The sequence below is a fragment of the Astyanax mexicanus genome, chromosome 13 (genome assembly GCF_023375975.1).
Source record: "Astyanax mexicanus isolate ESR-SI-001 chromosome 13, AstMex3_surface, whole genome shotgun sequence".
Classification (NCBI taxonomy): domain Eukaryota; kingdom Metazoa; phylum Chordata; class Actinopteri; order Characiformes; family Acestrorhamphidae; genus Astyanax; species Astyanax mexicanus.
The window spans coordinates 14,598,514-14,742,692 of NC_064420.1; the positions used below are offsets into that span (position 1 = coordinate 14,598,514).

Here is a 144,179-nt window from a genome sequence, read left to right on the forward strand (position 1 = left end):
ACAATTGTTCTCCATGGTCTAGTTTCATAAAATGAGACCTAATCCTACAGCCATCGAACAAGGCTTCTGCGTAAACATAAAACAAAAGAACAAAGCTATAAATAAGCAGCCATAGAACAAGGCTTTTTGTAAATCATCAGCCATAGAACAAGGCTTTTTGTAAATCATTAGCCATAGAACAAGGCTTTTTGTTAATTTTCAGCCATAGAACAAGGCTTTTTGTAAATCATCAGCCATAGAACAAGGCTTTTTGTAAATCATCAGCCATAGAACAAGGCTTTTTGTTAATTTTCAGCCATAGAACAAGGCTTTTTGTAAATCATCAGCCATAGAACAAGGCTTTTTGTAAATCATCAGCCATAGAACAAGGCTTTTTGTAAATCATCAGCCATAGAACAAGGCTTTTTGTAAATCATCAGCCATAGAACAAGGCTTTTTGTTAATTTTCAGCCATAGAACAAGGCTTTTTGTAAATCATCAGCCATAGAACAAGGGTTTTTGTAAATCATCAGCCATAGAACAAGGCTTTTGTGTAAATCAGCAGCCACAGAACATGGCTCTTGCGTAAAATATTATTGGTAAAAGCCACTGAACAAGGGCAACTTTTTCCTCTCTCTTAACCTAAATATCGTTTTGTACGAGTCATCTCCAAAACCACCAGGGAGTACAGAATCTAGAAAAATGATCTCTCTCTCCACAACCAGTAAAACCTGCAATGGACATATTTCAAAATGATAAGCTAATCAACAAACTTCATTCTAAAAATCTGAATATCTATTTTTTGAAACTGTAACTCAACACATAGCAAATAGTGATCCAGTTGATTCTGTTGCATACTCCATGCAGGGAACAAAATCGCATCCTTGGAACACAGATTGTTCTGGTGTAGAGAAAGAAAATGCAACCATTCAACTACTGTGCATTGTACAGAAATCATTGCATTAATGTGCAACTGTCTGTCTGTGTGTGTGTTTAACTTCACTTTACCGGTAAACTTGAGAGTGGGTCCACATTCATCGTTTTCCATGTGGGAACCACATACATGTCAGCAATGTAAACATCTTTCCCCTATTTACAACACAACAAGATTAGCAAATGTATACAAGTACCCATGAAGAAGTATACAAAATAACAATGTTTGAGCTTCTGTAATTAATTACATGTTTTTGAGCAGCTTATCTGATGATCTTAAAACATGCATTCCCAATCTAGACGTAATAAAACAAAATAAAGGCATAAATTACACACAAAAAAAAACTATTTCTGTGCCTTTGAGCAAGCATGCTGCAACATGAATATACTTACAGTAGACTCCATGCACTGATTTAACCCAAGACTCCACAAGTCCTCACGTGTAAGACAGATATTGTCATCTTTAACAATCAATTCTGCTGCTGGAAGGCTTTTGTCCAGGACATATTTCAACTGCAATTAAAAGAGTTAGCAAGGGAGGGGGGGTGAGAATGGTGTGAGAGTGTAAGTATGTGAGAGATGGTCTGAATATACGATTGCAAAAAATTATTGGTAGTGTCTAACAGTGTGTAAAGGAGAGTGAAATTTGGAATGGGCTAGGTGGAATCATCCCCTACCAGTTTTTCCTGGAGAGGACCCAAGTCTTTTTCCCATTTCTCTCCAGAAAAAGCATAAGGATGGTCTGTTGCTTCATCAGGTGTACCATACTCATGGTCCTGAAGTGACACACATGGAACTGCTCCATGATCTGAAGAGACAATAAAAAAAATTAAGTCTAATATTAATAAAATAAACTTTACAATATACACCTTACATGTCAACCATTACAAAAAAAAACACTACTTAGCTCTTACTTTCCAACCTGTAGAAAGGCCTTACCCGTGAGACATTGATGCAACATCGAGTCCCATTATCTTTCACCACTGATGCCACACCCTTTTTAGAGATACTATCCACAGTGAAAGGACCTTTGTGGCGGTCAGCAAGGGTGTCTTTTCTCTGTTTTATATTGAAATCTTGAGAAATCAAGACCTCATCGCCAGGACTGATTGTGCTCATTAGCTTTCTCTTACGGTTCCTGAAAGACTTTTGTTGTCTTTTCTGCGCATTTTCAATGTTGCTAAGCACCTGAAGAAAAAAAAAATTACACTTTACTACATGCCATTGAATTAAAAAAAACTTCTGTGGTCAGACTACATGAATTTGGACCTAACCTTCTCATTTAAAATTTTCATTTCATTTACTCGGGTGTCAAGATCATCTTCTGGGTCAGCAATTTTAAAGTCTTCTCCCATGGGACAGGCGTTCATAACCAAATGAGGGTGCCGATGGAAGAATAAGAAATACGGGGTGTGCCTGGTTGAAGACTGGTTAAAAACAAATTAAGTTATCAGAAATAAAACATTATATATCGATTACATTATATATCAACCATAATGAATGTATAATGAATACCCACTTGCTTAGCAGTGTTAATACCATACACAACTGCAGGTAAATGGATGTCCCAATCATTATGGCTTTCATTTACATACTTCCGCAATACACGTTTGACATTTTGATTTGTTCGCTCATCCTATATATATATAAAAAACAACAACAATTAAAACATTTCCTAATTTTTTTTAACATTACAGGGAAATGTCAAATAAAATTATGTTGAAAATTACCTGAGGGTGGTAGGCACTTGAGACAGCATGTTTGATTTTCAGAGTTGCAAAGATGTTTTCATTCAGCTGTGTGCAAATCATCAAAAAGGAAATACAGTGTGCATAGCAGAATGTCAGAAAAACATGTGTGCTAATTAAGATAAATATCAATGTTAAGAATTCACATTATACTAGACTTTTACCTCATTAACGAACTCTCTCCCTTGGTCAGTAATAATTTTCTTGACCATGCCGAACAAGTAGAGTGTCTTTATGATGGCTGCTGACACTTCAGTTGCAGTCTTATTTTGCAGTGGCTCAGCAACAACCCACTTTGTATATAAATCAGTCATGGTCAACACATACTTGTTTTTTTGACCAGTTTCTCGCAGTGGGCCAATTAAATCCAGGCCAATCACCTCCCATGCAGCCTTCACCTAAACACATATTTTCCATTACCTTTCAAAACATTTATTTTCTCTATTAAACAAAACAGAATTTGGAATACCTTAATAGAATGTAACACTGGTGTCCCCGTCTTCATGGGGTCATTTAGTTGGCAGCGGTGACAACACTTCACCTAAAAAAAACAAAAAAAAGAAGAATTAAGTTGGGACAGTGTCTAAACATGTACAAAAAGTAAAATAAAATGCATATCATAAATACATATTAGAACAAGGGGTGTGCTATATAATTTCGTGCACAATAATATTTGTCGTTACATTACTTTGTTTTTGTTACACTATTTTTATACAAAATCAGAATCTTGGTAACTATCTATGAAAGATTTCTTTTGTTTCTACTGAATAAATAATATGAGGCTGAAGTTGGTTTGATATTCGCAGCTGCCGCTTCACTGAACCACCGTGAACTAAAGGGAGCGTTCACAAACTGTTCCGCATATTATATTTAACACCTCACATATCAACACTGAAGGAGCTATAATGAAGAAAAGCAGTACAGCTGTTTATTAACGATGTAAATATACATTATGTTATAAAATGCAATTTTATATACACGACCTTCCACTTATTTTCTGTTCTAGTGTAATTCATTCATTTCCTAAGTAGAAAACATCTTAAATAGAGAATTAGCCTCCTACCTTAAGGGAAAACCTGGCATTAGCCTGGCCAGAGCTAACTGTTAACTGTAAAATATTTATTTTAATTACTGAATATTAAATTAATAAATTTTATATATAATTTAAAAAATACAATAATATTTTAAAAGCCGTTGCGCTCAAAAAAAAAATCCAGTGTGATTTTAAGAATTTTTTCATCTTGGGCCAGACCAAATACTGATACTGATAAATGATATGAAATTCTAGTCTCCTATTTTAAGGAAAACCTAGAATTAGCCTGGCCCGAGCTGATTTTATACTGTAAAATGAATTAGCAACATAGCATACACAGCCATAATGCAGCAAAAATTTAATATAAGCTGATGGTCCAGTACGATTTTGAAGGATATTTAATCTTGGGCCATGCCAAATACACATGATATAATGAGTTTTAGTCTTCTACTTTAAGAAGAACCTGAAATACTTTATACTTTAAAACGAACTGGCAACATGGCATACAAGCTATAATGCACAAAAATTAATGAATATAAAGCCAGTGATTCCAGTGCGATTTTGTGAATACTAGAACTCTTCATCTCATGTTTATTTGTTCTGGTCCAAAATGAAAAAGTCCTTCAAAATCATACTGGAACGTCAGCTTAATATTCAATTTTTGGTGCATTATGGCTCGTATGTCATGTTGCTAATTCATTTTACAGTATAAAATCAGCTCGGGCCAGGCTAATTCTAGGTTTTCCTTAACATAGGAGACTTCAATTTCATATCATGTGTATTTGGTCAGGCCCAAGATGAAAAAATTATTTGAAATCACATTGGAACATTAGCTTTTTATTCATTTTTTGTGCAGTATGGCTCACAAAGGTTTTTAAAATATAATTGTATTAAATATTTTTTTCATTATATATTAAATTGTTAATTATATATTCAATAATTAAAATAAATATTATACAGTATACAATTAGCTCTGGCCAGGCTAATGCCAGGTTTTCTCTTAAAGTATGAGGCTAATTCTCTAGTTTAGATATTTTCTACTTAGTAAATGAATGAATTACACTAGAACAGCACGTTAAAGTAAAACTGGAGAAAGTAAGTGATGGAAGGTAGTGTACATACAACCAAACGAATCAGGAGCTGCGAATATCAAACCAACTTCAGCCTTGTATGAATAATACTGTAATATTTATACTAAATAAAACATTTATATGTACTGTGTTGCAGTTTTACGCTCTGGAAATAAATAAGAAATTGTGTTATAACTTCACAACATACCCACTCAGTTACATCTTTCATTAGGGTAGGCCAGAAGTATCCAGCAATCACCCTGTCTCTCGTGCCTCGTACACCGTTGTGGTTGCCGGTGCCGGAGTTATGGCACTCCATCAAAACAGACCTTTTTTCCTCCTCAGTACAAACAACTAGTCTCATATACGTTTTATTTGGTCCAGTGTAAAACAATCGGTTGTCTGCCGAAAAAAAAACACGTTTCATATTTAATTACTTATTGATATAATAAAATACTCCGAGCTAAATTAGCTAGCATAGTTAACCTAGCTATACTAACTAGTTCACATAACGGGACACTTCGCTTCCTCAGCTAACGCAAACCTTTCTAAAATATGATATGATTTTAACTTACCTTTTGCTATGAAGTTTTCAGACACACGCCGCATTTCCTTGCGCATTTTTTTGTTGCATGGTGGGGTAAATGTTCCACTTAAAATGTACTCTTTCAGAGCTCTGTAAAAACGTAAGTCCTTCATTTTGAAACCGCGTTTTACAAGCTGTTTGCGACAGTGTGAGCGGAACCACAACTTGGCATTGCCTACCTGATCTGTGCCCCTGCTCAGTTTGCAATGCGCATGCGTGCGCATGCGCGGAACAAATCGGGCAGGGGGTACAGATCGGGTAGTGACAAGCAGTAGAACCAAAACTTTTGCAGCTCAAAAACCAATCCTGCTTTAGAGCGAGGATAGGACCGCCTACCTAACTATCATACAAATGCAGAAATACAGAAATAAATAAATTAATAAATGTGGCAATAAATCAATAAATAAATGTAGAAATGTTGAAATAAATGAATGAATAAATAAATGAAAAAATAAATAAATGCACATATAAATGAATAAATAAAAATAAATATAAAAAATTAGAAATGTATTTATTAATTAATTTATTTACCTATACAATTATTCATGCGTGTATTTATTTTTTATATATTTATTTATTTATTCATTTCTATGTGTATTTATATATGTATTTATTTATTTCAACATTTATTTATTTATTCATTTATTTATTTCAACATTTATTTATTTCTACATTTATATGTGCATTTATTTATTTATTTATTTATTTATACGTATGTCATTTTTGGTCCTCCATACTGTAATACTTAAATATATAAATACATCTACATTAATTATAAGGAAAATGTGTTGATTATAAAGATTAAAATAATATAAAGACAATTAAAATAAAGATAATTTAATAATTCATTGATGTCTCCTCCTCAGTAAATTTATATCTTACTCCCTGAGAGCATTACACACCCACCAGTATAGTTTTTCTTATTTATATTTTCTGAGTAGGCTCTAAAAGCAAGTTATACCTTCTCTACACATATTTAATTGTACGCTTGTTTCTATAGATACAACTATCAACTAATAGAATCAAAGTACAGTAATAGTTTAATGTTAAATATGTTTATTGCAGTCATATTTACAAATATAATGCTGTTATGTTTTTTCTTTTGTATGACATGACCATTTTAAATTCAGCATCACATTCTTGAAATAAGTACTTGGAAAATTGGGCACCAGCAGAAGCGAAAGTAGGGGCAGCAACATTAAAACATATTAATTTACTGACAATAATAAAATGTATCTATGATTTTCCTATTTCCTTTTTTTGCCAATATAAAACATGAATAATTTAATTGCTCTGAAAAGCTCCACTATTTTACTTAATGTTGTTAAATTCTCCTGTTGTGTCTAACAGGATAACTGTGTGTGTGTAATTTAATTTTAAACTTTTTCAAGTAAAACATTTTTGTCTCTAGTATACTAATATACTGCATACACAAACAACTTCTAGTGTGATTTTACAAATTAGAGAAATGTTGACTAAAGCTTATTTGGTAGTAGTGAGTGTGTTTATATAAAAATGTGCTAGCTAAGTTAATAACATACACTTTTAACGAAGTAGCAGAGTGTGCAGGAACGTATTACTGAACTCTGGAATAAACAATACAAATAAAGATTTTTTTATATTAACTCACAGACACAGCACCATTTTATTTAACTAAAAAGCTAGCTAAAACAAACATTACACAGTGACTTGTAGAGACACACAACCACTAAGTTAACCTAGCTGACTAGCTAGCTAATGTACAACATCTAAACAAAAGTTCTGTGGAAGCATTTAGGTTAGCTAGTAAAGACCAATTCGCTAGCTAACTACCAAATTGGTTAACTAGCAAGCCTAAATGCTTTTACAGTATGTATGTTTGTAAAAGCATTTAAGCTAACGCTAGCAAACTGGCTGGTTTCTATCCTAGCTAGCTAACTGTTTATAGCTTAGCTAACGTAAGTACCGAAACAGTACTTCTGTTCTGGCCTTGTACACTAGTTAACAATTTGAATTTCAAGTAAAAACATACTTTTTGGTTGTCTGTTAGTAACTGTTATAGCTACATTAACATTTACATTAACATGAAATGTGTTTAATGCTACATTCTGAGATAATTTAGCTTCAGATAATATCACCTTGATATGCTGCTAAGTTAGCTAGCTTAGCTAACTGAAGAGGCAACACAGATAGGGTTATAAATCATATTTGACGGCCAAAATATTTATTAAGTCAAAATAAATTATATTTCAAAAAAGGTACGTAATACTTAGTTAGGTTTGCTACCTACCTACAAACTTCAAAGGTTTCAGGATAGCTGACAGTTGAGGAACGTTGTAATGTTTGAGGAATCCGCGCGCCAAGTGCTACGAGAAACCGCACGGGTTGAACTGGGCTGATGCGCAGGGGCACCAAGGTAAATATCATCTAGATTCATTTACACTCTAAACGTGATCACACGTTTGGGGTGTGCGCGACGGTTGGTATTGGGGTCTAGGGATGCTGATCGTGTGTGTGCGTGTGTGTGCGTGTAGCAGTACTATAACAGGCTCTGTGTGTGTGTGTGTGTGTGTGTGTACTATAACAGGCTCTGTGTGTGTGTTTGTGTGTGTGTACTATAACAGGCTCTGTGTGTGGGTGTGTACTATAACAGGCTCTGTGTGTGTGTGTGTGTACTATAACAGGCTGTGTGTGTGTGTGTGTGTGTGTGTGTGTGTGCGTGTAGCAGTACTATAACAGGCTCTGTGTGTGTGTGTGTGTGTGTGTGTGTGTGTGTACTATAACAGGCTCTGTGTGTGGGTGTGTGTGTGTGTACTATAACAGGCTCTGTGTGTGTGTGTGTGTGTGTGTACTATAACAGGCTCTGTGTGTGTGTGTGTTTGTGTGTGTGTACTATAACAGGCTCTGTGTGTGGGTGTGTGTGTGTGTACTATAACAGGCTCTGTGTGTGTGTGTGTGTACTATAACAGGCTGTGTGTGTGTGTGTGTGTGTTTGTGTGCGTGCGTGCGTGTGTGTGTGAGGAGCAGCATAACAGCGGGAGTAAGTATTCTTACTGACAGGAGTCATCTATAACTGTAAATAAAAAGAAAATATACAAGTCAGCTTTGGTAGAAAAGTGCTAACAGTAGGGAACAGTCAGTTTTCCACTTTGTTAGTGCAGTGCTGGTACAGGGTCGTCTGCCGTATTTGAGCCAGTACACACCTGTGTTCAGAGAATCAACAGGTTAGGTGCGACAGTCGTTCACCAGCACCAAAACGACTGCTCAGTGACACTGATGTAGAACACTCAGAAAGTGACACTGGGCCAGCTGTGGGCCAGAAGTATTTTTCTGCTTGCGACTCTAAACCAGCAGTGCCGACTTAGAAACGACTCCGGGCCAAAGTCGCTGGCTATCTGGGAATATCACAAAAAATTTCACAACATCAAAAACATTTCATATCATATTACAATAATTATCAATATTGCCTCCGCTATGATCTGCTTTCTCTCAGTCACTGAAAAAAATCTCGTCCGGGAGGGGGGAAAAACACTGACCGCCCACACTAAAAACTGATTGGCTGTCTCACAGACTCTTTGCAGAGAACAGGCCAATTAGAACCCTCTCTGTTTTCTCTCTCTCCTTCCCACACGCGATTAGAGAAAAAAGTCTGTCACCTGTGTGCGCGTTTGTGCGGCACTTTTTCTGAATTCCGGGAGATCATATGTGACTCGCGGGCATCAGGGAGCCGCTACCGAAATGCGGGAGACTCCCGCAGCTTCAGGGAGACTTGGTTTGTCTGCATCGCAATGGTTATCATAACTTTTAATTAAAAAAAAATACATTTGTAGGTTTCTTTGGTCCCTCGTGCCGCCATTATGCCGGTAATACTACATAATCCTCTACAACAGAGGTCACTTATAGGCGGACAGGCGTTGTCCAATACGAACCCAACCGATAAACTACTGAGAAGGATTTAATTCTGACAGCGTTTATTTAACGCGGGGAACTTTTCTTGTCTGTGCTTTGTGGTGCAGTAAACTCACAGAACAATCACGTGTACAAACGCTCTCCTCTGACAGTCAGATCTGTCAGATGGTGCACAGCAGAAAAAGAAATTAAAATACTACATTTATAAAACGTACTCACAGTAATGTAACCGAGCAGTGTTACTTGGAGGGATTAAAGAGAAACAACCGAGACAGTAGTGCAAAATATACCACTTTGGCAACTCCCCCATCAGTTTTTCCCACATGACAAAAAAGTCTGCTACAGTAATAAAATTCAATAAAATAAAACTATATTTTGGCAAGTTCAGCAAATATTTGTTCATATATTGTATATGGAGATTTGTCATTCATGTAATTATAGTATTTGTAATTTGTTTTGTCTTCCAGTTGTTGATGATATAAAACACTGACAGAACTACTAGGCTTCTTCAGTATACAGGATATAATACTGAATCATAACACAAGTTAAAAATGATGACGGTTTGGACCTTGACCTGACAAAATTTTCTTTAACTGGACCCTACTGAATTCTAATTAAATATCCCTGACCTACAACCTCAATCCTCCAAACTAGAATCAGTCACCCTACCCCTCTATCCCAACAAGAATCAGAACACTATAATCCTCTATCCCAACAAGAATCAGAACACCCTACCCCTCTATCCCAACAAGAATCAGAACACCCTACCCCTCTATCCCAACAAGAATCAGACCACCCTAACCCTCTATCCCAACAAGAATCAGACCACCCTACCCCTCTATTCCAACAAAAATCAGAACACTATACTCCTCTATCCCAACAAGAATCAGAACACTATACTCCTCTATCCCAACTAGAATCAGTACATCCTACCCCTCTATCCCAACATGAATCAGACCACCCTACCCCTCTATCCCAACAAGAATCAACACACCCTCTGTAGAACACCTCTATCCCAACAAGAATCAGACCACCCTACCCCTCTATCCCAACAAGAATCAGAACACCATCTGTAGAACACCTCTATCCCAACAAGAATCAGACCACCCTACCCCTCTATCCCAACAAGAATCAACACACCCTACCCCTCTATCCCAACAAGAATCTGTACACCCTACCCCTCTATCCCAACATGAATCAGACCACCCTACCCCTCTATCCCAGTAAGAATCAGTCACCCTACCCCACCCAACCCCTCTATCCCAACAAGAATCAGAACACCCTACCCCTCTATCCCAACAAGAATTGGGACACTTGATGGTAGGGGCTGGGGGTCAATTGGGATTGGTTCTTATACAGGTGTTCTCCTGAAGTAACACCTCATGACCAATTGACATTCTGCTATTCCATGACCTTTAGATTCAAGCAGGACAGAAAAAGAACGAACACTGTGACTCTTTTTAGCTGTAACTAGCTCAGCATGCTAGCCATTAGCGTATGAGTGGGCCTGTCTGGCTCATCACCTCTGGACAAACATCCAAGTACTGACCAATAAAACCACACCACAGGCATGACCCATAAAACAGCAACACAACTAAAAGGACATGAAAGAACTGAGAACTAGAACAAAAAACTATTTCAGGGAAGAGGTGAGAACGCTCAGTCTGGAAGAACAGGTGTGAAACTCCAGTCCTGCCAGGTCACAGCGCTCCTCTAATGCACCCATTCAGCTCCTGAAGGGTGGTGTAATTAGTCTTGTTCTGAGGCAGGTGTGAAAGTTTAGTGCAAGAAAAAAAAACACTGCAGGTTCATGTGGTCCTTCAGTGCTGCTGCAGAGTTTGTGGAGGTGCTACTACAGTCCACACTCTGTGTATTCAAACTGATAAGTTCTTAAAGGTGTGTTTCTGCTAAAATCCACTTTTTCTTATTCTTTGGGAAATACTGTAGGTCTCTCTGAGTTATATATGATGCTGCATTTGAAACTCTTCCTCAACCTCCATAGTCTGCAGTAGTTAGTAAAAGAAAATATTCAGAAAAACAAGTTGATCAGGAAAAGCACCCGTGTCAACGGCAACCTGCGGCCTCGCCTACCTTGGCTCACGACCGCCCACTTTTCAAATAGTAGCTAACATAGCTTAGAACAGCATGGCAGTGTATTCCTGTGTTTTTTGTGCAAATAACACATCAGTATTATAAGCTTTACCCAGTCATTCAGAGCTAAGGGACAAATAAGAATTTGTCTATGGAGGAACACCACCAGCCAAGTACAATTGAGATAGGTAGGTGTATTTTTTTTTAGAACAGTTCTGTTTACACTAGTTAAAAGTAAAATAAAAAATAAAATAAAATACTTTCTGGACCTGGACTTCCCACCTCTGTGTGTATGTAACCCAAGGTTTACATAGGATCTCCAGTGGATTTCATTTTTTACAGAGACTCTAATACTAGGTCAGTGTGGCTAAACTGCACTACTCATGTAAAGTAACATATTACATTGCAAAAGACTGTTATTAGTGTAAATATCTCTTTATTTTAAAGCATTTCTAACTGTTGTCCGTCTCGCTGCCTCCTGGTGTTGCAGTATTGTTAAGTCAGCCACCGCCTCTTTTCTAACTGCTGCTAATGCAGCATTGCACAGTAGCATCACAGAGCACTTGGAGGAAAGCGCAGCGACTCGGTTCTGATACATCAGCTCACAGACGCCTTGTGCTGATCAACATCACCCTTTGGAGTAATGAGGAGAAAGAGCTCCATCTACCCACCCAGAGAGAGCAAGGCTGCGGCAGCTGATGGCAAGCTGCATGACCGGGATTTGAACCAGCGTTCTCTCGATCATGGTGGCAGTGACTTAGCCCACTGGACCACTTGGTGCCAACATGCATCCAATTTTATAACCCTTCTTTGTCCTATAGCTCTTCCTACCAGCCATTGTATTCTCTACTATTCACAATTTATGTCATTGTTGTCATCAAAATTCAAATATTCAACCTCATTAAGGTCTCTCAAACACTCAATCTTTCTCTCAATTTTTTATATATAATTCATAAGACTGGTGAAAGTCTCTAATGCAGATTTTTAAAGTAGGGTCCTCTGACTGACTGTGAAGCTTGGTGGTGGTGGTGTGATTCGTTGCAAATGCTTTGCTTAAGCATTACCTGGACACCTGTCTACCACTGAGGGACTACTTTTAATTAATAATAAAAAAATTCGACCAAGGAAATTTAGCTAAGCTACTTAAGCCACCCTGTCATTAGAACTCCCTCGATCACGTGCATTTGATGTAAAAAAGCAAAAGCAAACATTTAAGACTAAATTCATTAAGACTGAATTAAATGTAAGACACTGGACGGAAATCTGGCTGTTTTTTTAAGTCTTTTTAAGCTTTAAAAAAAAAAATTAAGGTTTTGGATTGCAGACACTTTAAGACTTTTTAAGACCAAGTGGAATCCCTGTACATATTTTTTAATCAACCAGGACACAGCACAAACAAAATGGGTAAAGCAAATTTAATTACATACATAAATTGTTCTCACAGCTTTTTCATTACAAAGGTCATTTTAAAACTAGCCCGAATGGCCGATACAAAACTTTGTCTTTCAAAATAAAGTCAAGAAAAAAAACAAAATGACACGTGACATTTAGCTGCATGACCCTCATATTGTTGAACAGTGATGGGAAGCTTTTACAAAGACTGATCTTCAGCTGGATGAGCAACTAACGTTCAAACTTACTGAGTCTGCTGATCTCCACAAAACACCTTCTTGAGCGAAACACACTTTATTTACAGGTGCTGCTTGAAGGAAGCCTGTTAGAAAAGGAGAGAGACAGAGTCTTTGCTTGAGGTCAAGCAGGAGATTTAGAAGTTCTCTACAAGTTCCATGATCCTCTTCTGCTCGCTCTGACGGTACTCCTCGTTCTTGCCGTCGCCGATGCTTTCTGCATATTCTGCAAAACAGGAACGGCAAAAAGAATACAAAAGATCAGTCAGCAGGCTGCATTTATTTATTAAAATAAGCCCTGATTAACAGTGGGCGCCAGATGGATGAAAAACACTCTGCTACCAAAAGTTGTGTGGGTATTACTGAATTTTTCAGATTATCTGGCGCATTAAGCAACACTAGTAAGATTGCACAGTTAGGTCTCGCTGCTGGGGGTACGCATAGTTAAAAAAAAAAATATATATATATTATTTTAAAATAAAAGAAATGCTGGATATTATTCTACACAGATTTCTCTCCTGAAAGTTTAAACATTAAAAACAAACAAAAAAATCTAACTGATTAAAGTTACACTGACACTGTTAAAGCTGAAACAAGGGTACTGGTACATACTATACATAATATAAGGGCAATTCCACCAAATGGGTGCCATTTCTGTCCCCAGACAATAACATGTATAAATGTGCACACAAAATAACTTTAAAATACATTTTATTATTAAGCATAGTGTCTTGTACATTGATCTAATTAAAAAGTAAGATATCTAATTTTAAAAAATCAATAAAAACTACTTAGAACACTGAAATAAAATAGCATTTGTTAACTGTCCCCACCCTCTAACTATAAACATTACCATGAAATATATTTATTAAAATCCTTCAGAGATGTATTTTTTTTTTTCATTGTTGTGTGACTTTAAATCCCATATATGCTTTAAAAATATTTTTTCAAATACACATTTTAGTTGCGTCTCTGAGTTCTCACCCATTCCTGTTACTAGTGCTGTGCGTTATGACGATAAATATTGTTTCTACAGTAATTTCATCACTTATTCATGCAAATATAAAAAGTAGGCTATGATGAAATGTATTGGCGTGGTCACTTTGCATAAACTCAGTTTATATAAGTGATGATAAAGTATTCTTCACCAAAAAAGCTTCATAATATGATTTTGCGACATGACGCTAACTTTACGTTATTTGACTGACACTGAAGTTTTAATTTTTGTTTTTATTTGCTACATATATATTGCTGCACTAAAAGGTAGTAATTCTCATTTGTGAAAGTTTGGTTTAATGTCACTTTGAGAGAAGTAAGCAATGATATTATTTTGTCATGTTTTTTGAAGAATAACTGAAAACATACTTAAATGTGTTATATCATGACATATATGGTTATCGTGATATAAAAAAAATCCATATTGTGATATATGATTTTTCCCATTTTGCCCAGCACTACCTGTCACTGTAACACATTACCCTATCTGAAACATCTAGAACATTCTACAACACATCATATCTACAGCAGGAAGTGACATCAGTTGGTTCCTCTGAAGATCATGAGAAGAGCAAAATTCAAAAGTTCCCTTATTTGTTTTTCTGTATGTTTGATTTTATTTTAACTATGACTGAGGAGCTCAATCTAAACATCTAAACATTCTCTCCTGTTACCTAAATTAATTCCTAGATCTTTTTTATTTATTTTTAAAATACACATTTTGGGAAAATCACTAGAATGTGCTCAATATCCTCCTGCTATTAGCATAGCCGCTATTTAGCTATTTTTCATGTGTTTGCTGATTCTATGCTAAAAACTCATTCCTGTTACTCAAAACATAAAAAGTAACAGGAATGAGTACCAGTAACAGGAATGAGTACCAGTAACAGGAATGAGTACCAGTAACAGGAATGAGTGGCATTTTTTTTTTTGTCATGAATATCAATTATGCAGTCAACTTTTCTTCACTTTCTTGAGAGAATATCAAAGGAATTAGTGGACTTGCATTAAAACATGCTTTTTAAATGCCAAAAAAAAAAGAGTAAAAAAACAAAAACATAAAAACGTAAGTTTAATTTGCAAGAATTACAGCAAGCAAATGGCACCCATGCAGTTACTCTTATGTCACTTTAGGATGAGCATGACTGAACACAGGTAAGCAACAATGTCTTAAGATGTTGATGAATAGGGGTGTGTACCCTACTTCATTACATACATCAAATGGGAGAAAATGAAATACAGCTTTATTTTCTGTGTTCAGAGCAGGAGGAGTATGAAGGTTTGAGAAGAAGCTCCAGTCTGCAGTTTCAGTGTTGCAGTCTGAGTGCAGGCTGAGAGCTGTGAGCTCAGCTTTAAAGCTTCAAAAGGCCAAATACGATTAAAAGCAGCAGCAGCAGCACACATACAGACAGACTGAGGCACTTCACTAATTCACTGGTTCTCTTTCAGAACTCTCAATTACACACTAAACCCCAAAGAGCTGAGGTGAATATCACTGATTATCTGGTTCCAGTGGCTTCGGTCAGGAGGTGGATGTGTTAGACAGCAAGTGAACAGTCAGTTATTGAAGCAGGAAAAATGGTCAAGTGTAAAGGTGGCAACAGCAATGGTGGAGGAGTTCATGATAATGTTACTCTAAAAAAAAAATGCTGGAGATACAGTGATGTTAACTGTCTCTGCATCCATATTTAGTGTTGAGCATTGGTTACAGCTACCTAACAATATTTGGGGGCCAAATAACCAAAGAATTTGGTGGGAGGGCTTTAAACTCCCTGATTTTCACTGACTTCACCCTCAGCTAAAATTTGAAAAAGGCTAAAAATAGGTGGGGCAGTGGATGATGTATGGGTTTAGAGCCAGGGCAAGAGGAAGAGCTGATTGGTTGAGCTGCAGCAGCAGCAGTGTTCCTCTGATAGCGGTGAGACCCAGATGGTTGGACGTCAGCAGCAGGGGGGGGCGGGTATTATTGATTGACTGATCTGCATATTGTGATGCGTCTGCAAATTAAAGTACATTACAAAATACCAATAGCACAGTTAAAGCTGTGAGGGTGCTGCAGAGGTGGAAATTACCATAATAAAATATTTTTTTAGGTTAGAAATATGGCTGCACATGGGCAATAGAAACATCGCTGGATGTGTGATGTCACTTGAGGTAATTAAATCTAACACGTCATGTTGCAGTGTTTTGATAATTGACACAAGAAGTAGGAACACAGGGCTGTCTCTGTGTCTGTGTGAGTGACAGGCTGCTGCTGCCTAAACACGAGGTAAGCGCATTGCCTCCATCCACATGGATGGGCATGTGCTTGTAAATGCTGTGCACCTCAGACCAGCACAGTTTTGCAGGGCAGATATTTCCAGTTACAGCCGAATTGATGCTTTTATTTCCAGAAAAAACACTCTTATTTACCTTAAAAAAAAAAAAAAAAACATTTAAATGCCCGATTAAAGGGTCGATTACTGTAGTTTTGCTGTTTTCCTCAGGTTTTAAATGCTCGGCGCTGACTCAGCTCTTGATCGGTCTGGACGCGAGACAGTGTGCGGATGGGGGCGGGGGCTGGTGACGTCTTTGGCCCTGCATCTTTTAATATTGCGATATGTATTGCCAAAAAAAGAACATTTGCAATGTCAATGTTTTCCAATATCGTGCAGCCATAGTTAGAAAATATTTGTAAAAATGTTAAGCAGGACAGGTATGTTTCCACACTTTAAAGGTACTATGCTAACACTGCAGCAGTCGCTCTTTTAGAAAAATTGTTTCTCAAGAAACTAACAATGGTTCTTCTAACAGTAACTTCAAAAACCCTTTTTGATTAAGAGTTTATATCCCTGAAGTCACACACTTCCATTCCTCCGTCCTGTTCTGTCCATTCTTTCTTCCACATTCTCAATCTGAACACATTACATCTTCTTTCTGAAGCTTGAGAGCTACAGACAGTCCTCCTCACAACGCTTTGCTCTTTGAAGGTAGGATATTTGAAGGAGGAATGGTTAAGGAGAAGAGTATGGAGTGTGTGTGTGTGTGTGTGTGTGTGAGTGAGTGTGTGTTACTTTTTAAGCCCAACTCGACCTTAGAGAGCGGCAGGAGAAGGATCAAACCCACTAAAGAAGAAAGTTTAGAGTAGACATGCTAGGCATGCCCAAAGAGGACACACACACACACACACACACACACACACACACGGTGCTATTTGCATACTGTAACTGAGAGAGAGGGATAATCCTTGTTTGAGCTCAAAGGTGTTGGAAGCTTTAACCTCCAGAGCCCAAATTCCATAAAACACAACTCAAGCTTATGCACACACACACACACACACACTGACATAAATCTAAGTGAGCACTGACTTCCAGTATGATGCTTATTTTTGAAAATAAGGGGACACACACCTTCCAAGATTTGTATTCTCCCAAAGTCCTGCAGATCATCAAGATGTTTTTATTTTTTTTAAACTGACCATGACTGAGGTGTGAGAGACCTGCAGTTCTTTAGATGTTGTTCTGGGTTGTCCATGCCCTTTTAGAGTAATTCATTTTTCATGTAAACAAGTTTGGACAGCTTTCTTTCTATGTAAAAACTGCTTTTTATATTTATTTTGTCTGATATAAGGCTGCACGATATTGAAAAAATTGGGCATTCCTTTTTTTTTTTTGACGATACATTTCACAATATTAAACAATGCATGACCTGTGATGTCACCAGCCCTGCCCCAGTCTCGCCTCATAAATCTGGATCAACCGAGAGTCAGTGCTTTAGAGTCAGCCAAACATTTAGGACTCAGGGATAACAGCAAAACAACAACAATGGGCTCTTTAATAGAGCATTTAAATAGCCTTTTAAAAGGTAAATAAGAGTGTTTTTTCTGGAATTGAAAGCCTAAATTCAGCTGTAACTAGAAATATCTGCACAAAACTATGCTGATCTGAGGTGCACAGCTTTCGACAAGCTGTCAGCCTCTGCTTTTACAAGCACATGCCCAGCCATGTAAATGGAGGGCATGCGGTTATCTCGTGTTAACGCTGCACCCCCTCCCCCTCAAGCTTCTCAGGCAGCAGCAGCCCGTCACTCACACAGAGACACAGAGACAGCGCTGCGTATCTACTAGAGGTGTGTTCTTCATTTAAATGATCCGATTTGATTTTGAATTATATAAACCCAAGATCGACCCTTACTTTAAATTTGATTTAAAGTAAGACCAGACTGGGTGAAGCTACCTTATCTTAGCTTTTAGTGGGTTAGCCGATTCATTGGGGAAGCTAAAAGCATTATCGAGATTTCCGAGTACCAAACACGGCTGTCGCGCTAACCTAACCCCTGCTAGCATGCTAAGCTACACCCTGCTGGCTTGCTAGCAGCGTCAGGCGGTTGTACAGTGTAACAGGTTTAAATTTTAGATTGAATAACCATAGATTCATCTGTAACTGAGCGATTTATTGTGTAAATTGTGGAATTATGATCGTGTTCTCTACTAAGTGCAGTTGTAATTTAGATTATTTTGTCCCCAGAGATGAACGTAATTACCGGGAACCTAGAAACTATTTGGGAAAATTCGGGAAACTAGTGGGTATGGAAAAAATTTCACACTTTTTTTTACTTGCAAATAAACAAGACATGTATTTATTTTTATGTAACTAAAATATCAATATATACGTCCACACCCCTAGTATCTACACTGTGTTTGCAACACGTCCTGCGATGTATCTTTTGCGTGTGCACATCGTAATGACGATGCCTTAACGATATATCGTGCAGCACTAGACGGATACTAAAGTTTGTTTAATAATCTAATGTAATATGTAATACGACAAAAAAAAAGCAAAAACAAAAGAAATATGTAAGGTGGCAAACACTTTTTGTTTTTCACGGCACTGTATCACATTTATCATTCCATGCAGGTTCAATTCCAACACATCCCACTTTGATTAGCAGTACTTTTGATCTTCTGAAAGGTCCTTTAAGTTTCTGTCATGTTTTTATCATCAAAGCCAATGATTGTGAAAACATGGACTCAATAGTTTCAGCCAAAATTGTCTGTCATGTTAAATTTGCAATAAGAGGCAGAGTCAGTCTCCCCTATTCGTTTGGTAGACCCAACCTGAGAGCACTGGCTCAGATGAATACAAAAACTAGCTGAGCTTAACACTAACTGCACGAGTCTACCTATACTGATATTGGCTGACTGGCAAACAACTAGTTACATCACACAGTCTATTTAACGATAACATCAGTCGTCATTCAGTGTGTCTTTTAAAGCTACCAACAGCACAATAACCCCACATGACCAATAATAATATAGCTCAACTACAACTTAGCTACTTCATGACAGCCAAGCCTGTCAATCACTTTATTCCTAAGGATCCTATTTTTTCAGACTTTTGTATGAATTCTACTGGTCAGGTTTTAAGAAGTAGTAAAGCCACTTTGCTAAAAAACAGCGATATAAGTGAGTTTCAGTTTCCTTTCTCCAGCACTGAGGCTGGAGCAGTATTAGCATTAGCTGCTAACAGCAGAGCTAGCTCTTTTGCTGTTCAGAGGAGAGTATATTGGAGAGTAGTCTGCACTTTTCCGTGTCAAACCAAGCTGCATGGGACAAACCACTAGCTGATAGTGCACTGGGTTACTAGAACACTCAGGGTTCCTCAGTGTAGCGATATCAGGTGGCATTTACTAGCGCTAACTGTGCCTGGCTAGTGATGCTAACCAGGGCTGGCTAGCACTGCTTAACCGCAGCTGGCTAGAGCTGCTAACCTGGGCTGGTTAGAGCTGCTAACCACAGCTGGAAAATAAATACTGGAATTCTCAGCTTACTAAACGGAAATAAACGGAAGCGTTTTATTCACCCAAATAAATAGTTTCTGGAGAGAAATCTGTGTAGACTAACATCCAGCACTTAATTGAATAAACATGTTGGAATAGGCGGAACAACAGATCATACTGCAACCAGCCAGCAGAGGCACTAGACCTGTGGTGGCTTCCATTTTTACAGGTGATGTGCTGCCTGTATGTGTCTTAAGTAATCGATTGATCCAAACAGGTAAAATTTAGCCTTCAAAACTATAATTTTTTCCATTCTCCTCTATAATAAACCACCTTATACACTAGATTACCCTACGGACATGCCTGTGAACAGCTGGGATGACTTGATTGCCCCTAAATTGAAGATATTTAGCTCTGTGGCCGACCTGCTGAATATTATAATGTGCTCAGTGGTTTGAGAAAGCTCTGGCCTCCTGCAGGGAGAAAGAGGAAAGCCTATTATTTACTATTAGAAGTGTGACAACACCACCCACTTAACAGAAAACCTAACACGGTTAACTGGGGACAACAAGTAAACAAACCCACACAATCTCCAAGAGCATTCTTAGGAACTATAACAAGAAAGAAACGAGACCAATGAAAACCAAGCCATGATTACTGGAAAACCATGGTTATGTTAACATTAATTCTTCCTATAATTGGGTTGTGGGGCAACATGGAACTGGATGTCTGGTTTTCTAGCCTTCATTTTAGTATTATTTCAAACTAAAATGGTTTTTAATGGTTTCAATTTTCATGGTTCCAATTATTAAACAATCCAAACTATTCATGTTATAATTAGAGAGATATACAGTTAGGCCCATAAATGATTTGAGCTCTGCATGCCACCACACTGTATCTTTATCTATCGTAAAGAAAATACTTCATGAGAACAAATCTTCAGAGAGTTCACCACAAGGTTCAAATTAATAGAAATTTCATTAATAGAAAGACGAGTTCAGACTTAATAATAATAAATAAATAATAATAAAAAATAATAATAATCTAAAGAATCCAGCCCAGTTCTGAAAAAGCATTATATGGACATATGGAACTAAGATCAGCATGTACCAGAATGATGGGAACAAGAAAGTATGGAGAAGGTTTGAAATAGCTCCAAAAAAAGCTCATCACATTCTCTGTTAAACATGGTGGTGGTAGTATGGGCGTGCATTTCTTCTAATGGCACTGGGTCACTAGAGTTTATTGATGATGAGACAGAAGACAGAAGCTGAAGGATGAATTCTGAAGTGCACAGAGATATACTTTCTGCTCAGATTCAACCACATGCAGAAATATTTATTGGGTGGTGCTTTATAGTACAGATGGATACTAACACAAAACATACTGCGAAAGCAACCCAGGAGTTTTCGAAGGTAAAGAAGTGGAATATTATGCAGTGACCGGATCAACCACAAGGTCTGAACCTGATCATGCAGCATTAATTCACTTGCAAAAGGCAGGAAGACCCACAAACCAGCAACAAGCTGCAGTAAAGCTGCAGTGAAGACCTGACAAAGCCTCATAAATGTGAAAACCCAGTGTTTGGTCATGTCCATGGGTTACAGACTCCAGGCAATCACTGCCTGTATACGATTCACAAGAAAGTATTAAAAATAAACATTTTATTTAAGGCAAAGTTCGTTTGTCCAATTACTTGTGAGCCCCTAAAATGAGGAGGATTTGTAGAAAGTGGTTGTAATTTCTAAACACTTCATATGATATTTTTTTGGTCAGTTCCTTAAATTAAACCTAAAAGTCTAAACTTCAATCATCTCTTTTGCAGAATTCAAATCATGAAGATTGTGTCACTGTCCAACTGTGATTTATGAGCAATGATCTCTAATACATCGTAATACAGCCAGTAGCGTTCACAAACTAAAACAAGGGACTAAAACAACCATAATATTGTACCATGTTAACCACAATACATACACATAGTCCAGCCACAAGAACACACTACTCTACATACTTTATTCTTCTTTCACTTTTTTCCCTTAGTGGTCAGGACCACCACAGAGCAGCCACTACTGTATTTTTTGCACTTTAAGGCGCACCAGATTATAAGGTGCACTTTCATTAACGTCTATTTTCTGGTCTGTTTTCATACACAAAGCACATCAGCTTAAAGGGCACAATATTAATAAAGACAAACCGGGGTTAGCAGCAGGCTACAGTCAAATATACTCACCTCTGAAGAGCAAAAGAGCTAACTAGCACTTAGCACAGTTAGCAGCTAATGCTACTGCAGCTCCAGCAGGGCTAGTCGGAGTTAGCAGCAGGCTATAGGCTGATAACACTCACCTCTGAACCACAAAAGAGGATTCAAGGATTCAAGGAGATTTTATTGTCATTCGCATCTTATGTGGTACATGAGGTGGAACGAAATTGTGATCTCACGATCCAGTTTACACCCAGGAGCTGTTATTAAATAGATATATAGATAAAAGTACAATAAAGGAATACAATAAAAATAGAATATACAAAATAGTTAAAGATAAATACCCCAAATTAAATAAATAGAAAGAGTAGACAGGTTGCAACAACAAGTCCAGAGTGCAAATGTGCTATAGCAGCATGAAATGAATTAGAGCAGTAGAGAATAAGTGTCTCAGTGCGGGTAAAGTGACCGTGTTTGTGCAGTAATTGTCCTTGTGTGTCAGTGCAGTGTGTTGTTAAGTGGAGTTTAAGAGTCTTACAGCTTCCGGAATGAAGCTGTTTCTCAGTCTGGTTGTTTTGCACTTGATGCTCCGCAGCCTCCGTCCTGAGGGAAGCGGGACAAAAAGTGCATGTGCTGGGTGGGTGGGATCCTTCCTGATGCAGGTGGCCCTCTTCCTGCATCTGGAGGTGTAGATGTCCATGGTGCTGGGGAAGCTGACTCCAACAATCCTCTGTGCAGCCTTCACCACCCTCTGCAGAGCTTTCCTGTCTGCAGCAGAGCAGCTTCCATGCCACACGTTGATGCTGGAGCACACGACGCTCTCCACCACACATCTGTAGAAGGAGGTGAGGACTGCGCTCCCTAGTCCAGCTCGTCTCAGCCTCCTGAGGAAGTAGAGCCGCTGATGTGCCTTCCTGACCAGAGTGGAGGTGTAGTTGCTCTAGGTAAGGTTGCTGCTCAGGTGCACCCCTAAGTACCTGTAGCTGTCGACCACTTCCACCGCAGATCCTCCAATGTGCAGGGGGAGGTGGGCATGCTGGCCTCTTCTGAAGTCCACAATCATCTCCTTCTTCTTCTTTACGTTGATGCAGAGGTTGTTCTCTCTGCACCAACCCTCCAGGTGTTCCACCTCCTGCCTGTAGCTGGACTCATCTCTGTTTGTGATGCATCCAACCACTGCTGTGTCGTCTGCAAACTTCACAATATGACAGCCTGGATGGAGAGGTGAGCAGTCATATGTGAGCAGTGTGAACAGGAGGGGGCTCAGCACACAGCCCTGAGGGGAGCCAGTGCTGAGGATTATAGTGCGGGAGGAGATGTTGTGAATTCTCACAGACTGCGGCCTGTTGGTCAGGAAGTCTAGGACCCAGTTGCACAGCGAAGAGCTCAGTCCTAGTGAGGAGAGTTTATTTATCAGGGTCTGTGGAATCATGGTGTTGAAAGCGGATGTGAAGTCCACAAAGAGCATACGGACGTAGGAATCCTTCTGCTCCAGGTGGGTGAGGGCAGTGTGGACCACGGAGGAGATGGCATCCTCTGTGGATCGGTTCTTCCTGTATGCATACTGGTGTGGATCCACAGTGACGTTGATGGTGGCTTTGATGTGGGTCTGAACCAGTCTTTCAAAGCACTTTGTGACTATCGGAGTGAGGGCCACTGGCCGGTAGTCATTCAGACCTGTCACTGCGGAGCTCTTGGGGACTGGGATGATGGTGGCGGTCTTCAGGCAAGTGGAGACAGTTGCCTGGATGAGGGACGCGTTGAAAATGTCGGCCAGGACGTCCGAGAGCTGGTCTGCGCAGTCTCTTAGCACCCGTCCGGGGATGTTGTCCGGGCCAGCAGCTTTTCGGGGGTTGATCCTTCTCAGCGTTCTCCTTACTTCTGCTGGTGTCACGCTGAGGGGCTCCTCTCCTGGTGAGTGTGGGAGTCTGGTGCTGGGGGGGGTGTCAGGATTCTCAAAGCGGGCGTAGAACTTGTTGAGAGCCTCAGGCAGGGATGGGTCTTTGGAGCTTTGTGCAGCGTTGGATTTGTAGTCCGTGATGCACTTGATGCCCCTCCACATGCTCTGTGGATCCTGGGAGGAAAAGTGTCCCTGGATTTTCTGAGCATATGCAGCTTTTGCCCTCTTAACTCCAACAGTCAGCTCTCTTCTAGCCCTTCTGAGTTCGTCTGGGTCTCCAGACCTGAAGGCAGCATCCCTGGCTTTCAACAGAGAACGCACCTCTGCGTTCAGCCAGGGCTTCTGGTTGGGGTAGCAAGTCACAGTCTTGGTGGTAGTGACATCCTCAGTGCACTTGCTGATGTACCCAAGAACAGCAGATGTGTATTCCTCCAGATCCAGCTCCCCCTCACACTCAGCAGCATCCCTGAAGACCTGCCAGTCTGTGCAGCCGAAGCAGTCCTGCAGCACAGCGTCGCCGTCACTGGGCCACACAGTGATGGTCTTCTGTGTGGGTTTGGAGCGTCGCAGCGGGGGGTGGTATGCGGGGACCAGCATGATGGAGATGTGGTCTGAAAGCCCGAGGTGGGGGCGCGGGAATGCCCTGTAAGCGTCTTTCACGGAGGAATAAACGCGGTCTAACGTATTATTACCTCGCGTTGGGATGTTCACGTGTTGGTAAAACCTCGGCAGCGTGTTCTTCAGTTCTACGTGGTTAAAATCCCCCGCTACCACGTAGAACGCGTCCGGATGCTTGTTCTGAAGCGAGCTGATGTTGTCATGGAGCTCCTTCAGCGCGTTGTTAGCATTAGCATCCGGTGCTATGTAAACAGCAATCACGAACACCGCCGAAAACTCACGAGGCAGATAGTGAGGGCGACACTTCACAGTCAGCTGTTCTGTCGCCTCGGAGCAGTGGCTGTTTACCAACACGCAGTTTGTGCACCAACCTTTGTTTATGTAGACGCACAAGCCGCCCCCCCGGGATTTTCCAGATAAAAGGCTGCGGTCCGCTCGGAAGAGCTGCCGGCCGGCGAGCTGGAAGGCTGAGTCCGGCATGGTCTGGTTCAGCCAGGTTTCCGTGAGACAAATCACAGCGCAGTTCCTCATCTCCTCAGAAACATTCATCCTCAGCCGCAGCAGGTCCAGTTTGTTATCCAAAGCGCGGACATTAGACAGGAAAAGCGACGGAATCGGGGGCCGGTTAGCATTAGCCTTTAGCCTGGCTAGCACACCACCGCGTTTACCTCGCTTCTGACGCCGCTGGCACCGCCTCCTCCTGCCCTTTGTCTGCAGCGATCCGCTCCCCCACGCCGGAGCGCGGAGGACCTGTAGCTCGCCCAGCGTAGCTCGGATATTATTGTCCAAAGTTGCTGTTTTACTGACCAAACTGTCCATAATCCTCAAAAGTTCGGTCCTGCTATAACTCACACGCGTGGGGTGCGTGAAGTTGGGTTCAGAACCGACGGAAAAACAGCTCAAAAAAGGGTGTTCGCTAGGAGCGTGAGTAGCCGCTGCACTACTGCGCGCCGCCATCTTTATTTTAAGCTAGCTAGCGCTTAGCGGGTAATGATAATACTGCTCCAGCAGTGCTAGCCAGGGTTACGAGCAGGCTACAAGCCGATAACACTCACCTCTGAACAGCAAAAGAGCTGGCACTTAGCACGTTTAGCAGCTAATGCTAATACGGCTCCAGTCATGAGTCTCTGTGCTGGAGAACTAAAATATAGAATTTAACCATCTTGCAGTGGAGTGGTTTTACTGCTCCTTGCAATCTGACTGGTAAAATTCATACAACTGACCATTTTGGGGAAAATTTAAAGATTTTAAGTGCGCTTTATAGTGCGAAAAATACGGTATTTGGGTGGTGGGTCATTATTGTGATCAATGATTACAGACTAAAGGATGACGAACACAAACTTCGAGGTGGAGCAGCTAGGTAGGATAGAGTCTAATAGAGTGAACAGTGACTGGATACAGTCTGTAGTTATAGAACTACAACATGCTCCTATATGGCCAGTGAAGGATCACAACTTCTACAGAATGTATTGTGGAAAAGAGCCAACCTTAATGTGGCATTGAGAAGCTGGAACAGACAGGTGGAAAAAATAAAAATATTAATATTGTATTTGATGGGTCAGTGCCTGGGGCTCGAAGCTTGACCCACGCCGTGGCGTCTGATGTTGCGTTGCTTGATGAAATTCAGGCTAAAAAAAAAACCCATTGACAGCGTTTTGACCGGACACACAGAATTCTAGCAATCAGGACCCACAAAATAGGGTGACATGCAGGGCAACAGGACAGCCTTTGAAGGGGGAGACTTTCCGATCGCCTCTTTTCACATGGAGGCGTTGTCAAAGCAACAGCATTTGGACATTTGTGACTCAATACAGGAGCCTCTGGTATCTGAACTAGATAAGGGTGGTCCAAATATAATGTATTGATATGAGAAGTCTCTTCAACAGAGTGGCTCCTTGTGGTGACCCATTTGTGCCATTTTTTTTTTTTTTTTTTTTGCTTTGAATGACATGCTGTATGGGGATGAGCATTGTACTGTTGGAATAGTGCACCAGAGTGAGAGTTCATAAACGGTAAGGCCTGTGGTTGAAAGCCCATATTAACATAATGTTTTCCTATATTTGCATGATATTTGCATAAAACACATCAAGACACCAGGCCTTCTGGATGAGTGACAACAAACCACTGATCTTCGCATTGTCCATGGTGTCTCCACACTGATTTCTTGGCCAAGATAAAAGTGGGCCTCGATACTGATGGTAACTCACTGCTATACTAGAATGGAAAGCACTCTGTTCTGCCTCACTCTTCCTGGCTCTACCGCTTTCAAGCTTGTTTTTCCTCTTCCTGTCTCACTCTATCTCTCCACTTTGCTCTCATTCTGACCCCTTCGACCTCCTTCTACATCGTTCTACCTTGCTCTGCCTCACTGTACATAGTTTTACCTGGTTCGGTATCACTTAGACTCACTACTTTGCTCTCATTATGCCTCGCTCTACCTCATTTGTCTTGCTCTACCTCATTCTGTCTTACTCTGCTATGCTCTATCTCTTTCTACCTCATTCTTCCTTACTCTACCTTGCTTTACCTGGCTCTATCTCGCTATGCCTCACTCATTTACTCTTATACTCCCTTATTCTGCCTTGCTCTTCCCTGTTCTAACCTCATTGTACCTTGTTTTACCTGGTTTTATGTTGCTTTGCTTCACTACTTCACTTTACCTCCTTCTGCCTTGATGTACTTTGCTGTCTTGCTCAGCCTTGTTCTGCATCGTTCTAACTCATTGTACTTTGCTCCACCTTGTTCTGCCTCACACTACCTCATTATGCCTCCCTCTACCTTGTTCAACTACACTTTTTTTCTTCTTTTGCCTTACTCCACCCCATTCCACTACACTGTCTTCTTTTTCCTTACTCCACCTCATTTCACTACACTTTTTCATTCTGCCTCACTCTACCTCATTCCACTACACTGTCTTCTTTTGCCTTACTCCACATCATTCCACTTCACTGTCTTCTTTTGCCTTACTCCACCTCAATCTACTACACTGTCTTCTTTTGCCTTACTCCACCCCATTCCACTACACTGTCTTCTTTTGCCTTACTCCACCCAATTCCACTACACTGTCTTCTTTTTCCTTACTCCACCTCATTTCACTACACTGTCTTCTTTTGCCTTACTCCACCCCATTCCACTACACCTTCTAATTCTGCCTTACTCCACCTCAATCTACTACACTGTCTTCTTTTGCCTTATTCTACCACATTCCACTACACTGTCTTCTTTTGCCTTACTCCACCTCAATCTACTACACTGTCTTCTTTTTCCTTACTCCACCTCATTTCACTACACTGTCTTCTTTTGCCTTATTCTACCACTTCCACTACACTGTCTTCTTTTGCCTTACTCCACCTCAATCTACTACACTGTCTTCTTTTGCCTCACTCCACCTCATTCCACTACACTGTCTTCTTTTGCCTCACTCCACCCCATTCCACTACACTGTCTTCTTTTTCCTTACTCCACCTCATTTCACTACACTTTCATTCTGCCTCACTCTACCTCATTCCACTACACTGTCTTCTTTTGCCTTACTCCACATCATTCCACTACACTGTCTTCTTTTGCCTTACTCCACATCATTCCACTACACTGTCTTCTTTTGCCTTACTCCACATCATTCCACTTCACTGTCTTCTTTTGCCTTACTCCACCCTATTTCATTACACTTTTTCATTCTGTCACACTCTACCTCATTCCACTACACTGTCTTCTTTTGCCTTACTCCACCCTATTCCACTACACTTTTTCATTCTGCCTCACTCTACCTCATTCCACTACACTGTCTTCCTTTGCCTTACTCCACCTCATTCCTCTACACTGTTTTCTTTTGCCTTACTCCACCCTATTCCACTACACTGTCTTCTTTTGCCTTACTGCACCCTATTCCACTACACTTTCTCATTCTGCCTCACTCTACCTCATTCCACTACACTGTCTTCTTCTGCCTTACTAGACCTCATTCAACTACGGTGTCTTGTTCTGCCTCACTCTACCTCAATAAACTATGCTATCTCATTCTGCCTCACTCCACATCATTCAACTAGTCTCATTCTGCCTCACTCCACCTCAATAAACTATGCTGTCTCATTCTGCCTCACTCCACCTCATTCAACTACAGTGTCTTCTTCTGTCTCACTTAACATCCCCACCAGTTTTATTCCTGTCAGTTGATTCCTTCTGGCTGTTTTTTTTTTTTTTTAGATGAGTGTATGACTAGGGACAATTTTAGGATTCTAGCAGAATTTAAAGCAGGTGGTTCTGAGCCACGATGGGCTCCAAATCCCACCAGACTCTACAGCGACAGTCTGAAACCTGCCTTGCGAGACTCACAAAGCTGCTCGCCACAAGCCTTCATTCACTCTGTGCCGTCCGTGCCGCTTTTATCAGCATTTGTTAGCAGCACTTTCAGACAAAGTATCCTATCCCTGTGCCCATAATACACCCCTTGGCTAATGTCAGCTCAAAAGCTGACAGGGTGTGGCAGGTTCCAGCAGCGCTCTGCTCCCACTGCTGTGTTCCGCCTGCCTGCGAGGCTGAGCGCCATCCTGGCAGCGCTCCCTCTACGCAGGCCTGCTCAAGGCCACAGCTGCTACCAGCCGGCAGGAGAAAATTTCAATTTATCACAGTGGTGGCAGCAATTCCACTGCTAAAGCAAGCCTCCCACACACAAGCTGCTCGGCTCTCTGAGAGAAAGAAAATAAAGAGAAAGAGAGAGAGAGTGAGAGAAAGAGTGAGAGAGAGAGAGAGCGAGAGAGAGGAAGAGGTGCCATCCTCTCTCGGAGGCAGTCTCAGCAGCGCCCACACCAGCGTTTAAAAGGTGCAATAAAGAGAACCTTTATTAAAACTTGACAGAGCGTTATGAAAATTGCACCCCTATGTTGAGCCTTAATTTCAGCACAGAACGTTGGGAGGCGTGTGTCAAAAATTGGTTTGGTGTGTGCATTTACTATAGATCTCTACCTCGCTCTGCCTCACTTTACCTCCTTCTACCTTGCTCTGCCTCATTCTACCCGTCTCACTTTTCCACACTCCACCACATTCTGTCTGGTTCTACTGCTTTCTACCTACCTCATTCTGGCTCACTTAAATCAGTCTGACCTAATGTGCCTCTATCGTTCTGCCTCAATGTACCTTGTTTTATCTTGTTCTATTGTGCTCTGCCTCGCGCTACCTCACTCTACCTTGTTTTACCTCTTTATATCTCGCCCTCTCGCACAAATTTGCTGTCTCATTCTGCCTCAATCTACTTTGCTTTTACTTGCTCTATACCTAATTCTGCTCGTTTCGTCCTCACTCTACCTCTTTCAGCTTTGTTCTGCCTCACTTCACCTCATTCTGCCTGGTTCTTTCTCATTCTGTCTCACTTCTTTCCTGTCTCATTCTGTCTTAATCTACTTCGCTTTCGCTTGCTCTACCTCATTCTGCCTGGTTCTTTCTCACTCCACCTCTTCCTGCCTCATTCTTTCTCACTCCACCTGGTTTTGCCTTGTTCTATTTCAATCTGTCTCACTGCTTTAAAGTCTCATTCTGCCTCAATCTACTTTGTTTTTCCTTGCTCTACCTCATTCTGCCTGGTTCTTTCCCACTCTACCTCTTCCTGCCTCATTCTGCCTCACTCTACCTCTTTCTGCCTTGTTCTTCCTCACACTATCTCTTCCTACCTCGTTCTGAATCACTCCACATTGTTTTGCATCATTCTATTTCAATCTGTCTCACTACTTTCCTGTCTCATTCTGCCTCAATCTACTTTGTTTTCCCTTGCTCTACCTCATTCTGCCTGGTTCTTCCTCGCTCTACCCCTTTCTGCCTCGTTTTGCCTCACTCTACCTCTTTCTACATCACTCCACCTTGTTTTGCCTCGTTCTATTTCAATCTGTCTCACTACTTTGCTGTCTCATTCTGCCTCAATCTACTATGCTTTCTCTTGCTCTACCTCATTCTGTCTGCTTCTACCTCACTCTACCTCTTCCTGCCTCGTTCTGTATCACTCCACCTTGTTTTGCCTCATTCTATGTAGCTCTGCCTTACTACTTTCCTGTCTCATTCAACCTCATTCTGCTTATTTCTTCCTTGCTCTACCTCTTCCTGCCCCATTTTTTTGTTCTACTTTGCTCTTACCTGTTCCTCGTTCTACTTCGCTCTAACTTTACCTCATTCGACTTCACTCTCACTTTTGCTCATTCTACCTCATTCTACTTTACTCTCACTTTACCTCATTCGACTTCGCTCTTACTTTTCCTCATTCTACCTCATTCTACTTTACTCTCACTTTACCTCATTCGACTTCGCTCTTACTTTTCCTCATTCTACCTCATTCTACTTTACTCTCACTTTACCTCATTCGACTTCACTCTCACTTTTCCTCATTCTACCTCGTTCTACTTTACTCTCACTTTACCTCATTTTACTTCACTCTCACTTTTCCTCATTCTACTTTACTCTCACTTTACCTCATTCTACTTTACTCTCACTTTACCTCATTCGACTTCACTCTCACTTTTCCTCATTCTACCTCGTTCTACTTTACTCTCACTTTACCTCATTTTACTTCGCTCTCACTTTTCCTCATTCTACTTTACGCTCACTTTACCTCATTCTGCTTCGCTCTCACTTTTTTCTCATTCTACTTTACTCTCACTTTACCTCATTCGACTTCACTCTCACTTTTCCTCATTCTACCTCGTTCTACTTTACTCTCACTTTACCTCATTCTTCTTCTCGCTCACTTTACCTAATTCTACCTCATTCTACTTTACTCTCACTTAACCTCATTCGACTTCACTCTCACTTCACCTCATACTACCTCGTTCTACTTCACTCTCACTTTTCCTCATTCTACTTCGCTCTCATTTTTCCTCTTTCTACTTCGCTCTTACTTTACCTCATTCTACCCTATGCCTTGCTTAACCTCGCTCCGCCTACCTTTAGGTTTTTCTGCCTCACTCTACCTTTTTCTGCAAATTAATCTTTAAGTTAGTTAGCTAATGAGAAAAACCTGGACCCCATGCGTTCCACATTTATGTGGAAAGCCCACCGGAACGTTTACTCAGTGGGTACAAAGTGGGTATATCACCATGGTGTGATTCTAAAGAGCTCTCTCAAGCCTTCAGAAAGAAGGACATAGATGCAGATAAAGGGGAAGGACTTTATAAAAATCTCAGAACAATTAAATATCAGCTGCTCCACTGCTCGTAAAAATAATTTACAAGTGGAAAAACGTCCAGGGTGAACAGGTTCGGTAGATCACTGTGAAAACAAGAAACCGGAGAGAGAAAATAGAGCTTGTGAAGGCCACTTCTGAAAGGACTTTTATTCCTCACATTCAGGTCGCAATTTAGTGTCAAATCACAGCTTGAATGTTGAAAATGGCCGAGATGATTGTGCTCCTGGAAAGGTTTCTGAGTTCAAACAGAAGGAATAGTGAAGAGTTCAGGGTTCTGTTCAGAGTTGCTCTGTGGGGTCAGGGATATATATTCTTTATCACGATTCTTTATTCTTAAGTAGAAACTTAAGCACGAAGCACACGTCCTTGAAATGGGTAGACGAGGAGAATGCTCAAAAGACAGCAGGAGGTCGAGAGAAGGAAGGACACTGAAGTGTAGGAGAGTAAAGGATTAAATAAATTAATGTGTCTTTATAGGAGTACACTTCAAATAAATAGCTTAATCTAGGGCCAGACATTTGTTTAGTTAAATCACTGTCAGCTCTTGTCACCACTGAACCTGCCCTCTGCCATTTTCCCACTCCTATTTCCACACCCCAGATTGCCAGGAATAGAACACAACAGCACGCAAACAGTGGGCTGCAGCCACGGAAACAACTGAGCTTCAGTAAACATATACATTTGCTCATCAGCTCACAGATTATCAGCCCCATTCAGCATCACTATGGTGGCTTAAGCACATTAATAAGTATTAGCACGCTGACTATGGGCACTGTCCAAAAGAACTACCAGGCACATCAAACATCACTATGGTGGCGTGAGCACAATGGGTACCACCCCTGTCCAACATCACTCCCAAAGTACTACTGCAACATTAGCACACTAGCTATGGGCATTACCCCATATCAGTACCATGCCCTACAACATGACTTTAGTGGCGTGAGCAACATCCAACATCACCATGGTGGGATTAGCACATTGGCTACAATGCGTTTCACATCACTACCAAAGTATTAGCACTCTGGTTAAAGGCATCGTCCAACATCACTACAACGGAATTAGAACACCAGCTACCGGCCTTGTCCCAAAACTCTTCTGTGGCACTAGCATGGCCCGACTAGCCAATAAACAGATCTTTACATTATTAAGAATTCCAACTGGACAATTTATCCAGTGCTAACTGCTTACACCCGTGGTAGACAGAAGGAACGCACTGGAAACAGGCAGGCTTACATCATTGACATAAGAAAACATTTTTTTTTTTTTTTTTACAAATTTGAAAATGTTGTATTAAAAAAAAATTATAATATAAAAAAGTAACATACTGAATTTCTTTCAGCTTTAACTATGGAAATTGACAAAAAAATGGCTAGTCATGCATCTCCTGCTGACCACATCTACAGGTTCTCTCAGCTTTTGCCTGACAAGGGAACTGTGTCTGACTCTAAAACAGGCACTGAATTAAGTAACTATTACAGGAAAACTTAGGGGTTTAACAACCTGTTAACAAAACACCAGAATGCAGGAAACAGCGTATAATTCAGGCGGGACCACCCCGCCCTTGACCCTCTGTTTTGGTTGTTTTGGAGTAATAGAAAAAGTAGAAAGATGACTGCCTGACTGAAACACACAGTTAAAAAAAAAAAAAAAAGAATAAAGTGCCATTGTTTATTGTCTTCTAAAAATTAGAGGTTTACATCATTGACATAAGAAAACAACAAAAAAAATACTGAATTTCTTTCAGCTTTAGTTATGAAAATTGGCTAAAAATCGACTAGTCATGCATCCCCTACTGTCCAAAAAATCACTTACTGCAAACATGACAAGGTCAGGGCCAATCTAACAAGTTCAGCCCAAGAGCAAACCACATCTACAGGTTCTCTCAGCCTTCACTCAAGTACAGGACAGTCTTTTACACCATGTCTAAGCTTTTACTCCGGGAGAACAGTGCTGTCGGATGCCCTGACTGAAGGGATGTTATCCTGGCCTTCTCCAGCAGCCATTTCAGACTCAGCCAGCGCTCTTAAACAGGCTTCCTCATTAATCATTTATGACGAAGCTCTCTGAGCACGCTCGCTGCGGAAAGAGCGGCGGCGGCGGAGCAGGCGGGCTGCTTCTGAGGATGTGTGCTGAAATGGGGGACTTAATTATGTTCAAAGGCTCCGGCGCTGTTGTGTTGCGTATGCTTGATTATGCACAGAAGCCGTGCAGACGGCGAGCGGCTATTGGCGCCCATTCGTTCGCAGGCTAACCGCTGGCGACGTGAAAACACCACCTCTCTCTGTCTGATAGCCACGCACACGTTAAACTCTCTCATAGCGAGCAGAGAGGCGCAACAGGTGCCACGAGCAACGCTGACTGGATGAATCAGAGAGAGCATTCATGAAGTTCCTCAAAAACAGCTCCTCCAGGCTCTGCGGTTGTGACCAAATTGCAAAAAGCTCGATGGAGCAGCTGGAGCTTAACAGATTTTTTGATGCTGGTCATGAATACAGAGTGAGCTCAGTGTAGGAGCGTAAGGAGTGTGGAGTACATGAATATCGAGCTTCATGGTTTAAACAGTCGTTGGTTAATTCACTGGTTTGAATCCCAGTCATGCAGCTTGCCATCAGCTGCCGTAGCCCAGAGAGAGCACAATTGGCTTTGCTCTCTCTGGGTGGGTAGATGGTGCTCTTTCCCCTCATCACTCTAAAGTCGATCAGCACAAGGCGTCTGTGAGCTGATGTATCAGAACCGAGTCGCTGCGCTTTCCTCCGAGGGGACTGTGATGCTACTCAGCAATGCTGCATCAAAAAGGAGTAGTTCGATAAGAGCTGATGGTTGAGTTCACATGTGTCGAAGGAGGCATGTGCTAGTCCTCACCCTCCTGCTGTTGGGGCATCACTAGTGATAGGGGGAATTGACATAGCTAAATTAGGGGGAAAAGCGAGAGAGAGAGAGAGAGAGAGAGAGAGAGAGAGAGAGAGAGAGAGAGAAAAATCACAATTCCAAAGTATGGCTCGTCTTTTTATAATGTTGGCAAAAAAAGGTTTAAAAAATGGTTCCTGGGTGTAGGCATTGTGGCAACATTAGAAGAGAAAACTGTTGAAAACGAGGAAATAGGGTTGAAAAATGAAATAGCAAATAGGTTTTTTTCTCTCTTAGACCTAAGGTGGCTTCACCTTTTTTCTGGAGAAAAAAAAAAGAAAAAAAAAGACATGTCCAAACTGAGGCTAACGGACTGTTAAACCACATGTGTGACTCTTAAAAGGTTCTTTGATGAGGTAAATTGTTTGATTCTGTGCACACACATACATACACATAAATACATACACACATACATACAACATAATAAAACTTTAGGATCTCTTGTTAGAAGCTAGCCAAAATGGCATGCTAGCTAACTCAGTTGGGCTAAAATGTGACATATAGGAGCTTTTGTGTTAAACTGTGGCTAAATGTTTGTTAAGCTAAGCTTGAAGTGTTTTGGAGAGCCCAGTGACCTGCACAGAGCTAGAGCTGCTGACAAGGGAGCTGTGTCTGACTCTAAAATAGCCACTGAATTGAGTCACTATTTCAGGAGAAATAGGTGTTTAACAACCTGTTAACAATATATCAGAATGCAGGAAATGGCATCTAATTCGTTAAAAATGTTATGAGGCAGGACCACCCCGCACTTGACCCTTTGTTTTTGTTGTTTTGGAACAATAGAAAATGTCTATATATGACTGAGTGACTGAAAAGTACACACATTTGATTATGCGAGGATCTCCTTCAAAAAAACAAAGAAAAAAAAGTGCATTTCTTCTTGTCTTTAAAAAATAATTTGATTTGTAGGCAAATAAAAGGTACGCCTAACTAAGAACACAGCAGAATTCTGTAACCACTGATAAACACAATGTCTGTTTAATGGCTACCTTTAAAAATTAAACAGACAGACTGTGACAGCAGAACTCACCTCTCATGATGTGGCGCACAGCCTTCACGGACCCGCCCCTCAGGTTCAGGATCTGATGCACTCTCTGCTGCAGCTGTGAGACGAACACAAAATAAAATCAGGTCGTACAACAAAACCACGTGAGAAATAGGGACAGACATCTATTGCTGAGGTTAACAGAGGTCTGTATTACTGTACCTGTGGAATTCCAGCACTGCTGATCTCCACCATGATGTAGCAGATGAGCTGCAGGACGAAGAGTCCAGCGTCTAAACGCCGCAGATAAAACTCATCCTCCATCGCGTCGTCCAGAATTTCTCCTCGACGCACCATTTCCTGAAAAACAAACAAACATTAATCCAAGAATACCTGCTTAAGAAAGATGTGCTGTCAGAAATACGCAAGCATATACTATGATGTGCACAAAGCAACATGTTAGCAGTACCTCAATGTCATTTTTTTTATGTTTCTATTGTTCTAATCACATAAAAAAGTGAGTTTTTTTTCTACTAAGGCCACATGACCGTAAAAAAACGGTTTGTTTGGTCCGAATTAAATGATAACCATCTTTCTACCTGCCATTACAGATAGAATTTGACCCAAGAGAATAAAGATCAGACCAGAGTAACAATCAGCCTGGAAAGTGATGCTGTTGAGCAGGTAAACAGCTACCAATTGTGTCTTGTTTGTAGCGGAATATTTAGCCAATATAGCAGCATGGTTACACTTTCTTCTGACATAAATCAGGCTCTGAGTGTGTGGTATTGAGTTATGGAAATCTGCTGTTTAAACAGCAAAGTAAGAGGTTCTCTGTTATTAAAAAATGTGCTTTATGTTAGGAAACATTTCTGGCTGTACCTAGAATTATATGTATCTGTTCTGCCAGCTTAATATCAAACTTTAAGGCATTAGCTTTCACTGCTAGGCTATCATATTCAAAAATTGTTTTAGAAACTGTTTAGATGTTGTAGATTCATGTTTGTGTCTTCCCTGGATAGAGAGACTTTCAGAAACATGAACGTGAAAAACCATACTCTGCTCTGGAGACTTTGTTTTCTGCCATTTTCATAATGTGTAATAAATGTGTTTCTTCAAAGCTGCTTTAAGGCTACGTTCACATTACAAGTGACTCAAATCAGATTTTTTGCTCAGTGTGGCTCAGATCTAATTTTTAGATAGGGCTTTTTAGGTGATTTTAGATAGGGCTTGTTAGCCCTTTATATAGAGATTTTTCATATGTGCACTTCAAACCAAGGGCTATAAGATTCACTGGTAAGATGGTGGAACAAGTGACCAAAGAAACATGATTAGCACAACATTACCATAGTTTAATTTGTACGTTCAATATTTTATGACAAAATTATTTAAAACAAGCATAAAAAAGATCGCTAGTAGTTTGTCTCGGTAGCTAGCTAGCTAGCTAACGTTTCTGTTTCACCTAAAATGGTGACGGCAGGGGCTGTAGCATTTAAAAAGCTAATCAAAGCTAATTTCAGCTCACCATCACAGAGAAATTAAGGAATGGAGAATAAATCATTCCTGTACCACATCCCCCCTTTCTGAAGACATACAATAAAATACGCCCTAAAATTAACTAGTTAACCAGCAGCAGCTAGGTTTCTGAACTTCTGATGACGTATCGGGTAGGGGTGTGACGAGACACTAATATCACGAGACGAGATGAGACACGATACTGGGTTCACGAGAACGAGACGAGATTTAAAAATACAATTAAAAAAAAAAAAACGTCCAAAATCATATAACGCAAACTTAACAGACTGGTTTCTCTCACACATATTCTATAATAAATAGAAATAAGAATAAGAATAATAATAAAAAAAAAAATAATAAAAAAAAAAAACTTTTCTAGGTCTTATATACTGCAAACAATAAGTAAAAACCACAACCAGTCATATTAAGCCTATGGTTTGTGTTTTTTTCTCCTAAATCTCTTGTAATTTAATTATTCATAACCATAATCAGTCATATTAAGACTGTGCTTGAAGTGCAAACAGAGACAGAACCTTTTTTAAATACAGTACAGAGCTAAGGGATTAGTACAACTGCCTATGAAACTTGAGACTATGAGATTTACTTATAGTATTTACTAGGCTGTGAATCTTTGGGACGGTAAGAGGACTGTCGCGCGGAGCTTTTTTTTTAACTGTACTGCGGAGCTCACCTACTGTCGCGCGTAGCTCTTTTTAACTGTCGCGCAGAGCTCACCTACTGTTTTTTTTTTTTTTTTTTTTGCGAGACAGGTTTAAGCTTGACGAGAAATATCGTTTTAATCTCACGAGATCTCGTCACACCCCTAGTATCGGGTGCTTGAAGGGTTCCAATTCACAGGGGGAGGATTTCACCTCTTAAAAACAAGGGGTAGGGGTAAAGTGGTTGGGCCACTGGGTGACACACACACACACAAACACACAAACACACACACACATCCCCATATGCATCAATCTTAAACACTTAGTCCATACGTCAATATCTTAGCCTTGTCAATACGCTCTAAACAGGAATTCATCACCATTAGAAAGCTCGGGGAGGTTTTCTGAGGCCAAAACAAAGCCGCTAGAGGCGTAAAACCACTCCATCATTTAATTCAGCTGACAGTTACTCGCGTCTCCTGGCTGGTAACGAGCTGTTGCTTTATTAAAGTTCCTCACAGAAACTTCTAACCCCGGTCTTGTGGAGAGCGTGGCACAAAGAAAGAACAGACAGACCCGTAAACAGGTTTACATTCTTTAGCATCTGGAACCAGGGCAATATAGAAAAGAGCCTACAGAGGAAAACAACAAGCTGAAAACTAGACTAATGTAATGTCGTGACTCATTAAAAACGCTCCACCCACACCATCTGTGATGAAGTCAACAAGGACACCGTTCGCCACTAAAGTCATGGAACTGCCAGGCCTGTAGATGCCCAGGCAAAACTTCAATCCCACAGAAATCACACAAGACTGTCTGAAACTAGTCCAAAAATTTGCTGGCAGTGCAGAACAAACTTTAGAGTTAATAAACTGGATACTGCATCATCCTTCATTCCTTCAATATCATGATGGATCTCCATGATAAACGATAAAATAAACAGAAAAAAACAACCCTCTTCTGCAGATGGTAGGGAGAATGTTCTTAAACTAAGCAAACACAGCCATAGAAGACCAGGCTCTGTAACTCAATACTTTAAACTAGCACTGGACAATTATCCACCATCAATATTTTATCGCAAGTGTATAATATTAACACACATTTTCAATATTTTAGTATCACTTTCACTTTCAATATTTCAGTGGCACTTTTCCACCGGCATGGTACCAGAGCTGGTTTCCGAACGGTTCTGTGCTTTTTCACCGCATAATCCCAGGTGCCGTTCTGGCCCCATAATCTTGCTGGTCTGGAACCAGCAAACCTGTGATGTCAGCAGCCAAAAGGTGGCGCGTTCAAGCGTCACCATCTTAAACACAGTCTCTGTCTATAACAGTCCTTTCGTGTCTCACACAAATGCTGAAAAAGGTTCTTCTGTACGGTTAAATATGCCCTCTTTTATAGCAGCAAAAAGTTGCAAAAGGAACGCAGGTTCCACCATGTTGTTTTCAATTTGTCCACCGACTTCTGTTTCCGGCTTATAAAACACGCCCACATTCACATACATAGTGAGTGACTCCTTATAGCAGTGAAAAGGCTCTGGCACCTGCACTTTGTTGGTGAAGACTAGCACATGCCTCCTCTGATACATATGAAGTCAGCCACCGCCTATCTTGAAACTGCTGTTCATGTAGCATTGCCGAGTAGCATTACAGCGCACTCAGAGGAAAGTGTAGCGACTTGGTTTCGATACATCAGCTCACAGACGCCTTGTGCTGATCGGCATCACCCTAGGAGTGATGAGGGGAAATAACGCCATCTAAACTCCTAGAGAGAGGAAGGCCTACTGTGCCCTCTCAGGTCTCCGGCAGCTGATCGCAAGCTACAGGAACGGGATTTGAAGCAGCGATCTCATGATCTTAGTGGCAGCACTCGGAACCCCTTTTACTTCATAGTTTTGAGGTCTTCAGTATGAATTTACAAAAGTAGAAAAAATAAAAAATAAAGAAAAAAACATTCAAAAAGAAAGGGTGTTAAACTATTGACTGGTAATTAAAGTCTCAGTTTTTTGGGTCAGTGGAGGTCTAGTAAAGTAAGAATGTGATACAAGGTTGCTGCCCCTTTACTGAGCACATGACAGTAAAACTCTTAAAATTTGAATCTTACTCACTTTGGAAATGGGTATATTATATTGAATTCACTAAGAGGCTCCTTTTGAGGCTGCACATCTTTTATGCTATAAATGAGGCAAGCCTTAAAAATATTCACAATTATTTGTGCACTATGGTCTCCCCATAATAAGGCATAATGCTTGGACCCCGATGATTGCCACTTTTTGATGGATGATCAGCTCTCACAGTGGGTTACGAGGATCCACAGAAATCAATACACTCTACATCAATGTCAGACCAAAACTACATATTTGCTGATTGATTTTGGTGTTGGCTTTTCAATAACAGTCATTTATACAGATTAACCCTTTTTTTACTGTTAGTAAAGATACTAAAGAAATATAAATATTTAAAAAAATATCATACTTCAGTTACATCCTATTTCCCACAAAAACTGAATACTAGATCTGTAATAAGGGAATGTTCTTACGGCAGCACATTATTCTACCATATTTTTTACACTATAAGGAGAAATTAAAATCTTTTAATTTTGCCAAAAATCATCAGTGCACCTTATAATCTGGTGCTCCTTATGTATGAATTCTTCATTATCTATGAAGTCAGGTTGCAAAGAGCAGTAAAGCAACTCCGCTGAAGTATAGTCTTATACAGGAGTTTCAGTTCAGTTCTCCAGCAGTATTAGCATTAGCCAATAACAGTGCTAATCGCTAGCTCTTTCCCCATTCAGAGGCGAGTATTATCAGCCTGTAGCCTGCTGCTAACCCCGGCAAGCACTGCTGGAGCAGCATTAACATTAGCTGCTAACCATCGCTAACTAGCGCTAGCTCTTTCGCCTGTCAGTAGTGAGTCTATAGGCCTGTAGTCTACACATTAACCGCTTTAAAACAAGCTACATGGGATGAACCACTAGCTAATATCAGCCTGGCTTACCGGAAAATTCAGGGTTTCTCAGTGTAGCGCTGTTGGGTGGCATCAGCTGCTAACTGCAGCTAGCTGCTAGTGGTTAGCTGCTAATGCTAAGGTAGCTTTAGTAGAAATCTGGAAATCTAAGCATACTATAAATAAACGGAATCAATTGAGTTTACTCACCCAAATAAACAGTTTTTCAGGAGAGAAATCTGTGTAGATTAATATGCAGTGCTCGTTTTTTTTATTATTATAGTTTTGTTTACTAAGCTTAGCTGGGTGGTGAGATCTGCTGAATAAGAAGGGAAACATGGCGACACCCCTGTTCCTTACTAGTGTCGCATAATGTGCCTTATAATCCAGTGTGCCTGGTGTATGAAAATACACCAGAAAATAGATGTTTATTGATGGTGCTCCTTATCGTGAAAAAAAAACGGTATTTATTTTCTAGAAGTGTTACAATACTTATTTTATCTATATATATATTTTTTTATGTATCAACTCAAGCTTTTTACTTCAGTAAAAGTGTAAAAGTACTGGTTCATGACTTAAATGGCAAAGTTTAAAAGTAAAAGTAATATAAGGGGAAAAATACCTAGAAGAACAAAAGCTTACGCTGCACCACCGGGTGCTATAGAGCACTACACCTCCTCTCTCGCCAAAACACATTTTTTAAAAAGCCATTATGGCTATAAATGTTATATTAAAATGCTAATGTTGAAAAATGTAGGATGCACAAGGCGGCCTTTTTCAGCTGCACATATGCCCATTGAAAATGAATGTATTAATTGGGACATTTCAGTTCTGCATATTAGGCTAATACATCTGCTATGTATGGAGATGGAGAGATTTATCTGGATAGGGTCTTTCGAACGATAAGAAGCCGGAATAGAAGGCTATTTTTAAAAACTGTAAGGAGTAGAAAGTTTAGATAATTGGGTGAAAATTGGGTGTGCCATATCGTATTGTGCGAAATAATATCGCCAACATTTTGGAATATCGTGAACGATATTATACCCTAAAATATCGTGCCATATCGCCCACCCCTAATTATCACATCAGGGTACTACTTTTTTGTTTTCTTTCTGTTTTTAGCAAAAGAAAATTTAACACTGTTCTTATTTTTATTTTTTTCCATTATTTTTCTACTAGAGACAGATTATATCTGTCCAGTATCATTTATTTTACTTTAATTCTGGATATATGGAGAAATTTGGAGTGCATTATTAATATCATTACATTCTGGATCATTGACTTCTGTTACAAATCTGATAAAATTCTTGTATTTTTAATATCTCAGTTAGGGATGTGACCTATCATAATGTATACAGTCAAAATGTATCGTTATCGCGAAAATACCATGAAATATCGTGATATTAATTTAGGGCCATATCGTCCAACCCTAATAGATAACCAATACTTCTACTTAAGTAAAGTAAGGAAATGTTTGTGTATATATATATATATATATATATGGAGCTGAAGGTCAGGACTCGGTTTAGACTGAGGGTTCAGTGGTAAAACATGCTCTGAAGGAAACGTGACAGTTGGCATTTTTCTGCAGCGTAATTGCAGCGAGCGGCATGGCCCTCCCTCTCAGGAACGCCAACCTTTTCAGGTGGAAATAATGTGTGTGTGAGTGTGTGAAAGTGTGAGCGTGTGTAAGCGAGGGAGGTGTGGTGGAGCATGCCATGGGAAACAAGCTGCACGCAGGCAGGAGAACAAAGGGAAGCGTCTGGGTGCAGCGGAGAGACAGCAGCAGCAGCAGCGTCCGTCACGGGCTGCTGCGGCCCGGCTCAGCCCGACTGCTCCGCTCCTGCTATAATAGAAACACGGCCTCGCAGCAGCAACACGGCCAGACCGCCAGCTGCACACGCCGCTGCTCTGAGAACAGAGACAACCTGCGCAGCACTGTGGACGACCCTGTGGATGACCTGGTCATTGAGAAACATCTGAAGCATGAAGTACAAAAGCAGCCTTCAGGAGTTACGGAATATTCAGCTATTAGTAGGGCTTCATCTAAATGTACTTATTCACAAATATAGCAATTTATTTTGCTATTTTGTAATGAATTTACTGACTAGTTTACCAATTATGTTGTTTGCGAGTATTTGCTTTAAATTTTGTGGGTTTTGAACTTGTGACTTGATGACTTTTGCTCCCTTATTCTTTGATGTTGTGAAATAAGTGTTATGTTTTAAGAAGTCAAGGTGAAGACTCTATTAACTATTAAGCATGGTGGTGGGTGCATCATACCCTGGGGTTGTTTTTTTTTTCTGACAGGGAAACAGGTATGTTGCACAAACAAGTGGCTAGAATAATGAAGGAGGTAGACTTCACCATAACAAACAATTAAAAATCTGTAGAAGCATTTTTTTAACCCCAAGTCAGAGTACGCATTGAAAACGCAGATAATATGAACCTCCTAAAAAAAACCACTGTTTACATCCCATAACGCTAGCTTTCAGCTCCAAGCACCATAGCGAGAGCCATAGACTATGTAGACTCTGCATAGAGTAGTTAAAGGTTGTAAACAGTGGTTTTTAATAAGCTTCTTGTGCACTTTTTAAGGTATTAATGTCTCGTTTTAAATGTCAGGACTCGCAGAATTCTAGCAATGAGGTGTTGAGCTACTTTGAGCTGGATAACGGTGGAAAAAGCTATTTTTTGGGCAAATTATGCCCCGTGTCACCCAGTCTGAAGGGTGTTTGGACAAAATGTTAACATTTCTGGATCTCAGAAAGCTCAAAAAGAACAGAGGTGTGCTATTCATTAAATGGTAAGTACTTTTTATCATGTTTTGATACAACAAAAGTCTGTTTTACACCAGAGATCTCCTTTAACTTGCGGTTTCTGAGGCTGGTAACTCTGAACTTGAACTTACAGCAAAAGAGATAACTCTTGCTCTTTCTTTCCTGGGGCAGTCCTGATGAGATCATACCGTTTTTGATAGTCTTTGTGACTGAACTTGAGGATACTTTCAAAGTTCATATTGACTGACCTTCATTAATTAAAGTATGGTTCATTTCTTGCCATAAAATAGATTAGAACATTACTCAAATAAAGCAATTCACTGTATACCAACTCTACCTCTTCACAACTTTACAACTGATGCTTTCCAACACATTAGGAGGCAAGAAATTCAAGTAATTACCTCTTGATGATTTCAGCACAGCTGTTCACTGGAAGCCTGAATTCCAGGTGACTCTACCTAATAAAACTGAGAAAATCCAACCAAGATGTGCAAAACTGTCTAATCTAAGCAAGCAAACTAAAACACTTTTTGTTTACTAAATAATTCTAGATGTTTTTCTGTATAGTTTGGATGTCTCTTTAAATGTGAATATCTGCGTGCAATCAAATGAATGCCAAAATAAGTCACCGCAAAAAAAAAAAAATAGTATTTGGTTGGACTGCCTTTAGCTTTGATTGCAGCGCGCATTTACTGTGGTATAGTTTCATTAAGATTCTGCAATGTCAAGATTTATTTCAATCCAGCGTTGCATTAATTTTTCACCAAGATCTTGAAGCATTGATAATTGTAGAGTCTGACCACTGCACAAAGTCTTCTCCAGCCCATCCCAAAGATTCTCAATGAGGTTAAGATCTGGACTCTGTGGTGAACTCTCTCAATCCATGTGTGAAAATGATGATCTCATGCTCCCTGAATCACTCTTTCACAATTCCAGCTCCATGAATCCTGACATTGTCATCTTGGAATATACCCGTGTCATCAGGGAAGAAAAAAATCCATTGATGGAGTAACCTGGTCTATATTCAGTATATTCAGGTGGTCAGCTAACCTCATTCTTTCAGCACATACTGTTGCTGAACCTAGACCTGACCAACTGCAGCAACTCCAGATCATTTACCAAATAAATATTTTTTTGGCAAGGCAGTGTAGAGGTAGTGTAGAGGTAGTGTAGAGGTAGGTGGACAGTTGGAAAGATTCCAATTTTCTTTTTTGCACTCACAAAGCAAGAAAGCTGTGCAGATTTCTGACCTCTCTTTCCTTTCCAAGTGGTCAGACACTGTTAGAGCAGGGGGTGATTTCCTGCTTTCAGTGTAAAAAGCTCTTAAATGGCAAGGTGTGTAGTTTTTTTTCTTTTTGTAGAGGCGGCTGCTTGTGCTCTTTTTGTATGGAATAAAAAAAAAGCCCGGCTAAAAGAACCACCGTGTGTAGACCCAGCGATCTCCTTCTGAGGCATATGATGATTATGATTATGGGCCACGGGCTCTTATTATGCCACTACTCCTTCAAATCGGAAAATCTCAGAAGTGTGACAGAGAGTAAAGGATCGTTATTGGCTTCTCGGGAGACCGATGGACGAGGCGCGTCGTGTCGCCGGGTTCCTGCTCTGGTTTCGATCGAGGCCTGCTCTTTGCTTGGGCTTTTTAATGGGCTACTGGGGATCAAAATAGTTGCATAAAGCATATGAGAACCTGAGGGAGTGAACACCTACACACACACACACACACACTCAGTCATTAGAGAAGAAAGAAAAGGAAAGCGGTGGAACCGAGGCCTTGGTGAGTCAATTACGCCCAGGAGGGCCTGAGGGAAAAGCAGGCAGCGATTTTTAGTCACTTTGTGTTGGAGAATCGCAGGTGTTTAATATGACAGTGGGGAAATGTTGTGAAATCTGTGTTTCTCCTCCGTCTCCTGAAGACTAAAATTAACCACCCTCCTGCCCTCAGCTCTTCCTCTACAGACTAATGACATACAAAAACCGGAATACAGAATAACTGCAGAAAATGAACCACAAAAACCACTGCATTTGCTAAAGAAGAGCAGGAGGCTGGAGCAGCTAAAGTGGTTCACACTGGTCGCTATGGTGTGCCAAGCTGGCTGCTATGGTGTTATGATACAGCTCTTGTTTTTTTAAGTTGTTTCTAGGCGAATTCTAATGTTTTTTGTATGGTACAGCTGTTTCTAAGGTGTTTCTACATGACTGCTATGGTATGACAGGGGGTTTCTATGGTGATGCTAAGTGGTTGCAAGTGGCTGGTTGTTAGGGAGTTGCTATGGCCCAGCTTTTGGTTTCTAAGCTATTGATGATTGGTTGCTAGCTGGTTGCTATGATGTTGCTACGTGGTTGCTATGGCATCCAGTCAGTTTGCTATGGTGACGCTAAGTAGGTTGCAAGCTGGCTGCTAAGGTGTTATGGTACATCTGTTAATTTCTAAGGTGTTTCTACATGCCTGCTATGGTATCACAGGTGGTTTCAATGCTAAGTGGTTTCTAGTGGCCGGTTGTTAAGGAGTTGTTATAGCCAAGCTGTTGGTTTCTAAGGTGTTTCTACATGGATGCTGTGGTATCACAGGTGGTTTCTATAGTACTGATGATTGGTTGGTAGCTGATTGCTACGGTGTTGCTAGATGATGGATGAGGTTCATATATGGATGTTAAAGTGCTGCTATGTGGTTGCATGATGCTGTTATGGCACAGCTGTTGGTTTTTAAGGTGTTTATAGGTGGTTGCTATGGTATTACAGTTGGTTCATATGATGTTGCCAAGTGGTTGCTAAGGTGCTTGTATGTGGATGCTATGGTAATGCTATGTGGTTACAAGTTGGTTGCTGAAATGTTGGAAGATGGTTGCTATTGTGTTGTTATGGTACAGCAGTTGGTTTCTAAGATGTTTCTACATAATTGCAATGGTATCACAGGAGACGGCTATGGTGTTGCTTAGTGGTTGCTAGCTGGTTGCTACGGTACTGCTGGGTGGTTGCTAAAGTATCTTTCAAATGTCTGTAGGTCTGCAGCGTTTCCATCACTGCAGAGGGCATGGCGTCAGGAGAGCAGTAAAGGAACGCAGAACAGGGCAGAGGAGGATTTGTAGCTTCTATCAGCTGGTAAAGAAAAAGAGACAGTCTGAAAGAACAAGTGTCAGTGATGGACTCCAGGGCCACTGAAACACTGTTCTCTGTACGGGTGATGGATTTTTATAGCGCTCACAGGAACTTTGCTTAACAGCGTTCAGCTTCAAACGACCTGGAGGAACAGAGGCGGCGAGAAAAAAGAAAAAATAACAGATCCAGAGAATCCAGCACGAACCAGAGTCCAGGTAAAACATGTTTACAAGAGGAACTATTTCATTTTAGTCTCCCAAAACACACAGATCAGTCATTCAGCCATGGATTAATGAATAGATGTACAAATGCACGGATGTATAAATACACAGACAGACGGATGGTAACTGACTGGATTAATAAACAGATGGACAGACAAATAGACAGAGGGGTGGAGGAAGTGCCTCATCAATCTCTACATGGATGAACAGAAGTAGATCGATGGATGAACACAAAAATAGATGGATGGACATGTATGGATGGACGGACGGATAATGGAATGGTTTACAGGATGAGCTGAAATTAATGGACAAATAGGTTTACAGGAGGAATTGCTTCTCTGCTTTGGATGGATGGGTGGATGTATGGATGATTGGATGAATGGACAGAAAAATGAACAAATGGAAGAATACAAAAATGGATGGATGGACATATGGACGACTGAATAGGTGGATGATGGAATGGTTTACAGGAAAAACTGCTTCTCAACAAATCAGTCTTTGGTGGTTGGATGGATGGATGGATGGATGGATTTACAGTTGGATGACTGGATGCTGGAGCTGCCTCATCGAACACACATCAGTCTTGAATGGATGTGGACACATGGATAGACAGACGAATGGACAGATGGAAGGAACTGCTTATCAACAAACATCTGTCTTTGCTGTTTTGATAGATGGATGGATGGATGCACGGACAGTTGAATGGATGGACTATCAACAGAAATCAGTTTTAAATGGATGGATGGACAGATGGAAGGATGGGCAGATGAATGGACAGATAGCTTTACAGGAGGAACTGCTTCGTCATTCTTAACACAGAAATCATGGATAGATGGATGGACGAACAGAGAAAAAAGAAATAGAAAGGGGGAGAGAGAGAGAGAGTGAGAAAGTGTGTGAGAAGGTGAGAGAAAGAGAGAGGGAGAGAAAGATAGAAAGAGAGAGACAGAGAGAGAGATAGAGATACATAAAGAGATATAGAAAAAGAGACAGATATATAGAGAGATAAAGAGAGAGATACACAAAGAGATAGAAAGAGAGACATATAGCGACAGAGATAAAGAGAGAGATACATAAGGAGATAGAAAGAGAGAGAGAGAGATACAGTATGAAGGGTCAGAGTGTAATGTAATCAGTGAGTTGTATGTGCAGACAGGGCTGTAATGGCTCTGCAGAAGAACCTGTCAACAGCAATCAGATGCAACAAGAACACACTCCACACACACTCCACACACACTCCACACACACTCCACACACACTCCACACACACTCCACACACACTCCACACACACTCCACACACACACTCCACACACACACTCCACACACACTCCACCTGATTACCCAACATCCCGTCCTCAACACTCCACACACACTCCACCTGATTACCCAACATCCCGTCCTCAACACTCCACACACACTCCACCTGATTACCCAACATCCCGTCCTCAACACTCCACACACACTCCACCTGATTACCCAACATCCCTCCCTCAACACTCCCCCTGATTACCAAACATCCCTCCCTCAACACTCCACACACACTTCACCTGATTACCCAACATCCCTCACTCAACACTCCACACACACTTCACCTGATTACCCAACATCCCTCCCTCAACACTCCACACACACTCCACCTGATTTCCCAACATCCCTTCCTCAACACTCCACACACAGTCTACCTGGTTACCCAACATCCCTCCCTCAACACTCCACACACACTCCACCTGATTACCCAACATCCCACCCTCAACACTCCACACACACTCTACCTGATTACCAAACATCCCTCCCTCAACACTCCACACACACACACTTCACCTGATTACCCAACATCCCTCCCTCAACACTCCACACACACTCCACTCGATTACCCAACATCCCGTCCTCAACACTCCACACACACTCCACCTGATTACCCAACATCCCGTCCTCAACACTCCACACACACTTCACCTGATTACCCAACATCCCTGCCTCAACACTCCCCACACACTTCACCTGATTACCCAACATCCCTTCCTCAACACTCCACACACAGTCTACCTGGTTACCCAACATCCCTCCCTCAACAGTCCACACACACACTTCACCTGATTACCCAACATCCCTCCCTCAACACTCCACACACACTCCACCTGATTACCCAACATCCCTCCCTCAACACTCCACACACACTCTACCTGATTACCCAACATCCCTCCACACACACTCCACACACACATATAGCTACTATAGTCGAATATAAATAACAGTGTAGAGATGTGAATCCAGTATGAATCTGTAGTCCATGTAGCTATTAGTGGAGCTGTAGTGTGTGCAGCTATTACAGTCGGACTGAAAAACCCGTGGAGAGATGTGAATCCAGTATGAATCTGTAGTGGATGTAGCTATTATAGTTGGACACAAGTAACAGTGGAGAGGTGTGAATCCAGTATGAATCTGTAGTGGATGCAGCTATTATAGTTGGACACAAGTAACAGTGGCGAGATGTAAATCCCCTTTGAATCTGCAGTGGATGTAGCTATTACAGTCAGATATGTAGCTATTAGTGGAGCTGTAGTGTGTGCAGCTATTACAGTCAGACACAAGTAACAGTGGAGAATTGTAAATCCAGTATGAATCTGTAGTGTGTGCAGCTATTACAGCCGGACAGAAACACCAGCGGAGAGATGTGAAACCAGTATGAATCTGTAGTGCTTGTAACAATTATAGTCAGACACAAATAACAGTGGCGAGACGTGAACTCAGTATGAATCTGTAATGGATGTAGCTACTATAGTCAGACATAAATAACAGTGGAGAACCGTGAATCCAGTATGAATCTGTAGTGCGTGTAGCTATTACAGTCGGACAGAAACACCAGTGGAGAGATGTGAATCCAGCATGAATCTGTAGTGCGTGTAGCTATTACAGTCGAACACAAATAACAGAGGAGAATTGTAAATCCAGTATGAATCTGTAGTGCGTGTAGCTATTACAGTTAGACACAAGTAACAGTGGCGAGATGTAAATCCCCTTTGAATCTGCAGTGGATGTAGCTATTACAGCGGAGAGATGTGAATCCAGTATGAATCTGTACTGTGTTTAGGTATTACAGTCAGATACAAATAACAGCGGAGAGATGTGAATCCAGTATGAATCTGTACTGCGTTTAGGTATTACAGTCAGATACAAATAACAGCGGAGAGATGTGAATCCAGTATGAATCTGTAGTATGTATAGCTATTATAGTAGAACACTTATAACAGAGGAGAGATGTGAATCCAGCTATTACATTTAGACAGAAATAACAGTGAGAGCTATAAGTACAGTATGAACCTGTAGTGGATGTAGCTATTATAGTCAGACACAAGTAACAGTGGAGAGTTATGAATCCAGTATGAATCTTTTTTTTTAAAAAGTGCTGTATTATGAGTTTATTGTGAATTTACAGCATGTGTAGTTTTGCAATCAACAGTATGTGAGTGTTTGACTTTTACAGTCCGAGAGCATTAATAGCGGTGGGATTTAAATCCAGTATTAATCTGTAGTATCTAAAGTTAATGGGAATTTAGAGAAAATTGAATACGTTTTCTATCCAATAAGAACAGGTAAATAAAGCATCCTCTGCTGAAGTGAATGTGGGTTCAGCAGTGTTTAAAGCTGAGGGGTTAGTGGTGAGGGAAGGGGGAGCAGAGGGAAGTGGTCGAGTCATGCTCTGGTGCTGAGTGGGGTGACGTGAGCTTCTGTTATCTCTGCATCCGTGTCACTCTCATCAGTCTGATCTGACCTCCAGCCCAGCAAGGTGAGAGGAAGAGCTCGCTACAGGAGCCAAACCGGCATGTGTGTTTGTGTGTGTGTGTGTGTGTATTCATAAGTGTGTGTGTGCGCGTGTTCTTACGTGCTTCTCTCCTTCAATCCTCCTGTCAGCGAGCTGAACGGCTTCCAGGTACTTAAAATGCAGCTCCATCAGTCGGTCCACCTGCAGGGAGAGGGACACACACACACACACACACACGCATTTACAAAACCAGGCATGCACACACACAAATAAAACCACTCAAGCACAGGCCCATGGGAGTATCTGGCCCAATTTTAAACTTCTCTCACACCAGGCTCGGCTGCAGCCACCTTCAGCTCCATTCACCCAGAGCACGCATACAGTCCTGCCATTCTTCTGAAGGTCCTGCACGGTCTGTCTTCACAGCACGGACTGTGTTTACTGTTGCAAGTTATCCATTATAATATATCAAACAAATAAAGGCTTAAATTCTTTTCCTTGCACAATTGTAGCATGTCTTACTTCTCACAGTAGAAAAAAATGAAGCTGAGGAGGACCATGCAACATGACGATGACCCAAAACAAGCATTAAAAAATTACTTAAGTTAAACGTCTGGTGTCATTTTCTATTCAGATGACCAAAAAGAATGTATGGAGGTCCAAATATTATTAAAAATAAATAAATGAGAAAAATGTAAGTAAATCACTCAATAAAATTAATAGGGTGATAAATAAACAGTAAAGAATAATTATTGTTAATGTAAAAATAAATACATATACATGTAAATTTCTTAATTTCTTATTTATGGATTTCTTTATTAACAAATGACTTTTATTGAGTGATTTACATACGTTTTTTTTTTTTTTTTGGCATTTTTGGCGAACATGAATGTGTATTCCTGGAACACATCTGTGGAATGTTAGTGTAATTGTTTATTATACATGGCTTAAGTTTACCAATATGTTCATAAATGGTCATAAAAAAAATGTAAGTGGGTAAAAATGGGAACATAGGCCAATTAAACCCATTGATAAACTAGAAGGATGCTCAGTGTGTGTGGTGTACCTTCTCGCAGTCGTTCTCTGTGAACTTGCTGAGCAGACGGCTTCTCTGCTGCCCCTTCAAGTTCCTCAGCATCGAGGCCATGATGGAGCACACATGCTCTGGAGGAATAGAAGAAGAAGAAAAAAAAAAGAATTAACAGGAAAGTTCTACTGCTAATAAAGTCCCAACACTATTTCCGTGTTGATCAGAGGAAGAAACAGAGTGGCTATGGTAATCCAACAAGGAAACAGAGAGGCTGTGCTAAACAGAGGAGGAAACAGAGTGGCTGTGTTAATCAGAGGAGCGGCTGTGTAAATCAGAAATGAAAACAGAGCAGGCTGTATTTATCAACAGTTGCTGTGTTAATCAGACGGAAAAGAGTGGCTGTGTAAAATCAGAGAAGGAAACAGAGTGGCTGTGTAAAATCAGAGAAGGAAACAGAGTGGCTGTGTAAAATCTGAGAAGGAAACAGAGTGGCTGTGTTAATCAGAGGAGGAAACAGTAGCGTTGTAAAATCAGATGAGGAAACAGAGCGGCAGTGTAAATCAGAGGAGGACACAGAGCTGCTATTTCAATGAGAGGAGGAAAAACAGCATATGTATAAATCAGAGGAGGAAACAGAGCGGTTGCGTAAATCAGAGGAAACTGAGAAGCCATGTTAGAGAAGAAAACAAAGCAGCTGTGTAAATCAGACGAGGAAACAGAGTGGCTGTGTTAATCAGAGGAGGAAACAAAGCGACTTTGTTAATCAGACGAGGAAACAGAGCAGTTGTGTAAATCAGAGGAGGAAACCCGAGGGGCTGTGTAAATCAGAGGAGGAAATAGATTGGCTGTGTTCATGATAATAAAGAGCGGTTGTGTAAAATCAGAGGAGGAAACAGAGCGGCTCTGTTAGTCAGAGGAGGAAACAGAGCAGTTGTGTAAATCAGAGGAGGAAACCGAGGGGCTGTGTAAATCAGAGGAGGAAACAGAGCAGTTGTGCTAATCAGAGAAGGAAACAGAGTGGCTGTGTTAATCGGAAGAGCAGCTGTGTTGTTAATCAGAGGAGTAACAGCAATAATCAGAAGGCAGGAAGAGGAAGAGCTGAGTCAGCTCTGTGAGAGTAGTAGGGTAGAGAGAACCTGAGGACGAGGTGAGAGACAGAGGAGAAAAAACAGTAAGGTGGTGAGAAACTACATGTGTAAGAATGTTTAACTCAGAGGGCGAGTTAGAATGGCTGAGAGAGAGAGAGCGCAAGAGAGAGCGCGAGAGAGAACGCGAGAGAGAAAGAGAAGGTGAATGCTCTGGCAGTGGAGGAGGCAGGTATTAGATAAGTGTGTTATCTCTGAGCTCTGCCCTGGGATATAATGCAGGAAAGAGAGAAAGATGGAGGGAGGCGGAGAGAATGAGGAGGAAGGATGGAGGGAGGGAGGGACGGAGAGAGGAAAAGAGGAGAGATGCCCAAACTGTCGCTACAGCACTGGGTCTCCGTGGCAACAGGAGGAGAGGTCATTAGCTGCAGGGATGTTGAAGCAGCTGGACGTAGTGAGAGAGAGAGAAAAAGAGGGTGAGAGAGAGAGAGAGAGAGAGAGAAAGAGAAAGAGAAAGAAAAATGGTCTTAACTGAGGATTTGAAAGTGCAGCAGTGTAGGTGTGTGCAGAATATAGTCTATAATAACATTTCCCCTTGGATGTTTCCGCCTATTATTGTTTAAATCATTGAAAACATAATTTGTATTTTCTTGCAAAATTACAAAAAAAATAATTAATTCAATTTCTCTGCATGCATAACTATCCTCCTTTCACCCTGTTCTTTAATGGTCAGGACCCCACAGGACCACCAAAGAGCAGCTATTTTTTGGGTGGTGGGTCAATCTCAGCACTGCAGTGACTGTACTTGCATGGTGGTGGTGTATTAGATGTGTGATGAAGGGTAAACCCTGACTACTGAAGAAGTAGGAGCAAGGTTACTCTGCATGGGTAGTGTCGGGCATGCAGTCTGGAGTACCAGATAAAGAGAGCAAAAAGCAGTAATTCTTCTTTTATCCCAGCCAGATTTTATTTACAGCCACAGCGGTGAAGGATATTTACATAGCGCGCAGATATATTTACAAAAAGAAAAGTAACAAATAAACAAAAAGAAAACTAAACCAGAAAGAAACTGTCTCTCATCAGAGAAAAAGATTATGACTACAAAGTCACACGAGCTTAAACGTGAAGCATACAAGCATGCTCTTACTCTGGCACAGGTGTAACTTAACCTGGCCCTTATGGGATGAAGACCTTCTCTCCTTCCCCCCCGAAGTTCTCAATGATCCCCCTTCTCCCGATTCTTGGGAGGTATATATGCGGGTAGCCCCGCCCCTGAATGCACCAAATCTAATTACAGGTTAACATGAGCATTATCACCCATAAAAGTATCTGCACTGGAAACAGTATACGCAATCAATATGTTGAGACACCCTTCAAACAGAACACACATAACTATAATCAGCCTAAACGTGTTGTTAGCACATAAATAACATCGCTCTTTGTCTCCACAGGGCCTCCTCTACCCCTCCCCTTCTACAGAGGATGGTATCACCCAGGTAAGTAAAACTCAGTGGTTAGCCCACCTGTACTCTTTTAGGACTACACAGGTAAGTATGAACAGTAACAGGTTAGAACAGGTAAGTATACACGTGTAATTAGCTGTTGGTAATGTGTAGGGTAACCTGCTTCATTACACACCCACCTCCACAAGGTCCACACCGTCCCAATGACGAGATAAAAAGTCTGCAGTCACATTCTCAGAACCTGCTCTGTAGACAATGTCAAAGCGGAATGGCTGAAGTGAGAGATACCACCTCGTGACCCGCGCGTTGGAGTCTTTCATTCTTTTAATCCATTGGAGAGCTCTATGATCTGTCTCCACGACAAAGTCATGTCCAAGTAGATAGTACCTTAGGGAGTCAAGGGCCCACTTGATGGCAAGAGCCTCCTTCTCTATTGTGGAGTACTTGACCTCCCTCGGAAACAGTTTTCTGCTGATATACAGGACAGGCTTACGATCCTTGCCCTGCAACAACACAGCACCCAACCCAAGTCCTGACGCATCCGTCTGCACAACAAAAGGTTTGGCAAAGTCCGGGCTAGCCAAAACGGGTTTGTTGCACAATGCATTCTTGAGATCTTGAAAAGCACGTTCACAGGTTTCGGTCCACCTGACCCTCTGTGGCATGTCCTTTCTAGTCAGATCAGTCAGAGGGGTTGCCCTCTCAGCAAAGTTGGGGATGTACCTACCAACCTACCAAACCCAAAAAGGATCTGACTCGCCGCTTGGTGGTAGGCTGCGGGGTTGCTCGTACCGCCTCCACCTTGTCCACTTGAGGTCGCACTTGCCCTCCACCCAGGACGTATCCCAGGTATGAGACCTCCGTCTGAGCAAGATGACACTTCTTGGGATTCACAGTGAGACTGGCACTGGCAATCTTGTTGAGGACAAGTCCCAGATGTTCCAGATGCTCCTCCCACGACGAACTGAAGACGACGACATCGTCGATATACGCTGCCGTGAAGTCGTCGGTACCTTTGAGGACTTTGTCCATCATTCGCTGAAAGGTCGCCGCTGCACCGTGCAAACCAAAAGGCATAGTCCGAAAATGATAGAGTCCGGACGGTGTCCGAAATGCTGTCATTTCTCTGCACGACTGGCTGAGTGGCACCTGCCAATACCCCTTACTAAGGTCTAGGGTAGACAACACCCTGGCCTTACCCAACCGCTCTATCAGTTCGTCCATCCGCGGCATTGGGTAGGGGTCAAATGCTGAAACAGCATTCAGTTTTGAAAAGTCCACGCAGAAACGTAGTCCACCATCCTTCTTTGGGACCAAAACGACAGGACTGCACCATTCACTGTCTGACGGTTCTATGACGCCCATCCTCAGCATCTCTTCCACTTCCCGTTTTAATTCAGGAACGAGTCGTGCTGGCACCCTGCAGGTGGTTTGTCGAATCGGCTCTTCCTTGGTGAGTCTGATGTTGTGTTGAGTCGCTGCTGTCTGACCCGGTTCCTCAGAGAAGAGCCCTCCTGGTATGACCTGTAGCAACTCCATCTGCTGATGAACATTGAGGTGAGACATCACAGGAAGAACCGCTCCCTCACTTTCAGTGGGGAAGTACTGCTCCAGCACCTCCTCCTCCTCTCCCACAGCTCGTATCCACAGCTGGTCCGAGTTAGCAACATCTGGTTCATTCCACAGCCTCAGCATGTTAATGTGGAAGCGCATGTACTTCTTCCGCCGATCTGGTGTGTGCAGTTCATATGTGGTCTCACCATTGCGTTTGTGCACCACATATGGACCCTGCCATTTTGCCAAAAGTCCTGTATCGCTGGTAGGCAGGAGGACTAGTGCTTTCTGCCCAGGCTGTAGCCCTCGTTTCCTTGCTGCCTTGTCATACCAGTGCTTCTGCCGTTCTTGTGCTTTCTCCATGTTCGCACGGACAGTCTCTGTAAGCTGGCTCAGCTTTTCTCTCATTTTCAAAACATACGTTAAAATGTTGAGCTTCTGTTCTCTGTGGTCTCCCTCCCAGGCTTCCTTTAAGACGTCCAGAGGGCCCCTCACCTGTCGTCCATAAAGTAGCTCGAATGGAGAGAATCCAGTAGAAGCTTGTGGAACCTCACGATACCCAAACAGAACGTAGGGTAACCAAGTGTCCCAGTCTGTGCCGTTGCTGTTTGTGAGCTTTCTCAGAGTCTGTTTCAGGGTCTTGTTGAAGCGCTCCGTCAAGCCATCAGTTTGTGGGTGCCATGCAGTGGTATGAATAGCTTTAATACCTAACAAGCTATATACTTTTGCAATTTGTTTGGAGGTGAAGTTGGTGCCCTGATCTGTCAATACCTCTTTAGGAACGCCTACCCTGGCGATGAGCTGTATGAGCGCATTAACGATCTGACGAGTTTTCACTTTTTTCAGAGCAAAAGCCTCTGGGTATTTTGTGGCATAGTCTATGATGACTAAGATGTAGCGGTTGCCATTCTTGGTTCTAGGCAATGGACCTACTATGTCCATAGCTATTCGTGAAAACGGGATGTCTATTATAGGCATGCTCACCATTGGTACCCTGTCTGACTTCTTCTGAGCTGCTGTAAGCTGACACTCTGGGCAGTTTTTGCAGAACTTAACCACGTCTACGTACTGGCCTGGCCAGTAGAACCGGTACGCTATTCGGCTAAAAGTTTTTGCTTGGCCAAAATGACCCGCCCAGGGATCCGCGTGGCCCAGTTTAAGAACCTCCTCCCTTAAACTCGAGGGAAGTACCAGCTGTTCTCCCTGATCAGAGATTCTATACAGTTTATCCTCTTTTACTGTCAAGTAACAGCCTTCCTCACTACTGTCGGTGTAGGGGATGGTTTTAGCATAGAGTGGCTTTAGTGTTTCATCCTCCCTCTGCAGCTGTTCAAAGTCAGTGGGTAAGCTAACGTTAATAGCTGGCTGCTCTAGCCCCTCACTCACTTTGGTGCCTTTAACTTTGTCTATGCGTTTTTCCATTTTAGACTTTTTGCGTTGGATATCTACAGCATAGGGTAGTTCAGTTAGCAGTTTAGCTGTCACTTCCGCTGTGTTTTTAGCTTGCTGCCTTGTTACTACCATGATCTCAGCTGTGCTACACTGTTGGTTTAGTAGGTCGACTAGGATAGGAATATCCCTACCCAGTACTACAGCATACGGGGCATTTTGAATTACTCCTACATTTACCAGGTAAGTTTGTCCTTTAATGCAAAGGTTAATGTCGGTTGTTGGGTAGATCTGTTCATCCCCATGTATACATCTAACCTTTAGCTTCCCTGTTAAGTTGTAGTGAAGATTTTCTAGACATGCTTGGGTAACTAGTGTCTGACTCGCCCCCGTGTCTATTAAGGCCATGTATTGTTTGCCTTGTATTTTAACCCGTACCGTTGTTTCAGTAATGTGGTCGCTTGTAACGAGGGGATTTTCTTTCCTAGGGACGTAGCAGAGCCTGTTAGAGCTACTAGGAGGATTTGGACATTCACTACTTTTATGCCCTATTTGGTTGCAGCTAAAGCATTTGATTTTAGGTTTATCAGCTAGAGGTTTATTGGTAGTACGCCACTGCGTATTAGTTTTATGCTGACCCATACCACTGCAATAATCACGCCTTTCAAACTTACCGGCCTGTCTGCTGGAGTCTGGTTTGCCGAGATGGAAGTCGTGCTCCGCCCGTCTCGCTGCAATGAAGGCTTCGGCCATCTCGATCGCTTGTTGGGGTGAAGCAGGGCTGCGTTCAATGATCCAACTCCTCAGTTCTGGGTTGATCATGTTCAAGAACTGCTCGAGGACAATGGTCCGTCCTATCTCCTCCTTTGTTTTCCCCTCCGGACGCATCCACCTAGCATATAGACCCGACAGCCGTGTGAAGAGCTCTTTCGGCGTTTCGCCTCTTAAAATACTGTCCTTGCGAAAACGCTGCCTGTAAGTCTCAGGGTTAATCTCAAACTTTTTGAGAATAGCCTCTTTTACAGCATCAAAGTCATTTATGTCCTCTGCACTCATAGCGACGTATGCCGTTCTGGCTTTTCCTTCGAGCAAAGGAACAAGTTGAAAAGTCCAGTCCGCTCGCGGCCACCTAGCCACTTGCGCTAGCCGCTCGAACATCACGAAGTAATGCTCGATATCGTCTGTGTCTTTCAGTTGTGGGAGCCTCGGCCACGCCATCGGCGCTGTCCTCACTCGCTCTCCCTCCGTCTCGTTCACAGACCCCGTTCCTGCAACGTGTCTGTAGATCCGCATCCGCGCGTCCGTTTCTGCTGCTGCTGCTGCTGGTGGTGGTGTTGTCGTTGTTGACATTCTATGTACTTCCGGGTCCTGCTGTGCGCCCCTTTGACCTTTCCGGACTTCTTCCTGTAGAAGCCCGAACTGGTGTTGTAGCGAGCGCCACCTTTGGTCCTGCCTCGTTGTCTCCTTCCGCAGCTCGTCGTCCTTGCGCTGTTGGACCTCCATAAAGCGTTGGAGCATGTGCCGGAGGTTGACGATCTCCGTCGTGCTCTGGTCGAATCCTTGTCCCGGGGGCAGTCCGCCGTCTTCCTCCCCGCAGGTGTCCGGCTGTGTTTGGGTGGCTGGGGGTTTCTTGGGAGCCATAGCCTCCTTCCTAGTTGCCCCCTGCGTTCTCTGGATCACTGCCTTTCACACTGCCCGTGAGTACAAAAAAAAATAATCCACTGCCACCATTTGTGATGAAGGGTAAACCCTGACTACTGAAGAAGTAGGAGCAAGGTTACTCTGCATGGGTAGTGTCGGGCATGCAGTCTGGAGTACCAGATAAAGAGAGCAAAAAGCAGTAATTCTTCTTTTATCCCAGCCAGATTTTATTTACAGCCACAGCGGTGAAGGATATTTACATAGCGCGCAGATATATTTACAAAAAGAAAAGTAACAAATAAACAAAAAGAAAACTAAACCAGAAAGAAACTGTCTCTCATCAGAGAAAAAGATTATGACTACAAAGTCACACGAGCTTAAACGTGAAGCATACAAGCATGCTCTTACTCTGGCACAGGTGTAACTTAACCTGGCCCTTACGGGATGAAGACCTTCTCTCCTTCCCCCCGAAGTTCTCAATGATCCCCCTTCTCCCGATTCTTGGGAGGTATATATGCGGGTAGCCCCGCCCCTGAATGCACCAAATCTAATTACAGGTTAACATGAGCATTATCACCCATAAAAGTATCTGCACTGGAAACAGTATACGCAATCAATATGTTGAGACACCCTTCAAACAGAACACACATAACTATAATCAGCCTAAACGTGTTGTTAGCACATAAATAACATCGCTCTTTGTCTCCACAGGGCCTCCTCTACCCCTCCCCTTCTATAGAGGATGGTATCACCCAGGTAAGTAAAACTCAGTGGTTAGCCCACCTGTACTCTTTTAGGACTACACAGGTAAGTATGAACAGTAACAGGTTAGAACAGGTAAGTATACACGTGTAATTAGCTGTTGGTAATGTGTAGGGTAACCTGCTTCATTACAAGATGTTAGTGTGTGTTGTGCTGGTATGAGTGGATCAGACACAGCAGTGCTGCTTGAGTTTTTAAACACTGTGTTCACTCACACCTATAGCTGCTTTATCTTGTAGATGTAAAGCAAGAAACATAAGCTCTGAATCTGTTGCTGCACAGTTTTTGTGTTGGTCATGCTCTAGTCATTCATAGGTTCCCAGAGGACACTGCCCCCACACAACGGATACTTCTGATTGGTTGACTCTCAGTCTAGAAAGTGCTCCTATATGCGTAGTGGAGATGAATGAAGGTCCTTTGACCAAACAACGGCTTTTAGACTATATAAATATGTATGGTGGCCACCAAACAAAGTACACCATTACTACTGTAAAGCATGGTGGTGGGAGCATCATGCTGTGGGAATGAGGCTATAATGAACGCAGGATATTACGAAAAAAAATCTTAAAGGTCAATATGATTCAGTTGGAAGATATCCTTGTACTGTGTCAAATACAGAAGCAATCAAAAGTTTGGACATACCTTCTCATTCAATGTTTTTTTTTATTATTATTTTGTACATTGTAGGTTAATATTAATGACATTACACTATCAAGAGACATTATTTTATTATTATACCCTGAAATATCGTGCAATATCACCCACCCCTAATCATCACATCAGCGTACTACTTTTTTAGCTGTTTTTAGCCAAAGAAAAAAAATTCACACTGTTCTCATTTCACATTATATATCCACTAGAGAATGAAGTGCATTATTATTAGTATTATAAACTTCTGCATCATTTAGTACTGTTTCAAATCTGATAAAAACATTTTATTATTTTTAATTCTCAGTTAGGGGTGTGCCGTATCATATCATATGCCATAATAAAATTAAATTTTCATTTTGCTGCAGTGTGTATTCTTGAAGTATTTTTTTTTTATTCAGTGTTTTGTCCATAAATACCATATAATATCGTGATGATATTTTAGGGTCATATTGAACATTCTGGTTGGTTTAATTTTTTTTTTTTTTTTTTTTTACAAAACAATTCCATGTGTCCTTGGATTGCTTTAATGTCAATCCCTTAACAGCCCTTGGTGTGTATACTGGCTACAAGTTTAGGTGATGCAAAACCCATTTTCAAGTTATTTTACTGAACTCCACTTAATAATTTCAAATTAGACACAGAAAAAACAGACATGGAGGGGCTCTGAGAGGTTCAGCAGGCTAAGCGCTGCCACTATGATTGGAAGATTGATGGTTCGAATCCCAGTCATGTAGCTTGCAATCAGCTGCCGGAGCCCTGAGAGCGCACACAATTGGCATGGCTCTCTCTGGGTGGGTAGATGATGCACTCTTCCCTCATCACTCCAAAGGGTGATTTCTATCACCACAAGGCTGCGTCTGTGAGCTGACGTATCAGAACCGAGTCGCTGCACTTTCCTCTGAGTGAGGTGTGATGCTACTCTGTAATGCTGCATCAGCAGCAGTTTGAAAAGAGGCGGTCTTTACGCTCCTGGTGTTTGGGCATCACTAGTGATGGGGGGGGGTCCTAATGTGTTGTTGAGTGTTGTAAATGGGGGGGAGGATGGGATAAAATTTACAAATAAATTCTAGAAAAAAAAAAAAAGACAACATTACCGAAACAACTCTAAATTTAATTTAAACGAAACACTAAAATATTGATTTTAAAATGTATATATATATTTTTAAATATTATTATTTTTATTTTATTATTTTTATTTATACAGTTGCAGATTTACTGTAATATATTCTTAATATTTTCTATTACAATTACAACGAGGATTTTCAGTAACATTTATTTTTTAAACATGAAACATTTTAATGTAATGTTTGAAAACAAATCCTTAAGACTCAGGTGTGTAAAATCAAAAATGCCTCCATGCCTGCCACGTAAACATAAAAAGCAATAAAGAAAAAAAAGCATCCAAGGGGTGAATACTTTATATAGGCACTGTATATATGTGTGATGTGAGCCTGAGCTCGGCTCCTGCCTGCACTCTCATTACACTCCCCTTCTAACGACAGCACTTCATACACCATAATGGAGCTCAAGCAGCTTTTTTTCCCCACACAATAATACAACCTGTACCACTCGCCATCACCAACCAACTGCAGCCAGGCCTGTGCTTTCCAAGAAAGCAAGAAAGAAAGAATGATGGTCAGCTTTTCAAACGTGCAGTTATTCAACCAGTACAGGCTTTTCTTACAAGCTTATTGTATCTTATTGTGACACAGAATGATGTAAAACCTATAACCAATGCGACAATATGAGCACATATTAAGCAGATAAGCAGATATATAAGGTACATTTAAAATCCTTAAATTTTCTAAAAAATCAACACAATTCATTATTTTCGAACTTGCAAATTAATACTAAAGTCAGTTAAACTATGAAGAAAACATATGGAATTATTTGGTAAAGGAAAAAAACATTTTTTTTAGATTCAAAGCAGCACCTCTTGCTTAGATGACAGTTTTGCACATCTTGGCTGGATTTTCTCAGTCAGCTTTATGAGGTAGAGTCACCTGGAATTCAGGCTTTCAGTTAACAGCTGTGCTGAACTCATCAAGAGTTAATTACTTGAATTTCTTGCCTCTTAATGTGTTTGAGAGCATCAGTTGTAACGTTTTGAAGAGGTAGAGTTGGTACATAGTGAAAAGCTCTATTTGAGTAAAGTTCTAAACCATATTATAGCAAGAACTACTTAAGTAAAGTAGTTAAGAAAAAAAAATACTTTTAAGAAGAAAAGAAGGTCAGTTAACTTTGAAAGTATCCTTATGTGTAGTTGCAACAATCATCAAAAAAGTTATGATGAAACTGGCTCTCATCAGGAGTGCCCAGGAAAGGAAGTCCAAGGGTTTTCTCTGTTGTACAGAATGAGTTGTTCATAGTTACCAGCCTCAGAATCCACAAGTTAACAGAACCCCAGATAAGAGCATCTAAATGCTTCACAGAGTATTTTGGTTTGTTTAACCATTTTTTTAAGTTACTACATGATTCCTTATGTATTCCTTCATAGTCTGGTTGACTTTAGTATTAAATTACAATGCAGAGAAAAAAAAAATACAATAAATTAAAACACTGGATGACATGGTGTGCCCAAACTTTTGACTGGTACTGTTCATAAATCATAATCACAGGGGTTGGACAATGAAACTGAAACACCTGTCATTTTAGTGTGGGAGGATGCATGGCTAAATTGGAGCAGCCTGGTGGCCAATCTTCATTAATTGCACATTGCACCAGTAAGAGCAGAGTGTGAAGGTTCAATTAGCAGGGTAAGAGCACAGTTCTGCTCAAAATACTGCAATGCACACAACATTATGGGTGACATACCAGAGTTCAAAAGAGGACAAATTGTTGGTGCACGTCTTGCTGGCGCATCTGTGACCAAGACAGCAAGTCTTTGTGATGTATTAAGAGCCACAGTATCCAGGGTAATGTCAGCATACCACCAAGAAGGATGAACCACATCCAACAGGATTAACTGTGGACGCTGTAAGAGGAAGCTGTCTGAAAGGAATGTTCGGGTGCTAACCCGGATTGTATCCAAAAAACATAAAACCACGGCTGCCCAAATCACGGCAGAATTCAATGTGCACCTCAACTCTCCCGTTTCCACCAGAAATGTCCGCCAGGACAATAAATTATTGTGGTCTATTGTGGTTTCTGTTTTATTGTCCAACCCCTGTACATTCACATATATAAAGCTTCATTCTATTTAAAATCTAATTCAAATTCCTTCCTGGTGCATTATTGCTTTGGTCTTTGTCAATGAATTTATTAAACCTCTACTATTAAGAATCACAATAAAAACTAAAATCAACTTTCCTCCAACTTAAATCTAACTCTCCTCTAATATAACTGTGCTATGAGTCAGAAATAATATGAAATTAGTGCGCGCTATTGTTATTGCCGACAAATAGCCATCATTTTAAAGGGTTAAAGGGGTAATGATGTGAATCGGAGCAGCTTAAACGTCCTTCCAATTTAAAATTTTAAAAACCATCATCATCGGTTCATGCTGCCCTCCTTGGCAAACAAAAAGAGAATGTGTGTTAATAATCGTCAAAAAAAAAAAGAAGAAGAAAAAAAGAATCAATTACTCAAAAGCTTCACAGGGATGCAAAAGACGGTCAATCCATTTTCTGCTCAAATAAGAGAACAAACTGAGGCTTGATTAAATGCGATGGGGGCGATTAGCCAAGCTCTTTCCGTGCCATTTACCAAGATCATTGGTCCAATTACCAGGAATAAAGCCAATCTGTTTCATACAGAGAAGTTTAAATAGAATTATTAGCTCAAAAAAATCCCATCAGTCAGTTTTGATAACCTCTAATGGTAACTTAATGCCATGTGTGGGTGGGTAGAGGGTTTAAATACAATCACACATGCAGTGATTTTCTCCCTCATAAACAGAGTGCGCTGCTTCTTAGCTAATCTCCCGTCATTTATATTCATCAATTGTCTCAAATTCCTGCTACACATTAATGTGGCATTAAGCAAACAGAGAGATTATGGCCAGAATAAAACTTAGATTAATTACCAGTAATGTATGCATTAACGTACTGCTCACCTTCTAACTTTTACTACAAGAATTTGATGATAACAGCAATATATACATCATTAAAGATGCATGGAATAAAATCAGCACTATAGTTCAGATCTACCCTCACTAACAGTTATAGGGGTGGCGCCACAGAGTCATTAAAGCCCCAGCTGATATCTGATTGGCTCCCTGAAGTGCCCAGTCCTGTCACTCATCTGTCCTTTGCCTGAGAACAGTGATGAATGTTCAGTGTGATTTAAGCTTATGTAGAGACGTTTTAAACTGGCAATAAGGGTGGGTACTATGGCCCTAAAATAATAATATGACGACATCTCATGGTATTTTTGTGATACTGAGAATTTAAAATAATACAAGAATTGCATCAGATTTGTAACAGAAGTAAATGATTCAGAATGCCAGGATACTAATAATACTAATAATTCACTCCAAATATATCCATATTTCCAGGATTCAAGTAAAATAAATGATACTGGACAGATATAATCTGTTTCTAGTAGATATATAGTGGGAAATGAGAACAGTGTGAATTTTTCTTTTGCTAAAAACAGCAAAAAAAAAAAAAAAAGTAGTATTCTAATGTGATAATCAAGGGAGGGTGATATGGTACGATATTTCAGGGTATAATTTCATTTATGATGTTCAAAAATGTTGACTATATTAATGCGTATGATACAATACGGCACACCCCTAACTGGCAGTATTTGTGGGTAAAAAGTAAAAAAGGTTTTTAAAAAATGAATAAAATGCTGGATTTTCTCACATGCTGTGACAGTCAAAGTATATACATACAGCTTTTGGAAAAGAAAAAAAATAATAAGAGACCACTTCTGTTTCTGAATCAGTTTATCGGATTTTGATATATATGGGTTTATGTTTGAGTAAAATGAACATTGTTGTTTTATTCTATAAACTACGGACAACATTTCTCCCAAATTCCAAATGAAAATATTGTCATTTAGAGCATTTATTTGCAGTGCAAAGCTTTCAGACCTCAAATAATGTAAAGAAAACAAGTTCATATTCATAAAGTTTTAAGAGTTTAGAAATCAACATTTGGTGGAATAACCCTCGTTTTTAATCACAGTTTTCATGCATCATGGCATGTTCTCCTCCACCAGTCTTACACACTGATTTAGTCACAGTTAAAACACTTTCCTAACACACTATTTTCACCTCACCAAACAAACAAAAAACAACAATAAGTGTGGAGCATATGTGGGTTTGGAATAAATGCCGCAGGGGCTAAACAACGCACCACCTGCCTCAGCACACACCTCAGCTCCACAAGCCACAGCAGCTCCTCACACCTCACCAGCTCAAACCTGCTACATGAGGAGCTCACACACACAAAAAAAACACACAAATATTTAAACCTGCATGAAACTGAACCTCTCTCACACTGCAGAAACACACACAAAGAAAGATCCAAACTGGCTCATTAAGTGCTTCCATGATTTAACAATCAGGACAAGTGATAACATTCTTAAAGGGTTCACATTAGAACCATGTTCTCTGTAGACGTTAGGGCTGTGAATCTTTGGGAATCTCACAATTCAATTCAGAATTGATTCTTGGGGTCACAATTTGATTTTTTTCCCCCGATTCTTTCAAAACGATTGGATTGAATCGCTCAATGTTAGAAACGCGATTCGAGCTCGAATCATTTTTTTTGCACCACTAGTAGACGTAGCCTAAGTTAAATTAATACATTTGTTAAGTTTCCTGACACAATAACCTTCGACCCCAAATTACCTGTTTGGGGTCACTGTCCTGTTAAACGACCCAACTGTGCTGAGGTTTTATCTAACTGAGTCTTTATCCCTCTGTAGGAACAGCATACCAGAGTGTGCAACAAAGAGATAAAAAAAGATGCAGAGCTTTCAGACCTCAAATAATGCAAAGAAAACAAGTTCATATTCATAAAGTTTTAAGAGTTCAGAAATCAATATTTGGTGGAATAACCCTGGTTTTTAATCACAGTTCTCATGCATCTTGGCATGTTCTCCTCCACCAGTCTTACACACTGCTTTTGGATAACTTTATGCCTTTACTCCTGGTGCGAAAACTCAAGCAGTTCATCTATCTTCCTCTTGATTTTATTCCAGAGGTTTTCAATTTGGTCAAAAATGTGACGTCTCTGGTAAAGCAGGCTGCACCTTCACACACACACACCTGCAGGCTACTGTCTAATTCAAATTGCATTTACTGCAATTGAAAAACCGTGTCCATACAAATTGCGATTTCAATAAAAAAAATAAAAAAAATTATCTACGTCTACATACTCCTGCGGTCTCAACTTATCCTTGACTGAAAATGTGTGGGATGCTTATAGATCCACCATCAACACTCCACCCCTACTGCAAAATCCAAATACAACCACATGTCGAGACACCTGGCAGGTTTGTGTTCCAGGTGTGCTACAGGTGAGGATCAATACATATGACTATGAATTAAAGGTGTTCATATAAGTCTAAATGTTTAATCACTGATTGTTCCAGGAAACCTTTATCTTTTTTTCTGAAGAGAAACGCAATCCCACACTTCCGTTTGGGTGCTACTAATATTGATTGGGCGATGAGTGAATATACGCAAAGTGTCATGTAAAATTTGAATGTTTTAAGCTTTTGCGCACATTCCTCATGCAATCATATAATAAATATAATAACACATGTAATAATACATATAATAATAATATATGTCACAAATTGTAGCTTAATAAAATCAAAAACCAAATTACAGAAAGTACAGATTTTTTTTTAGGTATTTCAATAATTTGTAATGGTTTATTTGGATGGGAATGAAAAAAACAAGTATCTCCCTACAAATGGGGGCATGAAACAGCATTGTTTTGAGGACCACTGCAATACAGTTAGCTACAGGTGCAGCAGATCGAAATCATGCTGAAAATACCAGCATATTTCTGTACATTAGTCTCTTTTCCTAAAGTGCTCCAAAGTGTATACAGCATGGGAGAAAGAAGAGTTTACACCTTCCAAAAGGTTCTACTTTTGTCTCGTCAGTCCAAAAGTTATTTACCCAAAGTCCTGGGGATCATCAAAATGTTTTTTTTTTTTTTTTTTTTTTTTTGCCAAACGTGAGATGAACCTTGCCCTGGAACCCTTCCATAGATAACTGACTGATTTAAAACTGACCATAACTGAGGCGAGTGAGATCTGCAGTTCTTTAAATGTTGTTCTGGGTTCATTTGTGACCTCCTGGATGAGTTGTCCATGCCCTTCTGGAGTAAGTTTGGTAGGCCGGCCACTCCAGATTAGGTTCACCACTGTTCAATGTGTTCTCTATTTGTAAATAATGGCTCTCACTGTGGTCTGTTGGAGTCCAAAAGCCTTAGAAATGACTTTGTAACCTTTTCCAGACTAATAGATGATCGCTGACTTTGTTTTCCTATTTATTTTTGAGATCTTTTTTCTGCTTCATGTTTTCAGACAGGTTCTGTTTAAGTGAATTCTTGCTTCTAGAGGTCTGGCAGTAATCAGGCCTGGTTGTGTAGTAAAATGTGGTTAAATCACAGTTAATTAGGGGGGGCAGTTGCTTTTCACAAATGGCCAGGTTGGTTTTAAATGCGTAATTTAAAAAGTGCTTTCTATATTTACTCAAAATGTGAGCTGCAGGTGCAGTAGATTGATATCATGCTGAAAATACCAGCATATTTTTGTACATTAGCGCTGCCTGTCTCTCTTCCTAGAGTGCTCCAAAGTGTATACAGCGTGGGAGAAGAGCTAAGCGGCACAAACGGGTTTTTATTCTGGGTTAATGACAGCGAGGAGGTGTTCGCTCTGTTGCGCGCCACAACAGGAGCATCATTAGGGGGCTAAAAGTGTTCCTGTCAGAGCAAGACTTCCAGAATTGGGGCATCACTCATACAGAGGATACAGAAACACGGTGCGAGCGACGCTGTCTTCACTGCTGTACAACACTCACTCTCTCACCCCGCCTTCCCGGCCTAAAATAATCTGCCTCATTAATATCCAGCTGCTGGAGCAACAGTAACTAAATTTTAACTCTGCGGAGGAAACCGGCGCGGAATACAGATGACAGACACCGCTTGTACACCCAGCACCCGTCCCAATCTCCCTCCCACTGTCCGCTTCAGCTGGATGCAGAAATTACAGCCGGGGAGGACAAATCTCATCTCATGATGCAAGAAATGCACACACTTGTCTGCGCTCGGCTGCTGTCTGGCCGGAGTCAGAAATTAACGAGGGCTCACGGCTATAAAAAAAAAAAAAAGAAGAAGAAAAAAAAAAAAAAAAAAAAAAGTTCTTAAAGTTTAAAAAAAGTGCTACTCATAGTTTAACAAAGTGTCCTGAAAGTTTTGAAAGTGCCCTTGAAACTTGATTTAAAAAAAAAAAAAAAAAAAAAAAAAAAAAAAAAAGCATTCTCGACTTAGTCACACAATATATGGACACACAGAGCTGTAAAAAAAATATTTTCCCCTTATAGTTTTTTTTGTTTGCTTTTTCTTTTTTTATCATACTTACATTTTTCCAATTAGCAAACAAACTTTAATATCAGACGAAAATAACCTAAGTAAATATATAAATATACTTAAATTAAATTTATTAGGGGAAAAAATATATTCAAACAAACCTGGACCTGTGTAAAAAAGTGTTTGACCCCGAAACCTAATAACTTGTTTGTGTCACACTTGTTTGTGTCTTTTACACACTGGAGAGTTTTTGAACAGTTTAAGATCATCCACAGCATCTTAATCAGACTTTAACTAGGCCTACAAAAAAAATATGTGCTCTGGGTCATTGTCCTGCTGCAGAACCCAAGTACAAGGTCACTGTGGTCTGCTTTGTAACCTTTTCCAGATTGATAGATGATCAATGACTTCGTTTTCTCATCTGTTTTTGAATTCCTTCAGTTTGGGGCATAATGTGTTGTTTTTGAGATCTTTTATCTGCTTCATGTTGTCAGACTGGTTCTATTTAAATTATTTTTTGATTCTACAGGTCTGGCAGTAATCAGGTGTGGTTGTGGTTAGTGAAACTGAACTCAGCTTTACAAAAAAATGGGGTTAAATCTTGGAGCCACCTAAATAAAACCCATTGCAATCAATTGCCTTCAGAAGTCTTATTTACTTATTTAGTTATCCAGCTGTGTGTAATTTAGTCTCAGTATAAATACAGCTGTTCTGTGAAGGCCTTAGTGGTTTGTTAGAGAACACTAGTGAACAAACAGCATCATGAAGACCAAGACCCTCAACAGTCAGCACAGCTATAAAGTTATGAAGAAGTTTAAAGCATGTAAAGACATACCCCCCCCCAAAAAAAAAAAAAACTTGCAGCTGTAATTGCAGTGAAGGGTGGCTCTACTATGTACTGACATGTGGGGGTGAATACTTTTGCACATCACATTTTCAGATTTTTATTTGATTAAAATTCTGAAAACCATGTATTTTAAAAAATACATTTAAACAAAAATGTGAAAATGTTTAAGGGGTATGAATACTTTTAAAAAGCCACTGTATCATTGGCATTGTATGGTTTTAAAATGACAATATTTCAGAGACAAAAAACATGCTTCTTAAAAAGAAATCCTGGAAGCAAATCTGTTCTCCTTGAAATATAAATAAATAAAATAAATAATTATTGACACTGCGCTCACCTCCTCCTGGCTGCGACGCCGCTCCCTCACGACACTTCAGGCGACTCGTTTGACGGGAAAATGTCAGATCTATTATTAGTGAGAGCTTTCTTAATGAGCTCGTTACAGATGCAAATTGCGTCTCGTTAATCCCTCCTCCCGCTGAAGTGTGAATTTCAGACAGGATTTTACGGGATCGATCTCAGCGTTTACCATTCAGCACAAGAGCGTCGCTTTTTAATTACTTCAAAAGACTCGTTTGTAATAAGAATCGCTGCTGATTAATTAATGCCATTTGGCAGCATTGTGTTCCCGGAGCACCGGCTCCTCCTTACCGACTTTCAATTAGCCCGGCGCTCATAACACCACCCAAACCGCGTCAGTAAAAAAAGCAGAGGAAATAACTAAAATAATCCAATTAAAAAAAGAACTCAAAGCTAAACGACAACAAGTATCTCTGCCTTCCAGCATAAACACTTATTATTCTAAAGACAACCCGCACAACAGAGAAAGAGAAAAGCAGAATTAAAAGCCTGATTTATTACACACTCATATTACACGCAACTTCTTATACTGGCAACTTTTTTTTTTTTTTTTTTTTTTAAGAAACACTCACTCTTGGGCTTTCAAACATAGGCCACTTTAATAGAAAAACCACCCTTATACCTGCAGATATTGGCCTATTTAATAGAAACACCCACTCCTGGGCTTCCACAGATTGGCCACTTTAATAGAAACACCCACTCTTGGGATAACCACGTTAGCCACTTTAAGAGAAACACTCAAACAAGGCTCAAACTTAGGCTTCCACACATTGGCCACTCTAAATAGAAACACCACCTTTACACATACAGACATCGGACACTTTATTAGAAACACGTTTGAAACGCCTTTGAATTTTAGACACACCCACCCCAGTATATTCTAACTTAAAAACGAAACAGTGTAAAAGGTTTTATAACAATGTAACGGTTCTTAAAAGGGCCCCCTGTAGCATCTTTTTAAGATTAAATCAGTCAGTAAGTGCACACTGTATGTTCTCTGTAATTAAAAGTGTAATTGATGAAAATCTTATTTAAAGATGTGAAGTGAACAGGAACTGAAGCCACCAGGTATTAAGTTTAACACAAAGCTGTTCAGCAGTGCAGACAGAGCTGCAGAAAGCTCTCACGCTTCAGGGAGTGAGGAGTGTGAGCAGTGTGAGAGAGAGAGAGAACGCTGGGCCCGGCCGGTGTTCCTGTAAGCACCGCTGTTTGTTTCCAGGGCAGAGCAGGGCTGTGTGTCTCCTGCAGGTTAATGAAGTCAGGCCAACAGACAAGAACCAGCAGCACGGCCGTTCCCGAAACAGAGGAGTAAAAACACAATAAGAAGTGCAGCAGCACGAATACAGCGCCTCACACACACACACACACACACACACAGATTCTCTTCTCCTTCAGACTCAGCTCTTCCTCACATGTTCTGTTCATCTGAAACTTCAGTCTTTTCTATTCTCCTCTCTGACCACGAGAACTTTACTGCATTTACTGCATTTATCACCCTGCAGAAATCCTTATTCAGTATCTTTAGTGAATTATCGAATAACTACTGTAATAATTATCAATTTCTCAGTAACCATCTTGAATTACTCAGGTAACACACTATAAATTTCTCAGTAACAGACCATGAATTTCTTAGTAACCATCAAGAATTACTCAAGTAAGCACACTACAAATGTATCAGTAATTATTAAAAAGAATAGTTGAGGCAACTTTACTGTCAGTGCTGGACTATGGCGACATTATTTATAAACATGCTCCCTCCAGCTCCCTCAAATTACTGTTTCCTTATTTTATTTTCATTTTATTTATTTTTTTATTATTATTCTTATAGTTATCATATTATTATTTGTATTATTTTAAATAGTTTTGTATTATTGCTTTTTATCTTATTTTGATTTTCTTTTATTGTTATTACTATTTATTATTATTATTATTATTATTGCTTTTATTTTTGTTAGTTCATTTATTTATTTTATTTTTTATTGTATTATGTACAAGTTAGTTTTAGCTCATTTTAATTCATTTTTGTTGTATTAGTCTTACTTTCTTTTGATCTTAATTTGTTGTCAATTAAACCATACTTAATTATAATCATTTATTTTATTTTATTTTATTTTTTTCTATTTTATTCTAATTCTACTTTTTTTTTAATCTATATTTATATTTTATTTATTGCTATTTTACAATAATTAAATTTAGCTTTTATTTTCTCTGTCATGTCAATCCCTGTTTCTTTAAATGCTCGGCTACATTGAAAACGAGGGTTGCCCTCAATGTACATCCAAGTCAAAATAAAGATTGATTGATTGATTATGTATTACTCAAGTTGCACACACCATGAATTTCTCAGTAACCATCATGAATTACTCCTGTAACAAAACAGATTGCGCATTAACCGATATGAATTGTTAAGTTACCAAAATGAACTACTAACATCACAGTAGTTCACTGAAATACAACACATTACACAGCACTACTACGAATTACTCTGTAACCACTATGAATTACTCAGTAACCGCCATGAATAAATCAATCACACTATATTCAGTAACTAGTACAAATTACTAGTAACCAACAGCTCAGTTACTATTATAAACTACTCCGTAAGTAGTACACTTAGTACACTAGTAGAATCGCCTGCTAACTACTATATGTAAGTACTATGAATTACTTAAGGGCTACTATGAAATACTCAATAATAATAGTACTAGTGCATTTCCAAACATTTTAAATGTTGAAAAGTTACTTACTTTCGTAATTCAGTTCAAAATGTGAAACTAATTATACAGATGTCCAGGGTTTATGAAAACCCAAAAATCAGTATCTCAGAAAATTAGATTATTATATAAGAGCAATTGGTACTTTTTGGTGTGGGCAGTGTGCCAAGTCCTGCTGGAAAATGAAATCTGCACCTTCATAAAAGTGCTGGAAAAGAGTTTTCTTCATATGAGCTGTAAAATCTCTTGCTAGAAGCTGCACTGACTTTGAACTTGACAAAACACAGTGGATCAACACCAGCAGATGACATGACTCTCCAAACCATCACTGATCATCAGTAAATTTAACATTTCATTTGTAAATCAAGGAGGCAGAGTCTGGAGGAAGAGTGGAGAGACACACAGTTCAAGCTGCTTGAGGTCTAGTGTGGAGTTTCTACAATCAGTGATGGTTTGGAGAGACATGTCATCTGCTGGTGTTGATCCACTGTGTTTTATTATCCAGTCTAAAGACAAAATCTTACAGCACTTCATGCTTCCCTCTGCTGACAACTTTTGGACAAAGAGATGCGGTTTTCATTTTCCAGCAGGAATTGGCACACTGCCCAATTGCTCTTACATAATAATGGATATAATGCTAAGAACTACTTATTCAATTAACCATTATGGTCTTCATTTCCTTCAGGAAACAAATAACAGTCTTCCAAAAGAGTCACACATTCAGAGGAAGCAGATCCAGTATCCTCTAAAGATCGGAGTTGAACTGTCTCAGTTTGTTCACTATATTTCATTCCGTACTGCTTAATGAATGCAGGAGAGAACAGACCTCAACACTCCAGCCTCACAGTCCTGACTCTGCACATCAGGGGCGCCACAGAAAGGCCAGAAATGAGCTTTTATTCATTGCAGCCGTGACAAACCAATCAGCGTGAAATTTGCCAGGGAGCTGCTGGGAAAAGAGCGCCAACCTGGGAAATCCAGCCCATTACCAACCGCGGGTAAATAAACTCACTTTCTAGACCCGAATGCAATAGCAGTGGAGAACACACGCGCACAAGCACACGGCACAGTGTTTCTCAAGCCTTAAGAATACAAGCCAAGAGGATTAGCATGGAATTAACCAATCAAACCGCAGCATTATCATGTAGTTATTCAGGAACTACTCAGAAACAACTGTTAATGACTGTGTGAATTAGATCCTGCAATCAGTGTATAATAGCAATGTTGGGCTGTCAAAATGAATTACACCCCACGCCATGACACCAGGCCTGGACATGTGACCATATTGATTTCTTTTGGAGCTAGATTACCTTTCGTCTGCATTACAGTGAGTTTTGAGAGCCCAGAGTAACAGTAACGTATAAAAATATACAATATATTTTACACAATAAGGTGCACTTAAAATCCTCGAATTTTCCCAAAAATTGTCAGTGCGTCTTATAATCTGTGTATAATGTGCCTTATGTATAATTGTTTACCTATAAGGTTGTAAGGAGCAGTTAATCCAAGCATCAGGGCTGGAGCAGTATTAGTTTTAGCTGCTAACTGGTATTTCACCGTTCAGAGTTGAGTATTATCAACCTGTAGACTGCTTCTAACCACGGCTAGCACTGCTGGAGCAGCCTTAGCGTTAGCCGATAACCGCACTAGCTCTTATGACGTTCAGAGGCAAGTTTATGGGACTGTAGTCTGCGTGTTTACCGTATTTAAACAAGCTATGTCGGACAAACCACATACTAAAATAGCCCTGGCTTACCGGAGCACTCAGGGTTTCTCAGTGTAGAGCTGTCGGGCGGCATTAGCCGCTAACAGCTAGCAGTTAGCCGCTAATGCTAATGCTCCTGCATTAGTGCCAGATATATTTGGGAATCTAAGCTTACTGTAAATAATCGGAAGAGCTTCACTCACCCAAACAAAATTTTTTAGAAGAGAAAAAAAAATCTATTTACTCAAGTTTTGTTTTGTTTACTTCACTTAGTTAGCTACCATGGCATGTTGCGTTACATGTGTTACAAATGCTACAAATGTTACACACTACTTCTTCATGTGTAGCTCAAATATGACCATATCAGTGTATTTTTATTATTTATTGTTCCTGGTAACATTTCAATCAACAATTTTTGATGAAGAGTGTATACATTTAGTAACTAAGTAAAGCAAGGTACAGAATTTAAATAATGGAAATTTACTACTAATAATTCAGTACCTATTGTGAATTTCTAAGCAGCTCCAACAAACCGATTAACTAATCAGTTAATACAGTGATTTACACAGTTATTACTAGAAATTATTCAGTATGTACAAACAAATTATACTATTATTCAGTATTTATTATAGTACAAATTATTCAGTACTTCAGGATCTATAATTGAACTAATCTTTCTGTAGTTGTGTGAGTGAAATGTTAGTGTTTACAGAAAGAACAAAGGATTAAATCTAAACTGAAAAAGTAAAAGGAAATAATGAAAGTGGAAAGACAGAGAAAGAGAGAGAGAGAGAGAGAGAGAGAAAAAGAGGTGTGAGGTACCTTCATGCTCTTTATCAGATATGCCGGTTTTCCTCATCTTCTTGGGCGTCTTCATAAACAGAGGGAAAATGGTGCGCAGGCCGAGGATATCCACAAATTTGTGGCAGTTATCTGATCCCTCGGGCCCGATCATACCGTGATCCAGAACCTTCAGAGAGCTGGTCCGAGACAGCTTCTTCTCCCTGCACACAGAAGCACAGTGTTTAAACAGAGAACAGTCAGAGTCTATGTGATATCCAAACATAGCTTTAAAATAAACCTTTTACACAATGAACCAAAATAAAATAATGCAAAAAAATATATAGTGATAGCAATATGCTAGTGACATAAAACCTCAATTCCAATGAAGTTGGAAATTGTGTAAAACATACCTGAAAACAGAATAAGATGATTAGCAAATCATCAAATTCTGTTTTTATTTATGTTTTTTACATTTGTTGGAATTAGGGTTGTAGGGTTATAGGGGTATCAAATTCATGCACTTAATATTCTACATTTTTTTGATTGTGGTATATTTTATGGCGACATTATATTACAAAAATGTGTTTATAATGTGTTAAATATGTTGTTTTTCAATTATAGTTTGAAACAGTAATATATAATTAATATAAAACTAACTTTTCTTTTGTGGCAATAGAAATTAATTGTAATTTTTCCGTTTTTTTTCTCATTGCCAAGAATATCATTACATAAATACCCTGAAAAAATATGATATTATTTTAGGGGCCATATAACCTACTCTTAATATGTGGAAAATAAATTTTAAGAACTTTTTAATACCATTCAGAACAGACTAAGACCACATTTACAGTTACAAAATGCCAAAAGGTTGAACATCATTATTTATTTAAAAAAAAATTATATGAACTAGTCATCGCTGTAATTATGAGTGAACCCATCCATATTTTAGTAACAGTTTTATACAAAGTGAAACAAAATAAAACTGCATATACTTGGGGTGTGACGAGATCTCGTGGAACGAGATTAAAACGGTCGATATTTCTCATCAGGCTTAAACCTGTCTCGCGGGGCAAAAAAAAACAGTTAATGGTGGACTTTTCAAGAGGGATCTGGCAACCCAGTACCAATAGCGATAGAGCGTGGTGGCTGAGCAGTGAGAGCAGCTTTCAGCAGAAGAGGAAAATTCGGGCATTTGTAAAGAAGATGCTTCTGCTACTTTTAAGTTGTGTGTCTGGCTGCATTTTGGCTCCAGTGGAAACAATAAACAGTAACAGAGTGACCAACAAGACACAAACCATATATAAATACTGTAAGTAAATCCTACATGTGACTGTTTCATAGGCAGATGTACTAATCCCTTAGCTCTGTACTGAATTTAAAAAATGTTCTGTCTCTGTTTGCACTTCAAGCATAGGCTTAATATGACTGGTTATGGTTCTGCATAGTTAAATTACAAGATATTTAGGAGAAAAAAAACACAAACCATAGGCTTCATATGACTGGTTGTGGTTTGCACTTATTGTTTGCACTATATAAGTTTTATTTTTATTTCTTATTCTTATTTCTATTTCTTATAGAATCAATGTGTGAGAGAAACCAGTCTGTTAAGTTTTCATTTTTGACATTTTCTTTAAAAAATTTTCTCTTCTCGTGAAACCAGTATCGTGTCTCTTCTCGTCTCGTGATATTAGTGCCTCGTCACACCCCTAGCATATACGCGGACAATAGGGTCCAGTGCAAAATGTGTGTTCCACACAGTTTCCCATTAATTTTGCCAACTTGCACAGAAAATTTGTGAAATATTTTTTTTATATAAATTTATCAGATGGATACAAGATATTTAAAAGTCAAATAAATGCCTTTATTTAGCTAAATGAATTTAAAACTTCTAAGACTTTTACCTGCTGATACAAATGAAATGAATCTATGCAAATCTCAGTCTTGGTTTAATGCAAACAAAGATAAAATTGATAAGTAAGAGAAAAGCTAATGCAAAGCTTTCCTGGAATCCAGGTACATCCAGTTTGTAAATAATTTATTTTGAAGTAAATCATATAGAATTAATGAATCTGCAGCACATAATAAGATCATGAGAGGGACTGCGGGCAAATTCATAAAACATAACTCATGAAAAAAGAAAAAGAAAAACAGAGCTGTATCAGAGCTCTCCACAGAGCAGCTCGGCACTCTGGGAAATGTAGCTGTCTGTCACTCCGCCACTCTCTCCATCCGCAGATGACAAACGACACTGTTTATCTAGCCCACTGAAAATATTTCAGATGTCAAGGTGGAGAGATGAGCGTGTGAGTAAGAGCGTGAGTGAGGGAGAGGGAGGGGGAGGGAGGGAGAGAGACAGAGAAAGACTGAAAGAGAGAGAAAGTAAGAGAGAGAGAGAGAGAGAGAGAGAGAGAGAGAGAGAGAGAGAAAAAGACAGAGAAAGAGTAAGAGAGAGACAGAGAGAGAAACAACTGTTAATATTATTATACTTGATCATTATAATCACTATAATTTTTATAATTACTATTGTTATTATTATTGTTGTTTTTATTATTGTCATCATTATTATTATTATAGTAATTTTTTTACATTTTTTTATTTTAAATAATCGATGTTTATGTTAACATTTTCATCGTTGTTTCACTATAGGTTCGGTTTTGACATTTGTGTGCTTTGGCAACATTGTTTTTTTAAAACAGTCATGCTAATAAAGCCAATTTGAATTGAATTGAATTTAATTTAATTGAATTGAGAGAGCTCACACGAGAGAGAGTGAATGAGAGGACAAGAGAATGAAAAACAGAGAACAAGAGAGAGAGAGAGAGAGAGAGAGAGAGACAGAGAATGAGAGTGCAACCGCATGAGAGAGTGAGAGAGAAGAAAGAGACACAGGGAATAAGAGCGAGAGAGAGGGAGAGAGACGGAATGAGAGAGCATGAGAGCGAAAGAGAGAGAGCGCGTGAGAGAAAGAGCGTGAGAGAGTGCGAGAAAGAGACAGGGAATGAGAGAGCATGAAAGAAAGAGAGAGCGCGAGAGAGAGAGACGGAGAATGAAAGAGCATGAGAGCATGAGGGAGAGCGAGAGAGAGTAAGCGTGAGAGAGAGAGAGAACGAGAGAAAGAGAGAGCCAGAGAGGCGGGGAATGAGCTTGAGAGCATGAGAGAGAAAGAGAGCGACAGAGAGTGAGCGTGTGAGAGAGAGAGAAAACGAGAGAGTATGAGAGTGAAAGAGAGAGAGCGTGTGAGAGAAAGAGCGTGAGAGAGTGCGAGAAAGAGACAGGGAATGAGAGAGCATGAAAGAAAGAGAGAGCGCGAGAGTGAGAGACGGAGAATGAAAGAGCATGAGAGCATGAGGGAGAGCGAGAGAGAGTAAGCGTGAGAGAGAGAGAGAACGAGAGAAAGAGAGAGCCGGAGAGGTGGGGAATGAGAGGGAGAGCATGAGAGAGAAAGAGAGCGACAGAGAGTGAGCGTGTGAGAGAGAGAGAGAACGAGAGAGTGAGTGCGAGAGAGAAAGAAAGAGAGCGAGAGAGAGTGAGCGTGAGAGAGAGAGAGCGAGAGAGAGTGAGCGTGAGAAAAAGATCATGAGAGAAAGAGAGAGAGAGAGTGAGAGAGAGAGAAAGAGGGATGAGGTTTGTGAAGCAGAACTGCTGGCTCAGTCATACAGACTGAATCTCTGCTCAGCTGCAATCAGCTTCTAAATCCACACAAGACGGACGATAAACCGTGGTGGACACATGCCAGACAGAGAGCTGAGACACTTCCAGATCCACTTCTCCTCAAATCTCACTTCGGTTGAGCCTTTTTTGTAGATTTGCTTGTTTTTTTTGTTCATATACTTTGTTCTTTGTATACATTTTACATTTTTTATTATTTAATTCTACCCAGTTTTCTCCACAGACTGGAATGCCAATTTATCAAACACCATTCATATGAACTCCCCCTATTACGAGTAATCCTCCCAACAACACTCAGAGGAAAGCATCGAACCCTCAGCTCTGATACATCAGCTAACAGACACCCGCGCTGACCAACATTACACTGGGAATGATGTGGAGAGAGAGAGTGCTATCTACACACAGCATGACCAATAGTACCCTAATGTATTGGAGCTGCATAATGACTGATTTGAACCAGCGATCCTGCTGGACCTCTCTCCCATAATGCCATAGTCCCGTTATCATACATGACTTACATAAACTAGGGGTGTGACGAGACGTTACAAGACACCATACTGTGTTTACAAGATTAAGACAAAATTTTAACAACATATATATTTCATTTAAATGTTGAAATACATAATTGAAAATATTTTATTTGACTTAAACGCTCAAACTGCAGTTGAATTCTGAAATGTTTAAGAAAGTAATTATCTTGTAACGGATGTCAATCAGACTTTACTCTGATTATTAATTATATATAATTAATCGTATGCAGTAAAATACAAAACAGTATGTGATTACTGCAGCTGGTTACCATTAACCCAACAACTTCTCTCCTGTATGATCTCACATCAGTCTCTACAGACCTTAGAACTATTGTCAGAATCCCCCACTGAGGGTTCGGTATTCAACTGGCAACCCCCTCAAGGGTTCTGTACAGACCTGGCAACCTATGACCGAATCTCTATGGTACATTTCGGCGTAGTGTCAGTATTGTGGCAGCCTGTTGTGTCCTATTCACTACAGAGTGCACCATCATATCACTTTCATTTCAGAGTCCACCACCATGTCCTATCCATTAGAGTGCACAATTATGTCCCATTTACTTAAATGCACTAATGTGCCCTATTCTTTTTAGAGCACACTATCATTTCCTATTCACTACAGAGCGCACCATCATGTCCTAAGCACTACAGAGTGCACCATCATGTCCTAAGCACTACAGAGTGCACAATCTCATCCTGTTCACTTGAGTGCACTATCGTGTCCTATTCACTTAAGTGCACTGTGTCCTATTAACTTCAGAGCACACTATCATTTCCTATTCACTACAGAGTACACCATCATGTCCTATTCACTAAAGAGTGCACTACTGTGTCCTATTCCCTAAAGAGTGCACTATCATGTCCTATTCACTACAGAGTGCACAATCATGTCCTATTCACTAAAGAGTGCACTACTGTGTCCTATTCCCTAAAGAGTGCACTATCATGTCCTATTCACTACAGAGTGCACAATCATGTCCTATTCACTAAAGAGTGCACAATCATGTCCTATTCACTAAAGAGTGCACTACTGTGTCCTATTCAATAAAGAGTGCACTATCATGTCTTATTCACTACAGAGTGCACTACTGTGTCTTATTCACTTGAGTGCACTATCGTGTCCAATTAACTTCAGAGCACACTATCATTTTCTATTCACTACAGAGCGCACCATCATGTCCTAAGCACTACAGAGTGCACAATCTCATCCATTGAAAATGAAAGGAGTGTAAATGCACTGTTAGAAGCATTTCTGCTTACTTAAGCACAGCAGAGCTGCTTTTTGCTTCCGTAATGATCAAACATTTGTTTTGGTTACCTGTGTAAAAGTCTTGTGAGACACAGTTACAGTTACATGAAAAGAAATGACTAAAGCAAGTATGTATGAAATCTGCCCCTTCACAGCTGGGGGTCAGTAAGGGATGGGCAATATTCACAAAAAATATATATGTAATCCTGAAACACATTGTGTATTACTATATTTTGAAAACTTAAAAAACAAATTACATGTAAGATTTTTTTTAATGATTGTTGATCAGTGTTGATCCATGTTTATTAAGTAATAACATCCACAATACGTCCAGGATGGTATAATGTAATTTGCCATGATTAAATTACATGTTATATTGCCCTCCTCTGGTGATCGTCAGTGTGAGAGCTGTACATGTTCTGGAAGTGGATGATTAAAACTGCTTCCTGCTGTTGGTGCCTGCTGTTCTACAGTGGTGCAGGCATCAGTCTTGCTGCTCCAGTCTTAGTGCTACAATATTTATATTGTTTACTCTGAGAAGAGACTGAGACTCTTCCTCTGTTTCTTCTGTCTGCAATATAATATATGTCTCTCACCCAATGAAATGATCTTAAATTAATTTAAAATACACAATAGACATTATTCTAAGATTTGTAAAGATTAGTATAGGAATTTTATCACAATTATTATTTAACATTATTTTAAGTACATTTATCTATTGAATATTGGGAATGTAATTACTATAGACTATTGCCTATTTTAGTAGTCGACTAACATTATTTTCTTTTCTTTTTTCATATATAAATATGTTTCCTATTGGTGAGACTCCTAATCCAATGCATGTTTTACTGCATCTTGACAGCTAAAGTTTTAGCTCCCTAGACAAAATTTGCAGGACATTTTAATGTTAAAATACTACTAGTGCACCTCAAAAAAGTTTTTTTCAAAATGTGGAACTTACTATATAGATGTACTTCACACTATTTTGTTTATTTGTATATTTATGTATATATGTTAATCTACACAAATTTCTCTCCAGAAAACTGTTTAATTTGGGTGAGTAAAGCGCTTCTGTTTAATTACAGTAAGCTTAGATTTCTGCTGGGTGCAGCAGCATTAGCATTAGAAGCTAACCATTAGCTGTCTCGTCTTATGTAGCTTGTTTTACATGTTACACACACAGGCTACAGTCCGATATACTCACCTCTGAACGTCAAAAGAGCTAGTGCAGGTTAGCTGCTAATGCTTATGCAGCTCCCGCAGTGCTAGTCGGGGTTACCAGCAGGCTACAGGCTGATAAAAGTCACCTCTGAATGGCAAAAGAGCTAGCGCTTAGCGTGGTTAGTGGCTAATGCTAATGCTGCTTACAACCCAATTGGTAAAATTCATACATAAGGCACACAGATGTTTTTGGGGAAAATTAAATGCATCTTAGAGTGCAAAAAAAAAAAAAAGGCAAACATTAATACATTAAATACTGTAAAAAGCAAGACACTTTGAGTAGATAAAAAAAAAAAAAAGAAATCCAAACTGGTTATAAAAAAAAAAAAAAAAAAAAAAACTCTATTTATTGCAACAATTAGACAACTAGACTAGATTTACTTTACACATTCATAGCATTGAGTAGTTAGGAGTCTGACAAAAACTCTTTCTGGTGTAGCGCAGCACAGTCTCCCAGACTGGGAATTGAACCTGTGTCCCACTTAATGTTGTAGTTTCCTGGCAGGTAGTGGTGTTATCCACCCCTCCACACCAACCACCTCTAGATGATTTCACTTACTAAGAAATCACTTTCTAAAACAGACAGATGTTTGTAAAAAAGGGCCCCATTTTTAATTCCACCAACATATTCTTACTGTGAATGAAGGGTAAAAGCCATGGGAAGGGTCAGTCTATAAACACCAACCAGTCACAGACCTGAGCATGAGGTTCATCAGCTGAAGCCCCTCCCCCCTGAGGAAGCGGTCGCGATTGGCCGGCAGCATGAGGCAGGAGCAGAGCGCGTCGAACAGGTTCTCCATCATCTCCTGCTCCTCCGCCGTGGACGGGTTGTGCCTCTTAAACACCTGCAGCACAGAGACACGTCTTTACACCTTAATAACTTAACTCACCGTTTATTATACAGCATAATACATACACACTATAGACTAGTACATACATACTATTATAATACAACAACAACACTTACAGTATTATTTTTTAATGAATATTATGACAGGGCACACTTTAAAGCACTGGCACACTTTCATTTTCATTTTTTTTTTTTTTTTTACAAAAACTTTTTAAAGCATTATTGCAATGTGCTTTATTAATTGCAAAGTGCACTGTGCCTTAATTACTGAAATTGTTTTTGTCCCCTTTAACTCTAGGGTGCACTGTTGTGGACTATTCACTATAGTGCATACTATTCTGTGCCATAATCACTAAACTGTGCTGCGCTGTGTCTTATTCACTCAAAGGTGCATTATCCTGCCCTATTCTTATATACAGTGCACTATTTTGGGCCCTAGCCACAACAGACCATCATGTCCTATTCACTATTCAGTACACTATTCTTTTTATTTACTAAAGAGTATACTATTCTGTGCTGTAATTACTTATCAGTGCACTAACTTATCTTACTGTCTTATTCACTACAAAGTGCACTGATTATTATATATTATATTTATTACAGAGTGCACAATGGTGTCGAATTCACTATAGAGTATACTAATCTGTGCTCTAATTCATCAGCGCATGTTTTTGGCCCGTTAATGCTACAGCGCACTATTGTGTCCTGTCCATTTTAGAGTGCACTATATGACCTATTCACTACAGAGTTCACTATACGTTACATGATTCTGTCCTGTTCACTACAGAGCACACTCTTATGTCCTATTTCTACAGAGGGCACTACTGTGTCCTATTCACTATAGACTATTCACTATATAGCACACTATTCTTTTCTATTCACTATAGGAGTATACTATTCTGTGCCTTAATCACATAAAAGTGTATGTTTTTGTCCCAATAATGCTATGGTGAACTAATGTAGCCCATTCATTTTAGAGTGCACTATCATGCCCTATTCACTACAGAGTGTACTGTCAAGTTCTCTTCACTTTAGAAGGCATTAGCATGTTTTATAAACTGTACCAGGTTAATATTGGTAGCGGTACCAGTTGATAACTCTTTATTCTGTATTCTGTGCATCCAAATCCCATGGGAACATGTGCACAGATAGAAGTTGGACAGTACTTTGTGGTGAACTGATTTAATAAGACACTAGCAACTAGTACACTAGTAGTGTCATGCAAGACATGCATCATTTTTTAAAAGTGTATCTTTTTAACTCATTATCTTTAGGGTGCACCATTATGTCCCACTCTTTACAGACACTCTATTGTGTCCTATTCAATTGAGTGAACTATTCTGTCCTTTTCACTTTTACGAGCACCATTTTGGCCTATTCAACAGAGCACACTATTCAATCCTGATCAGTATAGAGTGCACTATTCTGTGCACTTCTTTACTGTACCGTGCACAACTACTTCTGTTTACTAGAAGTGAACAGACGAGTTCTGGATTGAGCTGATATTAACCAAGTCTATTTACTTTAAGTGAGGTGAGCTGCTGTTTTTTTTTTAGTAATTAGAACCATTTCTGTTCACCAAAATAAAAGGGTTATTATATCTATTAATGTAGTAAATAGTGATTAGGACAAGGGCTGGGTATTGAAACCAAAAAGGCACCGACCTAAATGCCTCGGCACACTGCAAAAAATCCATTGGCAAAAACTAGACAAAATATATGCAAATTAAGACAAATATATGTATATTAAGCAAAAAAATGTGCCAATGGGGTAAGCGTTTTTTTTTTTTTAGTAAGAGAGTAAAAGTCACTGTTTTTGGACACAAGAATCAGAATAACTTGATTGCTGCTTGGTCCTTTTTTGAGTTCAAATGACTTAAAATAAGGTACAAATTCTAAGTAAGAATGATTAAGATAATTATCCCAAAAATAAGCAAAATCATCTAACACTTACAATGCTTAGTAAGATAAAAAGTCTTATCAGAGAAGAAAATAAGATTTATTGCCTTACATTTTGAAAGTTTGAAATTTCACTTGCTAAGATTTATTTTTTTGCAGTGTACTACAGAGTACCGAAAAGTCGAAAAAGATTCTGTGCCCGTTTTCGATACTTTTCATGAAACCCTTAAAGGTCTGCCAGATTAACACCACTAATAAAAATATAATTTAATTTTGACAATCTAACGCTGATATTAAAAAAAAGAACTCTTAAAAACTGAAATGTATCCAGTAATATGTTTAGGGAAAATATTTATAGTTTCAGCGTTGAAAGTAATGCTGTTGTTTTTGTTCTTAATAAAGTGCCACAGTCATGCTCATTGTTTTTTGGTTCCAACAAGATCCAGAAAGATGGAGTTTCTCATGGTGGCTGTTAAATAAATCTGTTGTGTGAGAATAATTATCGCTTTTTATAATTTTGGTTGCAATTTACAAAAAAGATATAAAAAAAAAAGTATCGTTTGGGTATCAGTACTGATTTTAAGGTATCGAACATTTTAAAACAATTCCCAGCCTCTATTAGAACTCTATTTATCACTATACAAATAAATCCTGCACTCACATTTTCCCCCCGTTAACCTTCAGCTCTCTGACCTGAGACAAAGTGTTTTCCTCTTACTCAACATGAACCAATCCCACCTGTGGGTTCAGCACTAACAGGTCTCACACACACACACACACAGCCAGCCTTTCTGAGAGTAAATGGGGAAGAAATATGAAAAGAGACAGCACTAAAGCTACTGAGAGAGAGAGAGAGAGAGAGAGAGAGAAAGAGAGAGAGAGAGAGACTGGGACTGTGTGGTGGGCAGTAGGGATATTGGCAGGGGGGCTTACTGAAAGCTGCTGCAGAAGAACATCGATACCGTCCAACTCTCCCAAGAGCTCTCTGGTGCCTGATGGGGGGGAGGGAGGGAGAGAGAGAGAGAGAGACGTGAGTAAAATAAAGAATAGAAAGAGTGAAGGAGGTGGAGAGAATAACATGAACAATGTATAAATTCAGTTGGTGCTACAGAGGATGAGACAGAACAAGCTGGGTGGATAAAAAAGAGAGAGAGAGAGAGAGAGAGAGAGAGAGAGAGAGAGAGAGAGAAAGAGAGAAAATAACACAAAGCTGGTGCACAGTGACACCATAGCACATGGGCCGTTCAGAATGCACTACTCCGTTTAAAAACACAGTGCACTGTTCTGTACTATACCACTACCAGGTACACCATCATGTCCTATTCCCAGTAGAGCAGGCTGTGTTGTCTGCTGATCAATGCATAGAGTGCACTATTCTGTCATATTCAATTTAGACAATGTACTACACAGTGCACTACTTTGTGCAATATTGTCTCGGTGCCAAATTTACTAAAAAGTACAAAAAAATTGTCTGTCCTCAAAAGACAACAAAGTGCCTTTCGCTGTGCCCTACACACCTTTCTGTGCTCTATTCACTATACAGTTCACTATTCTGTGAACTAAATATACAAAACCTTATCAAGTGCCCTATTTACTATACAGCTACTGAAAAAAGAGTGACTCCCAGTATCCTATTCACTGTACAGTGCATTATTCTGCATCCTACTGAGCATACAGAGCACTATCTAGTATCCTATTCATATACAGTGCACTGTTCTGCATCCTACTGAGCATACAGAGCGCTATCTAGTATCATATTCACTGTACAGTGCACTATTCTGCATCCTACTGAGCATACAGAGCGCTATCTAGTATCCTATTCATATACAGTGCACTGTTCTGCATCCTACTGAGCATACAGAGCGCTATCTAGTATCCTATTCACTGTACAGTGCACTATTCTGCATCCTACTTAACATACAGAGCGCTATCTAGTATCCTATTCACTTTACAGTGCACTGTTCTGCATCCTACTGAACATACAGAGCGCTATCTAGTATCCTATTCACTGTACAGTGCACTATTCTGCATCCTACTGAGCATACAGAGCGCTATCTAGTATCCTGTTCACTGTACAGTGCACTATTCTGCATCCTACTGAGCATACAGAGCGCTATCTAGTATCCTATTCACTGTACAGTGCACTATTCTGCATCCTACTGAGCATACAGAGCGCTATCTAGTATCCTATTCACTGTACAGTGCACTATTCTGCATCCTACTGAACACACAGAGCCCTATCCAGTATCCTATTCACTATGCAGTGCACTATTCTGCATCCTACTGAACATACAGAGCGCTATTTAGTATCCTATTCACTATACAGTGCACTATTCTGCATCCTACTGAACATACAGAGCGCTTTCTAGTATTCTATTCACTGTACAGTGCACTATTCTGCATTTTTCTGAACATACAGAGCGCTATCCAGTATCCTATTCACTGTACAGTGGACTATTCTGCATTTTTCTGAACATACAGAGCGCTATTTAGTATCCTATTCACTATACAGTGCACTATTCTGCATCCTACTGAACATACAGAGCGCTTTCTAGTATTCTATTCACTGTACAGTGGACTATTCTGCATTTTTCTGAACACACAGAGCCCTATCCAGTATCCTATTCACTGTACAGTGCACTATTCTGCATCCTACTGAACACACAGAGCACTATCCAGTATCCTATTCACTATACAGTGCACTATTCTGCATCCTACTGAACATACAGAGATGATGACCAATGATTTATTGAGGAAAATCATGAAAATGATCAGGAGTGCCCAAACTTTTTAACTCCACTGTACATATAATGCATGTACAGACATCACCCAATACAGGCACACACAAACACAAATGCACACACTGATTTGGTGAGGTCATGATATCTCCCAGTGCAGCCTTGTCCTGAATTTGGCTGAGCAGGACAGAGCTGTCCAGCTGTCTGGCTTGGTTTTGCACACAGACCAATGCAAAGTGCAAATGATTTATGATGAAACTCGGCTGCAAATCTCTGTGTGTCTTTCAACAGTGAATCGGCTGATAATGGGCTTCTGTGTTTCAAATCCAGGAACTAAATCTGCCACCCGGGGTAAATGTACCGTGCAAACAGGGGACATATTACAGGACCATCAACATGAGCTCAGTATGAACTACGGACAGGCACTGCATTTTTTTTTTTTATATATATATATAGGTTTATAGAGGATATATTTGCTTACCTAAATATCTGAATAGGACAAGGGCTGTTCAGCATAAACAGTTTGGGTATAAATTAAGAATTTAAAGACTAGGGCTGATACAGTGTTGATTTTAAAAAACGTGTAAAATTTAGCTGAAATCCTATCGTAAGAAAATCTTCTGGTTGAGGATGCCCCACAGGTGCTTAACTGGGTTTAGGTCTGGAGATATATTTGGCCAGTCAATCACCTTTACCTTAGAGCTAAGATTCAATGCCTACACCCGACCAGATCCTGTATTTTAATGCTATTTTTATTTTATATAAACCTTTGACGTGATAATCACAATATAGCAAAGTAACCAAGCAAACTGTGTTTTAATAAAAAGTTTCACAAGTTAGAATGTTATAAATCACGCAGCTCTGGAACTGCACAGTAAGAACTGTGAGCACCTGAGCTCATCCCCTTGTCCACAACCTTATTGTTGTTTTATGTGTTTTGCACTAAGGCTTCATGTTTAAAATAAGATTAACTTATTCAGAAAGTGTTTTTTTTCTTCTTAGATAGTGTTAATTAAGTTAAAGTAGACAGGGAGATTAATTTTTAAAAACATTTTTCTTAAATAATAGGTATATGCTTCTTCAGTGTTGCAAAGTTTAATCACATCATTCTGAATGGAGTTCGCTCATTTAAACAGCCCAAAAAGCTCAGTTTCAACGGCGTACTTACAAAAAAAATTGTCTGGTTTAAATTGGGCTCGGGCTCACAAAAACAGTTTATGGGGCAGGTTGAGTCGGGCTCGGCAGAAAGAGTACAGGCTCAGGTCAGGCTGGATTTTTTGGGCCCAATCTAAACTCTACTTTTGAGCTTCCTCAGCAAGGCAGTTGTTATCTTGGAGGTGTATGGGGTCCTTACTGTGTTGCAAAACTGCCCTCTGGCACAGTTTCCAAAATTTAGGGGAAATTAAGCCCTGCTTTAGAATGTCACAGTATATGTGGGAATTCAGCTCTCCAGTGCTGGCACAACTCCAGACCATGATGCTACCACCACCATGCTTGACAGAAGGCAAGGGAAAAAAATTGTCTTGGTACTCCTCACACATGCTGGACACCATCTTATCCAAACAAATTTCTCTTGGTTTCTTTAGACCAAAGGGCAAGGCACCAGTATTCGATTATAAAAAAAAAAAATCTACTTGTCAAAATATGCAAATACATTTGATTAAGTTACCAAACCTATGTGTTCTATTAAAGTTTTATCGGTCATGAGTTTTTATTTGCTATGGGAACTTGAGTGTTAATGTTAAGGCAGAGACTGAATAACAGGATGACATTCATACAGTAGGTGTGTAGATCAGAAATGGTAATAAAAAAACTAAACTAATTAATTAATGCTAGCAATAACAGTAACAGTAAACCAGGCTCTGTGAATGCAGTTTGCCTGTTGTATGAAGATGGCGGTTCAGGCTGGGGGTGTTTGTGGGCACTTTGTGGTCATTAGATTAGCTGAAATCCTATAGTAATAAAATCAGAGGAAATGGCCATATATTGTTTAAAGGGCATTTTGGTCATTTCAACAGACATGGAATGCAATTAAAACACAGTGACATTTATTACACACAGCTGCATCAGAATCAATTTGATCGAAGATGATTAATAAAAAGTCTTTTTTTTTTTTCAGCAAATATCTGGAAAAAAAGTGTGTGGACTTGCATTTGGTTGGACATTATATAAAAGAAAAGGTAAGTGTACAAATGCTGAAAATGCTTATTATTATTTATATTAAATGATTATAAACATCACGAATTATGCAATAAATCAGTAATTAAAACAAACAAACAAACATCTTAAATAAAAAAAAATGCAATATAACCCCACAGGGGTTAGTGCAAGGCAAAACATCAGGAACATCAATATATTGAAAAATATTTTTTGCAAGATATAAAATATATATCGTACAATATCGCAGGTTATAAGTGTGCAGTTTAAATCCAACAAAAAATGTAAACAAAATGGTCAGGGATTGTTTGTGCAAATTATGCCATACAAACAATATAAAGGAGTAGCAAAATGATTAATTTCACCATATTAAACAATGTAATCCTGTATTGTTTGATTGGTTTTTATTTGTTATTACAATTTTAATAATTTTGCATCACAGAAACCAGCATTTCTCTTAAGTATAGAGAGACATGGGAAACTAAAGGAGAACTCTGGTGTAAAATGGACTTGGTTGTAGTGAAACATGATAGAGTGCAAACGTTTGTCGAAAAACTTTTGTCAGTATTCCGAAATATAGCGCTTTTAGCCGATGCTCCTAAGAGGTTACAATGCTAAAGTAAATGGTGTAAAAAACACTGTTTCTACACCATTAACAAATTTAAAGTAGCTCCACAGGTTATTCGTAGAAATCCGAGTGACCCGACATTTAAAACAAGACACTTTAAAGCCTTTAAAATTTTACACTTTTTAAAAAGCAAATCAATGAATTCCAGCTGTTGCTAAAAAAAATCTCTATAATAATCATGCATTTCAACTGAATTAATTTTACAATCTGTTCCCCTATCCTACCTTTTCTTTTGTTCTAGTCAGTCAACTTATTGTGACGGACTTTCAAGATGTTTAAATAGTGATTTCTTTGCATTGGCAGCGCTATGCCCCTATAGCTAGCATTGTAAACCTGTTGGGAGCATCGACTAAAAATGCTGTATTGAGAATGCTTGGAGTGAACGGAGATGGACTATTTGACAAAAAATCATACTAATTATCTTGTTTCACTACATACACCCAGGGTTTCCGCCACGTTCATTTCAGTGCGGCGGTCCGCCACGCCTTCGTTCTTCCCCGCCACCCTTCGTGAAAATTCTGAGCCCGGCGTTTTTCCCGCGCTTGATCAGCGTTGCCCCGCCCTCTCTCGTTTCTGACACTGGAATTTGATCATCTCGACAGGACACCGGCTGTCAAACTGGACAACTGAATCCGAGGTATGTGGCGCTGAAATGATGTTTTTTTATATTTGTGAACAAGTTGTTGAACATTGTTCAAGGGTTATATCGGTAATATGTTGTAGACGTAGCCTACACAACACGGCTGGTTTCGCATGTTGCATCTATTTCGGGAGGCTACAGGTGAGGGCCTCTCTAGCCGTAATTCCTAAACGCACAGCTGTGTTCCAGTCCTGCACATGTAGCAGGGTGGCCGCGGGTCCTTAAAAAGTCTTAAATGGTATTAAATTTCATTTTTGTCAAATAAGGCCTTGAAAAGTCTTATTTTGTCTTAAAATTTCAACCAAAATGTCTTAAATTTGCCGGAGCTAAATTTAGGGGGGAATAATTCCGTCAGCCATGTGTTGAACTTCGGGGGTGGAAATCGGTAGTTAGTCATGCAGTGCCAACATAACGCGCGCGCGAGAGAGAGAGTGTGAGTATAGGACACAGCGAGAGAGAGAGACTGAAACATAACGCGAGAGAGAGAGAGAGAGCGAGAGCGCGCCTGTAAATAGCGAGAGAGAGAGACTGAAACATAATGCGAGAGAGAGAGAGAGAGAGAGAGAGAGAGAGAGAGAGAGAGAGAGAGAGAGAGAGAGAGAGAGACTGAAACATAATGCGCGCGCGCGAGAGAGAGATGAATTAAACAGTGATTAAACAGCTTCAACTTACGCAGGTGTCCACTCAGGCTCACTCACCTGGTGGAGTGAAAATCACGCTATGTTTCTGTGGAGCTGTCATAAAGCAAGGATGTAGGGCCCTAGAATAGAGGCACCCTAGAACAGCTCTGTGATGCATTTGTTTTCACGGTCCAGTAAACATTTTATTGTAATTAAATTAAAGATTAAAGATATTATTTGTCTGTTTTAATAAGCACAATTTTTAATTAAATTCAATAATATTTTTTATTTTATTTACTCATTCTCACATTTAAAATACCTAATACAGATAAGAGCGAATAAATAATACATATATATTAAATATATTAAATTGAATTTGGTTTTGTATAAAGTTTAATTGTGTATACTGTACAGTGAGAAAATTGTAATGTTTGTGTCTCGTATTGTGTCTTGTGCATTCACATTTGAAGTTTTCAAGCAGCTAGATTAAACGTAAACAATTAATAGTTTTTTTATTTTAACGTATATAGATAACATGTCTGTTGTGCCCTTTCTCCTCTGTTATGTATAATTTAACATTTTGTGTTGCACACTTTTACGTTTACCGTATCTGAAAAAAGAACAATAAGGATTTATTTTAAAGAAACCTACTTTTTGCAACTTTTTGTTTTAAGTGGGCATTTTTCAGTGACAGTTGGAAATAAAGAAAATAACTGGAAACATGTGTAATTGTGTTATATCGTGATATCATTAACGTGATATAAATTATCGGTTCCCAACCGGGGGGTCCTGCCACCGCACCTTCAAGGAAATCCTGGGGGAAACCCTGTACACCTCAATCGCCCAGCTACCATAGCCTTGGTTTCTTTTTGCAACCAAAAGACAGACAACTTAGATTGCAGATAACTCATAAAAAGGACTATCCTGCTTATAGCAGTTCAATGATGCTCTTTCTTTTAAAATATATTAACTGTGTGAAATGTAGTCTTTAAGTGTGTAACAGAGAAATGTCTAGCAGTCAACCATCTCTCTCATTTTTATCCCATTTTCTACTGAATTTACAAGGCCAATTACGCATCCCACTCATTAGAACTCCCCCTATCACTAGTGATGCCACAACACACCAGGAGGGTGAAGACTAACACATGCCTCCTCTGATACATGTGAAGTCAGCAACCGCCTCTTTTCAAACTGCTGCTGATGCAGCATTGCCAAGTAGCATCACAGAGCACTCGGAAAAGGAAAAAGCGCAGCGACTCGGTTCCGATACAACAGCTCACAGATGTCTCGTGCTGATCGACATCACCCTTTATGGTGATGAGAGGAGAGAGCGCCATCTACCCACCCAGAACAAGAGCAAGGCCAATTTTGTGCTCTGTCAGGGCTCCGGCAGCTGATGGCAAGCTGCATAATCAGGATTCGAACAGACAATCTCCTGATCATAGTGGCCATTAGATCACATCTGTAATCATTTACTAATTTTACTGAGACTTATTATGTATTATGCAGAGCTTTACAGTAATCTAAGTGTGTTATTTTGTTTTGAAATTGAGTGTACAAAGTTTAAACCAATTAAAATGATTAAAACGTCAATTAAAGACAATCGTTAATGTGACGATAATGAGCTGATGTTTTAAACCTGAGGTTCAGACTTACTGTCGTTGTTCTGAAGGAGGATGGCCAGGATTTCACTGCAGTACAGCTTGTTAGCGTCGAAAGGCATCTTTGCCTGTTTCATAAAAATACAGAGCAAACACACACACATACACACACAAGAAGTTTAAGCTGCAGTTTCATCATTTCGCCCCATCAGCGTTTCTGCTGCCACTTCTCCTGTGTCAGTAGCCGTTGGAGCTCGTGAGCTAATTCTGTGCCTGTTCAGTCAGCACCTCTAATTCAATCAAACTGAAACCAGCGTGACGCTCCCATTTGACCTTTAATTACTTTATTTGTGGGCAATTTCTCGGGTCACAGTCCTTCGTGACTGCTCGCAGCTCGGCGCCGCCGGGCCAGCAGAGCCGCCCTCATCAAGACTTCAGCAGCCAATCAGCTTTCAGCAGGAGGCCATTAAGGAACACCCCACGAATAAAAACACGCAGAGGTGCACAACCTAATGGCTGTTTCTGGTCAGGAGGGATCAGCAGAGAATGTGGACGTGTGCATAAAGAAAATATGAACAGAGTCTACTGACTATCTATTGAGTATACATTGCTGTGTAATATTGTAATATCGTTTTTCAGAAACACAGTATTACATTTAAATTATTAGTTTACATGTAAAGATTGGTGTCAGATAGTGGCTCATTTTCTAAAGACTTAATGTCTTCAGATTCCACTGTTCTGATTACGTAAAGTGTACATTTTAATTACATTACATGGAAAGAATGTGTAAAAAAAATAAATAATAATAAATAAATAAATAAATCTAATATAACAACTATGGCCTCTTTCCACATTATTCCACATTATTGGTCTGCACTCATATTTGAACATCATTTTGTATGGCTACACATAGATTGAGAAAGAATTGACAAGCTACACCTGGTTCAGAAGGAATTTAGTCAGGCTGTGGTCAGTTACAGGTGGATTCAGACTATTTTATTGGGCTATAGTTAGATTTAGACCGAATTTCGTTAAGACAGAACTTTGATTTGTTTGTTCATCCTGACAAGAGTTACAGAAGAGTTCAGAAAAATGTAACAATTTTCTGGGAAAGCAAGTGCGGTCCTGCACAACACTGCTAATCTATCCACGTCACATCTCCACAAATCATCTGATTTCCTGGAACAATGCGTCTGCTTTGCATTTAAAACATGCACCCCCTCCAGCTAAAACCCCACTGCGCCGTCTGCATCTGTGCAATTCGTTTTTCGACTTTTTAAAAATGATCCCACCCACTGCTCTGTCTAACTCAGGAGAACACGCGCATCTTCCCCGTCATACTGGAGTCTCAGTGCAATATAAGACGCCGCTGCCACCAGACCGACAAACCTCACAGGCAGCTGATCAATTATGCAGTAATGTTTCAGCTGGTTATGCACTTTACGATGGAAATCCTGCATTATGCAGCCCATCTTACTGCAGCTGCCTGTATTTTTATCAACAACTGCAGCAGAGATTTCCTACAGGGAATTAGAGCCATCGCTGAGACAGGAATTTCCATTTTCATCCACGCAGCATCTGGCGCATGCAAATTGCTTATTTCTTCTGTTGCTTAAGAAACGCCATCAAAAGAGGGGATGCAGATTACATAAACAACATACAGCAATCTTTACCTTAATAACATAAAGCAAGAAAAATGGCTCTGCAGCACATCATTTTCTGATACACTTCATTTTACACTTTTAAAACAGTTTTATATTTATATTATATTAAGTATTTATCAGACATTGTTTTTGAACACAAATCCCAAGTTTAAAAAGAAATAAAATTAAATTAACTCAAATAAATTTACAAATATGTTACATGGTGCATGTATCCATCTTACATATGGTGAGGCTGGGAATAAAAAAAAAAGTAATTGATCCTTATTTAAAGAAAACCTATTGTAGTAAATGAAACATCTCTAAGTTAATCGCTATTGAATCAGATTAGAAATCAAAGTGAATTGGGATTTTGTGAAACCGAATTGAATCTGGGAATCAGAGGTGATTCTCAGCCCTTGTATCCTGTGTTTTCTTATTTCTCATCCACTTCACTCACAACCGATTACAGCCAATATTAACATGAGCTACTTTTTTTTGTTAGAGAAAGAATTTATTCTACTTTGAGCAAAGGTAAAATATCTATACAAGATCTACAAGTGCATCTCAAAAAATTTTAAACCCATATATTATATAGATGTACTACACAGAGCGATCTGTGATCTATTTTAAGTGTTTATTTCTTTTATTGTTGATGATTATGGCTTACAGCCAATGAAAACCCAAAAAATTGCACCTCAGAAAATTAGAATATTATATAAGACCAATTGGTACGTTTGGCACTGTGGGCAGTGCATCAAGTCCTGCTGGAAAATGAAATCCAACTGCATCTCCATAAAAGTTGTCAGTAGAGGGAAACATGAAGTGCTGTAAGATTTTGTGGGAAAACAAAACTGCACTGACTTTAGACTTGATAATAAAACACAGTGGATCAACACCAGCAGATGACATGTCTCTCCAAACCATCACTGATCATCAGTAAATTTTACATTTCATTTGGAAATCAAGGGATCAGAGTCTGGAGGAAGAGTGGAGAGACACACAGTCCAAACTGCTTAAGGTCTAGTGTGAAGTTTTCTCAAATTCTAGTATTAGATGTTACTTATAAACCACTAAACATAGTTTTATCTGAAATCTAAAATAGCAAAAAAGCTCATTCAGTTGCTGCCTTTTAGAGGGTATTTTTTATTATTATTTGTAATTTACTAATACACATTTCTTAGCAGCCGTTCCACCTAAAGCACCTGTCCTTAACTTTTATTTTTTCTTTTAAATCACAAAACTGCTCATGCAAAAAAGTTCAGAGATGAGCGACAATTCTGAACTGAAACACTCCTGAGGTTTCCCAGGTCCAGAGGGACCAGAGTCCTCTGTGGTTTGAATTCTGCACTCCTTCCAGACTTCCTTCAGTCAACCTTACAGCTAATTATGGAAAATTTAATGAGCTGAAACACGCATGTTTAGAAGGAATACCCTGGAGGATCAGAGTTAAGCTGAAACTGCTGTAAAAACTGAAAAATGAAGGCTGTTCTCAAGTACACCATGAAGAACATACACCAACCTGCAGCAGCCAGCTGAGCACAGAAGGGAAAACATCATGTGAAACAAATGAGGCTGCCTTAATGAAAACCTTCATTTTTTTAACCCATAACCCAACGTTTTACCCATTTTAGCCCCATCATCTTGCCTTATTTCACTCTTTTTAGAGAGCCTGCTGATGTATTCGCATTTTATGCAGTGTTTTAGCAATGTAAACACAGTGGAGTTACTGCTCAGAAGTGCAGAAGGTACAGTCCCCTCCAAAAGTATTGGAACAGTGAGGCCGATCCCATTATTTCTGCTGTAAACTGAAAACTTTTGGGTTTAACATTAAAAGACTAATATGAGACAAAAGATCAACATTTCAGTTTATATTTCCAGGTATTTACATCTGGATCTGATAGACATTTCAGAAGAATAGCAGCTTCTGTCTGAACCCATCCATTTTTTTGTGAGCAAAAGTATTGGAACATATAAACTTAAAGTAAATTAAAGTGAATAAGACTTAATATTTAGTTGCAAATCCTTCAGACTACACAATTTTAGCCCGATTTTGTCGGAGCCGCAACTAAGGTCCGTGTAGTGTGACACAGTCAAAGAGAATGTTAGAATTTTTTGTATTTTATCGCCTAGTTTGACATGTTCCGCGATGTGCTTCCTGACTTTGACCAATAGGAAGACAGAGCGTTATGTGGCGCACAGATGTAAACACGGGAAAATAAAGCGGCACAATGTTCCTGCAGTTCACTGAACCATCGAAACAAAAAAAATCTAAAATCTAATGATCATCTAATAATCTACTTCATCCATGAGATATTCTGTTTACAGGCACTGAAACCCAAGGAGCTACATCTTGACCATACCTTAAGTTCTCTATGGAGCACAAAAAGCATGTAATGTCCATTTGGGTCACCCAGGAACGAGCCCACAGTCGCTTTCCCCTCTTTTTAGTTTCTTCCATTACGCAAAGGGCTTCTGTAGCCATGATTCTCAGATTCTATGCTTCTCCCCCGCGATGAACTACGAACTCACTTGAGGACGCGGACGATGATTGGTCGGTGACTAACGTGTGGTGTTGCCAATTCCCAGACAACAACTTAAAAAGAAAATAACTGCTTAAATCTGACATAGTGAACATCGTGAGGGACAAAAATGTTGTGTAGTCCGAGCTTGGCATAACTGCATCATGTCTCTAACTCGCTGACATCAATAACCTTCTGCATTCTTCTTCTGTGATGCTTTTCCAGGCGGCAGTGGGTTTTGGGCCATTTTGGTTCACTTTACATCAATGAATATTAATGAGCCTGTCCCATAATATGCAAGCCATGCAAGCTTAAATCATGACACTACCTCCACTGTGTGTCACAGAAGGGCTGGTTATGCTGGTAATGGTTGAGATCATGAGCAGATCCTTTATTTTTTCAAACTTTAGCCTTTCTTTCACAAGGTTAATTTTTGTCTCATCAGTCCATAATCAGTCCACAGGCTTTTCTCTGTACTTATTGGTAAATTCCAGCCTGGTTTTCCCAAATCACCTCGTTATTAGTGGTTTTCATCTTCTGGTGAAGCCTCTGTACTTTTGTTCATGAAGTTTTCTGTGAACAGTAGATTGTGATTCCTTCACTTCTGCCCTCTGGAGGGTTTTTTTTTTCTTTACAGCACTCGCAATGTTTCTGTCATCAACTGCTGTGGTTTTCCTTGGTTATTTACTACACCAGTGATGACTTTCTTCTCTTTAGGACATTCCAAACAGGTGTTCTGGCTATGGACAATATTTGTGCTCTAATTGTTCTAAATGATTCTAATGATCTTCTCTCAGCTTCACAGTTGCTTGTTTTTCATCCATAGACTCATAGCTCACTGGTTTTCAAGTTGGTTATTCCTCCAACTATAAATACACAGTCTGCACAGATAAAACCCAAATCTGAAACTAAGTGCTGTTTATTGTTTAAATAATTCATGTTTCAGGACACACCTGAGCAATAAAAAAAACACGCCTAAGAGTCACATGTTCCAATGTTTTGCTCACAAGAAAAATGGGTGGGTGCTATAGTATCTTCTGAACTGTGTATCAGATCCAGATGTAAACACCTGAAAAAAAAAAACTAAAATGTTGATCTTTTGTCTCAATTTTTTTCAGTCTACAGCTGAAATAATAGGATTGACCTCACTGTTCCAATATTTTTGGAGGGGACTGTACCTTCTAAACTTTTGATCAGTAACACCACTGTGTTTACATTGGTAAAACCTGCTAGAAACTGCATAAAAATACTAATATACTTTTGAATGGGACTATAGATTACTCTTTATTTCTACTGAAATCCACTCTGCTTTTATTTCATTTCTTTCTCTTTTTTATACTTTGCATTAATTGAAATTCATTTGGTATTTGAACAATCACAAAAGACAATTTGTATTCAAAGTAAAAAAATAAAAATAAAATCACAATACTATTACGATTATTATTATCTTAGAGAGATTCTTTCATTTTACATTCAAATATCTATTACTAGAAGTTAAAGCAAATTGTGAGATTAATTATTTTTTTAATCAATCAACACCTCTGTTTTTAACTGTTTTTTTTTTTTACAATACAGAGAGTTGGATGTGATCTAACTAAACACAAATAACTAAAGATACACATTTTAAGGATCAATCAATAGAACTAAAGTTTTCCTGTAAGGTAAAAGCATCATAGATCTTTGCTTTGTCTGTTTGAGTGAGTGGTACACTATAAAAGTGATCTGCATGGAAGAAAACCTAAAACATCACACATATGAAAGAATTCTGCATGGAGGAGTGGGAAAACCTGATGTCAGAGATTGGTCGATAGTTACAGTCTTCTGCCATTTTTTTTAAATGTTTACCAACTGTTAAACATCTTCTTACCTTAATCCTTTTGAGAAGCCACTGCATGAGTCCCTGCTGGGCAGCTTCCGTGCACAGTCCAGGCCTGAACTCCGCCATGTTCTCCACGATGGCTGGAACGACAGTAAAGCGAAAGGTCAGTCTCAGGTCAACAACAGGCCTGCCAATGTTCACTCCTACAGTTGCTGTCCAAGTCCAAGTTCAGTTCAAGTTTATCTCGATCCATCAAAGCCTTTAACACAGCTGGCTGACTCTGACATCCATATGCTCCTGGATTTAGGCAGGACTGAAACCCTGCAGTGTGAATTAAAACTACAGGAGCAATAAAAGTCAGGCTTAGTTAGTTACAACAATGTGTAGGACAGTCCACAGAGCTCTTATCAGAGAGCAAGACAGCTTTCGAAAAGTAAAATAAAATTTCTGGAGGCTTTCATACATAAAAATGCACCAGATTATAGGGTGTGGTTAAAAAAAATAATAATATCAGAAAGTCAAATGAGTGCTGGATGTTAATCTACACAGATTTCTTTCCTGTAAACTGTTTATTTGGGTGAGTAAAGTGTTTATTTATTTACAGTAAGCTTAGTTTCAGGGTTCATACACATTTTAACCCAAAAAAGATTTTTTGATGACTTTTACATGTCTTCAAGGCAAATTTTCATGACCATATGATTTTTAAAACATGCAGACATGGACAATAAAATCTAAAATCAACTAAAAGTATAATTAAAATAAATCATAGTAGGTTTCAAATAAATCAGATAAAATTTTGACACAATCTTTAATAATAAAATGTGTATGGTAGGCAGGAGGCTACTATTAAGACACTGGAAGTGCTCTCAGGCTCCTACTTAAAGTGAATGGTACGAGTTATTAAATAGAGTGGCCTCCTACAAAAGACTCATCTTCAGGCTGACAGTTTTTTTTTTTCTTTTATAATTTTTTCTCTTTTTGAAAATATTGTTTTCTCTGATATTAAAATTACTGTACGACTGTTACAATTGCTTGTTAGAATTGTTATAACATACTGTAATTTTCTTTTCCTTGTCCTTCACTTGTGACATTAACTACAGAGTATTTTAAGCAGGCTTGGTAAATTGGGTAATACAATGTACTATAAAATGTTAAAAAAAAATGTAAAAAAAAAAAATGCTGGTCACAAAAAATCAAATAAATAAATAAAATGTGTGTCAGATCCTGAGAGCTCCATTGTGTAGTGCTTTATTACTAAATTAACTCTGAGCTGATATATCTGTTATGATTTTCTACGAACACAAAGATTTGTAGACCAAATTTCCATGACTTTTCCAAACCATTTGGGGAATTTTTATTTTTCCAAACTTATCCAGGGCTGGAAATTGCTTTTTTTATTTTTTTTATTCCATGACTTTTCGAGGTTTTTCATGACCGTATGCACCCTGTAGATTGCCAAAATTGTCAACAGTGTGGTTAGCAGCAGCGCTTAGTGCTAGTAAATTCTGCCCGACAGCGCAACACTGAGGATCCCTAAGTGTTCCTGTTACGATATTAGAAAAAATGTACTTTTTAAAAAATATTAAAAAAATAAAAAATATTATTTTTATTTTATGATATATATCGCGATATTAAACAAAACAGGGCCCACAACGTCACCAGACCCGCCCCCACCTGTCTCGCATCCGGACCAATGAAGAGCTGAGTCAGCGGCGAACTCTCAAAACCCGAGGATAACAGCAAAACAGCAGTAATTGGCCCTTTAATCAGCCATTTAAATGGCTTTTTAAAAGATAAATAATTTTTCTGGGATTAAAAGCGCAAATTCAGCTGTAACTGGAAATATCTGCACTGCAAAACTGTGCTGGACTGAGGTGCGCAGCTTTCAACACGTGTTTTAAAAGCATGTGCCCAACCATGTGGATGGAGGCCATGTGGTTACATCATGTTTACTCCCCCTCCTCATGCTCTCCCTCTCCCTCGTGCTTCTCAGGAAGCAGTAGCCTGTCACTCATACAGACACAGAGACAGCGCTGTGTATCTACTTCTGAACAAAAACATTTCAACATGATGTGTTTGATTCCATTGCCTTAAGTGACATCACACGCCCTGCGATGCATAAACAATATATCGTGCAGCCCTAACCCAGGGCGCCTTTTGGCTAGCTGTTCGTCGTGAATAGCATGTTTTAACACAGTAAACATGCAGGCTAGTCTGATATACTCACCTCTGAACTGCGAATAAGCGAACTGCGAATGTAGCTTGCGCTACAGTTAGTGGCTAATGCTAATACTGCTCCAGCCTAGGTGCTGGAGAAACTTGACACTAAACACTGAAACTTAATAACTTAATATCGCTGTAATTCAGTGGAGTGGCTTCAATGGATTAAAAGGAACACTGTCGATTTTTGAGAATGATTTTAAGTGCACCTTAAAATGCAAAAATATTGTAATCACCCACACCTTTATAAGTTGTGAGGAGTTATCTTGTGTGTGAGACCGAACACTGGCCAGCGTGCTCAGGATAAAGCGATATGAATAACTGGTGGCCCGATATGGGGGTGCAGATAGATGATGTGACAAAAGGCATTACTATCCACAGTGGACAGAATACCTAACCCCTAATAATAACATAATCATGGTTCTCTGTTGTGATCAGACAATAGAAACATCACTTCTTAATTTCTTCTCTTATAAGACAATATATAAGGCTTGACTTTGCGAAGTACTTTTTGAAATACTGCCCTTATCAATTAGTTTCCTACAAAGCAGCAAATAAAGCAGAATAAAAAGCAACAAGCCAAAATAAACAACTGTAAAAACTGTTTTTTTCACATAAAACAGTAGCAAAAAACAAGCAATTCTTCAGGCAACAGTGAACAGGCAGCGCTGCATGATGGCGGATTACGCTCAGGCTGCTGCGTGACAAGATAAAGTCACCGGGAAGAGTGTGTGCTAAACATTCACAGCCTTCTGCCTTTTCTGCAGCTCAACATTAAAGGCTGGCGTGGATGGAAACAGCTTTAGCTAAATCAGCACTACCCACCCACACACACAAACACACACATAGACACGCACACACACCTCTGGTCTGGCTGCTCTGACCCAGTTTGGACAAATTCAGCTGGGTTTCAAAGTAACAAACTCGTCTGAAAGCAAATTCAAGACTGGTTCAATCTCTCTGCAGAAGAATAGCAATGTTCCTGTATACAGTGGAATGATTTCTTATTTTTTGAATGCTTGTCACTCTTAAATCTTTTAGATCACGGAACTTATTTTAAATATTCTTCAAACACAAAATGCAGTTTTTAAAATGAAGGTTTTTAATATTAAGGGCAGAGGTGAAAAAAGTACTGAAAACTTTAATTAAGTAAAAGTACCTTTACTTTGCTAAAATTCTACTTAAGTTAAAGTACTTATCTAAAAATCTACTCGAAAAAAGGAAAAAAAGTACTCAATTTAAAATGTACTTTGAGTTAAAGTTACATAGTTACTTTTATTTATTTAATGTAAAAAAGTAAAACAAAACAAATCAGAAATGATATTGTTTTAATGAATTATTATTCCAAATAATAATTTGGACCATTCAGGCAGTAACCCGTACAACATTTTTAAAAACAAGTGGCATAGGTTTCAATGATCCATTTTTTTTTACTGTTAAAAGGTTATGTTCATGTGTGTGACTATAAACCGTATTTTTATAGATTTACAGTTCATTATTATTTTTTAACTTGCCATTGCTATGATTTAACTGCTATTTAATTTTTTTTTAACATCCAAGAAGATTGTCTAATGTTTCCAATAAAAACTTAAGGAATTATTATGAAAAACATGAAAAAAAATAAATAAATGTCGGTCGGCGCATGCGCAGTGCCGTAAAGAAGCACATATTGATGAGTAGCATAACTCGAGCACAGCTGATTCACATAGCATCTCTCCCGCTAACCATAATAAACACTGCTGGGAAAAGTAAAGCTGCGCTGCCATGGAGAACAAAACTCAATTTTTTTTTTTAACTCAGACAATTAGTTGTTTTCCCAGTATTTTATAATTTTTTACTCAGTAACGAGGAGTTTTCCATTGTTTCCTTTTTTAAAAACTACTTAAAAAATTACAAATTACTCATAAAATCTACAGTAATGTGAGTAAATGTAATTCATTACTTTCCACCTCTGATTAAGAGTGAAACAAAAATTATTTAAACCTACATGGCCCTGTGTAAAAGTGTTTGCCCCATCTTTAATACTGTATTATTCAGACTATAGGGCGCACTGGATTATACGGAACACTAGTACACTAGTAGGCTCAAGGGTGTTGCCATGTTTTCCTTCTAATTTAGTGGATAATGCTAATGCTGCTCCAGCAGTGCTAGCCGGGGTTAGCAGCAGGATAAAGGCCGATTATACTCACCTCTGAACAGTAAAAGAGCTAGCGAGTATGATAGATCTCAATTACATTCTCTCATTTTTTTCATTTATTTTTTGTATATTGGCATGATGTCTATCCTTTGAGTATCTTTTGGTATACTTCACTTTGTCAGACAGCTCCTATTTAGGTGATTTCTTGATTGAGAGCAGGTGTGGCAGTAATCAGGCCTGGGTATGGTTATAGAAATTGAACTCAGGTGTGATAAACAGTTAAGTTATGTTTTAACTATGCTTTAACACTTTCACACAGGGATTTTTTTTCTTCCTTAATAATTAAAACCATCATTTAAAAATTATGTTGTGTTTGACTAATATTTAATTTTGTTTAATGATCTGAAACATTTAAGACATTTAAGAGTGACAAACATGCAAAAAAAAAAAAAAAGAAATCATGAAGGGGGCAGGTATGTAGGTAGGAAAGTGAGCAGAGATGGAAGGGGAGTGGCTCTTATTCTGATGATGGGTGGGTGCAAGCAAGGCCGATACAAGGTTTTTGTGGTTGATGCAAATGTGACTGAAGTATAAAGGGTGAATGTAAGCATTATAGTTAAACTTGAACAGACCAGCAATGCTGTTTAATGCCATAATGATCAAACATTTGTTTTGGTTACCCGTGCACAAGTCTCACCTGGCGAGAAATATCAGACTAGGCCTGTCACGATAAGATTCTTTGGTAGACGATATATTGTCCTAGAAATTATTGCGATACATGATATTTTTGTCATTTTAAGACTATTAAATGCCACTAAAATAATGATAACAGAATAGCATAAAAAACAATTATACACTTTTTAAAAACAACAAAACTTGAATTAATCATGTATTGTAATTAGTTCAAATTATATACTTATTTTTTTATGGACTCACAGTTATTGAAGCATGACTGGCTAAAATACTGTTCACTGTTATATATGTGAACAAACGACAATATCACGATTATCAAAAATTATTGAGGTCATGTTCATTTATTGTATGATAAATCGATATTGCAATTATTGTGACAGGCCTATATCAGACAGATATCGCGACACAGGACCTTGTCATAATACTGTTTAATAATGTTTAATTTATTTTAATCCTTCCACCCAAGGCAAAGCAAGACTAAAATGTAACAATGTATTATTTGCTTGCTTGATCCAGATCAACAGAACTAAAACTACAAGTATAATCACACTTAAAGTACTTGAAATAAAACCTGTGTGTGTGTGTGTGTGTGTGTGTCGTACCCAGTGTGTTGTGGACTCCGTCTGCCTCTTCTTTCACCGTCTCATCCAGCCTCTCCATGTTCTGCACCAAGAGAGCCACCACCTGGCCCTCCAGCTAATAAAGCAGACACACATTAATCACCTCGTAAACAAACAAACCAGCGACAGAAAACAAATCAAATCCACACTAACAAACAGCATTCAGCCATTCAGTCAGCTGATCACTTCAGGGCTTTACTCTCCTCCGCTCACTCACCTTCAATTATACGTATTGATAGATAGACAGACAGATAGATAGATGTAGAGGAGGACAAACAGACAGACAGACATACATCTAGTTAGTTAGTTTACCCCCTTACAAATACATTATCAGTCTAAAAACATTAGATTAAATTTGTATTTATTGGGTAAAATAAGTATTTGAACCTCAAGCATGCCTCAAGAACATAATACATTTATAAAAAAATTTTTAGAGAGGAGAGCTGAGGGCTATCCAACCCAAAAAAATTTTTAGTGCTGTCATTAGTCCCGCCTCCTCATACACTTCCATTTGAAATCAAAGAGAAAGGAAACAAGTTATTGTTGTGCGTTTTGATTTTCTTGATCACTAAAAAGGAGAGGAAAATAAGGCATTTAAAATCTGGGAGACATTTAGAGCCCTATTGTGCATCCTGCGAAAGACATGCAGCGATAAACTAACACTGCTTTTCCTTTAAATGCATAGGTCATTTTTCTCTTCCGAGACACGCAAAGCGCCACACTGTTAAGATCCCAACGCGCCAAAGTCAGAGCACACAAAGTCAGAGAATGACAACTGGCACACCGATTGGTTTATTTCACGTTACGCCCAAAACACACCCATAATTAATTAAGAGATTTACTACACGCTAGGGGTGTCACGATTTCGATATTTTATCGAAATCAATCGAAATTATGTCATGGTCTCGAGCCTCGAAGTCAAAAAGAGATTGACGCGCAGTGATGCAATGATGCATCGCGCTACGCAAATGACGCAGCACACTGAAGCCGCATTGTGACTGAGAGCAGCCCTTTCTCCAGAGAATGTTCTCTCAGATAAAGTTAATAATATATCTTTGTTAAAGAAAATAACTTGTCATTCTCAGGGGCCGAGTCTTATTTTTCATGTTTAACTGTTATAGTAGGTTAGAGTTCAGTTTGTTACACCTCTAATTGTTCTATTATTTTGTACATGACTGTTCCTGTATTTTTTTATTATTTATTTTATGTTGCACATTGCTGTTTTAATAGTGCACACTGCTGCTACCAAAAAAAGCCACTAGATGGCATTACATATACACTGCTCAAAAAAATAAAGGGAACACTCAAATAACACAATAAAACTCCAAGTAAATCAAACTTCTGTGAAATTAAATTGTCCACTTAGGAAGCAACACTGATTGACAATCAATTTCACCTGCTGTTGTGCAAATGGAATAGACAACAGGTGGAAATTATTGGCAATTAGCAAGACACACTCAATAAAGGAGTGGTTCTGCAGGTGGGGACCACAGACCACTTCTCAGAACCTATGCTGTCTGGCTGATGTTTTGGTCAGTTTTGAATGTTGGTGGTGCTTTCACACTCGTGGTAGCATGAGACGGACTCTACAACCCACACAAGTGGCTCAGGTAGTGAAGCTCATCCAGGATGGCACATCAATGCGAGCTGTGGCAAGAAGGTTTGCTGTGTCTGTCAGCGTAGTGTCTAGAGGCTGGAGGCGCTACCAGGAGACAGGCCAGTACACCAGGAGACGTGGAGGAGGCCGTAGGAGGGCAACAACCCAGCAGCAGGACCGCTACCTCCGCCTTTGTGCAAGAAGGAACAGGAGGAGCACTGCCAGAGCCCTGCAAAATGACCTCCAGCAAGCCACAAATGTGCATGTGTCTGCACAAACGGTTAGAAACCGACTCCATGAGGATGGTATGAGGGCCCGACGTCCACAGATGGGGGTTGTGCTCACAGCCCAACACCGTACAGGACGCTTGGCATTTGCCAGAGAACACCAGGATTGGCAAATTCGCCACTGGCGCCTTGTGCTCCTCACAGATGAAAGCAGGTTCACACAGAGCACATGACAGACGTGACAGAGTCTGGAGACGCCGTGGAGAGCGGTCTGCTGCCTGCAACATCCTTCAGCATGACCGGTTTGGCAGTGGGTCAGTAATGGTGTGGGGTGGCATTTCTTTGGAGGGCCGCACAGTCCTCCATGTGCTCACCAGAGGTAGCTTGACTGCCATTAGGTACCGAGATGAGATCCTCAGACCCCCTGTGAGACCATATGCTGGTGCGGTTGGCCCTGGGTTCCTCCTAATGCAGGACAATGCTAGACCTCATGTGGCTGGAGTGTGTCAGCAGTTCCTGCAAGATGAAGGCATTGAAGCTATGGACTGGCCCCACGTTCCCCAGACCTGAATCCGATTGAGCACATCTGGGACATCATGTCTCAGAGCAGATTACAGGCCGATAACTCACCTCTGAACGGTGAACGCTTAGCGATTAGCATCTATCTCTAATAATACTGCTCCAGCAGTATTAAAAGTGCTAAATTTAGAAAATACTGATCTCTGAACAGTGAAAAAGCTAGCTAGCTAAGCGGTTAGCATCTAGCTAATGCTATTTATTGCTGCTCCAGCCTCGGAGCGGCACGGCTCTAAAAGGAGTGTGTGTTTACTGCTCCTTACACCTGACGGGTAAAATTTAGATAATACTGATCTCTGAACAGTGAATAAGCTAGCTAATGCTATTTGCTGCTCCAGCCTCGGAGCTGCACGGCTCTGGACTCTGTATAGCACTGAAACTCTGTATAACGCTGCACGGAGTGTGTGTTTACTGCTCCTTACAACCTGACGAGTAAAATTTAGATAATACTGATCTCAGTGAATAAGCTAGCTAGCTTAGCGGTTAGCATCTAGCTAATGCTATTGCTGCTCAGCCTCGGAGCTGCACGGCTCTGGACTCTGTATAGCACTGAAACTCTCTATAACGCTGCACGGAGTGTGTGTTTACTGCTCCTTACAACCTGACGAGTAAAATCCATACAAAAGGCGCACCGTATTATAAGACGCACTGTCAATTTTTGTGAAAATTAAAAGTTTTTAAGTGCGCCTTATAGTCCGAAAAATACGGTAATTGTTTCTGTGATAATTTCCTTTAGAATACAACTGCAGGCTCTGCTGCACGTCCTCCAACCATGGGCCTGAAAAACGTTTGATTGCAAACACAGCATGAAATGCCACGACTAGTCCGAATCATAGCCTCATATACTGCCTCTGATATCTGAAATGACTCAATCCCTGCATTTCTAAATGTCAGTACACACACAAACACACACAAACATAAAAAAATCACAAAGCAGAAAGAAAACTGATCAATACCTAATGTTCAATAGCGCTGCTATTCAGCACTCTATTGAATCATGTTGGATATTTTTCCTGCTTGGTGACATTTAGTGTTTTTCACCTAATTCTGCGTGTTTCTGTTCGCAGCTCTCAGTTTGGAATAGCTTGTTTTTAAGACATTTTAGCATCCTTATGAGTCAATTGCACACAGCAATCAACAATCAGACCTTATGATTATTGAAAAAAAAAAATTTCTCTATGGAAAAGTTGATATTTATTTCAAGTTAAATTAAACTTTCTTCTTCCCTAAATCTGAAAAAAGTACCTTAAATTAGTGTTAGGGATGCACATAATATTACACAACATTTATTATTTGTCAGAAAAGAGAGAGAAAAAAAACATATCATATATTGAATTGTGAGTGTGGACAAGGGCTGCACGATATTAGAAAAATTTGACATTGCAATGTTTTTTTGACGATATATATTGTGATATTAAACAGTGCAGAACCCGTAAAGTCACCAGCCCCGCCCCCACCTGCGTCTCGTGTCAGAGATCAACGACCAACTAAGAGCTGAGTCAACGCTTTAGAGTCAGCCGATCACTCAAAACCCAAGGAAAACAGCAAAACAACAATATTCGCCCCTTTAATCAGGCATTTAAATTGCCTTTTTAAAAGGTTAATTAAAAGTGTGAATTCAGCTGTAACTGGAAATACCTGCACAAAACTGTGATGGACTAAGGTGCACAGCTTTCAACACATGCGTTTACAAGCATGTGCCCAACCATGTGGATGGAGACCATAAAGTTCCTCAAAGCATCCAAACATAGCACAGATAACATGTTAATTCACAAAATACGATTTTAAATATCTCCCAGCTTTGAAATGCCTTATATTACTGCTTTTGTCTGTTTTTCAGCGATCAAGTGAATCAAAACACCAAACAATGACGCTTTGATTTCAAACAGGAGCTCGCATGGGGAGGGTGGGAGGCGGATGGTGTCAAAGACATTTTTTTTTTTTTTATATTGCAGTGTTTCTCACAGGATGTAGTCGGCAGTGTAGGCTAGGGGTGTGCCATATCGTATCATACGCAATAATATCGTTAAAGTTTTTTATACCCTAAAATATCGTGCCATATCACCCATCCCATTTCCCATTATATATCTACTAGACAGAGATTGTTTCTTATATATTAGATTATAGATTATATATTTTATTTTACTTTAATCCTGGATATATGGAGATATGCTGTTACAAATCTGATAAAATTCTTGTATTTTTTTTATCTCTCACTTAGGGGTGTAAGTATTATATTGTATGTACTAATAAATATATATATATATATATATATATATTTTTTTTTTTTTTTTCTTGCAGTGCAGTAGTGTATTTTTAATTTTTATTTTTTTTTTCCAAGTGTTTTGTCATATCACCAAGAGTATCGTTACCTTGAAAAATACCATGAAATATCGTGATATTATTTTACGGCCATATCGCCCACGCCTAGTGTAGGCAAACCTATACTGTGCTGTATTAAAAACAGGGACTTTGTCACCAACTGTAAAGCATGGTGGTGGTAGTGTTATTGTTTAAGGATGGTTTGCTGCATCAAGACCTGAAAGCCTATTGCTACTACTTGATTCTGCTCTTTAGCCAGGTTTTCATTTAATAAGTATTTTAAAAATGTTACACACAATAATGAATAAGTCTTATATCAATCCATTAAAAGTTAAGCAAATAAACTTTACGTGACATGGGCTACCATGACTAGGAGCAGCACTGATAAAAACAAAATGGAGAGATTTAATTTGAGGGTTGACAGCATTGCTTAAGCTTGGAACTCGGTCTGCAGGGGCAATGGCCCAACATTTTTCTGTTATTGGTGGAGACGACCACCTTAGCACTCACCTACACTGACAGACCAAAAGTCATAGGATAGCAATATGCAAATTAATCTAGATGTGTTACTTCAGGGGCACAGCTAGAGAACACCCACACCTGCAAATTATCAGAGGTCAAGCAAGGCCTTACAGTTGCCTTATGGGACACAACACTAGTTCCTGCCCCATGACAATTGGCATGTCAGTGTATTCTGGTAGCACAGTGAAATAAACCAGCATAAATTACTGTGAAACGGTAGCTTTAACAGAAGAAAAGTGCTTTTCTTACCAGTGCATCGATGAGGACTTCAGCTCCCTCCTCGCTCTCGTGTAGAGTGTCTATGTCTGTGAGCTCCTGCAGCAGATCCACCACTGCAATAGCAATATGTGCTACAAGTTAAGGAGCAAAACTGGGAAATGCAACTGTAGGCCTCTTCTGCCACAGCTTTGATCAGTGTGTACAACTCAACCTTTAGAAAAAAAAAACTATTATATTCATGGTAGAACTGCAGGATGGAAACAAATGCTAAACAAACATAAAAATACAAATGCCTGCCAGGCAGCACCTACAGGATGCTTTTGGGTTCTGGAACAGTGTGTTCTGGACAGACAAATCAAAATGTTTGGCTATTATAGCTAGAGAAAACAATGCTTTTCAAATGTAGAACTACCATCTGTTAAGCATGGGGGTGGTTGTAGGGTGGTTTGGGGATGCTTTGCTAGATTTAGACCTGAAAGCCTTACTACATTTGAGGAAACAGTTCTGGCCACTGTATCAAAGAATTCTTAAAGAATCCATCTGTTCGTCTGTTGAGCCTGGGTGCAGTTTTACTCAATGTCCTAAAAATGCGTCGAACCCAGGCGAAATTCGGTTCGCATTCACAGATGTAAGTGAGCTGTATCTGTGTGAAATGTGAACGAATCTGTCCCTGAAGCGCCTCACACGCCTCACAGGGCTCTGTAAAACGCTGAATCAACCAGAGATACGATTTAAACCTACAGTTACTTACACAAGATAGCCAATGCTAACTAGCTGTGTAAACAGAAGCTGTAAGGGAGGCTGAGAAACAGTTTCATAAGCAGCATGCATATACAACTCAGAGAGACCTATAGTATTTCACAAAGAACAAGAAAAAGTAGATTTTAGCAGCATGAGACCTTTAATGAGGTCCAGTAACCTGCATGCTCTGCACACTCTGATGCACTATTCCAAATAGACAGTGCTCATCCACAAACTGCTATCCCAAGAGCTTGCCTTGAAGACACAAATACTATACCATGGCCAGCCACATGGTCAGACCTATCTCTGATTAAAAATATGTTTAATGCTACAGTATGCACCACCATCAACACTGTGCTCCTTCTGCTAAATCTGAAGGAACTGTTTGAATATTTGAGCTGTGTGGAATGGATGGATTATCTCAGGACACCAATAGGAACCTCCACAACTCCATACACTATTTCTGTACAGGTGCTGGTCAACGAATTAGAATAATTTGAAATAGTGCAATCATGAAATTCTTTGAATGCATTTTTTGTGCAGAAAGCAAATCAGGTGTTCACCGCACCTGTCCTACTCGTTAGACTAATCACAACTCGTTACCTGGAAAAAAAATTTGCTCAGCTGAGCTTTCCAAAAGGCCCATTTAGGCCATTTAACTGTGACACTGTTGTTTTATTGAATTAGAATAATGGAGAAACCGTTTCATTGAATTAGAATAAATGCTCGAATTTTTGTTTTCTGTGAAGAGTGTTCACTGTGCAGTATAAAGTCAGGGTTGAGTAGAATTTAAAAGTTGTAAAATCAATCATGGGTAAGCAGCGCGACCTCTCAACCGGAATAGTGGCTCAAATTCAAGCCCTTCGCCAACAAGGCTTGACCCAAACTAAAATTGCTGAGCAGCTCGGCATCAGCCAGTCTTCCGTCTGCAAAGCTCTCAAGAAAAACTGCAGCAAGCGCACCAACTGTTCCGGCATCCGAAAAACTTCTGCTCGCGACAACAAGCAGCTGAGAAAGATCGCAGTCAGCAACCGGTTCAAGTCCACTTCCGAGCTCGCCGACTTGTGGAACAAGCAGACCGGCGCTGACGTCTCCAGATCAACCACTTACCGTCGTCTGCACGAACTCGGCTTCAAATCTCGCGTTCCAGCAGTAAAACCGATGCTGAACAAGAAACAAATGGAGAAACGGCTGAAGTGGGCCAAAGAACACGGCGAGTGGACTGCTGAAGACTGGCAGAAAGTGGTCTTCAGTGACGAATCACGCTTCTGCATCTCCTTCGGTGACCAAGGTCCTCGTGTCTGGCGTCGTGGTGGCGAAACCTACAACCACGAGTGCGTGAAAAGATCCGTCAAGTTTCCCCAGAGCGTTATGGTCTGGGGATGCATGTCCGCTCGAGGTGTAGGGAAACTCTGCTTCCTCAAGAAGACTGTCAATGCTGCCGTATATCAAGATGTTCTGGAAACGTTCCTGATTCCGACTGTTGAGGAACAGTTCGGCGAAGAAGACTTCATATTTCAACAGGATCTTGCACCGGCTCATGCGGCAAAGTCGACCAAAGATTGGTTCACTAAAAAACAGCTTGAAGTTTTGGCATGGCCGGCCAACTCGCCTGACCTCAATGTCATTGAAAACCTTTGGGCCATCGTCAAGCGGAAAATTCGCGACAGAAAGCCTACTACGCTGGACCAACTGAAGCAAAACATCGCCACTGCCTGGGAAGCTGTGAGTGCGGAAACTTGCGACAAGCTGGTCAAATCGATGCCGCGGAGACTTCAGGCAGTCATACAAGCCAAGGGGGCAGCCACAAAATACTGAGAAAGTGATGATTGTAATTATAATAAAAATTATTCTAATTCAATGAAACGGTTTCTCCATTATTCTAATTCAATAAAACAACAGTGTCACAGTTAAATGGCCTAAATGGGCCTTTTGGAAAGCTCAGCTGAGCAAATTTTTTTCCAGGTAACGAGTTCTGTGATTATTCTAACGAGTAGGACAGGTACGGTGAACACCTGATTTGCTTTCTGCACAAAAAATGCATTCAAAGAATTTCATGATTGCACTATTTCAAATTATTCTAATTCGTTGACCAGCACCTGTATGTGTAGCTCAATAAAACCTGCCTACAGCAGTTTACAAATTTCTTTATTTATTGTTCCTGTTAACCTTTACCTTTTTTTCTAAATTTAAAAAAAAAAAAAAAAAACATCAGTCTGAATAAGAAAAATCCACACTTTCAGTCTGTACTGCTGCAACACACTTGACCTTGACAGGAATAAAATCCCTGCAACCAGGAACTGAACTGATCTAAACTGAATGTTCTGCTGCACTGAAATCAATACAGATTAGTGATCCAGTCTGCTGTTAAACATGTAGATAACAGCACAATTACTCCTACGTCAAATCAGCGCCATTAACTGAGTAGTGTTCACTATTTCACTCCATTCTATTGAACTGTTAAAGTGAGAGGATATCAGTGTTGTCGTGGCTCAGAAGCCCCAGCAGAGAATGGACGGCGTTCAGCTCCACTAGCAGGTGGTACAGCTCCGGAATGGTGGCGATCACGTGCATCTCCTGTATGATGTCATTCAGGTCCAGCTCCGCCTCCATAAACCTGTTCATGACCACAAAAATAAAGGTAAGGAAATGGACATAAATTAATATTTCTCACAGTTTTAAAAATTCTGGTTTTCGAAAAACACAAGAATCTACAGGAATGCATTGAGTTGCTTTGTTAGAATGTTAGCTTGTGTGCTAATCTGATGCTAACATCTTAGCTTGTGGCTACAGCTAGACATTAGGACACTAAAGCATAGCTCTTGTTGTGCATTTATAAAACATATTGCATGCATTATTGAGCCAAATAGAATAAACTATTCAGGAAGTGTGTTTTTTTTTTTTTCAATCAGGGATTTAAATTATTAGATGCATCAAATATAACGCAACCAAGACTATTTGACTATTGTAAGTCGCTTTGGACAAAAGCGTCTGCCAAATGTAATGTAATGTAATGTAATGTAAGATTATTGAGAGACCAAAATACTTGGACGCAAATGGTTTAAATTGTTCTATACATTACTGGAGTAATTCTTTTTCACTTGATTTTTACTTCTACTACTCACATTTTTACACAACTATCTGAGCTTTCTACTCCAAATTTTTCAAAATGGCCTTGTTACTACTATTTAATTTCAGCTTGTTTTCATTCCAGCTTCTCATCGTTAAATAAAAAAACTCTCTCTTCATCCAGAGGTTTATTCATCACACCTGCACATAACGTCACACCCCCACTCTAGCAAGAACATAGCAGCTGTATGTAGTCTAGTATTAAAATGATACATGCAGAGACTCAAGAGAACTCAAACTTTTGAAATGTCCTGACTTCGTCAAGCTTCTTTAATATATTTACATTCTACTAAAATGCATTCATTTTCAGTGGGCATATATTGAGCTGAAACAGGGAGTCTAGAGCATTCCCAATTTATCAACATTAACATTTTAATATAAGATTATAGTTATTATGGCTTTTAGAAAATGTGTTTTGGGGAGGAGAAGTAGTGCACTGTAGGACCCTGTGACTTGGCCTAAGCTTTTTTCTTAATGTCATTTTTTCCCCCTTACATTACTCTTACTTTTATACTTTAAATAGTTTTAAAACCAGTACTACTTTATACTTACACTTGAGTAAAAAGCTTGATTTGATACTTCAACCTAAAAAAAAGAAGTATTTTAAACCCTACTATCTATACCTCTACCTGAGTAATGAACGTGAATAATCCAAACACCTTTGATTCTAATTTCATATTGTACTTGGTTAATTTGTCTGCTGGACATTTTCAGTGTTGAAGAAACAGTTTAAATTGTAGAGTTGTAATTGCTTAATTTATGTCATGGTAAAATGCTAAATAAATGGTAAATTGGACTAATTGAATTAGTTCTAAGTAGCTTAGTCTCTCCCCATTCATAGAGATCAGAACCTAGTCTTGAGTAAAAGGAAATAACTGCCCACAGCATTACAAATATTACCACCAAGTGAACAGACTTGCCTATAAGAACTCTGCTACACTTCCTCCAATAGATTTTGTACAGATATTCAAATAGTTCAACTATTCTCAACAGTGTTACAGTTAATATTAGTACTAGGGTAAGTGTTAGGTATTTCATCATTTAATTCAATGTAATGTAAATGTAAATTAAGTATCTACAAAATAGCAAGTACTACTGTACTTGTATTAAGTGTATTAACTTTACAAAATGTAGATTTTTAAATTTTGTCTTTTATTTTTATTATTTCTGTGCATTTATTTTTTGCTGCATAATAAAATTGGAAATTCTTATTAAATAATATTAAATAATACATTCAAAAGTTTACATCTGCCTTGTAGCTCCGATTTTAGTATATTTGGTAGTTTAGTATAATTAGTAGTTAACAAAATTTGTATTTCAATCAAATATAAAATTATTCACAAATACACATGAATTACTATTACGTACCGGTACTTAGAATAAATAATTTATTTTTTAATGTTTCACGAGTAAGAGTAAATTATATTAAAAAAAGCTTCAGAAAGTTATAGTGATATACAGAGGTTAAGTGTGTGTGTGTGTGTTTCCTCTTAACTCACTTTTCTGGGTTGTCTGGAAATTTAATCCTGAGTTCTTGGTTTTTGTATGACCTTTTCTCAAAGGTCAGGATCATTTTTTTCACCATGGCCTCGTCCACCAGCTCTCCCTGTTAAAAAACAAAAAGTTCTGGCCTTCAGCTCCTGGCATTTTCATACAGAGCTAAACATCTTCATCTCCATCTGCTTCTGTTTCATACTTTCTGTCATCATCAACTGTAAAGTTACAAAACAGCCAATTTAATGTTTACTGTAATCAGCAATTCAGTTCATTTGTTTCTAGATAATAGAACATCATACAGCATCAGAAACCAAACAAACAATTCTGTATCTAGCAAACCTGTAGATTAAACCCTATTTATAAACAGACATAAAAAGGAATCCAGAGGGAGTGTGTTATACTCGTTCTGTTGCAGGACACTAAGAGACATATTCTTGCAGAGAGACAGAATTTGACAACACCTGAAAAGGTAACTTGTAACTTGACAGAAAACTAAAAAACAATTAATGTAAAGTAGGGCTGGTTGATGTTGCAATATTGCGTATTTTTCGCACTATAAGGTGTACTTAAAATCCTTTCATTTTCCCAAAAATCGGCAGTGCGCTTTTTAATGTACTGTGTCTTATGTATAAAATCTACCAGGTTGTAAGGAGCAGTAAAGCCACTCTGCTGAACCGTGCTAAGCACTAGCCCTTTTGTCATTCTGAGGTGAGTAATATCGACCTCTAGCCTGTTGCTAACACCGGCTTACTCTGCTGGAGCAGCATCAGCATTAACCAGACCAAGCACTAGCTCTTACGCTGTTCAGAGGCGAGTCTATCGTACTGTAGTCTGTACGTTTACCATGTTAAAACAAGCAACGTGGGACTAAATATAACTTTCTTGTATTTTAGTTAATGAAACGTGCAAAATATAGGTCTGTCACAATCATTTTTTGTGGACGATATATCATTCAAGAAATTATTAAGATAAACAATATTACTCTCCTTTTAAGACCATTTAATGGCCACTAATATAATGATAATATAATAGCATAACAAAACATTATACTCTTTTAAAGACAACAACATTTAAATTAATCATAGCTGGGAAAAATATTTTTTTTTCACCTGTTTCAGTCAACACTGTGTGTGCGGAGTACTGTTCACTATTAAATATGTAAACAAACAAACAAACAAATAACCACAAAAGATAATATCCCGATTATTATATTATATTATATTATATATTATTTAGGTCATGTACATCCATTGTGTGATAATTTAATAATGTAACTATCGTGATAGGCTCAGTTAAATCTAAAAAAAAAACTTAACATAAGCAATTGTCCATCTACTGAGATTCCCTCTGAGAGCAATCCTCATAATCCCATTTTAAAATTGTGCAAAATGAGTCAACTACTTTCAACCAGTACCTCTGGGTCAACCTCATCCTGGTCCATAAGCTTCTCCAGGATCTTCTCTTTGTCTTCCAAATCTTCATCCTCAGGTTCCCCCATTGCTGTGTACCTCAGAGCTTCTCGGCTGGATGTTTTCTGTTTGGCCCGAGGTTCATCGCCGCCATCTTCTTCCTTGGGTCGCTTTGCTCCTCGGTCAGGCTGTAAATGAGGAGAACACAAGGTGAATGAAGTTATATAGGACAAGGAATAACTGTTAATAGAATAACTGGTAATAATGATCATTTTATCAAGATTCTGGTCACAATATTTGTAAAACATAATTAGCATTTGTTATGGCATAAGCTTTTTAAACAAAAATATTAGCCTTTCACAGTGGTGCTTGAAGTTCAAACTTAGAGATTTCTGCATAAACTTGACCTAAAGCATCATAAGATCAGACACAAATTTACTAAGTACATGAGAAGAACCAAATCAAAGATATGAGACAAAACAGAACGCTTCCAATTAAGAAAATTCAATTCAATATTAAACATCTCTGAGTGTCAATAGTGTGTAATCCTTAAGAAAAAACAGATCATTCAAAATTAGAGTCAGGAGTTTCCAATCAATGGTATGATTAATCAAGTGTGAGTGGTAGGAGCCAGTTTTTGGTAAAAAAAAAAAAAAAAAACGTGAATCTATCAAAGTTTGAGCTTCACAACACCAAAAGATTTCTAAGGAGCACACGAAAAAGGTTGTTTAGGGCTGCATGATATTGGGAAAAAATATATATTTATCACACTACTGCAATATATCTATACTGCAATATTAAATACAAGATCACCAGATTTCTACAAATGTCATTGAATCAGCATATAACACATAAAAGCATTTCATGTATTTAAAATAAAAGGCACTTGGAGTAATCAAATACAATCTGAAAAAATGCAATTAAACTTTAAAACAGTGCTGAATTTACTTTTGGATTAAGAAAGGTGTGGCATGATTAAATTTGCCTTAAGTAACCTTGCTTATTTTTTCAGTTCCGGATTTCTTCTTTTTTTATTATTATTATTATTTCCTCCTTTTTTCTCTTTATATTTGAAATCCATTAAACATTCGGTTTTGTGATTAAGTCCCTGTTTCATGCATTGCAAAAATCAGAGTGTCCCTACATTGCAGGTCCTGCAATATAACTATTTAGCTTGTGCACACTGCAAAGATGATACTCAAACAATATAGTGTGCAGCCCTGAGGTTGTTGATGCTCATCAGGCTAGTAAAGATACTAAATTCATCTCTAAACTGAGAGGACACCACCACTCCACAGAGAGACAGATCCCCAGACGTGATCCACCAGCAAACACCCAGGCATGCAATAGTCTGTGCAATCACAAAGAAACCCAAAAGAACATCTTAAGCAACTAAAGGCCTTTTTGCACACTGGCTAATGTAAAAACTTATGAGTCCACCATCAAGCCACTAAACAACAAAGGTGAGCATGAAGGCAGCTCGAAAACCTTCTCAATAAATCTTTAAAATAGCAAGAGTGAATCATGAAAACCATCACGGACCATCACTAAATTTTGCATTTTATTTAGAAATCATTGGACCAGCGGCTGGAGGAAAAGTGGAGAGACACACAGTCCAAAGTGCTTGAGGTCTAGTGTGAAGTTTCTATAATCAGTGATGGTTTGGATAGACATGTATGCTGGTGTTGATCCACGGTGTTTTATCAAGTCTAAAGTCAGTGCAGAGTTTTCCAGTTGCTGACAACTTTTATGGAGATGAGGATTTCATTTTCCAGCAGGACTTGGCACACTGCCCACAGTGCCAAAAGTACCTATTGGTCTTATATATATATATAATATTCTAACGCTTATAATGTATCAGTCTGTGTGTAATACATCTATATAATATAATATAGAGTTTCACATTCTGAACTGAATTACTGAAATAAAGTAACTTTTCAATTATCTCAATTTTTTTAAGATGCACCTGTATGACTGCTCTTTACACAGTTGCAAGACAAAGTATTGGAACCGTTTGAAATGTCTTGGATTTCTGCATAAATTTGTCATAAAATGCGATCTGGTCTTCATCCAAGTCAAAGGTAGACAAATATAATGTGCCTAAAATAATAACACACAAACAAACTATGATCTTGGACACACTCATTCAACACTCAAAGTGATAGCAGAAAAACCAAGCGAATCTTTGGAATCAATAGCTGGTATTTTAGTAGTCACAGTCCCAAACAGTCTGCATTTGTAAATTGTTTGCCTTATTGTAGATCTGAGAATTTCTTCAGCCTCTGAATTCTCTTCCTAATCCTTTCCAGCTTTTGGTAAATCAACAACTTTTGATTTCAGATCCTTGATACGCGTATCTTTTTGTGCAGAGTTTTTTTTTCCCCAGTCAACTTAGCTTCAGTAAGTTACACACCTCCAAACAAGCAAGACGCCAGGTATGCTAGCACTTGACTCTGACTAGGTAAGTTAGCTTCTTTGAGGTCAACACAAGGGTTCAGATACTTTTTCTTGCCACTGTAGTTTGGTAACATAACCTATTTAAGCTGTGTGTGTGTGTGTGTGTGTGTGTGTGTGTGTGTGTGTGTGTGTGTGTGTGTGTGTGTGTAAACCGACTGTAGCTCTCTCTGTATTAGTAAGTTAATAAGAGCTCCTAAGAGAAGCTAAATTGACAAACTAAAGGGTTGTATGAACGCTATTAGATAAACACATACAGCTTATTAATATTATAGCATTTTTCTAAGCAAGGGACTCTTGTAAAAACAGTGCCAGGAGGGGTTTAAAGCACAGTAACAGCAGTAATCAGGAGCTGCACCGGTCTGTTAGCTAGTTAGCTAAGCTAACTAACATGCTCGAGCTGCTGCTGATGTTGTTGTTGCCGGGTGATGCTAACTCACTCACTCCACAGCTATTTTATCATTTAACACAAAACTAAAGGAGTTAAAGCCGTAAATACCTGGTAATTCAGCAGCTCTCCAACATCCATACTGCACACACGCCTCCTCTACTCCAATAGAAATCCTGTTTTAAGGGTAAATATCCCCACACTGCCCGTTTACCGCAAAACTTCTGTGTTCTCGCTCAGTGTCGCTGATCCGGAGCGGCTTCCCGAACATACCGCCCCCTACAGCCCCGGAGAGAAAACAGAAAACACACACACACACACACTATTTATTGATTGCTGCATTTCTACATTTAATTATTTATATTTTTCTGCATCTATTTATTTATTCCTTTATTTATTTTAACATTTATTTATTTATTCCTTTATTTATTTTTTAACATTTATTTATTTATTAAAACATTTATTTCAACATTTATTTATTTATTTTAACATTTATTTATTTTTAATTTATTTACACATTTCTCCATATATTCTACTCTAACGTTAGAATAGTTAGAAGCCGGTTGCTTCTGTCTGTATGACCAGTTGACCAATCCTGCTTTAGAGCGAGGATAGGACCGCCTACCTAATTAACATACAAGTGCAGAAATAATAAAAGAAGAAATGTGAAAATAAATAAATAAATAAAAAACATAAAGAAATGTGGGAATTAATCAATGAATACATAAAGAAATGTGGAAATAAATAAATGCCTAAATAAATAAATGCAGAAACAGCCTCAAATAAAGGTTTATGCATAGAAATATGAAAAATTATTGATATGAAATATTAATGATATCATTTTTAGTGTGTACTTTTTTAATGACAAAATGTATTTATAAAATAATTTATTTATGTATACAATTATGTATGCATGCATTTATTTATTTATTTATATATTTATTCATTTTTATGGGCATTTATTTATTTTGTAAATAATATTAATTTCATAAAATTTTTCATTGTCTTCATTATGTCCACCCTATTGTGGTAAAATGTCAAAATAAATTAAGGGTGCTTTTGGATCTACCTTGTTTGGTCCAAATTCAGCACAACACCTAACAAAGCGAATCAAAAAACAAGTCTTCAAACAAGTTAATATGAGGTATGGAGATGACGCCTGCAGATAACGACACAAAAGTTATTTTATTCACTGTTCACTAAACTGTGGTGTGAAACCAGAACTCACCAGACCAAATATACACAATAGATGACAAGACATGAATCTTTGTGCAGACTCTGGTCCAGAAGCCCCAAAATTATTTTAGAAATAAGACTCTATCTTTAAAACAGAACAAAGTAATCATTAACAATTCAACATACTCTACTTTCACTTAAACTGTTCACCTTGTCAATTTGAGTGGATGCATGTATGACTGGAAATGTAGTCTGAAGTCTTATAAATAGAATAAATAGTCAAAAGAATTAAACACAGTTGGTTCTGATAAAGAAACACATTTCTTTGTTATGCCAGTATATAACACAGTTGGTTGCCATAAAAAAAACTCTATTTAAGGAAGTGTTCAAATATGAATGACACATATTTGAGTGTGTTTTCAGTGGCTGAGTTAATGCTGGTATTCAGATTGAGAGATGATGAGAGGAGTATGTACGATGCACAGTGAGGGGGGGGGGGGGTTCATGGATGCAGGCGCATCCTTGAAGGACCTACAGAGAGGATTGTAGCACATCTGCATGCGTGTTAGAGAGTCAGATTGAGGATTCAGAGCAGGCTGGTGTTTTGAGTCAAGAAGAAGATTACCTCTTGTTGTGTCACGTCGTGGATTTAAAGATGTACTCGCACTAAACAATCCATGCAATGCCTGGGCACGGTTACCTCTCAAAGCACGGCTCGTTTTACTACTTCACAGTACGCATGCAGTGTAAGCACTACCCGTGCCCAAGCATGGACCAATATGATGTCAGTGATGTGACGTTCCTATAAACAAACATGGCTCTGTTGTCCCAAATTCAGCACCCCCGCCTGGAAAAGCGCCCCCTCTCGGGCGCTTTGTCGCTTTGTATGTAAGCATGACTGAGATAACTGTGATTTTTGGTGTGTATTTCTAAATAAGTTGAAGTGTATTATCTCCACTTTAATCAAGAAGACAGTGCAGTGTGTACATGCTCCCGAGAGAGGGTGCTTTTCATGGCAGGGGTGCACAATTTTCACATCACCGGCAAGCCCACTAAGCAGTGAGAGATGACGTAAGCGTGCTCGGGCACGGATTGTTTAAACACAGTTTGAGTGCAGGCCAGTGGGGGAGTGGGGAGGGGGCAGAACCGTGCTCCAGCACAAATCAACCATGCTTAGTGTGAGTACACCCTAAGATTGCCATCCAACAGCACATTACACAATATTGTGCACATTTAATCACCATGGAAACATGCCCACATGTAGATGTTGGACAGTGCTATGTTTACAAATGATTTAATGAGACACAAACAGATATAAATGTTTATATACTTTATAATACTACTGCTTTTACTACTGTTAATGTGCGTGGCAGCCATCTTGGATTCTGAACTCAGGGTTGGTGACTCTGAGGAAGATATGAAAAGTGTGTAAAAGATGTTTTTATTTTTTTAAGGAAAAAATCTATCCAAACTAACCTGACCCTAAATGAAAATATTTGCCCCCTAAACCTATTAACTTGATTGTGCCACAAAGCAGCCAGGATCATTGCACTACCACCACCATGTTTTATGTTCAGTGTGATGTTCTTTTTCTGAAATTATGTGTTATTTTTACACAAGATGTTACAGGACACACGTCTTCCAAAGGGTTCTGTTTTGTCTCATCAACAGAATGTTTTCTGAAAGTCCTGGGAATCATCAATAAAATAGCTGTTGAAATTTGAGGTTAGCATAGCTAGCTACTTTTTAATTCACTTTAAATACAGTATGACCAGAAACCATTTAATATTCTAACACAAACGCAGAAGAAACAAACTCTGAAAGGTAGGCATGCAGGAATAAGCTGGATTCCATCATAACATCATATAAGTAGTGGGCAGTTAGTATTTTGGCTGCACTCTGTAAAAGTATCAAGCACTTGGGCAGTTCCTGGACCAGCTGTTTTTTGTTGGCTACATGCTTCTATTGTCACACCATGGTAACTTGTGGTCAATGACAATAAAATAAACCAGGCAAGGTATGACCAGCAAGGTTTGTGTTTGTAATAAAGTGGACAGTGAGAACACAACGCTGTCCGTCTCTAAAAGCTCATGAATGGCACACTCAGCAGCGTAATGAAGGTCATTCTTTGTGAGAAGTGAAGCTAATTGTCCATAACGGAGTGTCTCCATCGGTGTGGGTTTCCTGAGTAACAGTAGGAGGGTTGTTAACGGCGCTGTAATGACCCTGCTGTTGTAGGGAGGACGCAACAGCTCCACTACAGCCGTTAAGAGCTCACGGGAGGTCATGCAAATCTTGATGAATGTGACTCCAGGGTTGGTACATAAAACAATGGCAACATAAACAAAGCTGTATAAATGCAAATCTGCCTGATCAAACTTATGTATATATTTCAGCATTAAAAATCCAAAAGAGTGATCAAATACAGGCAGAGTTGGGGGCTCCAAGTGGTTCAGCGGGCTAAGCGCTGCCACTATGATCAGGAGATCGCAGATTCGAATCCTGTTCATGCAGCTTCCCAACGGTGTCGGAGGGAGCACAACTGGCTTTGCTCTCTCTGGATCAGTAGATGGCTCTCTCTCCCCTCATCATTCCAAAGGGTGATGTCGATCAGCACAAGGTGTCTGTAAGCTCATGTATCAGAACCGCTGTGCTTTCCTCTGAGTGCGCTGTAATGCTACTCAGCAATGCAATGAGTGGGTTGGGTAGTGGTCCAATTAAAATGGGGAGAAAATGGGAAAAAAGTATAAAAATTATACAAATACAGGCAGAGTTGGCAACGTGAGGAGAACATACAAAAATAGGGACATACCAAAGTGTAGTTAGACAGTTTAGGTAGATACACGGAAAAACAAGGTCATACATGGAAAACTGAAACAACAGGTAGGAGAAATGCTTTGTAATGTTGGACAAAACCAGAATAATACTCTTTGACACACAAAAGAGACAAGGGGCTATGTATAGTGCTAAAGATAGGTGCAAACAATTAGAAAACAGGTGATGTGCATCTGGGGAGAGTGGTCATGTGATTGTGACTGTGTGTGTGATCAGAGTACGGTGCATTCTGGGAAAAGGAGTCCATTGGAGAGAGTTAGGAGAGTTAAGAACATTGTCCTGCTGAAATATGAAAGATGGAATGGCAGGAAACACATGCACATATCGCTAAGATGTTAGTTCTCCTCATATCACTACTAGAGGTGACTGAGAGCATCATAGAGGGATGTCATCATCGCAGTCAATGAACTTTCACCAGGAGGTACACTTCCCAAAAGTAGTATCTTTTTCATAGAAAAGAGGGGGGAGCACTTTACAGATTTCTTTTTTTTTTTGCTATTTTGTCATACTTACATTTTTCAGATTATCAAACAAACTTCAGACAAATATAACCTAACTACCGTAAATACAAAATTCAGTTTTTAAATGATAATTTCATTTATTAAGGGAATTAACTGTGATCATTAACTGTGATTAACTGTGATGCCACATCCAGACTAAATTACTGCCAGACCTGTAGAATTAAGAAATTACTTAAATAGAACCTGTCTGACAACATGAAGCAGCTAAAAGATTTCAAAAAGTCACATATTCTGCCGAAATCTGAGGAAATTCAAAAACAGAAGAGAAAACAAAGTCATTGACATCTATCAGTGTGGGAAAGGTTACATTTCTAAGTAATTTATAAGACTTTGGGACTCCAGCAGGCCAGAGTGAGAGCTATTATTTGTAAATGAAGAAAATATGGAACACTGGTGAACCTTCCCAGAAGTGACCAGCCTACTGAAATTACTCCAAAAGGGCATGGACAGCTCACCCATGAGGTCATAAAAGAACACAGAGCAACATCTAAAGAACTGCAGGCCTCACTTGCCTCAGTTAAAGTCAGTGTTGGAAAACAATAAATGAAGGTTTGGATTTCCTCCACAGTGATGTTAAAGACTTGTTACCAGATATCTGTAAAGCTTGATATTTACTCAGGTTATCTTTGTTTGATATTAAAATGTGTTTGTTAAATGTCAGAAAAATGTAAGTATGATAAAAAGCAAAAACAAAAGAAATTTGTAAGGTAAAAATACTTTTTCACAGTATTGTATGCCTGAAACAAATCGGCATTTCAGGTTTTGCAGATATCTGGAGTGTGTTATTTATTTTGTCAGCGAGTGTACATGAGGCCAAACATATATTTTAGAGGCCTGGTTGCTACAGACTCCCCTGTCCCCTTCTGCCTTCTCAGTAGTCATGTTACAGGTCACTTTCCTGATCCTAAAGGACACAGAGGTAAATATATTTACAGGGATTTCACTCTACCATTCAGGCCTGGTTTTGAGAAGCGTGAGAATGTGATGTAGAGTGCTATAAAACACTTTAATGGTGGGAAAAATGTAATGAAAGTGCAGAGCATGAATACCAATCAAGCTTTATGTGCGTTTGCCTACAGAGCACAGGAGCTTCCCAAGAATTTTTTTCAATCACGTTCACTTGTCATAACATTTCTCTCTCTCTCTCTTCTTATCTCTCTCTCTCTTTCTTCTTATCTCTCTCTCTTTTCCTGCATCTCTAAACGGCACTGAGAGAGCGATGTTTAGCATTTCCATGCCATCTTTCAGCCTCCTTTTTTAGAAGCTCTCCCCTGGTGGACGGTAACTATAGCAACATTTTCAGAAAATAATGTCAGATGAATATTCATCCTTTGAAAGAAAGGTTTTACATATTTTTAAAGGTCACATGTCTGCAGAAACAGAGGTGGCCAGACATGTGCTGGAATAACTTATAGGAGCTTATGTAGCCTGGATATGTTTATAGTCTAATGCTGAATTCCATTTAAACTCCGATGTCTGAATATCCAAATATCAAGAAAAGGAATTTTCAACTGGAACGGTCCCATAAGTGGGATTTCCTACTGAGATACACTATTATGTAGTAAAAGTAGTAGTATTATACGGTTTAGTGTCAGTTCTCTGTATTTGTGTTTCATTAAATCAGTCATACACACAGTTGAACATGGTTGAAATGGTGTTTGGATGTGCAAAAGACTAAAAATCAAAGCTACAAAACATTAAACAGAAACAAATCCAGGCTAAAAATGAGGGAACAACTGGGTAAAACGTTAAAATAAGACTAGGTTTAAAGAGACACTAAGCCCTAAACCGTATTTTTTAAATTAGTAGCTTTGGTAACTAATTTGTTCATTTATAGTAATGAAACATACCAGTTCTGCTTAATTTTTTTAGAAACATTTTCTAAACTTTAAAAAATGCTTTTATTGCAGTTCTTTTCACCTCTGCTCAGCCTAGTCAGCTCTCCCTTCTGTCCCACCCCTAAACCCATACATCACCCAGTGCCACTCCCCAGGTACTAATTTTTTAGCCCATGTTTCAGCAGCTTTCAAATTTGAGCTGAGGGTGGAGTGAACAAAAATCAGCCAGCATTAAATCTGTCACACTCAAATGTGTGTAAATAAATTTAAACATTTAACTACTAAGTTTATTGGTCTAACCAGCAATGATTCCTGGTTGCAATCATCCAGCGATCATCAGCAATGACTCCAAAGGAGTATTTAGTAGGAATTAAAAGTTTGTGCACTCCAATTTCAAAACACCAAAGAGACGCCACAGACGCCAAGCTCACTCGGGTTGCCGAGCTGAGGACACTGAACTTACACAAACAAGTGCAAGATGAGTTCAATTATTTCTACCAAACCGGTATCTAATGTTATTTTGACTGTATTTTACACAATAGAGAGGTGAATATACAGTTAAATAGCTATTTTCTAGGAATGGCTATTAGTAACCTTTACCATTACTTGTTTTGCACGTAAGAACTTGCTCTTTATATAATCACATTTGTAGATAAATTGACTCAATAAAGAGTCTAACTTTTGGTTTCTAGCATCTTTTTACGGCATACTCACCAATGCCAAGGTATTAATCAGGTACATTAACATCTGCTCCTCCGTTGTGACTGTCTGCAGTTCAGATTAGCATGTGTAGGATGACTGCATTAGCCAGCATTGTCCAGATCACTTTAGCTAACCTAGCCAACTATCTATGTTAGGTAACCTCTGGTTGTGTATCAATTAAGATTTGCTGTGCTGGCTTCTATGGCTGCTGTTGGGTTTTGAAACTTGGCAACCTCGGGGGTGGAGTTAGTGTTAGCGAATGAGCAGCAGGTAAAGTCAGAGACACCAACCCAAACAGATATCAATTATGTACCACACAGTTCTAGTAAGAAAATACCAGCCTTAGCTCTGCTGAAAAGAGATGACAGTGCTTTAGCTTCATATTTCAGGGCTTTAACTACATGTTTCCTTAATATCTGATGACATCATTTTATTGTTTTCTACTGACAAATTCACTCCTTATTGGTCCTTTAAATGACTAAACTGTTCTAAATTATTAACTGTTCATTTGGCAAACAACAGCTTACTGTTGCCATTTGTATTCATATAGTGTACCTGATTGTTAATGTTTTTAAAGCATTTACACACTAATTAATAACAATTAACCACCTTTAAACTCCTTTATAAACCATTTCTGTATATGTCTTATTTTATTTATTTTACATATGCTGTACCATTATAGTTTTTCTCCATATTTCTTTTTTAGAATTAATTTTACTATATTTTATTTTGGTAACCCTTTGGTAACAGTTGGGTTACATTAAATAACAGTACTTAACAACAGTAAAAACAAATCTTAAATGGTAAAGTAATGTCTTAACTTACATTTTATTAACATTTAATTGTCACTAGTTAGGACATTATTAAACATTTTAATGCTTGAGAATGTTATAACTAATAACGAATTGAGATATTAGATGAAAATGTTGTAATGATTAATAATGCCTTAACTACAACCCCTGGCAAAAAGTATGGAATCACCAGTCTTGGATGAGCACTCCTTCAGACATTTCATTCTGTAAAACAAACTCTGATCAAAAACATGATACAATAATAAGGTCATTCCAAAGTGCAACTTGTTGGCTTTCAGGAACACTCAAAGAAATGAAGAAAAAACATTGTGGAAGTCAGTGAATGTTACTTTTATTGACCAACCACAGGGAAAAAAATATGGAATCACTCAATTCTGAGGAAAAAAGTATGGAATCATGAAAAACAGATAAACAAAAGATGATTCAAAATACATCACTAGTATTTAGTTGCACCACCTTTGGCTTTTATAATGGCTTTCAGTCTCTGAGGCATGGACTTGATGAGTGACAAACAGTATTCTGCATCAATTTGGTGCCAACTCTCTTTGATAGCAGTTGCCAGATCAGCTTTGCAGGTCGGAGCCTTCTTGTGGACCATTTTTTTCCATTTCCACCACAGGTTTTCAATTGGGTTGAGATCTGGACTATTTGCAGGCCATGACATCGACTGAATGTGTCTTTCTCCAAGGAATGCCTTCACTGTTTTTGCCCTATGGCACGATGCATTGTCATCTTGGAAAATTATTTCATTATCTCCAAACATCTGTTCAATTGAAGGGATGAGAAAACTGTCCAAAATGTCAATGTAAACTTGTGCATTGATAGAAGAATTAACCACGTCATCTCCCCAGTGCCTTTGCCTGACATGCAGCCCCATATCATCAAGGACTGTGGAAATTTGATTGTTTTCTTCAGGCAGGCCTCTTCATAAATCTCACTGGAACGGCACCAAACAAAAGTTCCAGCATCATCACCTTGTCCAATGCAGATTCTTGACTTATCACTGAAGATAACTTTCATCCAGTCATCCACAGTCCATGATTGCCTCTCCTTAGCCCACTGCAGTCTTGTTCTTTTATGTTTAGGTGTCAATGATGGTTTTCTTTTAGCTTTCCTGTATTGAAATCCCATTTCCTTTAGGCGATTTCTTACGGTTCGGTCACATACATTGGCTCCAGCTTCTTCCCATTTATGCTTCATCTGTTTAGTTGTACTTTTTCGGTTTTCAAGACAAATGGCCTTAAGTTGCTTGTCTTGACGCTTTGATGTCTTTCTCGGTCTACCAGTACGCTTGGCTTTAACAACCATTCCATGCTGTTTGTATTTGGTCCATATCTTGGATACAGCTGACTGTGAACAGCCCACATCTTTAGCAACCATGCGTGAAGAGTTACCTTCTTCAAGAAGTTTCACAATCCTCTCTTTTGTTTCAAGAGACATTTCTCTTGTTGGAGCCATGGTTCTTGCCACTCTAATTCGTCCAGCAGCCCTCCAAGGTGTCATGACTGCAGGTGTTTTTAACTGCAGACTAACGAGCAGATCTAATCTGAGGCAGGTGTCCATTTAGGGAAAGGAAATTGACTGGGTGTGTCCTTATTTTCTACCTTCAATTTGAGTGATTCCATACTTTTTTCCTCAGAATTGAGTGATTCCATATTTTTTTCCCTGTGGTTGGTCAATAAAAGTAACATTCACTGACTTCCACAATGTTTTTTCTTCATTTCTTTGAGTGTTCCTGAAAGCCAACAAGTTGCACTTTGGAATGACCTTATTATTGTATCATGTTTTTGATCAGAGTTTGTTTTACAGAATGAAATGTCTGAAGGAGTGCTCATCCAAGACTGGTGATTCCATACTTTTTGCCAGGGGTTGTAGTATCAATTAGTAATTAATTGAGACATTCTATGGTATTCTAAGTATTGGTAATTAATGTACCCTTATTGTGAAGTCCTACCTTTTTTTAATGCTTTTTTAAATGCTTTTAAATTGTTTAATTTTTTAGGTCTTTGTATTTTTTCTAGTTTGTGTAAAGCACCTGGCATAATCTTTTCAACTGGTTTGACTGCAATGCTAACATGTGTAAATGCTAACAACAGTAGCCTGGTTTTATTTTGGTTATATTCTGCTAAAACAGGCTGTCTGAGGTAAATGGAACACAGCATAAGTATGATATATGCCTAGAGTAAATTATATAAAGTACCAAGTACCCAGGTATAACTACATATAACTAAGATCTTAGTGAGTCATAGAAACTTGGCTAAACTAGGATATAAACTGTTACTGCAGCTCTGCTTATGCAAACCTACATATATTCTACCAATTAGCACTCTGGCTAATTTACCACTTGTGTTAAACAGTTAACTAGATAAACAAAAGAGTAAAGACAATTGAAGTACATCTAATACACTCTTCTGAATGACTGTACCATGCTGTATAGAGTGTGAGAGAAATTACAAATGGGCTGTACTTAGACAGTGCTAAAATTAGCATTTCCTCCATTTTGTTCCTTCATTGTTGCTACATTAAGTCTTGGCTGTTTAGAGCAACATATACGCAGCTTAAGCAGCAGCGCTAACATTAGCTTTCTCACAGAGCGCGAGGCTCCTCTCCAGTTAAGTGTTATTAGCATATTAAATCACCTAAAGCACAAACAACCTGACATTGTAACACCGGGGCATAAACATATCACTTAGCCTGGGAACTTTCTCAAGCCACTAATAGGGAAAAAATTAGCATGGTCCTGCATAGCTGGTCACCAGCAAAAATAAAAAAAAAACTGAATGCATATGTCGATTTTGTCGATTTTTGCATATGAATGCAATGATATGTTGGCAACATTCTAAAAACATGCCAGCATTAAACCACACAACGGATACCACCAACTTAAACTATTTAGATATTTTTTTAATTAGGATTTCCAGGTACCACCTACTGAAGGTAATGTGTGTGCTTTGCTCACAGTGTTACACTGCCCATAAAACCCGTACTTGTCACGTCCTGGCCCTGTCTCATGTCTCTGTGTGTTTTCCCCATGTGACCTGTGCTCCTCTGTGTCTCCTGTCTCAGTAGTTTTCCACCACATGTCTCATTTGTAGCTCCGCCCCTTCCCCAGGTGTTTCTAATTCTAGTGTGTTTCCTGTTCATATAAATAGATCCCCTGTGCCACTTTGTCTTTGTCGGTCTTTGCACCTTCACCTGTCGTTCGTCTCTCTCTGTGTTTCAAAGCTTATCTCAGTGTTTTCTTGTCTCTCATAGCCTTAGTCCCTTGTTTCTCGTTTTTTGCTTGTTCTCTCGTTTGTCTATTTCCTTGTTTATTTATTAGTTTATTTCCATGTATATATATTTACCTAGCCCTGTTAGTTTATTTTTAGTCTCTCTTGTTTGTTTAGGTTTATGTTATTTTGTTTCACTGTTTATTTTGGTTATTGGTTTTTGGTTTATCTTTGTTACGTGTTTACCTGTTCCTTGTTTCTTTGTTTATTTGTTATTTGTTTATTAAATATTTATTTCTTACCTGCGTTTACGTCCGCCTCCACGTCTTCCCTGCACCTCACCCTGACAGTACTACTCAGCGCATCATGCTACAGGTCCCCAAGATGAACACAGTACCTGGTCTGTCAGCATTTCAAGCTGCTGCAGTCAAAGACTGGAACTTGCTGCAAAAAAACATTACAACTAAATACTTTTATTTCTAAGTCAGCTTTTAAGTAATCTATCACAGAATGTTTTTATGTTATGTATATTGGATAACAATTTGATAAAAATAAAAAAACAGAATAAAGAATAAAATAACATTGCTGTTGCCTTAAATTAGCTGCTGGCGTACCTTTACAGCGTGAACGAGCAGGAGTCTGCCAAAGTCAGAGCTCATCTGGCTCTTAAAGCGAATGGCAAGTGACACACTGATTGGTTTATTTTATGTTACGCCCAAAATACACCCATGAGAGAGAATTAGTAAGAGAATTAGTACAGGACTTTTGCACATTTTGAGCAGCACAAGGCATATTTTTTGCACTTTTATGATACCAAAGACACATGGACACGCCCTAAATCTAGTAATAGATAGGGCCCATTAGCCTCGATGCAGACTCTGCTCAGGACTTGGCCTTAGTTTTACTGTTAATTTAAAATAAAAACAATCATTCCCAAGAGACAAATGCATATAGCACCTTTAACCCTTTGAACCCTAGACTGTTTTGCTGTGTTTTTTCTCTGTTTTTGTCAGTTCCTCTATCACAGGGGTGTCCAAACTACGGCCCGCGGGCCATTTGCGGCCCGTTTCCTTTTTTTGGAGCGGCCCGCAAAGTATTTTAGAAATAGAAGGAAAGTTGGCCCGCTGTTAAGCAGGTTTTTATAATGTGAGATTCAAAGCTTGAACACTAGGTGTCAGAAACGGGCCAAAGAGTCTAAAAGCGGAGAGGGTGCGCATTTCTAGTGCAGAAAAACGGGCCAAAAAGTCTAAAAGCGGAGAGAGTGCGCATTTCTAGTGCAGAAAAACGGGCCAAAAAAATGTAAATGAAATAATCAGGAAAAAGTATTATTTAAAGTGGTATATTTCATTATTTGTTTTATTACAGAGTGTGGCCCGTGACTTCAAATATATTTCTCCTTCTGGCCCCCAACAAAAAAAGTTTGGACACCCCTGCTCTATCAGGTCGTATAACATACAAATTATATTAGACTGTCACATGCCCTGAGCTATTTCACTCCAGAAGCCATACGGCTGATCAAAAAAGTAATCATTTAAAATGTAAAAGGAAGCAGAATTGTTATATTTTCCTGGAACTGGCCATGTTTTGGTCAAAATAGACTTTAAATATATTCACATCTAAGATATTTTGTCAAAAATGGTTAGACTAGAGTGTATATGAGTTGAAAGCATAAGAATATTGATGATAGTTCATTACATGGTTTATTACTTTGACAGAATACATGGAGAGCATCAGGCAGACTTATTTTTCTTGATAACCACACCTCCCTCTAGAATACATGTAGATTACTAAAAATCTGACACTCAGAGCAGCCTTTCAGTATTTTGTTAAGGACACACAAAAAAACAATATATATACCAAAATGTAAACTTTTTAGTCTAAATAAAAAAATGTTTAGTGCAAAATAAGTCCAAAATAACTAGGTAAAATAAAAACTATACAAAGTAATGCACAGCATACCTAGCTTTAGTTTGCAGGTAGGTAGTTCCACACTTTTCCGTGGACACTTTTGAGTCATATTACTTGGTTTGAAACATCATATCGTCGCTGTCCTATGAAAAACACATCTCCATTTTTGTCGATTTTTAGTTTACTACATAATTTGAACAGACAAACTGTCCCTTACACTGTGCCAAAATTTCTTGATGAATGGACCAATAGAAAGTCTTCAAAATTAACCGAAATAAACTCTTTTTACATTTACTTCCATTGAAAGTTTACAAAGTTGCTGTTTTGGAGATAAGTGTTTCTCATTGGACAGCGACAATATAAATATGTTTGAAGCTCTGAAGGTAAATATTATTGGTTGGGGAAGGAGATCTCACTTTTTTAGGTGATTTCTCAATAGGTTTCTTGTAGATGCTTTACCGCACTGGGATGAGATAACTATTTTTAGAAAGAGTAAGTTCCGCCCTTTCTAACCATATATGGACTATATTTATGTATGAAGGGATTCCTGAGTAATTAAGCTGAGAACACAAGGTGCGATTTTGGACGGCAAATCCGTCCGTAGGGTTCTAAGGGTTAACTGGAAAGACCTTGGCTAGTTAGAATTCACCAAAATGGAACAGTGAACCAAGTGAACAGAGAACAGTTTATTGACAGAGCTTAAGAAACTTCTACATGTTTAAACTGAGGGCGATTTTTAATGCAGAAGTAAAGTCAGATTTCTACTCTAACTCATTTAAACATCTTCGGAAATGAAATGCTTCAGAGCTACAAAAAGCTGCTCCGTAACAATGTGATTGAATTAGCCTCATCAAACAGACAAAGAGCCGGAGTCACAGTGAAAAATCCCTCAGCCTGGATATTCAAATCCCTCCTCATTAAACCACGGCAATTAGCGCTCCACCCGCTAATTAATAAGCCTTAGTGGAGTCAAAGCCTCCGAGTCGTGATCAGTCCGTCTGCTCGACGACGGTGGATCTGTGAGGACTGAAGGACGCCGGGCGAGTTTTTGTGGCGCCAGTCAGATAAGAGGAGCGGGAAGAGGAGTGAATCGAGTTTAACACTCAGAGAGCATCTAATGACTTTACTCACTGACTGACTGACAGAACCAGAAAATACCCTCAGAGTTAAGGGTGGAGGGAGTGGGGGTTGAGTGAAACAGAGATCAGAAGTGAGAGAGAAAGTCAGACAGAAAGAGAGGAGAAGAAAATGTGAGAAAAGAAGAAAAGAGAGAGAAAAAGAAAGAAAATGTTATTTTTCTGGTGGTGATAAAATAACTGAGAGTAACTGAGGGTATAGTAGCTTGCAAAAGTATTTAACTTTTCCACATTTTCTCACCTTAAAACCACAAACCTAAATGTATTTTATTGAGATTTTAAGTGATAAACAAACACAAAGTATTGCATAAGTGTGAAGTGGAACGAAAATGATACATGGTTTTCATTTTTTTTTTTTTATCAAAAGCAAAAATATTCAGCCCCCCTATATCAATACTCAGTACACTGAATAAAATGATGTGTACAATTTACTTTAAAAAAAACTTTTGCAACTTTATGCATTTTCTTTTTTTAAGTAAATTTAATTTCATGTAAATTTAAGTAACTTCAAATGGGTTTTAAGATATAAATGTTACATAGAGTAAATAAGTAAACTTTACTTCATTTATTTTTGCTGAATCAATCCTTTCTTTTAGTGACCTTAACTTAATTTCTGCATAAAATCTTACCTAATTACAATTACTTCATTTATACAATATTACTTAAATAATATATGATACATAATATATTATAATTACTGAAATGTAAATATTTTTTGTTAAAACACACATATTACACTGTCAACACATGTATGGTGTGTAATACATTCTTTTTAGTATACTACTTGGTCTGTTTACATAAATCTTTGAGATTATGTAAATATTTGAAAGTATGTTTTAACTAATTTAATTAATTTAACTAATTAAATATAATTATTGGGTACCACTTTAAAATAAGACTACCTTTATAAAGGGTAAATAAATGGTTAATTACAAATTGTTTATTAATAGTTACTAATTAGGTTGTAAATGCCTTAAAAAAAATTAATAATCAGTTATAACACATACGTAAAAAGGGCAACAATGACCTGTTGTTTGTAAAATAGTGAATCCACAGCCATCTATATTGTTGCCCTTTCTACGTATGTGTTATAACTGATTATCAATGATTTTAAGGCATTTATAACCTAATTTGTAACCATTAATTAACTAATTGTAAACCCATTTATAAACCCTTTATAAAGGTAGTCTTATTTTAGAGTGGTACCTAATATTGTAAAGTAATTGTAATTAGGTAATATTGTATGCAGAACTTAAGTAAAGGTTACTAAAATAAAGGATTGATTCAGCAAAAATAAATAAAGTAAGTTGAAGTTACTTAAATTTAAATGAAATTAAATTTACTAAAAAAAAAGCAAATGCAGAAGTTGCAAAACTTTTTTTTAAGTCAATTTTACGCATCATTTGTTCAGTATAGAGCCAATTACAACTGTAAGTGCTTTTTAGGTTTGTCTCTACCAGCTTTGTGCATCTAAAGACTTTTTGCTTATTTTTCTTTATAAAACAGCTCAAGCTCAGCCAGGTTTGATTGAAAGCTTCTGTGAACAGCCGTTTTCATGTCTTTCCACAGATTCTTAATGCGATTTAAGACTGGGCCATTCCAACACATGAATATTCTTTAAATCTAAATAATTCCACTGTAGCTCTGGCTGTATGTTTAGGGTCATTGTCTTGCTGGAAGGTGAATCTTCTTCCCAGTCTCAAGTCTTTTGTTGCCTTCAACAGGTTTTCTACTAGGATTGTCCTTTATTTAGCTCTATCCATCTTCCAATCAACTCTGACCAGCTTCTCTGTCCCTGCTGAAGAATCTCTAAAGCATAATGCTGCCACCACCATGTTTCACAGTGGGGATGGTGTGTTCAGGGTGATGAGCAGTGTTACTTTTCCTCCCCATCTAGCACTTTGCATTTAGGCCTGACCACAGAACCTTCTTCCACATGTTTGCTGAAACTGCAAACAGCAATTCATATGTTTTTTTTAACGACAGATTTTTTTTTTTTTATCACTCTTCCATAAAGGCCATATTTGTGAAGGGGACGACTTATGATTATGTCGTCCTGTACACAGATTTCTCCCACCTGAGCTGTGGATTTCTGCAGCTCCTCCAGAGTGACCATGGGCCTCTAGGCTGCTTCTCTAACTAGTGCTCGCCTTGCTTGATCTGTCAGTTTGGGTGAATTGCCATGACTTAGTAGGTTTGCAAATGTAGAATACTTTTTTTTTTGGATGATGGATTGTACAGTGCTTCTTGGGATGCTCAAATACAATTTTTGTAAACAATGTATCATTTTCGTGTCACTTCACACTTATGCAATACTTTGTGTTGGTCTATCACTTAAAATATCAATAAATTACATTTAGGTTTGTGGTTGTAAGGTTACAAAACGTTGAAAAGTTCAAGGGATATGAATACTTTTGCAAGCCACTGTAAATGAATTCCAGACTGTTTTGTAATGTGAATAAAACTAAGACTGTAGGAAACAAATGTTGTCTTTTTGGTTACTTGTTTGACACAATATTAGCGTAAAAGGTATCAATAGGTCAGCTAACTAGCTAGCAAGTTAGCTAGCTGTTATCATTTACAGGTAACTAAACCGAAACACAATAAATAAATAAAACTGGTTATATTTTTTCCCCTTTATTAGATGATTTTGATGTACTTTATTTGATACTGTATATACTTTTAAATCACATCGCCTCAAAACAAAAAGACCTGGGTTCAGTTCCCAGCTGGGTTGACTGGGGTCTTTTTTTGTTTGCACATTCTTCCTTTCATATTAATCATATAATTAGTCATATAAAGATTTAACATTTTACACTATTACCTCTATGAAAGTGTTAAGATGGTAACATTTTAGAAGAGTTAAAATAACACTCTAGGTGTCAGGTTGGAGCAGGAACGAGACGTGGAGAGCGGACGCAAGTGCGAGAATTTATTGAAAAAACACAAAATAAAAAAACAAACAAACCAGAAACTGAAGTACATAGAGAAATACATAACAATGGAACCACAAAACCTGACTGAAGATAAACACGCAACCATGGACGAGGGAGACAGGGAACTATTGCAGGGAACTATTTATACATACAGAAGGGGACAGTAAACAGGAAACACCTGCAGACAGGTAACAAGGGGCGGAGCTACAAATGAACACAGACAGGGGCATGTGGAGAAATATGCATGGAAGGAAACACAGAGAAACAGGAGCACAGAAGGGAGACGACAGGGAACAGGGCAAAGACGTGACACTAGGGTAGAGTTATTTAGTTTTTTCTAAAAGAGGCATTGATGAATGAATGAATGAAGTTCAACTTATATAGCGTCTTTCTAGAAACCCAAGGACTCTTTACAATTTACACAATTTACACGGGCGGCACGGTGGCGCAGTGGGTAGCACTTCCGCCTGACAGCAAGACGGCCTGGGTTCGATTCCCGGCTGGGGCGACCCGGGTCTTTCTGTGTGGAGTTTGCACGTTCTCCCCGTGTCTGCGTGGGTTTCCTCCGGGTTCTCCGGTTTCCCCCCACAGTCCAAAGACGGCACGTTCAGGCTAATTGGAACTTGGTTGGAAATTGCCCCTTAGGTGTGAGTGTGTGAGTGAATGTGTCTGTACTGTTACCGACCTACGAGTCCTCTTCTGAGGACGAGATCATAGAACCTTGTGATTAGACGTTACCTTTCCTGCCACGAAATAGCTGACGAGCTGATGTGGCGTCAAACTTGACGAACCTGACCTGACCTGACACAATTTACACACAAACATATTACACATCAACACTCATCCACACACCGGTAAGAAGCAGCCAATAGCGCACAGCATACTCTCAACCGGAAACGACCGTCCATCTGGAGGACTGCATCGGGCACTACAGCAATTACCCAGGACAGAGTGCCAATCCATATCTGGGCACAGTCACACATACATTTACACACACACAAACCTACATACATACCACACACTATTACACATACACACTAGATCAATTTAGAGTATCCAATTTACTAGATCAATTCAGAATATTCAATTTTCTGGGCAATTTAGAGTATTCAATTTACATGATGGCCATGTTTTTGATGTGGTTAATGTAAGCGATTGTTTGCTGTTTGGTGTTCATACTACAATAATAACATGGTCATATGTGTCTCTGATCACATCCAAATGTGGTTTGAATACTTTTGCCATGCATTAAATATGCACATGAACTTTGTAAAGTCCTAATTTTACAGCCTCCACATCCACATTACATAATGCTTAATTTAACACACCCACAACATATTCATCTGTACTTGTCTTCAACTATCGTCTACTTGGAAAGAACTGAACTCTCAGCACTTTCTTATTCCAGACTCTGCTGAAGTGAAGGAGTGTTACATAACAACATGGAGCTCCTAAATTTAGGCCACTGTCTGACCATGAGGATCCTCCTGAGAGTGAACTGCAGGGCTCAGGTGTGGGGTTGGGTGTTTTGAAGGCAGGGGGTTGGGTTATGAGAGCAGTCTCTAATTTAAACAGGTGTAAAGGATCAAGAAGTACCTGGTTCTTAACAGCTGTTCCAGCAGAGGAAGTGAAACAAAAATAAATAAAATTAAAATATTATACAAAGTTTTTTTTTTTTCCTGCAGGTTTTATTAACTTTTCCCAGCAATGTAATAACCAATATCCCAGAGGAAAAAAGATTAAACAAAAAACCTTTACCTCAGTGTTACTGTAATCATGTATTTACTTCAGCAGTGCACTTTTAGTCATGCAATTTCCTCAGTAGAGCTATTCTAATCATACATGCTATTCTAGTAATATAGTGCAGTGCTATTCTAGTAATATATTTACCTCAGCAGTGCACTTTCAGTCATAAATTTACCTCAGAGTTAGTATTCACGTCACACATTTGCCTCTGCAGTGTACTTTTAGTCATATATTTACCTAAGTACAGCTATTATTATCATTCATGTACCTCAGCAGTGCTATTCTAGTAATACATTTACCTCACCAGTGCACTTTCAATCATAAATTTAGTATTCATATCATACATTTATCTCAGTAGAGCAATTCTAATTATACATGTACCTCAGCTGTGCTATTCTAGTCACACATTTACCTCAGCAGTGTACTTTTAGTCTTTCTAATCATGCATGTATGATTAGTGCTATTCTATTTTTACATTCACCTCAGAAGTGCACTTTCAATCATAAATGCACATCAGCAGTAGTATTCTAGTCATACATTTTCTTCAGTAGAGATATTCTAATCATTCATGTACCTCAGCAGTGCCATTAATCTCAGAGTTAGTATTCAAGTCACACATCTGCCTCTGAAGTGTACTTTAAGTCATATATTTACCTCAGTACAGCTATTCTTATCATTCATGTACCTCAGCAGTGCTATTCTAGTAATACATTTACCTCACCAGTGCACTTTCAATCATAAATTTACCTCAGCTTTAGTATTCAGTATACATTTTCTTCAGTAGAGATGTTCTAATTATTCATGTACATCAGCAGTGCCATTCTAGTCACACATTTACCTCAGCAGTGTACTTTTAGTCATACATTTATCTTAGTAGAGCTATTCTAATCATACATGTCCTTCAGCAGTGCTATTCTAGTAATACATTCACTGCAGCTGTGCACTTTTAGTCATAAATGTACCGCAGCATTGGTATTCTTATCATACATTTACCTCAGTAGAGCTATTCTGATTATACATATACCTCCGCAGTGCCATTGTAGTCACACATTTACCTCAGCAGTGCACTTTTAGTCATACATTTACCTCAATAAAGCTATTCTAATCATACATGTACCTCAGCAGTGCATGTTCAGTCATAAATTTATTTCAGCATTAGTATTAGTATTCAGCATAGTATTCTAGTCATACACTTACCTCAGTAGAGCTATTGTAATTATACATGTACCTCAGCAGTGCCATCTTAGTCACACATTTGCCTCAGCAGTGCACTTTTATTCATACATTTACCTCAGTAGAGCAGGTCAAATCATACACATGTACCTCAGCAGTGCTATTCTAGTCATATAGTTACTGCAGCATTAGTATTCTAGTCATACATTTACCTTAGTAGAGCTATTCTAATTATACATGCATCATTCTAGTTGCACATTTGCCTCAGCAGTGTACTTTTAGTCATATATATTCACCTCAGTAGAGCCATTCTAATCATACATGTACCTCAGCAGTGCTGTCCTATTAATACATTTACTTCAGAAGTGCACTTTTGTCATAAATTTACTTCAGCATTAGTATTCTAGTTTTTTTTTTTACCTCAGTTACATCTAGTTACATTTATCTCAGTAGAGCTATTCTAATTGTACATGTACCTCAGCAGAGCTATTCTAGTCACACATTTACCTCAGCTGTGCATTCTCAGTCATACATTTACCTTAGTAAAGCTATTCTAATCACACATGTGCCTTAGCAGTGATATTTTTGTCACACATTTACCTCAGCACTGCACTTTTAGTCATGTATTTACCTCAGTACAGCTGTTCTAATCATACATGTGCCTTAGCATAGCCACTGAAGTCACTCAAGTCAAGTTCTAGTCCTGTGTAAGTTGAATTGTTATGCTGGAAAACAGGTATGAAAATGTAACTTAATGTAATTTAATTTGATTTAAATTAAAGGTGTAGAGTGTAATCATTTACTTGAACCTAGTGTTTATTACCTCTTCCTGTTGGCTCTCTCCCACAGTCCCTGCTAAATCCTAACTTTAGGAAACACTGTGAATTAAAATATAAATTAAAATAAATTAGCCATTGTTTGGTATAAGTTCATTGTTTGGTATAAATCACTTCTTTACCCAAACATCTTAAACGCGCTTTTGCCACTTTTAGCTGAATCATTTTGGTTGGCAAATATTCTGTGCATCTCTAATCACAACATCATTTTATGTCTAGTTGCAGAAATCTGATGATCAGAGCTTATAATATTTCTCAGCTCAGCTCTGGCTGAAGAACCAGCTAGACACTTCCACCCAGCTAGACGCCTAGAACCAGAAGAACTGTGTGGGAATAATGGAAGAGCAGATAAGTTGAGTGTGGATTTGCGTACGTTCAGGGGATCGGCGGGCTAGTCAGGCATGCAGGGGCGTGATAAGACCTCAACTGGAAATTCAATTAAAACTCCGACAAGCAGAACAGCCAGATAAGGAAAGGTGGAGCAAAGGGCAGCATGAAGGTGGGATGTGCCCCAGGCTTTATCTGGTGGCAGGATGTAAATTCTTTCACCTCCATGACTTTGAATGCTGAGCTTGTGGGCCCTCCTGCTCAGCAGGCAGTGTAGCTGACAGACCTAACATCTGCACACTGATGCCCAGAGCAGGAAGGGATGTAGCTGCTATCTCAGAACAACATTTTAGCAGGAAAAAAAGCTTACGTGCTGGGAAAACTATTATAGGATGTTCATTGGCATTCTGGGTAAATATTCTGTGCTTGCTAAATGTTGGCTAATTGCTCTCTGTATGCTGTTGTTGGTCTGAATGCAGGAGGGATCTTGGATACTGTATACTGAACTTTTTTTGAAACTAGAATTCAAAATGTTTCAATGATTCAACAATTTTCATATACTAATACTTATCAATGCTAAGAAGGTTTTGCACTGGTAAAAAAATTAAATGGACAAATTAATGCTATTTAAAATCTACAGCTTTTGTTTCTATACACTTTAAAATTCATAATAAAATATTTTCTTTTAAACATTTAACGTACAATTTTTTTTTTGTCAATTTAGTTTAATTTACTTTGTTGTTACAACAAATGTTGTCAGTAGCTGATAGTAGTACCAGTAGTTTCATATATAGTGGTGTGAAAAATATTTCCCCGCCCCCTAAAGATTTTTTTTGTTTTAGCTTTTTTGTCATACTGGATTTTAATATAAAACTTTAATATCAGACAAATACACCCTGAGTAAATATAAAAAACACTTTTTAAAGAATAGATCTATTTATTAAAGGAAAAAAAAAACTATCCAATCCAATCTACCCTGTGTGAAAAAAAGTTTTTGCACCCTAAATCTAATAACTTTATTGTTTCACCCTTAGCGTCAAGCTTTACTGATAACTGGCAACAAGTTTTTCACATCTCTATGGAGGAATTTTGATCCACTTTTCTTTATTGGATTGTTTTAATTAAGCCAAAAAGCTACTTTTTCTGAGTATTTCTTTCATGTTAGAAAGTAGAATAATGTATTTTACAGAAAAAGCTTAGAAAGTGCACCTGTATATTTCAGTTTATTTACAGAAAACAAGTTTTACACTGCCATGTTTTCCGTAGCATTGATAACATTTTTTTCTCAGCTCTCTGAGCGACGCTGTGAGTTTGACGTCAAGTTTAAGGCTTAACTTTATCTAGCACTCAGTTCTGTATCTTTATAACTAAGGCAGTATCTCTGAAAACATTTTGTCCTTTGAGTTTTAGAGCTGCAAAACTGACTGTAGGGGGAAGGCAGGTAGGCGTTCTCTGCTGCAGTGCTGTTAGCCAATGAGAGGCGATATATTTGCATGTATAAATATTAATGAGAAAGCGGAAAGCCTGTCTTTCTTCAGAGACCAGTAATTCAGTGATCTAAAGGAGGGCTATAGAGAAAAACTGGAGCACTTTTTATCACAAACGACAGATCACATGGCATTCATTCATACTAGAGACCACAACTAGACATTCTAAAATTAATTTAAAAAAAAACAATAGACTTTAATAGGCTTATAACTGGAGTTAAAATGATAAAAATGATGTTCGCAGTCCTGAAACATTTGACATAGTTCTGTGTTAAAGACATAAGTAAATATTTTAGTATAAATCTGATCAGACATTTATAAACTCTGATTGATACTGCAAGTGTGTATTCTCCTCTATAGAAATTCTCTGGTATGGTATCACTAGTTCTCAAGTGTTTAGTTCAGGTGTGTTCTCGTGACGAAACGAGTTTCTGGAGAGCTGTGAGTCAGCAATTTCTCACAGCAAGAAATTTGTGAGCCCGTGGCGCTAATCAGTCATGTAGTTTGAAAGTCTCAATAATTGAAGGAGTCGTGGTTTTAGCACAACTAGTTGTATAGTGTGAACAGCACAATGACTGATGACTCAAAAATCAAGTATGATGAACCAGTTTTAGTTAGATCCTGATTCCAGTTTTACGTGGATCATGTACCTTGTTTTAATGTCAATTGAATCCTGGTGTAAGTGCTAGTTTTACTCGGGTTTGGATAAAATCAGTTTATTACAGTAATTAATAGCACTATCATACAGTTGTAATTGTGATTTAAATGCTACACTAGTCTGTGTATTTTAACTCTGGCTGGGTGTGGAGGGTATTCTCCTCTGAATAGCGCTTGGCTGCAGACTGCACTGAACTGAGTGACAGTGCTTTGGATCAGTGCCTGAAATGTCAGCTCAAGGTTGTTCTCAGTTTCAGACGAACTGCCTCAAACAGAATCGACTGTTCTCTTCAAAAGGATGTTCTCACTCCTGAGGTCCTATCTTGTCCTCTGCCATTTTAAACTGTCAGAACTTTGTCACTTGTGGATCCAAGAGAGCAGAGAATCAATTGATCTTGTGCCAGTCAAGATAGTGATAAAAGTCACCCATGTATTTGATTTGAAGTGCATTGTTATGTTGGTCTAATAAAAAATTATGATTTCTGCTTCAAAGCTGATTTAATTTCCATAAAAGCACAAATATTCCAGATTAAAACAACGTAAAATAAATACAGTAATTTCACTAAATAAAATTTTACTTCAAATCAGATCACTCCATCTGGAGATTTTCTGCAGCCATTCTCCTACTCTTCCCACTGGCTCCTGGCACCACTGTTGGTCCCCCCTCAGCCGCCATCAGTGTGTAGTCGCTCCCCACAGGCTACCTTCTCTGAGCGACTAAGCTACATAGCTACACTAAAGTGCTCAAGGAATGCAATTAAAGTATAGTCACTTATTCAGTTTTTTTTTTAACTAAGTTTAAAAGATAAAAATATATGAAGATATATTTAATATGTATTAAATAGGAGAAAAAGAACTTGACAAAAATGTATTAGTTTATTCTAAACAAAAAATTGGATGTAATAAAAAAAAGGTTTAAACTATGTGAGAAACAACCTTTCTTTATACTCAATTTGAATGTCATTTACTGTTCTTGAGTAAAGTAATATTTGATTGGTTTTAAATGAACTAAAGCAAAAAATATACAGTACCAGTCAAAAGTTTGGACACACCTTAAATTCAGAGTTTTTTTTTATGTTCTGAGTTGTAGATTAATACTAACGTCATCCAAACAAAAATAAACTAAAAGTTTAACAAATCAGTATATATTTTAGATTTTAGATTCTTAAAAGTAGATCCTCTTGCTTAGATTTTGCACATTTTGGCTGGATATTCTATGTCAGCTTTATGAGATAACAGCTGTGCTAAACTCATCAAGAGTTAATTACTTGAATTTCTTGTCTCTTAATGTGTTTGAGAGCATCAGTTGTAAAGAGGTAGAATTGGTATACAGGTAAAAGCTCTATTTGAGTAATGTTTTAATCCAGATTATGGCAAGAACTACTCAACTAA

The 144,179-nt window shown here is 39.0% G+C and overlaps 1 protein-coding gene and 1 long non-coding RNA gene across 10 annotated transcripts; both read right to left on the reverse strand.

Annotated features, from left to right (window-relative positions):
• Positions 1 to 12,728: 12,728 nt before the first annotated feature.
• ctnnbl1 (catenin, beta like 1) lies at positions 12,729 to 119,757 on the reverse strand. Its single transcript, XM_049462716.1, has 16 exons — positions 119,597 to 119,757; positions 116,649 to 116,831; positions 115,237 to 115,343; positions 113,082 to 113,225; positions 109,898 to 109,991; positions 104,387 to 104,480; positions 98,783 to 98,874; positions 92,809 to 92,881; positions 85,303 to 85,361; positions 82,318 to 82,466; positions 74,992 to 75,173; positions 51,537 to 51,634; positions 50,591 to 50,671; positions 35,707 to 35,844; positions 35,530 to 35,602; positions 12,729 to 13,182 (listed from the first exon to the last, which is right to left on the reverse strand). Exons 1-16 carry the CDS (start codon positions 119,624 to 119,626, stop codon positions 13,094 to 13,096), a joined length of 1,686 nt encoding a protein of 561 aa, XP_049318673.1. The 5' UTR covers positions 119,627 to 119,757; the 3' UTR covers positions 12,729 to 13,093.
• On the reverse strand, positions 27,300 to 31,851 carry LOC125780530 (uncharacterized). 9 transcript variants are annotated; one of them, XR_007423760.1, is made up of 4 exons: positions 31,073 to 31,851; positions 28,134 to 31,019; positions 27,514 to 27,566; positions 27,300 to 27,323 (listed from the first exon to the last, which is right to left on the reverse strand). It is a non-coding gene; the product is annotated as an uncharacterized LOC125780530 (long non-coding RNA). The 9 variants fall into 9 exon arrangements; XR_007423757.1 differs by lacking the exon at positions 27,300 to 27,323 and having other exon boundaries at positions 27,330 to 27,566; positions 28,134 to 30,791; positions 30,880 to 31,019; XR_007423756.1 differs by lacking the exon at positions 27,300 to 27,323 and having other exon boundaries at positions 27,330 to 27,566; positions 28,134 to 30,827; positions 30,880 to 31,019.
• Positions 119,758 to 144,179: the final 24,422 nt, after the last annotated feature.

Bases quoted from the DNA above. Each gene is read 5' to 3' on its own strand.
- ctnnbl1 (XM_049462716.1), bottom strand. From the start codon at position 119,626: ATGGATGTTGGAGAGCTGCTGAATTACCAG. The intron at 113,226-115,236 runs GTGAGTTAAGAG...GGTCATGAACAG, and splicing joins TTTCCAGACAACCCAGAAAA to GTTTATGGAGGCGGAGCTGG. The intron at 109,992-113,081 runs CCTCTCACTTTA...TGTAGCACATAT, and splicing joins AGCCACGACAACACTGATAT to TGCTATTGCAGTGGTGGATC.